We start from the raw sequence: 121,896 nt of genomic DNA, 5'->3' as shown, positions 1-121,896 counted from the left end.
CGATTGATTGCGCATGCATGTACATGTAAATATGTACCGGTCCCTCAGGACCGATACCGCACTAGATTAACAAATTGTAATGTCTGCGTTACCGGTCCCCAAAGTCCTGTACATTTTCTCCTTTAAAAATGATCTCAGTTACGAAGATATGCTTTTCACAAATCTTAGACATTTGCAATTTTCATGTACCACTCTACATTAATGAACGATACCAGTCCCCAGGGGCCGATAACGCAGACAGTCATCCCGTTGAAAAAGAAACAGTTATTCGAATGTAATAAACTGATTTAACGTGAAATAAAACATGCGCCACTGTTTTAAATGTGTAGGTCAAGATAAGTGGCAATAGTTTATATGCTTTGAATACGTTCTTGTTCTTTATAAAACAGTATCTATCATCAACTCTGTTTTTTATTAACATTCATTTTATAGTGAAGATATTATATAACGGTGAACACACAACCAAATTCGTTATTTATTTGATCAACATTTTCTAAAGTAGATAGCGTCGAGTTGGAACCGTTATAAATGCAATCAATTAAAAAAGAATAACTTGTTTAACCGATTTAAACCGAGTTGTTAGTGTTAAAGCGGAATATCCTCAAAGAACTTCAATATTTCGTGGGTGAAGATGTTACGCATTTGTGATTAAATAGTTATAAAAGGCTGTCATTTGATAGACATGAATTCTACTGGTCATGGTCATTCGCCGACAGTTTTGTTTATTTTCCTTTATATTTGTGTTTTTACTTCAACTTGGTGTCAAGTGTCAACGGTTGGATGAATTTAGAAAAGGTAATTTTTCTTTTTCTATTATTATTATTATTATTATTATTATTATTATACAGGGTGATTCAAAGAAGCTGACCCCTTTCTAGAATATGTAGAAAACTGAAAAATAAATTGGTGAATTTGTGTTCACATCTGACTCTCATAGAGGGCTCTAATTAGACGGTTCGTACGAAATAGTATTGAGCATACTTGTTGAAGGTCAGAATTATCATATATATCAAAATTTGAAGTGAACGTAAGCAACTTTAAATTTTATTCCAAACAGATACTCATGAAGAAACTCGATACTGTGTAGCGTGCTAAGAATATTTTGATTTTAAAATAATGGAGTTAAACATAACTGTGATTTATTGATAGTTACTATGAAGTCATCAATAATCTTTTTGAAACCTTATTATTTGTAGAATGAGATATTCTTATTCAAAATGTATTGAAATGTTGAATACACCGAAATGTTATTAGCATTACGCGAGAGACAAATTTTTTAGAAAAAACTTACCACATTAACAAGTTTACATATATTTAGAGATTAAATGGAGTTGTCGAGAAAATGGAAATTTGAGACAAAAATAGTGACCAGAAATATCAAGAACAATTAATGAGAAAAATATCATTTTGAATTTATTTGACCAAGATCCAATACTTACTACTTTAAGTACCTGTAGGATAGTTGAACAGCAGCAGTTAAATCCGACCTCTTTTCCAGACCATCTACCGGTTAGATTCGATTTATATCAAACATTTGAAGAAATGGCAATTTTTTAAAATGTATTCCTAATGCACTCTACGGGTGAGATGAGAATCCATGAGTCAAAAAAGTATCACACTTATTCGAGATAGAAGATTTAACGATAAACGAGAGAAGATCTTCATGTTTATGAAGGATGGAGCTCCACCGCACATTAATAGAAGTTACCGTAATTAGTTCAGTAACCATTTTTTGAATTAATGGATTGGTAGAGGTGCAGAAGCTCTGATTCACTGAATTTCTCGCTTATGGGATTTTAATCTTTTCTACTGTACAGATTGGTTGTATCTTAAGGAAAAAAGTCTAAGTTACAGAGGTAAATACATGCCAATAATTGTAAAATACAATTCAATATCACTTTAATGACCTCATAGATAATTCCCAACCGTTTGGAAGATTAATGTATTCGTTAGAAAAAGGAACATTACAACAAAGCTTAGGTGTCCAAAACTGAATTGGATCTAACGCTAGAAGTACCACATGGGTTATATTTACTTTCAATTTTCGAATTTAAAATTATTCACATTATGCTGTATTAAATTATTTATTCTAGGTTAATCATATTATAATATATTATTAATGTCATATATTATTTTAGAATAGATGTTAGTACTAAAGAATGACAACGACTTTTTCCCATAAATTAAGTCTTTATCAGCTATCAGCTAGCAAATGTGTTACAAATTACATCTTCTATCGTAATATTTTCATCACCTACTGTCCTTTGCCACTTTTATGTACTGTTTTCTTCATTGCTGAATTCAAGGTTACTTCTTCAAATTTAAATTGTGTGCGAAAACCGATCTGTCGGCTGCAGATAATCGTCGAGTGTTTATATATTTCCTAACTTAATTGAATTGAATATTTTTGCTAATTTTCGGTTATATGATATATCGGAAGAAATAAATGTGTTTCACTTGATCGATCACAAATAATCTGAAATATATTACGTTCACACTTCTTAATATTTTCTGGACGCTGTTTGTCCACCGATTCTTTTTTCGCGTTAGCGCAAACCATGTTTCAATTCTATGTTTGTTATGTTAGTACAAAAATGAATTAGTTAAATAATAATAAACGTCAAAGTTTTATAACCCAATAATTATCAAAATAATGGTGGGTTCACACTAGCGGTTAAATTATTTCATAATAAGAGTTGGTAAGTATCAGGATTTAGGAAATTACTATTAAAAAATCATTATAAATCATATCTACTGTTCTCCTCATAAACACTTGAATGAAGAATTAATTGGCTGCAATGAATTATTCCGTGGTGGCTCTGGACTTATAAAATATCTCTAATAAGGAGCATAGCTGTTAGAAATATGCTTATATTTCAAATTTTGGAAACGATTTTATAGTCTGAATGAATTGGTTTGATTCTTTCTTAAGATAAATTTTTCTCCTCGATTGTTTTTCCTCTATAGCCTTCAATAAACCAATTGCAAATCTCTTCCCATGCCTTTGTTTAAAATTACGTTCACTAAATTCTCTGCTTTTTTGGTCTTATATTATGTAACAATTGTGAATTTCTCTTATTCAATATCCGAATCTTCCAATGATGCCATGATGATACAGGTGAGCACCTATGTCCTCTCATATTCATGTCTCGTGACGGACTGAAATAATGTGGAGCGTACGAGTTGGTGTTTTTTCGCGACAGTAAAAGATCATGTCGAAGCTGCTATCCGCAGCGACCTCGTTGCGCTGCGCTACGCGTGTACGTTGTGATCGTTGTGTGCCCGCTTCGCTTTGAAGACGCTCGCAATCCGCCTGTATGATAACGTCCGTAATGCCATGTATTACCCGCAACCAAAACCTGGGTCATGTAAAAAAATGAATTATCTTTAACTACCTACTTAAAAACCTTGCCACTTATTTCTAATGTCAAAACCTCAGACATATTTTATCTCAATATTACAAATCATTCCTTATACAATTATCATATGATGTCGTCATTTATTATTTATTATGGTCAATTTTCTGGATGGTATTCCTTTGAAATTCTCAAATTGGGAGAATATGGAACATTGCAGTTATTTGAAACGGTAAACAAGTAATGATGATGAGCAAAATATCCCGAGATCTGATTTTGATGTACACCTTATTTTTACTGGGGCCTTGGCGTTGCCTTATAGACTAGGCTAGACATTAAAATGTCGATAGCTGCTGGCGCGTGATTAGTGTAAAAGCTTTAATTCGAGATAATCACATCTTAGTATCAAAATGGATATATTGTGTTGAATATGAGTGAACAATTGCGTTCAAAAAAGTTTACTACAACTCAAATTCACAAAGGTTTGGTGGATACATTAGAGAAACCTGCAGACATCAGACAGACACGCACAAGCAAATCGTAAAGTTATTTGCACTCGTCTGCAACTATCAGCAGAAACGCTAATTCTAAACGTATTTCAAGATGCTGACGGCGTTAAAAGAAAAACGTCGGATGAAGTTGCGTAAATGTGTCTCCCATTGGAACAGTCATAATAGGCTTCAAATTAATTGAGTATCCCCAGAGGCTACTGCTTATTTTCAAAACCTAAAGTATACCTGAGTGATAAGAGCTCGGTAAATCGGTGGTTTACAATAGTTGAAAAATTGGAAGTTCTGGAACATTACAGAGTAAAATGTATACTGAAAAATAAGGATGATATCAATTTTATTGTAAGTGGGTTTGGGTTGGAGTAAAGGGATCCCCGCAAATTAATAAGTAGCAAAATGTATCTCATTTAATTCCTAATATGGGGCGATATCTACGAGTTAACTGAAAACCACTCGAATATCTCTATTTGTCTGTTTTATTAAGACAAATCTGTATAATTTTTTGTTGATTTTACAACCCGCATCTCACCAAGGAGCAGACTTGGATCAATCGTTGCTAATGAAAATATTATTTATGCTTTCTTAACGTGGTTACAATTTGTTCCACTAATTTCAAAGCCCCCAGTATATATAAATTTAAGACATTACAAGAGTCACTCATAGACATTTTCATATGATCAATTGAAGATGATTTATCAAATTCATTAGGTGCAAAATGTTTTGGAGATATTTGGATAATTTGGAAATTTGCCGAGCTATTATAGTTTCCTTATTCTTTTCTTGCCCCTTTGAAACTTTACGGTAAGAATACAGATTAATTTCGAATAGTGAATCTTAAGTTTTGAGTAGTGATAATATCAAGAAATAACAAAAATTGAGGAAATATTTGAGGTTATAATAAATACATGAAACGAATAGAATGTTTCCTCTACTTTCAGTTATGAGCATATTAGTTCATTTAATGAGAATTTGATAATAGATGAGATTAACGATATTGCCTGCAACTGATTTTTTCTTTCAAGGTAATAAAATAATACTGTAATGTAACGCAAAATTATACTATTTTGGGGATTAAGGGGATGCAGACTGCATCTGTCACGGGAATGGCGAACTAAACTATAGAGGTCGGTATAAGTCAGGCAACGCTCATAACTTTGGAAACTATGGAGTGTAGAGAAGGAGGAACGTCTCTGGGTCAAAAAATGTGAGCTGATTTTTGATGGGTAAATAGGTGACGCTGATTATAGAGGGTATTCGCTTGAATTTTACGCTCTGATTTGAAAATAACTGTATAGTAATGCTTTAAATAATGCACCGTGATAATGAAATTAGTAGTATTAAAATAATGAAACGATTAACAAAACAGAATCTCGTTAAATTAACTTTATTATTTAGCTATTTATTTGGTTTAGATAATACATATATTCAAATATGAAAAAAAAGTAGAATCATGTAACAATAATGAAATAGTATAAAAAAAAACATTTTGGTTGATTAAAATAAAATATTGAATTTTATCCGTAACTAATATAATAATTATAGCGATATAATTAGATCAATAAACATAATAGAATAATAAAAAAAAAATATTTCGGTTCATAAAAATAAAATATTGAACTTCATTAGCAACTAATATAATAGTTATAGTCATATAAAAATATCAATAAGAATAATAAAATAATTGAAAATAAAACATTTTGGTTCATAGAAATAAAATATTGAACTCTATCCGCAACAAATATAATAATTATAGTTTTGTTAAAATATCATTGGTAATTAGCATATGCAAGCAGGTACAGAAATATATCAAGTTCTTAATAAAAAATAAAAATCTAATAAGATATTAAGGATTACACAGCTTTTCACATGAATATAATCAAACGTCAGTCACAACTTTGATAATTTCTTATACAGTAAGTGTTTAACTTCAGATCTCAATCCCATAGTACAATCAGCGCCACGTATTATCCCTACAGAATTCAGACCATATTTTAAACGTACCGTCCATAAGAGATGTTACTCCTTCTCTACACTCCATATTGGAAACGCTGTCGAAAAAGATTAAAACGAAGCATGTTCGTGCTTGAGGCAGTTCTGTCTCTGTCATTGTAAAACGTGCTCGTCGAGTAGACGCGTTTTCAGAATGAATACCGATAAATTTCACGCTTCGGGAGAGAGTTTTTTTGTTACGTCGTATCTGCGAACGAGAAATTACGAAACTATGTTTATCGAATTTCAAGCACAATTTCCGAACTCGTCGCTCAATGGACCCTTCCCAACCTCCGAACTGCAGTTGAAGAAGAATTTGAAACTCTTCGCGGACAACTTGACATGCTTTGTCGGAGCTGTCTCTCAGTTGACAAACTGTGCCGTGAATGCATTGATTAAGATGGGAATAAATGTGAATACTTACATTAACCACTTTTCGAATCCCATTTGTAAATTGGGAGAAAACTATAAAAGACTGAGAAGAGAATAAATTGAATAAACGAGTACCTGCATCCAGCTTATGATAGGAATTAAGCGTTTGTCAAATAAATTATATAAAAATTCAAATAAATTTTTTTTATACTACGCAAGAATTTTGCAATTTCCTCTTTCAAACATATGATTCGTAACCTCTATTCTACGGTTAGATAGTTAACCACTTTTTCTCTACTTGGTTTTTCTTGAGTTTCTGCTATGACAACCATAGGGCGAGAATGTGTCTATGTCCTACCCATAATCCTAAGGCTTAGCAATACTTGAAAGACATTGATTTTGTTCAAGAACTACTGTAAATTATTGGATCTAATTGGAACTAAGAAGAATAAGATTACTTAAACTTGATTTTTTTGACTCCCAGATTTTAACATACGATGAAATTTCAAATCAAAGTAGAAATATTTATACAGTTTCAAAATTGTCTTAGTTCTTATCGTTATCTAAGACTATATGATAATGAATATCACTATTGTAATGTTTTTTAAAACACCTCACACTACTCTTAACTAATTTAGTTATCGCTATCACTCAACTAACTTAAATAATTTAGTTAAATTCTTCGATTACTTTTTATTTCGGTCCGTTCACTACGACTATTTATTATAAACTGAACTTAACTGTGCTATAGGAACTCCTTTATATCCCAAAAGAATTCTGTTATAATAAAAAGTTATATAAAAACAAAACAACAGATGTTCGCTGAATTTTAGAATTCCTGATATTTCAATCGTACATCTAACGTTGCCGAATTTTAAAATTCCTTAATATCCGGACAGGGCTGGCTTAAGAACCCATTTTGCGAACTTGTTCGTGACATCATCAATTTATCCCTAATTAGTTAAATATGAACGAAAAAATTTTTTTGATAAATCTGATGATAAAAATGGGAAGCAATTCTTTTTCAGCTTCCTCTAAGGCCAAGTCGCCACAATCTATAACAATGTTTGAAATATATTTGTACGTTTTAAAAATAAAATTCTTTTTTTCGTTTGTCAATAATTTGCAGTTTAACTAGTGAGAGAGAAAATGTGATTCATTTAAACCCAGACTCAATTATAGAATAAGAATCTTCATTTTGATAAAATCGATAGTTTAAATACGATTTGAAAAAGTAGTCGGTACTTTTATATAGATGGAAAATGTCCTGATACTTAAAAATTTGTACACATTATCATTTTATGGAACTTAATCAATGAATGAGAAAAAACTGTACTAGGTAGATATCTGATGATTGGAATTAGCTAGACGTCAGCAGATAAATTACTTGCTTACAATCTTGTAACCCTCCAGAAAATACTGGATGATGCTGATCAACGAATAACATTCTAGGAGGGAGCAGTCTGTTTTTGATGAATATCCGTTTATGTTAAACGTCCAGGAATTTCGACAAAATTAAGTTGGGCGTATGAAAATACAAGCTGAACGATTTAAAACCATGATCAACTCCCAGATAAATTGATTAATTATCCTTGCAAGACAAATTACCTTATTTACTTATTATACCCTAATTTGGTACATACAGTTTCAACAAGATAGTGCAACTTCCCATTTTCCATAATAAGGGGAATGAATCATTCAATAATCACCGAGATCCCTAGCTCTCAATCCTTTAGCCATTTTTATATGAAATCAAAGTTTTTAAATCGGTCAATGTTGGAGAGTTATGCGTACTAATAATAGTATAGATTAATTTCTCTACAAGTCAGTACTAACGTTGGAAACAAGAGAGATGAAAATTTGCTTGATTTTAAAAAATAAATTAATTTATTTGTTAACTTGTTTTTATACTTTTATACGTCCAGGTTTGTATTTTGCAACCTTCTAGAGAAAGTATACAATAGCGTATTTTCAGAATATCCCAATATTTGATTTAATCCAGGGTTTCTCGATAGCCATTCTGCAAACTGTTTTCATTCGAATAATCCTTGGTAGCTGTTGCAACGTGTAGCCCTGCATTATAGAGCAGAAAAATGAAGTTGTCTTGAGCAGAATAATACTTTTCAAATAAAATTATGTATTTATTGACTATAAATGAATAGCGACCAGCTAATATAGTTGCACTAGAATATGTTTGAAACACCACGTAATGGTTTCTTTGGTGAGATAATACAATAAGAAAATATGCTTTAAGATCTGCGCCATATTATATCATGAACAAGTGGATATTTTAGGATCACTCTTTTCCTAATATTTATAATAAATTCTAATTGACTATTCAGCTACCTAATTATTATTCATGACGTCATAAATCATAATAAGTGACAAGGCACATTTTCATTTGATTTGATATGGGGATAAACAGAATAGTCGGTTCTGGGCAATGAAAAACCCTCAAATTATTCATCAGTCACCTTTGTATCCATTAAAAGTGACAGTATGGTGTGCAATTTGGTCAGGAGGAATCATTGGACGTTACTCCTTTGAAACTGAAAACGGTGTAACGGTAACTGTCAATGGGGAGCAATATCGTTATTGTTGAATTTCTCTGAGCAAAATTGAATCCTATTTTACAAATTATTTTTTTTTATTTTAGTATTTTAATATTATGCTTAGATTTTATGTTTAAGGAAACTTAACATTTAGTTGAAAAATATTTTAGAAAAGGAAAAGTAAGTCCTACCTCAGTTTTATGACCCCGGACACATGGGTCACATAAAGGACTCTTTTTTACTTTTCGGAGTAATGCATATATTTTAGTAAAACATCTGTAATTTTACGATTCTTAAGGAGAGGCTTAGACCTAATTGTAAATATTTTATTATTAGTTTTTAGTTAGTACAAACCGACTCTTTCAAGCGTGAGGACGCTTCTCGAAAACGTAGTCTTTTAAATAAAGACTTAATATATGAATGTTAACCACTGTGTATTTCATTTATAAATATAAAACCTAATAATCACGATTACCTATCCATAACTTTCAACAGGTTATGGGCCCAGATAACGTGAATAATTAAATCGTGAAAATAGTGAACTTAAATAATAATTTGTGATCGAAATCAAACTTGTAAAAGTACTTGTTAGACATTCCACAATTAAGTGATAATTGTTGTGTGTGTATAAAAATATTTAAAATAGAAGATATATTAAGTGAATTATTTTATTGTGAGTGAATTGAGATAATTCGACACAATGACAAATTCGAACTTAAATTCGCAAAGAGGAATAACTCCTTTTAATGGACAGAATTATAGTATTTGGAAGAAGAGAGTGTGCCTACTGTTGAAAGAGCACAATATACTCAGCATTATTGACGAAGAAATTCCTGTGTTTCCAAATGATAAATGGAATAAAAAGAATGACGTTGTCCATAGTATTGTCGGTTCGCTTTTGGCGGACTCGCTGCTTCATTTTACGGATGTGACATATGCTAAGAATATTTTTGAAAAATTAGATTCTGTATATGATCGAAAAAGTCTTCCAACACAAATGATGATGAATCAAAGACTTTCAGAATTAAAATTAGCGCCTGATATGCCACTAAGAGAACACTTTTCAATTTTTGATACGTACGTAAATGATCTGCTAGCGTCTGGATCAATAATAGATGAAGCAGGTAAAGTACTTAGTTTATTAAAATCACTTCCATCATCGTATGAAGCAGTATCTATTGCAATCGAAACATTACGTGAAGATCAACTAGATTTAGACTTTGTAAAATCGCTTTTATTGAATCACGAAATTAAAGTGAAAGGACAAAATCGTGATACTAGTACAAAAATATTAGTTGCCGAAAATAGTGATAAATCAAGTGAAAAGAAGTTTCCCTTCCGGAGATCAAATTATAATGGAAAATCAAAATTTAAGAATGGTCACAAGCCATCCAAGAATTTTAAAAAACTCTTTTAAAAGTAAAAATAAAACAAAACGCTATCAGTGTGGCCGCATAGGACATATAAGAAGAGATTGCATTTACTTTAAGAAAAACCAAGAGTACAACGAACGAAAAACAACTAAGGCTGCTCAAATTGCTCAATCAGTGGAACCGAATTCGCTATCACTTTTATGGCTGGTGGAAATAAATTAATTGAAACAAATCAGAATAAAATTGTTTTCTTGTTAGATTCCGGAGCATCCGATCATATTATAAACAGAGAAGACATCTCCAGAACATTTGAGCCACTTGAAACACCAATTAAAATTTTGGTTGCCAAAAGCGAGCAGTACATTTCAGCAACAAAATGAGGTTCAATTAATGTGACAACCAACAAAGACGTAAAGGTGACAATTGGAGAAGTTCTTTACAGTCCAGAAGTCCCATACAATCTACTGTCGGTTTCCAAGCTCCAAAAGTCAGGCATGGTCATCTTGTTCGATCAGCATGGAGTAAAGATAAGTAAAAATGGTACACTTATTATGCAAGGTAAGCCACTAAATAGTTTGACGCAAATAAACTTTACTATTGAAAATTACGAAATAAATTCTGTCGTCAAGATACTCGACAATAAGAAAATAAATTATAACATTTGGCATAAGAGATTAGGTCATATAAGTAAGGATAAATTTGTAAAATTAAAGATACATAATATGATAGACGATTTCGAAGAAATAAAAGAAATCAATCCGATTGATAAGATATGTGAAGCTTGTATTAATGGCAAGCAAACTCGATTACCTTTCAATAAAGTTAAAAATCGAGATCATGTAAGAAGACCATTGTTTATTGTACATTCTGATGTATGTGATCCAATCATGTGGCTCCGACGGCACTAAATGATAAAAATTTGTTTGTTTTATTTCTTGATCATTATACTCATTATTGTGTAGTATATTTGCTTAAACATAAATCAGAGGTGTTTTCAGTATTTAAAGATTTTGTCGCGAAAAGTGAATCACATTTCAATCTCAAATTAAATTACTTATACATAGATAACGGTAGAGAATATTTATCAAATGATATGAAAGATTACTGTAAAAATGAAGGCATAACTTATCATTTAACAGTTCCGCGAACTCCTCAATTAAATGGCGCTGCTGAACGTATGGTTAGAACAATTACAGAAAAAGCTCGGTCAATGATAGCTGGATCTTGTTTAGATAAAGTTTTCTGGGGTGATGCAGTTTTAACAGCAACTTATTTGATAAATATTATTCCGAGTAGAGCATTAAAAATAATGAAGACACCTTATGAGTTGTGGCATAGCAAAAAGCCTTTGTTTAAATATTTAAAAATATTTGGTTCTACTGTATATGTACATGATAAACTCAATAAAACTAAATTCGATAATAAATCTTGGAAAGGTGTACTGGTTGGTTATGAACCAAATGGTTACAGAGTATGGGATGTAGAATCTCATAAACATGCCGTTGTAAGGGATGTTATTGTGGACGAGACAAATTATATGGTGTCTCGGCCAGGTATAAAATGTGACAGAACAAATAAGGGTTCCGCAGATGAAACTGATTCATTTGAAGTTTCAGTAATGGAAAATAAATCTGGTAATGATGAACCAGATAGTTTCAATAAATCTGATATTGAGAAATCAGATAGTGTATATAAATCTGATGATGATAAATCAGATAATGTATCTGATATTGAGAAATCAGATAGTGTATGTAAAACTGGTAATGATAAACCAGGTAATGAATCTGATAATGAGAAATCAGATGTACTCTGTGATCCCAGAAATAAATTTCCAAGATTAGAAATAGAAAATAGTGATTTTGACACCAGTCGTCGGAGGAGTGAAAGGATCAGAGGTCTCCCTAAAATATCATATGATGAATCTGGTAGTCCAGAAGAATGTATGTTATCAGCTCAAATAATAATAAGTGCTGTACAGAAGTCATTTGATGAAATTAAAAATAGGCCGGATAGAGTTCAATGGGAACAAGCTATTGAAAGTGAACTTAATTCACTTGATACAAATAATACTTGGACATTAGTACCAATACCTACTGATAAAAATATTGTAGACTGTAAATGGGTATTTACAATTAAGAATAATGAATTTGGTAGTCCTTGTAAATATAAAGCTTTAGTAGCAAGAGGTTTTAGTCAGGAATATATGGTAGACGATGACGAAACTTTTGCGCCAGTTGCTAGAATATCTAGTTTTAGATTCATTGTCGCTTTTGCCAACCAGAATAATCTGTTACTACACCATATGGATGTAAAAATAGCATTTTTGAATGGCAAATTAGAAGAAGAAATTTTTATGAGGGTGCCTGAGGGCGTTCAATGTAAAAAGGGTCAGGTCTGTAAATTAAACAAAGTACTTTATGGTTTGAAGCAGGCAGCCTGGTGTTGGTTTGAGGTATTTGACAAAACTTTAAAATCAAGGAATTTTCAAAATTCTCCAGTAGATCGGTGCATTTATATCTTAGATTTGGGGGATATTTCCAGAAATATTTATGTCGTACTATATGTTGATGATCTTGTTATTGCCACTCTGAATAAAGATACGATGAATAGTTTAAAAGAATATTTAATGCATAAATTTCAAATGGTAGATCTTAAAGAAATAAGATTATTTCTAGATATAAGAGTTTCCAGAACAGAGCCAGTCATAACATTAGATCAAAGTGCGTATGTAAAATTAGTTCTAGAAAAATTTAAGATGCAAGATTGTGATCCAGAAAATAGTCCTCTTGAAAACAAAATAGATTATGAAGCTTTAAATTTAGATAAAAATTGTAATAAGCCATGTCGAAGTATTATTGGTTGTTTGATGTATTTAATGATTTGTACTCGCCCAGATCTGAGTTTTTCAGTCAATATTGTTAGTAGATATATGAACAAAAATAATATTAAATTATGGCAATATTTAAAAAGAATCTTAAGATATTTAAAGGGCACAATCGATTTAAAATTAGTATATACTAGAAGTCATTATAAAAATATAATAAGTGGATATGCTGATGCTGATTGGGCGGGTGATATTAATGATAGAAAAAGTACGACGGGTTATCTTTTTAAATTATACGAAAATTGTACTATCTGTTGGGCTACGAAGCGGCAGACTTCCGTGGCAGGCTCTACTCCAGAAGCTGAATATATGGCTTTGTATGAGGCTGCACGAGAAGCTCTGTGGTTGCGATCACTAGCAGAGAGTATAAAAATAATTATATCAGGTCCTATAATAATATATGAAGATAACAATGGATGCATAAGTATTGCAAATAATCCATCAAGTCACAAAAGATCGAAACATATCGATATAAAATATTACTATTCTCGTGATAAAGTAGAAAAGGGACTAATCAAATTAATTTATATGCCTACAGATCAGCGGATAGCCGATGTATTGACTAAATCACTGACAGGGGCAAAATGGACTTGAAATAGTTTTTAAGAATTTTTTTTTGTAACACTATTGTAAATTGGTCTGGTAAGGTTTTCCCATAAGATGTTGGGTTTTCCCTTAAACCCTTAAGCAACAAATGTCGGACCAGGTAGAGTCATATAAGTTGATGGACTACGTTGAGACAAGGGTCATTACGGTTTTTATTCAAGTAAAGATAATATTGTAAGAAATGTATGGAGTACTTAATACTTAGGATTTTAGTTGTAAAATATTATTATGTAGACTGTATTTTTACAAGTTTGTTTTTATGTAAGGGATTCATTTTTGAGGGGGCGTGTTGAATTTCTCTGAGCAAAATTGAATCCTATTTTACAAATTATTTTTTTTTTATTTTAGTATTTTAATATTATGCTTAGATTTTATGTTTAAGGAAACTTAACATTTAGTTGAAAGATATTTTAGAAAAGGAAAAGTAAGTCCTACCTCTGTTTTATGACCCCGGACACATGGGTCACATAAAGGACTCTTTTTTACTTTTCGGAGTAATGCATATATTTTAGTAAAACATCTGTAATGTTACGATTCTTAAGGAGAGGCTTAGACCTCAATGTGAATATTTTATTATTAGTTTTTAGTTAGTATAAACCGACTCTTTCAAGCGTGAGGACGCTTCTCGAAAACGTAGTCTTTTAAATAAAGACTTAATATATGAATGTTAACCACTGTGTATTTCATTTATAAATACAAAACCTAATAATCACGATTACCTATCCATAACTTTCAACAGTTATATACAAAATATTTCAAGTAATGGTGATGTTGATTGGCCTCCTCGGGCGCCTGATTTTACTGCTCCGGACTTCTTTTTGTGAGGATATCTGAAAAGCAAGGTTAGGTAAACAAACTAGAAACGCTGGAGCAACTCAAACAAAATATTCGACATGAAATTAATGAAATAATGCATGAAATTTATGAGAATGAATGAAAAATGTGCTCAAAGGGCTCGTATTTGTGAGGCTAACAGAAGCGGACACTCATCTGATATTGTATTCCATACATAATTGCCGACATTAAATAAAACATTTATTAATATAAGATCCATTCTCTTTCATTTAATCAAAAATTATAAACCTACACACATTTCTTTGCGAAATATCGGAGAATATTGATATTATCTGATATTATTCGCATCCGCAAAATAGTCACACGAGAAAATTGAATAAGTTCTTCCCCTCTATAAAAAATGCTGGAATTTATCTTTGACCTTCAATAGAATAGGATACTAACACAAGATGTATACCAAAAATCTGCTTTAATAATTAAAATAACATATGTATACTCCAAGTAGCATACTTTACTTCTTACTATTAATTTTCCAACGTATTCTTAGTTTTTAAGGTATGTTTAATGAAATGATTTTTCTGATGTTTGGAAATATTAACTATCAGTTTGTCTATTTAGTTTTGTGCTGGATATTGAAGACATTTCACGAAGAAGCTCGGACGTTGTGTTCCATATAAATCGTGTTCCAACGAATACCCGATACACGCTTGAAACAGTTTCTTCAAAATTCACATTGAATTTGATTAATTTATTTGAAGCCACAGGTGACGTTAAACACAAAAATCACGAAGTGTAGCTGTTGAATTGCAAGTTTTGCGTCCTTTACAAATAGAAAAAATCGACTGACAACTATGTCGAGCATCCGATGTATTCACATTTAATCTTCATTGAATTGTAGCAACACACACAAAGTGATTGATTAGTGTGATAAAGTTCAGTGCCTCTTTTGTCCGTTTTGTAATATATTTGAAAATTTGAGGGATTATGCCCAGCATTAGTTTTCACATTTTTAAATCTTTGTTTCCGGAATAATGCGCTATATCAAAGTTATGTTTTTTCGAATACACCCTATATTTGATTGCATATTTGGAATAAGCTTGTCTTTCCCTTTATAATAATATATGGTTGTGATATGTTCTATGGGGTATTCAAAAAGTTATAAGTGTACTGTACAGTGACTACCACGGTTACCAGATTTCTTCAATAAAATGGACTCATTTTCCTGGGATCAAATTAAGAATGAAGTATACAAAATATCTCCCACAACAAGCGACCACATGATGGAGGGAATACGGAATGAATTTCGGTATGTTTCTATAGAAATGCTTCGTAATGCGCAATTCCACTTAGGCAACATTTAGGCAACATCGTCAATGCCGCATGCTACATTCGGTCTTTCTATAGAAGGAACACTAAGCGACAAAAAATATGTCTCCTTGCCGTATGTTACAAGTTGACCGTTTTTGCCTGTAGATTGCGTCGTCTTTCGACACGATTGGACGTGTCGAACAGTGTCGCCGTCTATCCAACAGTCAACGGATCCATGCGGCTTGAAGAAGGCGACATGGAGTGGTCGAATGATAAAACCGTAGCTTTTATAGAGGATTACCATAATTCGCCCGAATTATGGAACAATAAAACCCCTGTGTATAAGGACATTAAACTCAGAAATGACATGTTGACACAATTATCTGGTAAATATAATTATTTTGCGGGTTTGAAGGTAAAAAATCATCGAACATTTAATTAACACAATTAACACAATACTGTATGAAGCAGATATGGGTAAATATGACGACCCTAGCGCTACATCCCAACGAAGTATTCTCCAACCTCTGCGTCAAAACCTGCCTACAACCACTCAACAGTTTGAGCCGGATGATCATCAACCACTTGATATTTCGGCTATCCACTCAGAGCCTTCACCCGCATCTGAAATGGATCGTAGAGTCAGCGATGTGGCATCCTATTATACTTCTTTTTCGGAAGAATCATATTCCTCATCCAATTATTAATTATTTATTAAAATTAAAATATCCTTTATTACATTTTTTAAATACAAATAAAATATATGATCTTGTAATAGATTAGTTGATTTTCATTATTCCTGGTCGTGCGCAAACGCTCAAGTGGGGGGGATGATATATATATATATATATATATATATATATATATATATATATATATATTTTCTTATTAAAACATTCTCACACAAAATTTGAAAATAAAATCTTCTTTACTCATCCGTGTGAAGTTTCTAAGTATTGCATCATCGTCAGCAATCAACTTGTACAAATTACACTGAATTTCTTGACCATCGACATATAGCTCTCTTCTCCAATATCGTGGCGTTTTCCTTTTCCTTTTGCGATTTAAAGCGATAACCAAATAAGCCACCGCCGCGACTGTTTGTAGTGACATGATGTACTAAATTGAAGTTGCCTGAATATAATTGCTTTACACGCATGCTACACTCAAGTCCGACAACGCTCATGCGACAGGGGGCAACAAATTCCGCATGCGACATCAATCGAATTTTCTGCCACAAAGTCGATCGCCAACAATAGGCAACACTAGGGAACAATTATCAAGCGACTTGTCGTTCAGTGTTGCCTCAGTGGAATTGCGCCTTAACTCTTTCAATGATCGCTATCAAGCATGCAAATATGTTGTTGGAGGTCATTCCGATAATCAACACTTGTACTTATACTGTAGTACGTAAGTTCTTTATTGTTTCATTCCTCTAATTCATTTGTAATACACTCATTTTTTCTTTGTATTTCCATTTACACTTCTACTGTACTCAACAACAATGATAAAATGTCGGGTTTTGACAAATAATCATAACCAACTCACAATTAATTGTTAAATGATTAGATATAGGTACATGATCATTATTTTGCACAGAGAAATCAAAATATCCCAATGCTCCAAAAAAAAGTATGTTGATAGTACTTTTCGACACTCACATAAAATAAAAGATGATTCATTTGGAAAAAATCGAGAAAGTAATGTTTCAATATTTCGATTCAGTATAAATATTCCCTTACATTGAACTTATTACGATTTTTATGGAAAACTTTTTGAATACCCCGTAAAATACATCACAACCCTGTATTATTCTAATGGGGAAGTCAAACTGATTTTATAATGTGAAGACTAATGATGGCTATAATGCATCAAATTTTCAAATTTATATCTCAAATGACAAAGGAGGCAGTGAACTATATTATACCAATCAATCACCCTGTATATTTTATTCTAATAATCGGTTATAATTTTTTGAATAATTCAGTAAATTATTAAATAACAAGCATTCTTTGAATAATACTCTTTGCGACGAGTGAATGATAGAGTTGATACATAATTGTTTTTATTAGAATGAAATTGATCATCATTTATTTATAGAGTGAAAAATTTGAAAATTCAAATGTATGGTTTGGTATTCTATGGAATTATCATTTTATGAACTATTATTTGTAGATACAGTCTCAATGGAACCAATTATTTGAATTTGTTTTTTAACCAACCATTTTTGTACAGATTTTGCAAGGTTGCGACAGAGAATTGGGACAGAATGCAGATTACTGTCAGTGGAGGTATTTTCAAATGTAAGAATGGTTATTTATGCAACAACTGAGTAAAGTAATACTTTTTTTCAAGAGTAGGACGGTTTGACAATTGCTACGAGTGAAAAAAGTTACTTTAATCACGAGTTTCTTACAAAATTTTTTCTACGTTCGTGGACTCAAAAAAATTCAACAAAGCTTTTATCAATTTTTATTTTATAATAGTAATATTAAAAGTACAACTGTGAGCATTATTAATGTGAAGTGAAGAGAAGTTACATTACAATCGGTATTTGAATTGGCACCATTTTACGAGTTCAAAGAAATAGCATTGTCTATAATTGTATTAGATTACTTATTAGATTGTTGGTAGCATCGTGAACATTTATAATATTGCTTGAAGTCGAACTAGTTGTTCCCGTTAAAATTTTCACTGCGGAATCCATTTTGTTTTGTATTGAGTCGTCTACGTAATCCTCCGCAACTGTGTTGAATTTCCAACCACCGTGCTTCTTTAGTTGAATTATATCACAACCGTAATACACTAATAGAGACGCCGAAGAGCGTCAAAATGTATGCCCAATGTAGTTTTTTGAATTAGGTAAATTCAAATATGTTGCGATAAACGAGGGAATTTTTGAAAAGATATTAATACATACAATTTGGGTTTTGCATTTTCCATTTCTATACTGCAAAAAGAAATGATCTGTTTTGACATTTGTGGGTCGTTGGTTTTGATACTTTCTATAAATGTTTACCAATCTATTGTTAGATATTTCACCAGTAACAGTAAATCGACGTTGAACATGAGTTTTTGTATCAGGTACCGAGATAATTAAAACATTTCCAGTATTATTATCGTTACACCTCATTTTATATAATTCCTCCCTTCGCAGAGCTCCCGCAATTCCGAATATTGAAGCAACCTGAAGGATGTTACAAATAATATCTAAGCTTGCATTAAAATTTTTTGCTTGTCATACCTCATGCATGAGATAATGATCGTCAGTTTTGAATAAGTCGACCAAAGTGCTGAAGACTTCCACATTTTAGATTCAGTTTCCAAATAAGCTAGTAGCAACACTCGTTCTTTAAATACTGTTCTCTGGATTTCTCATTGAGAAGATTCATAGTCGTTGTAGCTGCCGATTCAGCATCTTCCTGGTGTGCAGCTTAAACTTTATTCACTATCACTCTCCATCATTAATAATAATACTACATACACTCCATTTAATTAGATAAAAAACGGATTTTCTTGAACGAATATCATGAAAGCGTTCACAGTCCACTGTTTTAATAAAACAATTTTATAATAGCGTTAAAAAATGACACGTTACAGCACTTTTTTGAACACAAAAGCGTGAAAAAATGAACCATTACGGTACTTTTTTCATGCTTTCTACCGATTCAGAAATTACATTCTTCATGAATGCTAATGAATGAAAAAAAAACGTGAATATTATAACGGACGTAGTAAAAAGTCTTTTAATATATAGAAATAAACATCAATGTCACGGGCACGATATGATACTCATGTCCAATATCCAGGAAAAAACTGTTTGTTTTTAAGCTACTTAAAGATAAAGCAATGGAATATGGCCTCATGATTTACAAGAACATAGAATATGCTAATAAAAGATAATGCGACAGTCGATATTAGTTTAAATTGAATTGGTAGCTAGAGAATAGAAAAAGTGGAACAAATCAAATATTTGGGAGTCAACATTCACAAATAAAGAAAGGAAAGGAAGGGAAAAAGAAAAAAGTATTGCAAAAGGTAGTAAGAATTATATTTCCAAAGTTGAAATCGAAAGATGTACTACGAACAGTTGAAACAACAAGGTACCGAACAATAATAGATCCATAGTTACATACGCATGTGAAACCTGGACATTGAACAAAATGAAACAAAATAAACTAGCAATATGGGAAAGTAAAATGCTGGGAAAGATTTATAGTGGGATTGAAGGAGAAGAAGAAAGAAAGATCTTTTAGAATTGTATAATCACTTAAGTATAACCCATGTACTTAAAGCATACAGAGAAATGGTAGAGACTTAGGTAGGTAGAATGACAGATATTCAGGTAAACCAAGCACTTAAAAGTGGAAAGGGTGGGAAAACAATGGTTGAAGGAGGCAAGAGGAGATTTTAGAACAGTGGTAGTAAAAGACTAGAAAAATGAGGTAGAAATTTTATAAAATAGAAAGAATTATAAATTAGAAAGAATAGAAAAAATTATGTTTTTTGTGTTAACACTAATAAAAAAACTGATGCTTTCTATGATTCTAGGGATTCAATTTTTGTTGGAACACCTTCTAAATTAGTTTCGACGGTTGTTAACGTTACAAAATGTATAGTTAAAAAAATGATAACAGTTTGTCATTTTCTATTTGTTATTTTCAATTTTATAAGCTTATACATCGTTAATTATCAGAACTTTTTATGTTTTTATTACACTTTATTTAACGTACTCTATTATAATAGTTTGTTTATTGGAATGGAATTTTGTAATTCCATTTCAATAATTTTTATTCACCTTATTGGCATGAAGTTTTGCATACTTTCTGGCTTTTCATGACAATACATGACTCAATAAGAAAGTGGAAAGACTTTTGAATGAAATTTTGGAATTTTATTTATGGGTTTTCCGGGACTTAATGCAAAAAATTCCTGAGTGAGTAGTGAATGTATAGCTGTGACAAACAAAATTTTCTCATACGACCCCTAGTTTATGAGTTATATGCCTTTAAAGTTGCGACATTAGAAGTTACATTTAAGTTTATTTTGTAAATTATACATTAGAACATTATGAATTTTTAACGGTTCATTACGTATATACAAGTAATGTGTTTGACGGAATAAATAATTCTACACTACTATCTGAAGGCCAGAGGCGGCTCATGCACAATGGTTCACAATCCGTAACTTTTACATGGACTACCTAATCTAAAGATAGCATCAATGAATTCTTATATCGATTTTTTCAAAAAAATGTAATCTTTGTTTAACTCGATAAAATTTCTTCAGAATATCTTATTGCGAACGATCCTTGGCAAGTACAACGATACAAAAATCTACATATCTCCTAATCCATAAATTTTATCACTTTAACAACGAGTACTTTTGTTGAAAAATTCATTTTTGCTATCTTTAGCTTGTACAGGTGGTCCCTGTAAAAGTTTCGGATTGTTAACCATTGGACACGAGCCGCCCTTTGCCTTCAGATAGTAGTGTAGAATTATTTATTCCGTCAAACATACTACATGAACATACGTAATTATTCATCAGAGCTTCAAATGTTCGAATTTATAATTTAGAAAATATACTTAAATAAAAGTTATGATTTGACAACTTTAAGGGCCTATAAACTATAACATATGTAACACTTTTTTATATCACAGCATTACTTTCACGACTTCTACTCACTTCCAAATGTTTTGCATTTTGCACTCAACAATTTATAATAAGAATGCGTTGAGTGTCGCGTAGTTAGATTTTTGCTTCGAAGTGAAATAATCGCTGGCTCAAGTCTGTCAAATCTTTTTTGTAAAATAATTCATTCAAGTCTTTCACAAATGAGATTTTAAATGTAAAATAGCTTCAATAGCTCAATGGATCACTCACAATCCTTTGGTTGGTACAATCTTATTAGAAAGTGACTAAGAAGTCAATTTTCTTACGATCAACCCATAGTCTCAACAAAGAAAAAAGGGGAATGAATAAATTATGTTAAACAAGTTTATAGGACCACACTTCATTTAAAATATACTAAAATAAGAAAAATAATTTTTTTCAACGTGAATCTTGATGGAATTTGTCTTTAAGAAGGATTTGATTATTGGCCTTAATGACAAAGTTGAAAGAGAATTACTTTCTAATAAGTAGCCATGCTATATATAAAAAATATGCTATTGAGTTGAAATTATCAAAAATAATAAAAAAAAAAGAGTAAGTGAATATAGTAATACCATAAATTCTGAGTGTTTGATGTATACAATGAGTTCAACAGCATGGAGATAAAAAGCATTTAAAATCTCGTCGCTTTATGTTAATATTTTGTTCATTAACTTCTTAGCTTTCTTAACTTTACTATATAGTGGATTTTTAGCTAATTATTAGAACGTTATAGTTCCTATATGACCAACTTCCTTCACATTTCTGTACATAATATATGTTCACAAGATACTTTGTCATCATCAATATATATTATTGAAATCATTGTTAAAAACCAATTATGCCAAGAATGTACCAACCTACTTTTCTATATTTTCCTGGCCTTCCAAATAGTTTGTTTATTAAAAAAAATTTTTCATTTTTTGATTTTCATCCTCCTCTTCTATTTGTGCAATGCCATTTATCTTAATTTTTCGCCAATGTTATTTTATAGGTTATTAAAATACAATTAAATATTTTGAGGTTCTTTACTTGTTTGGTAAATATCACAGAAATAGTTGATACCGAAAATTTTGTCTACTAGTACCACTACTGACTACACCAACACTCGATAACCATGTTATCGCAGGTCAGACAGTGTAATTGTGAGTGTTGGTGTGGTATTGGGTAAACAGTGTGTTCAGTATGATTATCACCAACAGTTCCAGAAATTCAAACTTAGGAAAAGTAGATTTTTGGGAAGAATTGATTTCTCTTTGAAGTCAATAATCTTAACCAGATATTATTGAAATAAACTCTATATATTATGAAACTAAAACAAAAACCAAGATTGCACAAAATTAGGACAGGTTAAGTTAGAAGTGTATTATATCTTCGAGCTAACCAATGATGGTTGATTATATTCGTTGTATTAAAATATCAAAGCTACTTAAGTAAATAATTGATCAAATAATAAAATAAGTAGTTAAACAAGGTTTAAATAATCCCACGACCATACTCGAACGAACTCCAGAATATTAAGACCGCTCTTAAATACTGAAAAATCCTATTGTATGAAAGGTTATAATTATATATGAGTAAATCGTTCGAGTCACAACAATGCAAATAAAGTACGTAATTTGATACCTTAATGGAGCTCCAAAGGACACCCGGTATCAATCATCTATGATGTGGATCCCCATTAAAATCGTGTACTATAAAACTTAATGAATACAATATAGCTTCAATTTAAGTAGCTGAATTTATTACTCTTCACAATCACATTAATATAAGACAGAAATTTGATAATCCGAGAGGATACATTAAAGGACGGTAAAAATATGAAACATTATTGGATCCTTCAACTAAATGACTAACAGATTCCAATGGTTCCTAACATCGGTAAGTTAAATTACACACAAGAGATTGTAACTCTTTCTGGGATTATATTATAATATCAAAACAAGGAGGTAAATCGTTTTCTTGCAATAAAAAAATAAATATTCAAGTTATAGTACAATTATACTTTTTGGTGAAGAAATCAATTGCAACTTGTAGGTAATTATTTATTAAAATTTATCAGTGCTCGCATTCAATCAACTTTTACTTAAATAACCAGGAAGAGTAGAATTTACACGGTAACTGGCCAATCTACTTTCCTGTAACATACACACATTTTGATAAAATAACCCATTCCTTGTTAATTATCACAATCATATTTGGAATAAATAAAAACTGATCCAATTACATATTATAAAAAGTAAGTTAACTTGTACGTAATAAATTACCAAAGGATATAAAAGTATGTTACATATCATGAGACTTGAACCAAACAATATAATAATTTATTATTTCAGTACAAACATACTATGATTTTCCTGTTGGCTCGTCATCATTATACATAATTTGTGATCCCTTTTATCGCCCCAACCTCCATTCGCTCTTATTGGTGTATTCTTCCCAATTCTCTGTTTTATTGTCAAGTTATTAGGATACATATAACTTTTGGCAAAGTCTAAAATGCGTTGTATCCTTGATAAGACCTTAGTGGACTCACAATTGTTATTAGAGTGATGAAGACCGCTGAAATGTAAAAAATAATATTATTATAATAGTGTTGAAAGAGAGAGAGAAATGCTTTATTGTCAAAAAAATTGTTACAAAGTGATTGTGCATTTTTTTGCGTTGTAAAATATTGAACATTTAACTAATTCTGAACGTGGAGTAGGTAGGTAAAGGTAGTGCTCCGCGTTCTTCAGTGGATAGCCCTGCAACGAACTTTCTGAAATTGGAGAAGCATGCTTACGAATCTGCAAATCCATTGAAATGAAATTTGGTTTATCATGAAATAATTAACATACCATTCAAATATTTTTGTATATTGATATGTCTCGAAAAATTGTCAGGTAATTAGTTTTCGATAGTAAGCATAAGAATTATTTCTGTCAACGCACAACACTCTGAGAGTGGAGTTTTAGCATGTAGAACACCATGGGAAAAATTATGAATCATGATCGTATTTCCCACATCATTTTTTTTATTAAAAAAGAAGTACCAGTAATGGTTAAATACGAAATTGCATGATCTAACATGATCTAACAACCAGATACGTTCTAAAACTTGTTTGAAGAGTAACGGTACACTTTGAACTCATTTCTAGTATAAAGTCTTTCTATATTTGAGATAAATATCGTAGTTTAATTGCACCTATATTCCTTTCTATTCTCCAGAAATGTAAAACGATTCTGGTGATAATAATTGTTATATTTTTAATCATGTAAATATCTAACTGACCTAATTACTACATTCTCTTCACTTGAATACCGTTTTTGTCTATATTGGGGGCATCAAATTTGTCTTTACAAATAATTGGTTGAATACAAAAAGGAGAGGTACTGAGATGTAAGAAGGTGGGGGGTAAACAAATGAAGAAACCCAGAAAAAATTACCTAAATGTTATCTCGAAAGTGCTTCTTCTCATGAAATGGTTTTTCTTTACTTTAGAAATTGGCCATATAGATACGGGTGATTGTCCAGGACTGTTATTTACATAAAAGATCAAAAAAATGTTAGAATACTTTCAAACGTACTGCAATTGAAATTGTTCCTAAATAGGTCACAGTAAATGAAATTTCTGTACACTATTGTATCCAAGAAACAAAAATACAATGAAAATAATGCAGAAAACCATTTGCTGTTCTTTGACATTCCAAAGATGTAATTTTTATTGGTAATACGTTGATCAGTTTTGTTTCGAAATAACAAAGCACTTGCCACTTTAATCCTAAAATTGAAAACATGCTTTGGTAGAAAGCGGTTTACCACAAATGAAGAGCTAATGACATAACATTTTTTATTTTGTAGAACTTCTATAAGTTAATTTTGCAGATGTATAAAAAAATATAGTTAGTGGGAGATACTTCTTACAGTGAAGTAACTTTTCCATTGAAAAACCAGTCTAACCTTAATCGCTCTCTTATAAGCACAGAAAAAGATGCTGTTATATAATCACTTAACGTAAACTAATATATTTGGATCATATCTAGAGAAAGAAGAAGAATTTAGAGCCTTATCATACTAGCGGATTGCGAACGTCTTCAAAGCGCACACGCGCAGCGAATTCGTTGCGGACGCGCAACGAGATCGCTGCGAATAGCAAAGTGGACACCATTTTGCTCTGTCTAATATAATTACAATATATTTAAGAATCAATTGAAACATGGGTAGTCTGCTGATCAATACGGAAGGGTATATTTAGTTTTACTGTGGTGATACATGTTCATTTAATTGGGTTTTATGTATGTAAAAGATAATTCTTACCATTCCCCAGTGTGAAATATCCTGGGAGCGAAAGGTACCATAACATAAAGTTTCTCTTTCAAGCATGTTTTAGATATATATTGTAATGACCAGTCCCAATTATAATCATCATAAGTACAGAAATAGTCAGTACATTTCACAATATCCATCCATGTTGATTTGTTGAGAACTAAGCCCATGTTGTGTTTACTACTTATCCATGGCAACGTTTCAACCTAAAAAACTCTGATTTGATATATTAAGCTTGTATATAAACGATGAGAATACTCAAAATTCATATAATTTAATTAAACATTTTAGTTTCTCCTTGTCTTGACTCAATAATACTATAGTACCGTGTATTCAACCAAAAGGTAAAGCAAACTAAATGATATCAATCTTCAAATTTTTTGCGTCAATTTGTTTCTTCTATGAATGATAATTGTGATAATATGATGTTAAGACACTGTTCATTTCTTTTCTATAATATGGAGGGTCATAATACCTCACAAAACTACAATGCACTGGAACAAAAGGTGGTTAATCGTTTTGTTCTTTTGTTTTCCGCGCAATTAAGACATCACCTACGATCACGTTTTTCATTCGAAAGATGATAGTCTAAATTCAGTAGTCTTTCCAAATTGGCTTTTTTAAAGGTATAAGACAAATTAAGCATTTCCTCTATATATTTTTTTCATATTTTATTTTTATATTTTTCATATTTGTACCCTATTATTGAATCACAATGCTTTCATATTTTCATTCCTCGCTTGTAAGGTTTTAAGGGTAGGTATTGTTTAAGTGAACTTCAACCCTTGAATTTAATTAATCAATATGGTTTTAGATTCTGCTTTTGGAGATTTTTTATTTAGACATTCAATCATTGGATGAATGTACTGAAGCTTTGTCGTGTTTGAGTTTTTTTTAGGATGATTGGAGTATTCTTCTGAAAACAAAACCTGTAACCCATCCCTTAATAGTTTGTGTGACTGTAGTGTTTCCCATCATAAAATCAATAAACCAATAATGTTGTAGGTAATGTTGGAACCCGATTATATGACATATAAGCAAATAGCATCATATTACGGTCATTATTTCATACTGTTCTGAGTTTATACCTAAAATTCCATAACATTCAGTAAAATCTTAATTTAGCCAGATCTGGCACCGCTGCGAGCGTGGTGCTAGCCGAATACAGCCCCCTGCTCTCGGCGCTGCAGCTTACAGACAAAAAAAGTGTAAGATTTGCGTTGAGAACGGTTGAGAGACGAGACTCGTTTTTCAGTTCGTAGAGTAAACGTGTATCAATTTGTACAATTCTAATATTTAGTAATATAGTGAATCAGTCATTTCATTTCGTTTCAATAATTACAGTCCACTTACTAACACATACTGATTAGTCAAAATAACCTTTCGCTATCTATTTTCATTGAATATATTGAATATACCATCGATCTCTTTAGTATCTAGCTTCTTATAAAAAAATTCAGATCATCCAAAATACTCATGGTATGGAGGATAGAGGTAAGGAGGATCATCTCATATGGGGGCTTAGCTTAAAAACTATCCGCTTGTAGACGGTAAATTATAATTCGAAATTTGACCAGAATGGCGCTCCTGTTGCACGAGATATCATATGAACTTAGTTATTTTAGGTAGAGTGAAATATGCAGTGTTAAAAAATTTTAAATGACTAGAGTCGTTAATTAAATATTGGTATACAAAATCTAAACTATTCACAAAATAATTTTGTAAATATAACCTAGAAAAGCTACTTTGTGATAACGCTGAATGTTCATTAATTCTTGTGAATTTCTAAAAAGAAAGTTTCAATTATCACTTCTTTCTTTCTCTGTCCTTATTTTTAAATTTCTAGCGATTTATTTAAAATTTACACTCACGTGATAGTAGCGCCTCCCTAACGTAAAGAATTTGATGGACACTTTCTGTAGTACAGAGATGGTTCTCCTTATCTCTACCCTCCATAACTCATGGTTTAATAATAGAATTATTTTTTCTTCCTGTGAATTACACTGATAGCTTCTTTTTATTTATCCAAAATCACTCGTGAAACGGCAGTAGGATTACATTTTTGGGAGGGGAATTAATATCTTATAGTTTTCTGTTGTTTTCAAATGAACTTTCTGAAATTTCGGCAAAACTACTTCGATTTACTGCTGAAAATTCTGTAGACTATCACTACTATCGTCATGCTCAAATTTTAAAATGCTATTTTGGGAAGTATCGAAGTATCAATACGCTTGACGACATTATCAATACGGATAAAAAAGTCATGAGCCAACATTCGCCCCAAAATGATTTGTTTTTATCAAAAAAATAAAAACCCACGTGGCAATTTTATTAATACATATTTTTCGTAGATGAAATGGCAGCTTCAAATCCGAATATCTTAATAACAAAATTCGTCTGGTTTCGTGCACGTTTCAACAAGTAGTGGCAATTATATGAATCTAACCTAACATGTGTTTAATCTAGATATAGATAAACTACGAGCCAAATTCGTCTACATTTAGCACATCCCTATTTCATTCCAGTAATTTTCCCGATACGTCTTAAATTTGAGTCAATATTTTACCACAACTGCGTCATAAACCATGCGAATACTACTAGCCGATATAATCATTTCCCTGCTACAATGGTGCTTATAGGGGTTGCTGGGTAATCCCTTTGATAAATAGAATCAGTTTATTAAAGATGGGTTGTTGTCAGAGTTTTCTATTAGGTTGTTTTACGATATAAATCTCCACTCTTTATGAGTATTTTCAACATAATTCCGTAGACATTGATACGCTTATATTAACTTCACCTGTATGTGTTTTTATGAGCTTATTTGATTGTTTGGAACTCTATTTTGTGGCTTCTTACTGTTAGTATATCCTACCACTTCAATTGCGTTAGTTAGCCGAAGGGGCTAAGATGTCAACCTCCGGATTCGACAATCGTGAGTACAAATCCCGTTCACGCTATAACAAAAATTTTTTTTCTCGATATTTTTTTTTTAATTTGTTAATGCAAATTTTTTTGCATTGAAACGAATTTTACACCTGTCTGCCCTCTGTTGGAGATTTACTATAATACCTAACAGTATTACTTTAGAATTTAACACCTTAAATTTGATTATGTTGTTCGAGATGAATTTTACATCCGTGAACCCTCTGCTGGTAATTTACAATACTAATGACTAGAAAAATTTTTTTCGACAAATCGAACTAAAAAGTAGAGAATAAATATAGTTTAAAAAAAAGCACGCTTTCATAATATATGAAGCTCAAAAGTGAAAAATAATTTTAGATCAAATAAAACGCTCTGAGGAAAACCAAAGGAAATTGTTGAAAATATCTTTTCCAAATAAGCTTAAAATAATAATGAAAGAAAAATATTGGTATTATTGTGAAAAAGCGTGGGGGCTTTGTTCCATATTTCTCATACATCCAGCGCCCGACGCTTTTTTCATATTAATATTTAGTTTTATTGAACTACATTTATTTTTATAAGTCCTCCTAATATAATATTTATTCGTTTTATTCGGCAGTGATTCGAAGATTTTGGAAACAATCCACGTGTAGAAGTACAGTTTCCAAATATAGGGTTATCTGAAAAGTTTACGATAACAACCTGTTGTTATTATGTATTTTGCGAAGTATATTTGCGCATGCTTTGATAGATTCTCATTAAATTTTCAACCACTTTAGACCTTTAGCTTTTATTTGACAATCATATCAGTGAATATTTTTCTGAAAATATCTGTTTTTGAGAGACTCTGCACCATCATTCAAGACCGGGCAGCTAATTTCAGCTTGACACAAGACGAGCTTTCTGGAAAGCCAAAAACTGTGATAACCGGCGCGTTATAATGAAATAAGTTAACCAATTGGTAATGGACGGCATATAGATTGAGTTTAGAGAGATAGAAGATGTTATCGGCACATAATAGAAATGTTAGCAAGTTACGTTATTGAGTAAACTCACTAAATAAAAAAATTAATCGATAATAGAATCATTCCATTTCCATTCGTACTTCATAGTTTTTTATGAATGCGTAAGAAAGGAGCTTAATATTACAGATTCTAGAATATACTCATGTAGAATTCGGAAAATACAGAGATGGACTGGAAATTACGTGCCCACAATTCAGATAAAGTCAATAGCCGTTTTAAAAATAGAAAAAAATAACTTTAAACCTTTTTGATTAACATAATCCAAGAAGAAGTTACTCTAAACGAAATAAAGGTTGAAAACGGGATATTTTGGTTCTGAATAGCAAAAATCAGAAAAGTTAATTTTCTCTATAGTTTCAGCAGTTATACCTTTGAAGGCAAGTGATACATCTATAGAACTAACGGCTGAATATATTTTATTGGAGACAGAAGAAACTTAAGTTGAATATTAATATTGTTGGCTTAGAATAAAGTTCTATTTTTTGTAACAATGGCAATATTTTCTGTTTCAAAACTTGCCTTATTCATGTTGATATTGGAAAACTTCGTGTCCACACTTAAAAGTTTTTTACCCTTTTATATTACATATATAAGATTGGCAACTGAGTACTTTCGCTTTTTACCGATTGAGAGCCTTGTTTATTTTTTAAATAACTTATATTAGTGCTTTGTCACGTGAAATTGGTCACATTGACGCAACTTCAGCAGCAAGTAGTGCATGATTTTTTATTAAAGCCATTAGTTGTGGATTAATTTTAAAGGGATTGCAGAAATGAACATTTTTGGCATATTTTACGGCTCACAAAGACACATGTTTACAAGTTTATAGTACTCATTACTCAACAGAATGCACGTATCAGAATTGGTTTAAAAAATTCCGTTCTAGAGATTTTTCCTTCAAAGATGAGCAACGTTCTACTGAAGTTGATGATGATCAAATCAAACTTATAATTGAAGGGAATCGTCATATAAATGTTCGCAAGGTTGTGACGAGGCTACATGTAACGTACCCAACAATTTAAGAACAATTAAAATGTCTTAGGCTAGTTAAGAAGCTTGATATTTGGTTCTCTTACAAACAATCAACATTTGAGATATGCACCTTAAACGAAATGAAATCGACCCTTTTTTCACTGGTGGTGAAAAATGGATCCTGTACATTGACATAGTTCGAAAACGATCTAGGAGAAAACACCATGAAATATCACAAGCAGAAAACAACAAAAAAGCTCACTCTGTCAATTTTGTAGGATAACACAAATGTTGTGTTTTGAAGCTGGTTCCAAGGAACCAAAGGATAAATTCTGACCATTACTTCCAAGAATTGATGAAATTGAACTGGATGAAGCAACAAAAAAAGGCCAGAATTTTCAAATCGGAGGTTTAGTGTTCCACCACAATTATGAAAGGCCTCATACATATTTAGCAAGTCGTGTGAAAATATAAGAGTTTGGCTGGAAAATTATGCCACATCCCCCATACAGCCTTGATATGGCACTATCTGATTAACATTTATTTCAAAGTTTGCAGAATTCATTGAATGTTTAAATTTTCATAAATGACGATGACCTTCAATAGCACCTGATTCAGTTTTTGCTGATAAGAAATTATGTTTTTCCATTGCCCTAATTATATTTATCAAAACAGCCATTCGAAACTTTATCTCGATTCACTCAATTTTGTCTAAGATAGACAAGGAGAGTTTTACGTTTACACGCATCATTTGTTACTGTTTATTATAATCTATTAAATTCTTTATTTATCTATTTGAAATTGACAATTTCTTGAACTTGGCTTAAACTAATCCAATAGTGTATTAACTGGAAGATAAAACGGAAGATAATAAGATTGAATATTGGAAATAATCTCCAAGTATTTGAGTAGTACTAGCAAAAACATTTTCTCTCTTGTTTGACCATAGAACTCAATTCATCATATGAGAATACTTCATGTTGTCTCTTACCTTATCTGAGTATTTTTTATAATTTACTATCCTGGAATACGTTCCCAAGGAGAGTATGTTACAGTTTGCACAATTTGCTTTTCTGCTCCTCTCCATTAATTTTAATACATGAATGAAGTCTTCGGCAACATAATGGTCTTCCTCAAGAAAAACAACAAGTCCTTCATGATTTTTAGTCACTTCGAGTTCATTGAAAACCCTATTAGCTTTCCACCACCAATGGTGTTTAGTTTGAGTGAACTTAGCTTCACGATAATGGCCGTATATATCGGGATTCAAAGCGTTGTTACAGTTCAAGACAATGGCTCTACAACAACACTTTCTAACAATTATTATATATTAACAAATAAAGAACAAATAAAGAGGTTATTTTTTAGATTATTTCGTAGGAATATCAAGGATTTTTAATGGAAATGGAAATACAAAAAATGTGTTTTTGAAACTCTTTACGGAGACTGTTGAAATTATTCTAAAAAGAAAATAGATAAAGAACTTTGGAGACATAAATATTTATTGTTATGTTTATGTTATATTGATTGGAAAATACGTGATCAATTCCTTGTAAAAGATTATAATCATGACCTCTAGGTCTCTGGTGTTTCAATTTTCATATCACATTTTTTCAATGTATCAGATATAAAGCCTCCGTTCTCTCATAGGTTATCATAATTTATGTATGTAGATAATTTGTTAAGCAAGATCAAATCTTTGCACTCTGTGCAAGAAATTTTATTATTCTTTTGCGGTGCGAGATTCAAATAATTTAAGGTTATTATTATTACAAATTCGAATCAGATTTGTTGAAAACTTTCATCACTGTTAATTTACCTTTATTTATTCAGCTATTTATTTGGTTCGTCAGAAGATCCATTTACAAATAAAGAGATTTTGTTATCAGAGATAGGAAATATTATATAATAGTGATTGCAGAGTTAATCAGAGCAAACAAAAAGGGATGTTTTTAGAATAATTTCTAACAAATATTTTAATTCGATAGGATACAAGGAGAGGTTAGAATCTCGCCCCCAGTGTTAGATCGTCCAAAGAAAATACTCTAACGTGTCGATTTTTAAACTTTTAGTATCTAACGGTAAAAGTTTTGATATTCTGATCAACCCTCTGTAGGTAACCCATCGTAAATTCCAATTTCAAATAGCAAAGAAGGTGATGTGAAATTTCAAAGTTAATTGCAACTACTGATTTGTCTAAAAAATTATAATTTCATTATGATTGTTTAACACACAATATGGACTATTTTCTGACTAATCATACGTGCGCGGACTTATTATTTTTCGTTATAAATAATGTCAAAAAATGGAAACTATGGTCACAAATCTATTATTGTCACTTCATTCCATTGAGTGAAAAGTAATTGCTTGAAAGTATTTCAAATTTAGGAGACAAATATGAGAAATTATGATTTCTGCTGAAGCTGTCACAAATATAACGAAACCATTATTTTTAATTAACATCTAAATGATAAAAAATCACTCATTAAGTCGTATAACTAACTAACACATATAATTCGTTCAATTTAACCATCGTTGAGGCAGTTTTTTCTTGTTTTTGCATTCAAATGATCCAACAACTCTATGTAGTATTCGCTATTAATTATCTCTCCTTTTTGGAGACAGTTTATGAACAATATATCCTGCGCATCCCAAAATACTGAAACCACAACCTTCCCAGCTGATTGTTGTGCCTTTGGATCCTTCGGACGTGTTCCCTTGGCTGCAGTCCATTCAGATGATGATCGTTTTAATTCGGGAGTGAGGTGATGGATCCATGTTTCATCCATTGTCACATATCGATGCAAAAAATCTGATTTATTACGTGTGAACATGGCCAAACACTGCTCTGAATCATCAATACGTCTGTGAGTAAGCTCTTTCTCATGAACAAATGTTCAAGCATAATTGTAAACACACTGCCTTTCGGTATTTTTATGGCCTCAGTTATCTCATGCAATTTCAATTTACGATTAGATTTTCGACGCAGTTGAATACGCAGTTCGTTGTGAATTTGTTCATGATTCTAGCAGAAATGTAATTCAGAGAAATAAATTGAATGTACCGAAAATACAACTAACCTCATTATGGAGCATCATTTTTTTATTGGCCACGTTCAACTTCAAAATATTCAATATTACAGGCTACAGCCTTCCGGAAATCGGCGAAAGTGTTTTTGGTAATCCAAATTTGGTGATGATGTCGGTCTTAGGCACGACGTCGGTTGCTCACATAATATCTGGGACTATTTCCACATTTTTGCTATGCCTCATCTGTTTACTCTCAATTGCGAAATCCGCGTATTTGGCCAGTCTCTTCTGGTGTTTACTCAAAACCTTTTGAGGCAGGTGAATACACAATTCGTTGTGAATCTATTTATGATTCTATTAGAAATGTAATACAGACAGATGAACCGAATATAGCGAAAATATAACTAACCTCATAGTGGAGCACCATATTTTTATTGACCATGTTCAACGTCATATTGTCAGATTCTTGTTTAAAGAAAATCCCAAGTTGTTTCGTGTCTGTATACAATTTTCCAAGAAAAAAATTGTTTTGAGTTGAAAGAATGTAATTGTCTTTTAGGTTCAATAACTAAGGACTGAAATTTAAACAGTTTAACAGTTAAACCAAATATTGTTTTTCCTGAATGATTGATTAGACATCGTAGGTCCATACACTGGCCGTCAAGATCACCAGATATTACCCCATAAGATTTTTTTATGTGAGGTTTCTTAGAAACTACTAATCTTGGGAAACTTGTGCCGAAAAATGGTACGAGAAAGAGTCTATGTGTCCACCACGTCTACAAAACGACGTGGGGGACAACCGGTTTATACATGGTGACTGCCACAGATCGAAAAAGATTTAGTGAGATAGGCGGGGAGCCAAAAGTGTCTATTTTTGTCTTGTTAATATTCGGTCTCAATATACGAGTTTACACGGAGAGTGTAATACTCAATCCTATCACTGAATACTGATATAAACAGAACTTTGAAATCCAAAATTTAAAATTATATCAATATACTTACTTACACCTCTGAACTTATGTCTCTGGGGCAATCGTTGGGATCACTTCCTGGAAATTCGTTGGGATGAGTTTGTATAGAGTAAGGATAAAATATTTGCATAACTTTACAAAAATTAATGCTCTTGATCAAGTCATTTATTTCTTCTTCGTAGTAATCATGAGAAAATATCAGGAGAGCTTGAGAAATATTCGAAGATTTAGCCAAACTACCAATTAAATAACGCAGGTAAGAAATCCTGTTATGTACTTGTATCACTAAAATAACAGAATCTGTTCGTAGGGTTTCAAAATTTTCTTGATTGTGGATTATTTGTTCTCTGTTGTACTGTGTTATCTTTTGGTTAATATAGAAAATGTCGGACGTGTTGTTAGTATTAACCGATTTGGTCGTTTGTACTGATAATTCCATACCGAAGGCAGAAAAAGTAATATTTGGGCTTGATTTGGGTAGTTGTTGATGATATGTAGACCACCATATAAAATTCAGTTGCATGCTTGTTAACATCAAGAAAAATAATAGCACGCCGCCCCCGCTCCATAATCTTTTATTTCTACCAGACCATAATTGACTTATACAATTTCCTGATAGACTGCATATCTGAAACTATGGGAATTATATAGTTAGGCATTCGTAATTATCGGAACTGTAATTTTAATAAAATCGATTTTATTTGTGACGCATGCGCACAAGGCCTCATTAATAAAGTGCTCTTAATAAGTGCCGTCTTTTAATAAAAGAAGGTATGACCTATGTTAAAATCGGCTTTTTTTTTTGCTCGATGACTAGTTGCCTATATGACTCATGTGTTTTTAGAAATGAAGATAAAAGAATATTGGTTTTAATACATGACCAAATTTCCGGTGTTTGCTGTGTGGTTTAGTTTTTTTTTTTCTCATTTTTTATTTGTATACGATGTCCAAATACAAAAGATTTTGTTTTCGCTACAAGAATGATATTGCGTTTTTAAAGAAAATCGTATTTTATAACCCTATAGTTAATCCCCGTAACACCCCTTTATAAAAAAGACGAAATTTCAGGTTAGAAATACCAACTATGTGTCGAATGCAACCATGTTCCGATCACTTTATTTTTAACGTCGACTTCACCAAAACTAATAGCAAGTAAAGTCTGCTTTAATAAAATGGCCATTCCGATGATTCCCTAATAACTGTCTAGTATATTATTCAAAGCGGGATTATGTTAATTAATACGCAGTGTAAATTGATAAATTTTTGAAATGTATTTTTAGTCAAATCTCGTTTCCAATGTGCAAGGTATCTGTCTTCACTTGAAAATATGTAATTTTTTGCGATTACTAGACTATTTTTCAAAACTATAGATGAATAGTAGATGCAGTTTGATTAGTAACGGTGTTAATTGGAAAAACTCCACAAATATTGAAATAAAAAGTCGATCAAATGGATCAAATCAATTAGTACAGAAAAAATTAATGGAATAATGAAGCATAACTACATTATTATCATATGATATGTGCAGTGTTTCATGTTTCATTGAACACTGAAATCTTACGCTCTCATTGAAACAACACTAACGATAAATATTTAATAGATAATTGTCGTTAGATAGATGTTGTAGTATAATAGTTGTTCTAGTAAAATAAAACTTGAAGGTACCTAATCTTTCACGACAATATTTCTAGCTTATTGAGACAAGCTTTAGTTTTTGATAAGCTATAAAAGCTATAATAAATTCTAAACATTAGAGAGATGAAGAGATTTCTTCTGATTGTGAATGGGATGGGAACATCATTCAAGTGGGATGAATATTTTAGGTTGCGTTCTGGCATAGCACAAAATTTTCCCTACAGGGCTGATATTGTGATGGATTTAGTAAGGTAGTGTGATTTGGACTTAAAAGAAAGGAGCAAATGAAGACTTGACTAAACAAACTGCTTTTCGGAGAGTTTCTAAAGCTTTATGGCTATAAACGGTTTAACGTAATTTTCGTTCTTAATAAATTTCAACAATCTATAATAATTTAATACAATAATAGCTATATGAATTAGAATGTGTTAAAATATGACGTCTTGAATAATTTCAGTGCTAGAAGAAACAGTTAACTTTAATAGATAAATGATGAATTGCACTCTTCACACAATATTATTGATACAACTATCGATTTTACAATAGCTCTCACAATAAATATAATCATATTACAAATAATTCCATTGAAACATCATGCGTCGTATTCAATAAAACAGTTACAATATATGTAATGTTAAATATTGCATAGTCTTTCAACTTACCCCCATTACTTTAAACATAAATTTGGATTCGTAAATATCCTTATTGACAATCGGTGAAGCCGACAAATACTAAAATTATTGTTATACAGCACATATAGAATAAGATGTCTGTTTATTTCTGTATATATAGAGATTAGATTAGATTGTGGTTGTCTGATAGATATATAATAATAATTCCCATATGTAGTTTTGTGGGCAAGATTGAATTTCAGTTTTACAATGAGAATGCATACGATATTTAATCCAGTCGTACGAGGATGGTCCTAGAAGTAGCTTGGTCCAACAAATAAAACACAAATATTTTGGAAAAAAATATATTTATTTTCCAGCTTAATCACCTTTTAGCTCCATACACTTTTCTCAACGATGTTCAATAAGTTCGCTACCATAATAAGAATCGTCAAGCTCCTCAAAATAGTCATTAACTGCCGTCACCATATCTTTACCACCGAGCCATTTTTTCAAGTCTGGGAACAGAGAATAATCCGAAGAGGGTAAATGTGGCAAATAGGACATGTGAGGTAGCAATTCACACTTTAATTTATTAACTTTGACCACTGCAATAACGGATGTGTGAGCTGGTCCATTGTCTTGATGAAACTACTCTCTCAGTTCTTTGTTTTGATTGTTCTTCTGTTTCGGGTATAAAGTGATGGACCCACGTTTCATGCATGGTTATGAAACGGCTCTATTTCTGTGAACCACCTTGCGCACAGCTTTCTGATGTCCAAATTTTTAGTTAATAAGCTATGTACCGCATTTTCTGAAATGCCTACTGTCTTCTAGCTTACGCACTTTCAGTCGAACATCATCCAGTACCGTTTGTGGATTTTTTTTCAACATTTCTGGAGTCGTCACCTTATATAGTAGACCACTGCTGGTATTCGCAGATCATACAGCCTCGTTTAAACTCTGCTATGCAATATTCCACTGATAACGAAGGAAAACTTTCCAGAGTGAAATCTAGTTTAGCTTTTGTATTAGTTGAGCTAATGCCTTTTAAATAAAAGTATTGTATCACATAACGATGCCCAATTTTTTTATGCTTACAAATTCACTAGAAACATTCACTATTGATGGCTGCCAAACAAATGCTAAACAACGTAGCATCTTCAAAGATTAAAAATATGCTGTATAGATTGTGTACTTTCTAATACGCGATTCCTTTAAGAGTATGAATACTCAGCGCAACCAGTAGCACTTCCCTAACCTTCGCTATAATCGGTTGGTTAAAAGCCCTATCACGACCACTACTGATATGTAAATACTCAGCGCCCTCAGTGGCAGTTTCGCGACTCCTACTGGTGTGTCAGTATTCAGCGCCTCCAGTTACAGTTTCCTTACCCATGGTAAAATCGATTGGCTGAAGGTTCTATCACGATCACCACTGAGGTGTGAATACTCAGCACCCTTGAAGCAGTTTCGTTAAACCACTAAATCTAAAGCTCGGCGGTTGAGAACAGCAATCCCACATAGTAACCTCGGATTTTAACCTGATAGGTCCGGTGCGGTCTGCGGTGGTTATCACAGGCTACCTGATTTACCTCTCACAATTCATTGAGTTATATCGGCATGCCTGGGTTTCTCCCACTTAAGTTCGGATGGACTGGCGCAGAAACCCATTTGCAGACTTTGTAAAATTTCCTAAACTCACTCTACTTCTGTTCTTCTTCGCTGTAGACTGCGTTGTGCACGGACTGCTGGTTCTTCGACAGCTGCATTTTCTCTTCCAAATATTAAGATGGCTAACGGTATTTCCTTTACCACTCCACTGGAACTTCCGGTTGGGAAAAATATTTTACTTACAATGGTTTTCCTTGGTTGGCTTCTAACGCAATGTGAACGACAGAACGACTTCCCTTTTCGACCATTTCTTTTATTGCTAAAAGCGATTCCATTTCTCTAGCGGTGCAAAAGGTGGGATCTCTTTGGCTACGAGCTTCGGAGCGCGTGGAAGAATACTATCCTTGTAAATAGTAATTTTGGGGGAGAACTAAATTTTGAATTGAAACCAGGCTATTTTTCTGGTTATTCTCGAAAAAAGACTATATTTTTATGTTTAAATTTTGAGCCTCGCTAAGTTTTTGATACATTTTATTATAGTTTTGTGGCACAAAATAACCATGTAATTATACATACCATAGAAAAGCATTATATTTGATAATGGGCATGCATAAAATACAATAATATTTTTATATTTCTTTATATTTTTATTTAGTACTTAAGTACATATTACATATAAAATAAGAGATTTACATAACCTAACCTAACCTAACCTAACTTACTTAAAAATCTATCAACTTTCCCTGTATTGGGTTATTTTATGACTCGACCTACCTGCATTTCTTAGCGCAGAAAATACATGTGGGATTATCTACCCTTCTTTGTCAGACAGGTAAAGAAGGATGGTTAGCGCCCAAATTACACCCGCCGGAAAAGACAGTGTTCATGATTTATTTTTTTGGATTATCTAGGAATGTTATCAAAGTGATTTTATTGCTTGTACTGAGTGTTTATTGTAATATGAATTTTTGAAACGAAATTTATGGTGATTGTATGATCAATAGAGTATTTTTAAAAATAATTTTCACTTTTGTGTACCTCTTGCTCCCATATAAACCAGAAACAAAATCTAATCAGGAAAATGTTACGTAATCGTGATTAGAGCAGTCCAAGGCAATGGTAATTAGGACTACATAAATCATGATCAGAACCATATGAGGTAATCCCTGATAAGATTTTACAGGACAATCCTGATAAGCATCTCATGAGGCAATCCTGATCAGAACCACACAAGATAATCATGATAAGGACCATATAAGGTAAACCTGATCGAGAACTCATTACTGATCTGCGTTACATCCTTATCTGGTCCTTGTCAGGTTACCATGACCTATACTTTACCAAGCTGCAGAATTACCTTACCGGGTCCTTACACAAAATTCTAGTCGGGAATATTATATCTGATTGGTCAATTCCACTTGGCCCCTCGCACTGACGCATTCTAAAGCGACGTTCAAAACTCATAATGATTTGTGTGTAGATGAAATCAATGCACTTGTGTTTCAGTAATCTAATAATCGATGTCGGAAGGGATATTTTACTAAAATGACGGACATTAACGTCCAATATATATTTATCTATCCTTCCTTGAGCAGAAAAATGAACGGTGATTGTCGCCCGAATCAAAGGGTATCGACTGAGATTTTGAATAAATTTAATTATGAAAAAACTACCCTTTACTTACGAGCCTAGAATTTTGCTAACACCTTTAAAAAATAATATGATCCTCTACATTAAATTGTACACATATTTCTGTTAAAACATTTTTGTTGCGACCAAGTACTCAGCACTAGGGAAGTTATTGAGTTATTAATTTTTGTATTTATCAATAAGTTCTACTAATATGCTAACCGATATTGACGGTCTCATCGAGGCAATTGTCCGGCATCTTCATTTAGAACCTAAGTTGCTTTACCTCACGTTGAAAACCACAAAGTATTAAACCACGCGCTGCTGTTGTTTATCGATAATTATAGCAAATGAAATTGTACACATGCTCTTATTAAGAAACTTTCCATAGTCTCCATTGCACACACAACGAATCCAACGCTAGTCTCACGATTCAAAGTATCTTTGGTAATAATCTGAAGTTAAACCATTCAAAATCACTGTTATAACTTCTTCGACTTCTTTCAATTATGATGAGTTCGTTTGAGAGGGTACCTTCTTCTGGAGAAATGAGAAATGCTCAAGGGATCGTTATCATCAAAAACAGGAATGCTTCCACCAAAAACTCCTACACAATCAACTAGTAATAGGCTGATACGATATCGTGATGTAAGATCTAGTCTGTCTTAGCAAGTTATTCACGATGAACGATATCGTCTTCTACTGATTTACGCCTCTTTCCAATCCGCTTCTTCTATTCAAACACTGGTGTTTTTGTGATACACTTGACTTCATACACGATTCTTGCATTTTTACAACGCCTCTGAAACAATTACTATAGGAAAATACACAAAATCAAATGTTCTATCTGCAGATTTGAGGTAATACTGGAAGAGGCTGCCAGTCAAATGTACTTTAAGTGAGGTAGTGGTGGCAATTACTGAATGAATTACTGAATGAATGAATGAATTATGTTTATTTTACTTTCCACGCTTCCTTCTGAGAGAGTTCTATATATGGAAACCATCAATTATCTTGGAAACTACTTATTATATAAGCTAGGTTGAAGTTAATATTATAATGATATTTACATTGTTTCTATATATTCTGTTACTACAAATGGATATGTTTCATATATTGGGATGAAGGTGATAGAATTTTTATAATTTTGGATGGTGGTATTACTATTAAGTGTGCTGCATGAGGTGTTTGGATACACATATTGCACAATCAATTTTTTCATTAACATAAAAGAAGAGGGAGCAGGTGATTAGTGAAATTAGAAGTAGTAGAGCCGTAACAATTAAAATATAGTGACTTATTTTGTCCAGTTAGGATGTTAATAAAGAAAATCTCAGTTCATTACACAAAATTGGAAAAAAACTAGTTTAATTTGAATAATATTCCATTTTTGAGAAACAGACAGTAAAGGCGTTCACTTTAGATGAACAAAATATTGTTCAATTAATTCTAATTTTTTAGAATAAAAATTGGTCAAATATATTTTTTATCGTAAACCATTACCACTAATATATAAATTGCATCTTAATCTGATAAATTTTATGGTGTTAAGCCTCAGATATTTATAATTTCAATAAAATACGTAATTTCGATTAAGTACAAATTAATATTGCCAGTAAATTTAATAATAGATTATGATTCACACAACGGGTTTAGTTCAAGAGGCTAAAATACTGCCAAAACTTCAAATTTTTGATATTTTCAATCAAATTATAACAATAATTGGATTCTGAATTTACATACTCAAACTTATATTTGAATAAAAAATGAATGTAATATTATTCAATTGATTTTTATTGATAAATTTGAATGTTATTATTTTTAAGCTTCTTCAGATCTTACTTGTAAGAGAGAGATACAGTCAAAGTAAAAAATAACAATCGTTTCTACCCTCTTTAGCGGCGTCCTATTGTTAAAATAACTTATAATAGACAATAATGTTGAACTAGAATTTTCATGTTGGGATTCCTTGTATACTATTGAGGCTTTTCAAAAATTACTCTGTTAATTGAGAAAAAAGAGTTTTTATAAGTATACTTTAAAATTGAAATTATTCACATTCACATTTTCTTTGGCTCGTTACATCTAATAGAGAAACTATTAGATTATCACTTCATTTAAAATTTCGTGTCTACAATAGAATTTATTTGTAAGTCTCCACTGAAAATTGAGATATAAATCACCAACGTTTAAGTCACATAAGCAAGACACTTCGAAACTGGAATCGTTAAGATTAATTATTGGTGAATTTGGTACAAAGCTGTATTCACTGCCAACATGATATATAATTACTCGCTTTCGTTTTGAATGAAAATTATTAAAGAAATGATTTTCAGAATCATCAACCCAGCCATATTTAACAACCTTGGTTTCGCCTAAATACACTGATCAATTCTTGATATATCAATATTTTTGTAGATCGACGATATAACAAAATGACCTAATACCCACGCATTTTTCTATTTTTATGTTTAAAACCTACGCATATTTAATGGTGGCACTACTTTGGGTTTATAGAAGTCGAAAGTCAGATCGTCTGTGTTAGAAGTTTTCCTGTAGCCTGGTGAACCGGTTCATGAGCCAAATGGCCGACGATAGAGAATAATACAGTCTCAACTGTACCCGCTACCCGCCTACCTGAATCCTGAGAAGAACCGTTTATTTCCGGGCATTTCTCCCTTTTTTTTTCGTCTATGTTTATTTTGTCCTTCTTACTATTGCACTGCACATCACTCTAAATCCATCACAACCACAGCCCAGGAGTCCTTTCTATATCAGAGCCAAACCGAATAAATATATTCTGCCTTATGAATAATGTCTTCATATGGATAGATAGATAGGAACCCAAACATTTATAAAATAATTCTTTGACATTGGGTACGTAAATCTTCACGTCTCACGACTGACTTCTTTAGTAAAACTTTTTTTACTATCCTAAACGAAATCTCCCTCAATTAATTCAAACAATTAAAAAACTCAAAGATAAAAATTGCAAACTAAACTAAGATTTGGAAAAGAAATTGAAATGTTAATCCGTCAATTTTAATTTTAATTAAAAAAATTGAGATATATATTCTGTTTTTGAATCGTTAGGATTCAATTCATTTTATCCCAGAAAAATCTGAAATATTAACAGTATAAAATTCATAAAAATATTTTGCTGTGTCTATGCTTGCTCAAATGCGGAGGTTTCATAAATTTTGAACCTTTTCACAAACCATCCACTTTTTTATTTCTCTTTGTACGATAACTTCTTTTTGGGTTATTATATAAGAATACAAATTTGATTTAAGGTAAAATATCATTAAAATTAATCACATATCACAATAATGTGACTTAATATTTTGAAGAAAATGCTACACATTCTAAGATTTTATGCTCAAAATTAAAGACAACGTATGTTTTTTGAATGTATATATTTGTAAAAAAAAACATAATTTGTAAGAAAAGTACTCAAAAAAATAGAAATATAAGAGAACGATTTTTTAATAAATCTTATTTTACATTTTTGTGTCATATGCCAAAGACTTTTTTGTTAGCTTCATAATCCAAACCTTTTTCTATTTCCTTCTTTATGTGGAAAGTGATCGGAACCTGTAGCTATATTTGATTTTTGTTTTGAACCGGTTCATCAGCCAAATTGCCGACGATAGAGAACAATATAGTCTCAACTGTACCCGCAACCCGCCTACCTGAATTCTGGGAAGAACCGTTTGTTTTCCGGGCTTCTCTCCCTTTTTTTTCGTCTGTGTTTATTTTGTCCTTCATACTATTGCACTGCACATCACTCTAAATCCATCATCGGAGCCTGTAGCTATATTTGATTTTTGTTTTGAACTTTTTACTTGCCAGAGAAAAATTTTTTTTATCGATTTTATTTAGCAACCAAATTCCGTTCCATATGCATAGGTCCACAAGATGAAAGAACATTTTCATGTATCATCTAATACTTTTTCTTGGTGTGCAGTAATTCGATGTCATTTGGTCTGCTCTGTCAACTCGGCACATATACCTGTTATACTCAGCTACCATGTCAGGTTTAATTTTCTTTACTCCCTTTTGTTAAGTTACTTCTGTCATCCTTGACTTATGTTTACTTGAAACATCTTGCTTATCGTGCCATTTTAAAACTCTTATCTGTCCCTTTTTTTCCAGATAATATTATCCTTCCTTAGTTTTTTAGATACTCCAACTGTTGGAGGATTTCCTTTTCTGTTAACCAATATCAAGAATAGCCGCCACGAAACATATCTATGGCACATATATGTGACTGTATTCCGAGAAAAACTATGCGTTACATATATGTGTCAAGTGGTCGTGAATGTGTTAATTTCATTATAGGTCAAATTATTTTTATAGTTGAAGATCTGGTGAAAAAATGGTCTCCTGTGATTTGGTTATCACCAGAAGAAAAATATTTCCCACTCAATGTCGACGATTTTCTTAAATACGTATATGTATCTGATGAAAATGGTGAAACAGTTATGCCTCATCTAAACGGAAAGCTGCCCATGTATATAACGGAACGATTCAATTTGATGACACATGAATCTGTTGGTACGTATTGAATTATTTGATTTTAAAATAATCTAATTCCATTTAAAGATGTAAACAAATATGAAAGTAGTTTCCTGAAAACACAGCTAGTTTTGTTTTTGATTGAACTGATATGTGAGAACTCGCATTGAAAGTTCTACTTTGCTCTAATGGAACGGTGGTGATATGTCCAGTTATACCAAAAAAACAGGCGATCATTTGACTCAAAGTATTTCATGCACGAACAACTTTTGTTGGATTTGACTTGTCTTGAAATAACCACATCGTCGATTGTTGTTCAGTTTTGGGTTCATATGCATAGATACTAATTTCGTCCAATTCACGATCTTAAAGACGTCTTTTGAATTGAATTTTTTCAGTATTTCTTGTTCACACAAGCTTTTTATGAGCAATTTTCAAATTATGCGGTATACAAATGTTTTTACAGCCAAATGCTCATGCAATATTGGATGTATGCGAGTGGAACTAATGCCCAGTTATGCCTCAATTCCAAGGTATGTCACATGGCGATCTTGAATTGCTTCGATGTTTTCTAGTAAACATCCAATTTTAGATGATTATTTAGACGATTATTGTATATCACCAAAAGTCGAAGCGAGTTAATCGATACACTGTTGTTGGTTTAAAATGATTTAATTTCATTTTTTGACTAAGATGAATGTTTCAAGTATCTGTGAACAATTCAAATAGCACTAGTATGACAACACGATCTGAGTACGTTCACCATTAAAAATGTCAAATTTTATTATGACGATGTCAAATTTGATATATTTACATCAGTGTTGCCATACCTCAATACTTAAGTAGCGTGTTGTCTGAGAAACAAATATATTTTCGAATTCTCGCGAAATATAATATTTTATAGATTAATATATGTTGAAACTTGCCTATTTCGCAAATTCGCCAGTTATGTTGTCCTAGCAAACAATATTACAATCAAAGGGATGTGTAGGCAATGAGATGTGATTTGATTACGTATACATTCTTATCATGCGTGATAATTTTGTATTTTTATACTAAAACTTTTAGCAACTTTATGGGTTTATCAATTTAGATGTTTACCCTGTAACAATAAGTAGTTTTCATTATTAAGCTCTAGCAAAAACAAATTTACAGAACCCTTTTTCTATTGCTCCCTTTCCAGAGACTAGAATCTCAGGTAGTATGATGAAAATTCAGAAAATCACTATCTTTGTACATATTTTTTTCGTGCAACTTATTTGTTTGTTCTTTATTTACTCTCCGATCACACTTTTGTAGATTTGACAGGTTTATTTTTAAACACTTGTAACCTTACTTCCCCGACTGGAGACTCTTTCTCAGGAAGTGGGAGTCGTCCTCAGTTATAGTATATAAACAACTGGTACTTAGATGGGGTGAACAATTAATATTAAATTGGATGCCAGCAACTTTTTGACTAACGTTAAAATTAAATGAAAAAAATGGAAAAGCTGGAACACTATCTGACTTGAATTAATACAAACCATAAATATCCGGACACGATTCCCGAAATTAATATTCATTGCTGTGTCCAATAATTAAGAAAAGCAAGACGACCAAAAGCAGTTATAAATTGGAAACAACTCAGATTTCTATATATTAAAGATAAGACTGGAACTTATCTAGGGAAAGCCGGGATAGTTGCAACCCTCAATTGAGTTCCCAATTGTTGGAGTTAAATTTAATGAGATGGTAGTATACCTTCATGTGGTTAAGCTCCAAACTGGCAGCAGAAGAAATGCGAAAAAAAAAATTAAAACGCAAATGGGGAATCCAAAGCAATCGCACTTAAAAAATCGACGGCTTTTTACTGGGCTTGGTATGACAACCTTCTAAATAAATTAAGATCGTACGGTTTGTCGTCCTCACTCAGTAGCTATTCGATCCATCCTGCTGGCAATCGATGGACACAACTTTCAGAAAGCTTTCAGATCACTGCTGGTGTTCCCCAGGGATGCATTTTGTTACCTACTCTATGTACTCGACAAAACTGCCAACCCGATCTATAGCTTCGCCGATGATAACATATTGGTGACGTTGTTCAAATCAACCGCTCCATTAAATTCAGCTACTATCCAAATTCGTAAGCGGCAACAAAGCACCATCATAACAACATACCACCACCTCTACAAAGCCCAGATTCGTATATCTTTGGAATATTACTCGCACATTTAGAGCTTGGCTCCTAAGTATACCAAATGCTCCAGTTAATATAGAAGATAGCAGTCCCACATATAAGCGATCCAGATTGATCAGAAAATTGGACAGTTTAGAGTATAGAAGAAATATCACCTAACTGACTCTGTTTCATCGATGCTACTCTTCTCAGCTGACTAAGCTAGAGCAGTTTTTGCAAGACTTACTCGATAGGCCCTTAAATATCGAGCTCGTCTGCAGACGCCCAAAACCTCATTATATCGGGATTCAATTCTTTGGAGAAGTGCAAGCTTGTAGAATCAGTTACTAAGGCATGCCTTTTCCATGCACTACAAGCTACAGAAGTACAAGATCAATCTTCACGGACATTTCGACACGGCTCTTATTATTCGAGTGTAAAAGCGTTACCCTCTTGTCGTTGCTTTTCATATGAAAATATACAAAAAAAATTAATTTATATTTTTCCAAAATATAACCAGGTATCGGTCATACTCTAACTGTTCCAAAATAAATATAAAATACGAATTTATACTATTATACTATTAACTATTATATAAAATTTGGTTGAAACAGAAAAAAATTAATCAAGATAACTGCAATTTTGTGAGCTCTATATAAAAAAAATCGTTTAAAAGGGATGAGAAAAACTTACAACCGAATATAAAATATAATATAAAAATTAATATAACGACAAATTTTATTGAATTTACTTTGATTTAAACACTTTTAAAGAGTATAGAGTCAAAGAACGATTTAGCTACGAAACTGGGGTTTTATTGAATTTTTCGAATGTAGTGGGAGGTCCATAACAAATCAATTTCTTCAAAAACTCGAATGCTACAATTGACATAGAGGTGACTATTGAGCTACAATACCTGAATAAAGGAATTTCAAAATATGTGAATAAGAACGTAACAAACCGAATGGCATGTTACACTGTAAAAATTTCGATAAAGGGTTCGATGTAACGTTGGCATCGTGAATGATTCTGTATAAAAAATAATGAGAAATAGTTTTTGCATATTCTTTTAAAAATTTAAAAATAGAACTAGGGCCAGTAATTGGTATTGATGAAGCTCTATACTACATCCAGAGAAAAGCCCAGATTACGGATTGGCTTGCTAAGAAAAATATTGCTTACTATAAATCAAAGTTGAGTACCTAAATTCAACATTATTTCATAAAGATAAATATAATTATAACAGGTGTTCGGTGGCAGAATTAGGATTTGAATTTCGAGGGTAGCGTTGGTATCGTCTTTCGTGCGAGTTATTTAGTTGCGATGTCGCAGTGGATGGGTGAACAACGTGCGTTTGCAACCGAAGCGTATTTCAAAGCCAATTATTCGTGTGCAATTCCTCGTCGAAGATTTTGTTCACGTACAATATTCGACGGTTACTTGACGGCACAAGAGAAGATTTGATATGATCATGGGTGCGAAGGTTCCGAGCAACAAGCAGCAGAAAACAACCCACGACGGGATCCAGCAGGACGACGAGATCGAATGAAAACATTGAACTCGTAGCGGTAATTTTGCGCTATAATACACGTCAATCCGTTCGCAAGAGAGAGGCTACCTTGGGGCTTCCAAAAACTATAGTGCAAGAAATATTGAAGAAGGATCTTAAATTTCATCCATTTATGTTTCAAATGGTACAAGCGCTTAAGCCTAAAGATCACAATATTCGTAATAATTTCTGTAAGACAATGTTGGAGCGATTTGGCACAGTGAACACAATCTTTTGGAGTGATGAAGTCTATTTTCATTTAAATGGAAGTATAAACAAGCAGGGGAATAATTGGACCCTATTTTTTCGAAAATCGTCAAGGACAAGCCATTATTGTAGCAGGTGTTGTTTATAGGGATGCTTAACGATTATTTATTTCTAACATTGAGAGAATATTCCTCCTTCACTTCAGCAACAAGGTTTCAGCAATTTGGCACCACGCCACACACTCAAAAGTGAAGTGTACGAAACAAGAAAGAAAATATCGCTCGCGGCATCACGCCGGGTTGCAAGAAATATCGAAGCCAGGTTCCGAGTACGTGTCTGACGTAACGGCCAACATTTGAACGATGTAATTTTTAAAAAATAAAACCCGCATTTGTCTACCTTATATAAATTAAAACTAGAAATAGTAGTCATAGTAGTTCATTCAAATGTATCTAACTTGTAACTAAAGGTGACATATCAATTTAATATCGTATATTATGTTTCTCAAAATCATATCAGAGAAAATAAGTGAGATAATCAATATAACATTTCTCAAAATTAATTTTTCCTTTATACTTTTTTGTATGTTTAATAATAAATAATAAACTATAATTGGTATTGCCACACGTCTATGATAGTCGATTTTCTTTTCGCATAGACCCGTAAAAAAGTCTACTATACATTCTTATAATCTGTTGACATCTCTTTTAATGAAGGCAATTTTCAGAAAATTTTTCAAATATTTTCTACTTATTCCAACTTTAGATATTGAAAAGTATGTTGCCACAAAATTCAATGACAAAATAAACGTTCTATAGGATGATAGTTCGTATTTTTACTGGTTGACACAAATTAACAACATAACCAGATACCACTTTTGTGGATATTGACAGATTCATTTAATACAATATATAATTCGAAATGGTTAAAATTTGTTATAAATTAATTGAAAACACTTATTCTAATTTTAGAGTCTCTATTAAACGATTCAACGTCATTCCTTCATGGAAATTCCAACCTCAATAAAGTCTCCGTTTACGCTGTTGTTCATCACTGTTCAACGTCACCAAAGAGTGAAAATGAAAATAGGGTGCAGCGAAATTTGGAAAATAATTTTTATTTTCATGTTACTTATTGGATATTTTACCCGTTTAATTTGGGAAAGGATGTTTGTGTGCTTGGTAAGAAATCTTCATTTTATTATTTATTATAGATTTTTCATGAGCATAATAAGTAAAACTTTTGCATGTAAATTATGGTTACCTTTGTCGTTTCAGGCCATTATCTAAATTTCACTATTAAAATATACCAACAGAAGTGATAAAATTAAAACAAGAATATGTTTAGTATACTTAAACTTGCTTATCGTTTCCGTGGGTTTTCTCTGATTTTTCTTAGCTCACAATAAGGAAGTTCAGGTGGAGTCTGAACGTCTGATAATTGTCTCTTATCTGTTATTTTTCAAAATTATCTAGATGAGCTATTAACATGAACAGCAACGACATGCTCCTTATCTGAGAAATATGCCGATATATTACTAATAGCTGCGTTCCGCTCCTAACCTATAAATCAGAACATTGTAACTTATTATGTATAGACTAACAAGTATGGAACTAAAGAAGCGCGAATACGAAAGAGATACATCACGGTAAAAAATAGATCGTGTCCAGCAAAGAGTGGATATTGAATCCTTGCGTTTAAAATAGTTGATCCCAACGCAAATAAAAATAAATTAGGAGAATCTGTAGTGAATATCGTGAGATTAAATGAGAGGCAGTCGTGTACAAACGAACATGCGATAAAAACGCTAACAAGCGCTACCATTTTAAAAAGGTCACGACCGTTTGTGACTATTAGATAAATATGATGAAGACAGTGGACTCTCATGTTATAAATAATATACCAACTGCCAAACTGAACATTGTCTGCTCAATGTGTATCGAGGAATTTAACAGGTTTTTATTGTAAGTGGGACTGGAGTTGAGCAAAACGATCAGTCCTATCATAAATTATGATTACACCGATTTTAATAAATTTCTCTCAAACTATAGAGCTATTATAAAGACTATTGGGAAGACTTATAAAGATTATAACCATGGTAAGGAAAATTAATAATAGACAAACGACAATTTTCTATTTAATTTCCAGCGTCACCATGAAGATGTAGGAACTTTTCATTATAAGTTGGGAAATAAATGTGCAGATGTGTTGAAAGACTCTCAATGAAATTTGAGACATTTGGGATGCTTACTTTTGTAGTTCTAAAGATTTCTCTTAAGATAGAAAAAATAGAGTATCGAGTTGTTATTAAGTATTTGTTTTTGAAAAGAAATATTCCTAGGCAAAGCAAGAGGAGCTAGACACTGTGGTGGTTCTGGTTAACTGTTCGATTAAGGCTAGCGAGGTAGGAGACACTATCGGCATGTCAAAAGAACGGATTTGCTATAAACTGATATGCATGCGTTAGCTCTCCAAGCGTCGGGTGCCGCGTTTTGAAAGATTTTCCAGGCCTTCATGACGCGGTTTGAGTAAAATTAGTCGGATATTTGCGTGGACTCATAGCTGGAGAAGAAACCTGGATCCATCACTTCATTACTAAAATGACAAAACAGTCAAGACATGGGATTGCAAAGGAGCTCCGAAAAAGAATACATCGGTCGAAAATATAATGGCTATTTTTTGGCTTTTTTTGTGATAGTCATGGGATTGTGTTCATTAACTACCTTAACAATAACAGGAGGGTATTACGCATTCTTGCTTGGTAAGGTAAAGGATGAAATTGCTAAAAATGATCGCATCAATTTGAGAAAAAAAAGTGTTTTTGCACCAGGACAATGCACCTTCTCACAATTCGATAATCGTTATGGTTAAAATTCACCAATTCCACATCGACTTTGTGGACCACCCATTGTATTCACCGAATATGACCCATGTGACTTTTTCTTATTTCTTATGCTCCAAGTGTCACTTGCAAGAAAGATATTTTCATCAGATGAGGGCGCTATTGCTCTCCAGTTTTTTAGATAAAGATGACAACTATTATTTGGAAGTAATAAAAAGACTGTAAAAAAAATGAAAACGATAAAGGATAAAAATGCCTGGTTTCTTTATTTGATTGGCAATTTTCCAACAACCGTACTATGTTTAATAACTTCATGAAGATTGTTTTATTTCCTATTTATTCATTTATAAATGAGTGCAGAAAGATTATAAAGGTACTAGACTACTATTGTTAATTTTAAAAATTTTTGTTGGAGGGTCTCAGTTTTTATGAAGGGTATTTCAAAAGATTTATTCCATTTTGTTTCTTCATAAGACCGACTTCAGTTTGTAAAGAAAGAAATGAAAGATGGATTTATAACGATTGGAACTACTATTTGATTTCAAAATTAATTAAAAAAGTTAATTGATATGTCCTATTTGCATGTTAAATCCAAGATTTTCATACTTCTTGTGTTGGGTGTCAATATTTAGAGATAGCAACCCAACTCAAACTCAACTTAATTTTTTTGTAATCGAAGATTTTTTCAGCCCCATCAATGTCATAGAGATATTTTAAGTACTAAATCTCAATAATTTGTCTCTATATTTGATTGTATTTTCAGCTCTCGCTATTCTATAATTTTTCAATCATTCTCACTCTGTGATGATTGTGTAAGTTTTTTCCACTGGAAACGTTACTTTTCTGCCTTTTTTTGAACTTAATTCCACAATTCTACACTGGTTCAGTTTCATTTTGTCCATTCTATCTGGATTGTCCAAATAGTTAATCTGTACGACAATACTTAACAAGTTTAGGAGCTTTATCTTTAGTTAACCTTCCTGATTCCTTCTATGATTCTTTGAAATCTCACAGTTCTCCTATAGATATAGATTGGGATCAATTTTTGATATCATTTACTGAATTAGAGTTGGGCATTCAAAAAAATTATGTTTTCAAGGTCGAGTGAAATCAATTTTTTTCACTAGCACTTGGTATGTAGGAATCAAATCTGTTTAAATGAACCATTCTCTGGTACGTTTACCATCATTTGGAAAAATAAAATAGGAAAATAGGAAAGAATCAAATATAAGGTCTAAGAACAATAAGAATCGTGGGTATGATTTCTTAATCATAAATCTGTTGAACTTTCTTACAACAATGACATGGAAAGTTATTAATGTTGATATGTTTTATTAAAGGTAGAGTTCCCACATTACAGGTATTCAATACATGTTTGGGTAAAGTGAAAACAATAGGAAACCATGTAGGTGACTGGGAACATATGAGTCTTTCATTTGTTGGTAAACCTATACCTGATAAACTATACATTGCAGCACACACATCGGGAGCTTATTACATCTATAATGAAAAATATCGGTAAGTTTTGATCAATTTATTGAAAAAAAAAAACACTATACAAGCCTCCTTAACTACATAATGAATGACAACGAGATAAAACGTAAGTTCAAATGCTATTTCACTAATAAATTGAGCTTATACACATGTTCAATGCAGTCGATAGAGCACTTGATGCAAATAAAAAAAATTCGAAGAGCAAATAATTAGAAAAAGAAATCAAACTTAAAATATATAGACCAAAACTAAGACTCATCATATATGTTGCAGAGAACATGAGTAGAACAAAGAGTTTAAAGTGATGCTGAGGATAAAATGAAAAATTATGAGTACTGTTATGAGACTGGAGAAAAAAATGACGTATACAGAAGAAAACAAATGGAGAACTAGGAGATGAGTTAATGGAAGAAAATGTAGTGAAGGTGATTGAAGGTAGCAAAAGTAAGATGGCTGGGGCATATATGGAGAGCTAGGATCAGAATATTGGTAAAGATTGGACGCAAGGTGCTACGGATGAGTGGAAATAGAAAGGACAGGTGTAAGAAGATGGATACTGGGCCTTCTTTGAAAAGAACAACTGCGTAAAGCTCGAAAGAGTGGCAAAGTTTTATATAAGTGATGTTGTTACTATTATCATGAAATTATCGTGTAGATTTGTGTAGATTGGAGCACGAAATTATTGCAACTAATTTCAAGAAAACTATTTTTATTTTCGTCGAATATATTCTGCAGTCATCTAATTTCAATTCGTGAATGGAAGATTTGTTTTGGAATTTTACAAAATCAGGAAATTGGGGCAAGTCTCCATCTGACATCGAGAGGCGCATTAGTTAGGTTAGGTGTATGGTTACGTGTATGCATAATATTATTTTTACATTTTTCCACGTATTTCTCTTTTCCATTGTTCTGTTTTACGTCTATCAAGTTAATTACGTTTAAGTCATTCAACAAACATTTCATTTATTAAAAACATTGTTTCTCTGTGTTCATGAATGCCATAAAGTTCTTATTGGGCAAGAATGTACAGAATCACATAAATCATTTCTTCTTTGTATAAATTTTGCGTTGCTTCTGGAAGCAAAATCTTGAAATATATGTGAGTATATAGGGCAGCCGCAAGAGAGTGACTGAAGACTTGCGATACATATTTTACCTTCATCTTTTGTAAGATACTTGGGACTATGGGCTCGTCTGTGAGTTTAAGGCAAAGTCTACTAGCTTTTTTCTTATCGTGATCATATAAAATATCAATACAACATTTTTCCAACCACCCATTTGATAGAAGAAAATCATAAGAATAAAAATTCTTCCTTGTAGGTTTCAAAAGATGACGCACGTCATATGTATAAACAATTTTGATATTGTCAACTCAAAAAATAGTATTATGAGAGTGTTAACCAATTTTCTAAAATTAGATTCTTGATTTTTTATTCAGGGAAATGTAATTTGCACACTCTTAATTGTTCAGGCCTGTTTTCAACGTTGACATCGAAAAATATTAGTAACAAGTCCACTCTAGATAGTGATAGGAACAAATGTAACTACGTGGACGTCCTCTTCTTTTTTTTTCGCCTTCTCCCCTTGTTAAAGCTCTGCATCAACCTTCTATAAACACTTATAACTGCGAACGTCGGGTCGTATTGGAATGCTTTTATAAGCTCGAATCAATCATTTAGACGAAAGTGAGTCTTATTGTTTTGTTAATATTCGTAATAACAAATACCATTTTAAAAATACAACAATAATTCTCTTCGGCAAATATATCTTTAAAATTTTCTTTTTGATAACAAGGAAGTGCGATATCACATGCAAAACTAATACGAACATCCGCTAAGTTATTATTTTTCTCCGTATATTTAATTGAACTACACATTTGCTTTGAGATAAGATAATAATCTATTGATTCTATTTAATAGTATTTGCTGATTATCGTATTCACAAAATCAATTAATAAGCTTTTCCTGTAGTTACCCACCTACCAGTCTTCCGTTACTTTCTATTACCCCTATTTATATAGTATATTTCAAAATAAGGAGAATACTTCATTTACGAATATGACAAAATTATACACAGTGCACGTGAAGGGATGAAGGGATGTAAAGAGCTAAAATCGCTTCTAACATTTCTATGTGTTTTTTAGCATTTTTCAGTTGGATGGTACGATAAAAAAAGTAGGACCAAGACCGAAATTTCCTGAAATTATACGTACTCAAGGTGAACATCCCATAGTATTCTCTGCAAATGGTTCACATGGTATGTGGGCAACCCCGGGAATACAAGAGTACATGAAAGTACCAAAAGTTACAGATATAACTGGGTAAATCTGCTTTTATTATTTGAATGAGGCTCAAATTAGAATCATTAAAATATCACTCTTATTCATCTAAGAGGTTCTCGAAGAATTTTAACATTATTCAGAAATGCTCTTTCTGATATCCAGATTTTATGATTACAATATGACAATTTCCCGAGCAGAATCATTCTGAGAACTATTTTTCCTGAAAATGTGCCTTTCAATAAAGTCAAACTCAGTATTATTATATTTTCAATAACGATTAATTGATTATTTAAATTGGAAAATTATTATGCAGTTAACTAAAAATATCTATTGTTGAATAATTATATGTTAATGAAACTTATTCTTATATCTGGAATTTCCAAAGTACAATGAGATTACACAAAAATTTTTGATCCTCAAGGACTGTAATATCAAATTATTCCACAACTGTGATTCCAAATTCATGCGACAAAATTTAGGGTATAAGTTCCGAGACCGACGCATTTGTGTGATTTAGGCTTGTGCTGAATCACAAAAAAAGTCATAAGTGAGATGATGAGTAATTATTAGCTTAGACTTGGATCAGCTAAACCACTATTGGTCGAGAACTAATACTTGACGAAGCCTAAAGTGGTGCTACCACATTTCTAAATAGTATGCAGGACACTTGTGCATTCTGCCTGTCTCACCAATTAGCTCCTCCACTTCAACAAAGATCAGATTCTAGTGACCTTTTAACCAAAACCGATCAACTAAGACGTCATTTCCATGCCATAGTCCGTGTAAGAAACCTCAGAGCACGTCATAGGCTATTCCAGAACGTTCACTGATGAGGTTCAAATAACGTATGTCGCAATGATTTCATCACAAAATTCAGGCGTTTGAAAACAGGTTGTAATAATATAATATCAAAATGGATTTATAAAAAAATGTTTATTTTATTCATATTAGTCCTTTCTCATCTCAGTTGCAGTAATATGTCTCATATGTTGGGAATACGAAGAAGCATTTAAAATTTGGTTGGATAGATCCCTGATATTTTATAAAGAAGCATTAACTGTGCTATAGTCGAAAGTGGAGAACCAAGAATTACATCCGCAAGCAAAAGGCAGAGTTGGGGTTTGCGTAAGAAAATTAACTCGTGAATACCGTAAGAGATGCTGTCGTCAACTAAGGCGGATACATTTTGGGAATGAGAGAATCATTGTTATGGACGATGAAGAATCCTTCACAAGAAGCAAAATTCGCTGATTAAGTTCTAGTCTGGTGTGTGATTTATGTGTATATGTATTAATAAATGATTGATTGTACGTCAACACCACAATGTAGACAATATAATGTTTTGGCCATTGTACAAAGGTAAACATCCAAATAACATACCTTTTGTAAACAAGATAGCCGCTCTAATTTTCTTCACGCCCCTTCCATTGAAGATCTTTGGGCACTTTCATCTCGCAAGGTGTATGATGAGGGGTGGCAAAGTACGACTACGGCGTATAAATTTAAAAAAAATACGTGAAATAGATGTTTAAGTCGTCCAAGACGTAATGGGAGATGTTTGCAGAAAATTCCGCGTAGTTAAGGAGCACGGACCTCTGCATTCAATTTGAGTTATAAACTTTCTTAGTTACTAAGCATTAATTCTGACAAATAAGAAACGTTTCATTAAAGATATTACAAAATTAAATAGATTGAAAATGTTGTACCAAAAATATTGATATATATATATATATATATATATATATATATATATATATATATATATATATATATATATATATATATATTACAAATGCGATCCTTGTAGTGAACTCCATGACGTTGATCTTTGTCAGTTTTGAATGGTGCGTGGTGGGGAAGACATATGTGAACAATAACTTCTCATCTACCGAACCTATAAAGTAAATATAATAATATATAATAATGGAATTTGATAAATTTCGTTCAATCGCAAGTAACTAATCGCCGATAGTGTTTAACATTCCTGTCACATTATCAAGTGAAATTAGCCTTGATTGCTTCGTTTATTATCAAATATATGAATGAAAATTGGTTATATGAAATGAGAATATTACTTCATATTTCCTAACTTCTATGTTTCTTCTAGCATTAATATATTTGCAGAAAATTAGTATATTATATTACCCGGAAAAGGATGCTTCATTAAAAACTCAGTTTTACCACCTTGTTATGGTCATATCCCCCAAGGGAAATGCTTCCTTCTGGTTATAGTAATGATTAACGAAGAAAAATACTGAGACGTTATCAATGAGTCAAATAGTGACTCACTTGAACACATACTTTGCGTTGGATCGATATACCAATGTAGACTATGAAAATGTTTCATACTTAATTTGAGAATCTAATAAATAGAGATAACATCTATAGTTCTAATAGTCCGGGATCCAGCAACAGAAGTACATGACTAAGTTCCTCTTAAGAGATAATTAGTAGAATGCATCAGAAAGTTGTATAATAGAGCCTAATGAACATCAGCTGAGGTTCGGTAGATGGGATGAGATGAGAAAAAAAAAAGAAAATTAAAAATTTGCTCCCATCTAAAAATTTGTGAAACTCTAACTATCCCAATATCTCAGAAAACAAAATAATCAGCTCATTATACTATAGTGTATTATAGTTGGCGCATAGAAAAATTGATATTTTCAGCTTATATGTAGAAGTTAATAAGTATATAAGTCAGCTGGCTATATCTCGGTGGAAAAACCGTCAGCTGATACTTTGGAAGTTATTTCCTAGGAGTTAAGCGGAAGCATCTATTGCATCAGCTGACCAGTTTTTCGTCGGCTTACTTCTAGCTGATTTTTTTTATATATCACAACAGTATATTAACAATCAGCTTACAAATTTTAAGCTGGGAAGAAATGAGTGGGAGGCTACTGCTGCTCATCCCACCCACCAAGCCGCAGCTGACGTTCACTAGGCGCTATTACATAACTCTCTGGTATATATCACCAATTATCTTTCGAAAGGAAATAATTAACCAAATTTTCACCTGGTAGATTTTTTGTATTTTTCGTATACAATGTGTGTATTCATGTTCTTTAATACGACGTGTGTATTAAATAGACATGAAAGTAGTTTGTTCAATAAAAATTTGTTAAAATCAAAATGTATCCATACAAAAACGCAATACCCAAATTGTATTCACATCAAACTGTTTGAATCCCTGTCGAATACAAAAATTGAATAGTTCATTATCGGTAGAGGGTAAACGTTGGGTCACTGTTTTTTATTCCTTATAACTAAAAAAATATCAGTCTGATTGAACTAGAATTCAGTTTCTACATTGAATAATTATTCAACAAAGGAATTTTTTTGAGGAGGTTTCAGGAGGTTTGAGGAAGGTTTGTTGGAATTGGAGGAGCTGCTCCTCTGCAGGGCTGGGGTGTGGTTATTAGTTTGTGATTGTACTGCCATAGGTCGAAAAAATAATAAAAAAAAACGACCAAACGATGTTTGAGGAAGAAGAAAAAAGATGAATGCTTCAGCCTAAAAAACAAACCGTTGCTTCCAGGTTTAGGGATATAACTATAAGTTTTTTTTGCAATTTTTCATTTTTCTTTGTGCTCATTATTTAATAGGAAAGCGGGTACAGCTGCGGCTGCATTTAATCAACGATTGAGGAGGTGTGAGAGGGAGAGTTTCATCTAATGGTTATGGGATAATTATCTAGAAAGTTGAGATAATTCTCAGCGAGGTCTTTTTATGCTCTTGCGAGGAGCCGTTTATTGGCGAGCCATTGTACGAATCACATAGCGGACTTGGAGGTCTTTTAGATGGCTTGGAGTTATGTCCGTCTTAACATGAACAATGTTAATAGGGCTGAATTGAGAATTTTTTAATGAGGTAGGTGGTTATGGTACTGTGGAGGTTTCCTCTATATTCGATTATGGGACGGATGTAGGTTTTATACGTATGAAGAAAGGTGGGTTCGTCCAAATTTACCTCCGAGTGCCTTGATGCGACAGACTTGCTTCCGTACTATATTTAGACTATCATTCAGATCGGCCGATAAGCTGAGTGTTTGAGTGAATTTGGCTTCCCTGTGGATCTCGAGCCTCTCTACCCAAAGTCTCATATGAAAGTTTTGTGGTTGATGTTGTTTGCGCCGGAAATGCGGATGTTTGATGATGATGGCTTGGGTCTCTTTGGAATTGAGATTCACCCTCTATTATACAATCGGACCGTTACCGTGGGGTCTCGAGGGGCTTGAGTATTATACGTATAGATGATGTAAGGAAGTGGGGATAGAATGTAGTCATGTGGATCGTCAGTGAGGGGGGTGAGAAGTTCGGATAGGCTATGAAACACTTTGACGCTGATGGAGCGGTTGGTAAAGTATGAATATATTAATTTATTATTGGATATAGCAGTTGGATAGTCAGAAGCTTCCTTATAGTCCGGCATGCCAGATCTGATCGAAAGACTTCTGGAAATTTATGAAGATAGGAGAAGCGCACTTCTTCCGATTTCTTGCTTGGATTATGATGGTTTGAAGATTGGTGGTCTGAATCCGAATTGAAATTTTGGAATCATATTCTGATTGGTAAAGAAGAAGATTCTGTCAATGATTAGACGACATTAGTGGGTGAACAATAGATCACCCCATAGTTAATAATAGGTTTAGGTATTCCAGGTACGAAATTAGAGAAATGATGACATAAAATTATCTATCTAATATCACGAGAAACAACAACAAAAACCTCTCAATGAAAGCAAAACATCCATATAAGCTTCAGTATTCATACTCTTTGATATAGTCGCAAGAATAAGGGAACCTGGTGACCTATACAAGAGGCAGTGCATCATCACCTGCACTTATGTTACATATAGTAACGAACCTTTTCCACCGCTGGTCACTTTACATATATTCCCTCGCTCCTTTGAAGCTAATTCTCTTGGATCTTTTCCACAGTATGTTGTTGTCATTGACAGACTACAATAATCGGACTTGCGCAGTGACGTAAATCGCTCTCGAAAGCCACGAAAACAATCTATACCGGCAATTTTAACTTTCTCTCAACTGGCAAGGACTATTTTCGTCATATCGTGAGCTATTTGACGGCTGTCTTTGCTAGTGATTCCCTAAAAAATTGAAATGCATTTTTTATACTATTCACATAGGGCTTTTTCATGTGGAGTCGTAAACATTTTTGTAATGAAATAGTTGAGCGTCAGACGGTCAATTTTTTCCTTTGTGTTATATCTTTATAATGTAGAAAAAGGAATGGAATACTCTATTGTTAATTTTCTGTTTCATTTGCTCTTGAATTTGATTATTACAAATAAAACATAAAGAATCCAAACGCATTGTCTCTCTAACAAGTACACGTTGGATAGGTTAGTCTGAGTTACTGTATATACAGACTAGCCGTTGACCATAGGAACGTTTGAATTCAAATAAGAAGGAATATGTAGCAAACAAATATGATCAAAGTTAGAAATAACGGGTATCCGGTGGCAGAATTAGGATTTCAATTTCGAATTTCACCGTAAAAATTGAGCGGCGCGGCGGGGAAAGGGCAGTGTTGGCATCATCATTCGTATGGGCTATTTAGTCACGATGTCGTAGTGGACGGGTGAACAACGTGCGTTTTCAAAGCCAATTATTCGTGTGCAATTGCTCATCGAAGATTTTGTTCACGTTACAATATTCGACGGTTACATGACGCCCCAAGTGAAGATTTGAATCGATCATGGGTACGAAAGTTTAAATTAAGGTGATCTGGAGAGTCAATGAAGAGATGTTTCTTTGGGATTAGTTCTGCTTCATATTCTAGCATATAATATCTCAATCTCAAATTGGTATAAATTATGTCACGATCCACATTACAATAATCTATTATCGCTTTAAGCAGTTTAAGGTGAATATCATCAGACTTGCATAAAATTTTCTTTGTGCTAGGATTGACTGCGAAGCGAATAAGCTTATAGCTGGCATGTGATGCCTGTAGAGTGTTAAGTGATATCGGCGGCTCCCTCTTATAGAATACAGATTCATACACAAGATGTGATCTATAGGAATACTTGATCAAGATTAATACGCTAAGTTATATTTTACCACACTTCATGCTTCTCTCTACGGTTGAAGTGTTGGTTCCTTCATTTTATACTTCTATGACCTCAACTTACAAGATCATTATTAAATCGACGTTAAAGTTAATATTTCCAATTAAGCTGATTGCATTTATTTATTCTCACAATGAATTTTTCCTGTACCTAACACCTAAAACTTGCAAGCAGCTCTCTATACATTATCTATATCTTATTTGATGCAATGCAATCCAGTTTTATTTTTTATGGTAGAAGTTTTTTTCGTTGAGTTTTAGTGACATTTTATCATATTTTGAGGTACTGGTACTCTCTCACAACAAGCTGGTCTACAATGATAAACCCAACGCAAGAATAAGCCAGCTTCTTCTGAACTGAATCTCTTGAGAATCGAATAATTTCATGATTTCAGATTTCAAAAAAATATCTCTACCCCTACAGTAAGACTTAGCAGCATCGGAAAAGAATATATATTAATTAAAGATGTTGATGTCGCCCTTAGTTGATTCCCAAAGACATCCGTTTGAAAATCGTTCATCAATAGATTGTTGTGAACTGTTATTATTTCTATGATTTTATGTGTTAGTTTTTTTTTATTTAATACCAAGTTAGATTGGAAGCAGCTTCACATCATCTAATATTATACTTGTATTTATATAACATATCGAAAATAATTTTTTCTTATAGCTATGGTACACCTTGGTTTACTTGGAATAACCTCCGTATTTTTCATCTGGGATACGAGAATTTACCTTATTGGTTTAACTTTGGAGGAAGGTGGGGTAATCCGAAGAAAAAGTGCCTATTATTTAAGAAGTTAGGAATTTGTGAATATTCCGACGGTCCTACTGGTATTCTGAGAAAAAGACAACATTTTTCCTGCATTAATAATATATAAGTTTTATAAATAAAAAAATTATAAATTCAGTACATATCTCATTTTTTCCATCGTGTATTATAACAATAGACGTAGCTATAAATAGCTTCATTGCTAGAAAACATTTTACAATTTCATATACAAGGGAAGTGGCAATGAGAAATATAAATAAGTGAATCGAAAAATCCAATATGAATGAAAATTAAAATAATAACAGATAACTACATGACGTGATGTATGTAATGTAATTTTGAATTTAATTAAATCTAAAACTCATTGTTTTATTGCTGATGATTGTGAAAATCAAACGAACTAAATATTTTAAAACATGGAGAGAGAGAAATGCTTTATTGTCAAAAAATTGTTATAATTTGTAGACAATAATTAAATAGAGATAAGAGTAATAAAATAAAATTTCAATATACAGAAAGAAACCTCAATAAGTAACAAAATTATAGGTAATAGTAATAGGTAATAATTAGTTTATAAGTCTATAGCAAAATTAAATATTATTAATAGAATAGAAGTTCTTTTACAGAGTAGAAGACACTTTCGAGTAAATATGCCCTCAAATTATTGCGAAATGCGGGAAAAGATGATATCGATTTGATTTCAATTGACAAGTGATTGTGCATTTTTTTGCATTGTAAAATACTGAGCCCTTAACTATTTCTGAACGTGGAGTAGATAGTTAAATTGGAGACATGTGTACGAATTAGGCAAATAGATTCAAAGATGAATAAGCAAGAGTCAAATTTTTGATTTTTGCTGATGTTTGCTGCGAGTAAATATCTACAGCTCTCTTTTGTAGTTTGAAGATTCGCTCAAATTAAGTCGCACCACACGTATCCCAGAGGGGAAGGGAATATCGGAAATGCGACTCAATAAGGGCATAATAAACTGTTATGGAGGTGGATAAGTTTAAGTTCTTTGAAAACTGATCTCAGCGCAAAACAGATATGGTCCTATGAAGTGCCTTGAGATCAGGGTTGTTGAAGTGCCAATTTAGAAACCAAAGAAAATGGATTGAAATTGATGTTTTACAATACATACCTATTTTTTATACATTTCAATTATAGCTCCCTATATTTATGCACTATGTTGGTAGGTTGATTCTAATAACGCGAATTTAATGCAATTATAAGAGGGCCATTAGGATCTTCGTTTATATTTATTTTCAATTTCAAGTACTCAGGATCGCTGTCGGAAAACAATATAATTTTTGTTACAACCACAATCATTTTTGGAAAGAATATCTTAAGTGAATTTGCCTGTGTAGCTTTTTCTCATACAACTTTTTCTATAATAACATTTGGCGATGGACTACGTTTGCTTTCCAATTTGATCTTTTTTTTTTCGTATGAATATTCACAAAATCTCCCGGTATTTATTAATTTAAAAACAACTTCATTACTGCATAAAATGAGAGACACTTTATCATAGTTCATTTTTATTCAGTTTAAATCGTCCTAGAGAACTAGACAGTTCGGAAAGTAGGGAAAGATTTACAAAGAAAAAAACCACTATTTTGGACCACCAAAACTATAACGTGGATCACCGTGGAATGAGCACGTTCGTGTTTCAAAGATGAATAATCATACTGCAATATGGGGAATGGAAAGGTAGGTGCATTATTCAACTGAAAGACTGTTCCAACTTGCCTGTCGACAGAATTTTTGTTTCATCTGAAAGTGGAAGTTGTGATTACAGATTGCAATCGAAACTTATTGTATGATATCTATATATTGGGCGTATCATCAGATTCTGATTTGTGAAAACTGATTCCAAAATAAACAAAACATGAGGAAGCGTTGAAATTTTGCTAATTTTCTGTGAACTGTGTAATGTATTGTTCTATTCAAACCAGGTATATAACGACTTAATCTGTCTTTGTGATTAAAAGACAAAATTGTAGTAACAAACGCTATAACAACCCCAGAGAGATAGTCCATAGCGTCAGAGAGGTTAGACAAGGAAAATATGTCTTTAAGGTGGTGGAAAAAATGATCTGCTTGCGTAAGATGCAGAGGATAACTTTTTTAATAAGATGTCAATAGGCCATTTCAGAGAGTTAATAAGAAGACCTAAAAACCCACTCAACAGCTTTGCTATTAAAACCAACGGGTTATAGATTAACTTTATTGAGAAGTCCTAGAAAATTACCAGTACTGGAGTAAATTCATTAGAATCAGACCAGGTTCTAATAGTAAGCAAGATCCTTGAATAGAAAATGGTATAGATAACAGTTGCTTAGTGTCCATGTTTTTAGCAAATGACGTTACATTGATGGGTAAGTCCGTACTACCGTTAATGAATTTCCGAAAGAGAATTACACCCAGAACTAAATTATGCCAGACATCGTAACAATTTGTTAACTTCGTAAATTATTGCCGATCAGATAGAACAAGTTGTTGTATATTTTTAAGTAGCATTTGAACGATTCCAAACAAGTACCACGAATGCTATAAAATTGTAGTTTTTCCAATAAACCTTCCTAACTAACACTACTGAAAGCTTTGAGGAATCACAAACTACCGATATGGTGAATAATTTATTGTTAAATCGATAAAAACTGAAAACATTGCGTACATTGGTACACTTATTAGGTACAAAGGCAAACTAATGTAATGTTGAAACCTTTTGTTTTAAGTGAAATTGAAAAACATTTTTTTTTCAATTATTTTTAAAAGAGTTAGTAGTGAGGGAATAGAACTATAATCAGAGGCTTTGAATTATATATCAACACCTTTATTATAGCCATTTCTAATCAGTTTGAAAAGCATTTATTCTCAAACAATCCATTCATAAGCAATTTTAACTTGTTCGATACTATATATATCAGGTAATAGTCCGGTCGAATTAGACCAAAAACTGAATGTGAAGCTACATGTATTCCCACCAAGCTGAAAATAAGTTTAAAATATAATTAAAAATAACATTTTAATGTTTCCCATATTTCCCAGGTCAAAGGAAAGAAAAAATGGGTTTTTCGCGATTTTTAGCAAAACGTTAAGTTTCAACATAAAAATACCTCCAAAAAAATTTGTAGATCGTAAAATTGTCTACAGAAAACATGGAAATACTTTTCTTACCACGAGCCACTGTTTCTGAGATATAACGATTCAAAAAGTTGAGTAAGTCATATATATATACTTTTCTAGAGTTGTAATATATGATAAAATATTTTTCTATCTGTCATTGTAACTAACATATAAAATACACGTAAGTTATCAGGTAAAATGGAACGCAGTCCCTTTATTTATACGCCATAAAATAATAGATTTCAAAATGTTTGAAACACAAGAGTTAGTTCTATGTGCTGAAGTTTTTAAAAACAATAATTCAACAAGAAGGTACTACCAACGGCATTTGCTTTCTTCTTTCTATGTACGGAGATCCTAAAAATACTAAAAAACTACCTGCTTCTATAAGTATCGATATGTATGCTTCGTTAAAAATACTAGATGTAATAAACAAGTTCAATTGGCTTGTCTTCTTCCAACCTCAATTGCTGCTCATAAACATCTTTTTCGGGTATATTATTATAACTAAGTTCAAGTGTGGCTTGGTTATTATCTAGACCCTACAGTCTGGGGTTGGAAGTTGGTTAACAATACATTAAAACCCGTTCAAACTTTACTCCCACCTGCAACGGAAAAACTGCTGTACACAATTTTTTGCAAATACAAAAAGGAATGCGGTGCTAAATGTGGATGCGAAAAATTCGGACTGTTTTGTTTTCTGGTATCTACACCTTGTAAAAGCCGTTCGTACTCTAATATTGAATCACCAACTGTTGCGATACATCGCTATTGACGCAATTTACATACACCCAGAATGTAGATTGGGGAGAAGAACAAGAACAAAAAGAATTTGAAAGTTACAGCTTCGACAATTAAATTTCATAACTTTTTTTTATTTAAATCGCTTTCATCTTTTTAATCTCTGCTAGTTTCCATTATTTTGCAATAATTTCAAATTAAAAATGATCACAACAGATCTGTGGAATAGGCTTACTGACCTAAAGGCGCTAAGTATAGTATCCCAAGGTGGCATGGAAACGTGTGCATACTATAACAATTTTTACAACTGTTGAATCATTATATCCCAGAAACAGTGGCTCATAGGAAAAAAGTATTAGTAGGTTTTTTGTAGATAATTTTATGAACTACAATTTTTGGCTGAAGTACTTTTATGATTAAACTTACTGTTTTGCTGAAAATCGCAAGAAACTAATTTTTTGTGTCATTTGACCTTGAATAAAATTTTTTCCATTTACGGGAATGATGAGGAACTTTCAAATTTTATTTTCAATTATGTTTAAAACAATTTCACTAATTTTCAGCTGGGTGGGAATTTATGTAACTCCGAATGTCTAAATTGACCGGACTATAAATGTAATATTTTCATAGATTGTCATCAATTCCACAAACTTATTTTGAATATTACCAATTGTTTGTAGAAGTTCAAATCTATCGACCTGTCTTAGAAATAAGCTATTATTTTTAAAGATAATAGAACGGAATGGATTCGATTATTCATTCATGAAATATACCTGTAATACTCGTAATAAGAGTTAATTCGACCCGATGTAACAGAAGTTAAAATATACACGGAATTATTACTCAAATATTCTATGTTGTAAATATAACATAAACAAAACAATCTTCAGTGATGCATTACTATTTAACATGATATTTATTACGAATATACACAGCGAGTACAATACAATTCTAAAGTATTTATGTTCAAGGAAAATATACTTTGTAATAAATGTTATCACATAATTTACATTTGCATAATCAACTGTTTTATGTGTAGTATTATGTTTATATTTTTATTTTATTTCAATGATTATATTTAAGATCATCTGATGTCATTTGAGAGATAAAAATTATTTGACTACTCCTATTATTAAATATTTATAATCGAAATAAATAAGTGTAATTTGTCTTACCTCTGATCATTAAATTTTTACATATATACTAAAACATATACTACTTACATTACATACAATCTTTGTCATCTATTGCCTCACAGATGGCAGATACTATAGTTTGTGTGGACAGAATATGGTGACTGGTATTTCTATAAAGAAATACTGAACATTTCGAGATTCAGTATTCTCGGGAGAGATGGAGGAAGGAATTAAATATTTCATGAACTATCTGCATAATACACCTTTAAGTGGTATATTACAAATTCATAAGATGTGGCTTTATAAAAATAAAATTATAATTTTTGAACTTATTGAAAACATTATTTATTTCATGAGAACACAATAATAACACATAAATAGGATTAAATAAAGACTGGTTTTTATTTTTGGGTATATTTCATAAAAATGATTAAATAATTTGGGAAAGACATTTTAAAATTCCAAAACCCATCGAAATTTGACGTCAGAAAGAAAAATGAAATTTTTATTTTCATACATCTATAGAAGTTTCTGAATTGTCGAAAATAGATCTGTTCGTCATTATTATATGTTTGTTTATTAAGTGAAGAAGAAATTAGGTAATTTTCTCCTCATCCCCCACCCTCTATCGACTTGGGGTTATGAAGAGAACTGAAGAGTACTGAACATAAAAAAAATTATTCCAGCCGTCAGTCATCCCTTGTTAAAAAAATAGAGATTGTTAAAAAATAAAAATTTGACATTTTCGAAATTACGTTATAAACTTTATTTGAAAATATTTAAACAAAAAATACAGCTAAATAGTGGAAATAGAATGTGAAAAATATATGAAATTAATTCAGTGAAATTATGAACAATTATAATTGACGTATCCATGAGTAATTATTATTTTATCATAGAAAAATGAGTATGAAAAAATTTATATATACTTTTATGGTAAAATAGAGTAAAATAAGGATCAAGGTGTGTGGCGGGGGGTTGTTAGACGACGGAAAGATGTATAAATAGTGTTCTTGAGTAGAACCTAACCTAACTTAAAAATAATGACCGATGGCTAATTTCACCTTCCATATATTGTAATTATCTCTTTCTATCATCCCCCACAACCTCAAGTCGATAGGGGGTGGGGGATGATTTTCCGATAATTGCCAAAATTGGTTATACAAAATGTATGAAATAGTTGGCAACATATGTGAAACTTTTTTATTTGTAATGTTACGAAAAAAATTTATTCTTCATGAAAATTCATGCATGACCCATAAAGTAAAACGCAAATATCATATGTCAATTTTTCAAATCGTATACGAGATTTGTCAAAAAATATGAATTTCATAGAAGAGTAAAGTACCTTTATTTTTTACAATATCGAAAACTTTAATTATGAAAATTTTTTCCAAATAGAAAATTATCGTTTTAATAAGCATTTTGATCATACCACTTAAGATAATTGTTATTTTCACAAATTGTTCTCAAAATATCAAATTAGGTTTAAGTGTAATTACTGATTATTTCTCTCATTATCTCATTACAAAATTGATAAACTCTATTTGTTAAGAATTATCTCAAGTAAACAAATACGTAATTAGAATGATTTATTTCGGAAACATAACATCAAACTTCATGTGCATAACAACATTTTCATCACTAAATATGCATCTCAACTTATCCAACTTATCTTTGTAAGCATTTAATTATTCTTTTAGAAAAGGCTTTTATTATTTTTCTAATAGCAGCCCGAGTAATATTGTCACATGCTTCCTGAATTGTTCTTTCCAAATGATTAATATAATCGAAGGGTAAAGTTTTTGCTTTAGATATCCCCGCAAAGAGAAGGACTGGAGATCTTGCAGGCCAAGCAAATGCACAAATCTTCCTAATACCCGTCCATTATAAGTTTTCAGTAGATATTCTTTCTATTATTGGTAGGTTATCAATAAAATCGGAAATTTTGTCATTAAAAAATTCCAAGTAACGTTCAGGATTCATAGTATTTTTGAAAAAAAGGGTGCAACTATTCTGTCCTTAAATATTCCCTACCACACATTTGTTTTAAAACAATATTGGTCGCACATTCGAAAGTAAAATGGGGATTATTGTCGTTTCACCAGCGGCAATGTTGTAAGCTAACTGTCCCATTAGAAGTATACGTTGCTTCGTCCGAAAAAAGTATGGACCTTCCCATATAATGATTATCTTCTAATTCCCCTTGGAACCAAGCACATAATTCAAACTTTTTATTAAACTCTCCGGGTTTTAGAGTACGAATGAACTGGGGTTTGTACGGTTTGTTAGATTTTAATATTACCGCAAATACATTTTTACTTACATTAAATGTGGCCGACCTTTTCCTTATCGATTCTTTGTGATTTTCTACTGCTGAAAGCATTATTTGGTTTTGAATATCTTCAGTCGCAATCCATAACTGATGTTCTTTTCTGAATTTATTATCGACATTTCCATCATCATTATTTCACTAATTGTTACAAAATGTACATTTTTATCAGGATATCTGTTTTTGAATATTACTGCAGCTTCCCTATAGGTTTTGTAGTTATCTCCGACAATTAGTACAATTTCATTTTTTTCGATGAGTCAATTTCAATGTGCTTCTTCTTGAAGTACAATTAATACACACTGACGTTTCCAATTTTGTTCACATTAGTAATAATTTCATTTCAATTTCAGTGCACATTAACTAGATTGAATGTATTATTTCTTTCTCGAAAGATTTTTCTTGATTGACTTTCGGTAACTGTCATTGTTAGAGCCACCTAGATTTAAATTAATTCGTTTATTTATTTATTAAATAAAAATTTATGGTGTGTTCACTTATTACGACTAAAATGTGCAAACTTTAAATTGAAATTAAAGTGGTCAAAATATTTCTATTAATATCTTGTAATTTGTGGACATCTAATGTTAAATGTAAATACCTAAAGATTTTCATGAAGAATAACATTTTTTCGTAAAACTTACAATGCAAAAATTTCCCATATATCGCCAAATTTTCCAGACATATTGTATATAGCTTTACCTTACACAAATCAATTATCTGAAAAACTAAAATATGTCCTATCCAAACACAACATCAATGTTAAATCGAAACATACACTGCCCCTTTACATACAAAAGTGAAAAGCAAAACTAAAAATAAAAAAATGATCTTTATAAAACATAATAAATTATCAGTTAATGATAAGCAAGACATAAAAAAATAAAATGTATTACAATTTAATCAATTAAATTTTCGAACCTATATATCGTTAAGAATCTAAGTTAGGTAAACTGATATCGCAAATTACTATTCTTTATCATATTAAGATATTACTTATTGATATTTTTAGAAAAATAGTTTTAACAAAAAATTTATTTCATATTATATCGAATTTATATAACATTTTTCAATATTTTTAATTGAAGAAAAAAGTCTGTTTATAATGCTTCTAGTCAGAATCGAAACGTCGAGATAAAATAAAATCCAAATAAAAATCAACCTAAGATTATGAGCGTTTTCGTAGTGGGAATGTGGCAGAATTGATTGATTCTATCGAGAGTCAATTTGAATATTGAATTTATACATATTTTCATATTGTACTAGACCAGACGATGGTAAATTTTGCTACTTTCCCAATACGACAACGCTCTTATATATATTCTGTAAGCCCTTCCACAAGGTAATTTATGTGCAAATTTCCTCCATTAATTTCTTTTATAAGCTAGGTCATTTGCTTCTTTCCTGTTTATTCCTCGTCCATTGAATATTTTTGTTATAACTTAATCCCACGATTTTCTTGGCCTACTTCTCTGTTTTTTCCAATTTTCGCTTTTCATATTCTTTTAACAAGTCGTTCCTCATTCATCCTTTGTGTGTCCACACCATTGCAGTTGTCCTTGCTCTATATAATCTAATGTAGGTTATATAATTAGGTCTTTTATTATATCTAAGTTATTTATCTTATTTTTTTTGTTATTCCTCTTATTTTATTTCTGTCGTCTAAATTAGAGGAGTAAACAACAAGGAAAAGATAAAGAAAGCGGAGAGAAAAACCTTTGAAGAAGGAGACACAGCGGATATGAATATACAAGAACTCGAAAAAATAAGGAGAGAGGAAGATATATACATTAGTTTATATCCTTACGTTTTAGTTGTCTGACCAAAATTTAAGATAAATCACTTTTACACACCCATTTCATGTCCCAAAAATAACTGTACGTGAGTAAAACGAAAACGCTTCTTTCTGACCGAACACGTGCTACAATGAGATTAACAAATAGTTGTTGGTAGGCATCCTCCCCATATCAACTACGCATTCACAATATTATATCAAATGTGAAAGCTGTTCTTTGATTGGCTTGATATCATAGCTCCTAGTGTTACCCATCCTCAAATCTATAAACGTATTAGTTGTGCTCATGAGCCAAGAGAGGACGCTCTTCCGCATCGAGTTTTCATACCCTGATGGGCTCAAGGGCTCACTATTACTGGTTATTAATACTTTGCGAAGGAACAATTAATTATTATGTACAGTATTTTAAAAGTGTCAGTTCAATTTCTATATAAGAAAACAGGATTTTGAAATTATTGTTACAAATTTGATAGAGCTAGTAATTATTCACATTGCTTCTTAATGATTCGGAAGCGATTGTTACTGACATTGTGTTGTTGTTGGATCAAACCTGTAATCAGAAACAGTATATACACTTGTTTACCACACTACCCCAAATGAGTGATAGTACACTGTTAAGATTGTTGTGAAATGATGATTTATAGATGAAGTTTCATCCAAATTTATTCTTACAATTTCTCATTATTCTGATAATACGCATTGAGAAAGAATTGAAGAAACTTGTATAGATATTTATTAGTCCTCTACTCTGATGTAAACATCAGGAAAATAATTAAGAGATCAAACAATTAAGTATATTAGCTCTTTCCAGAAACATGAAGAGAAAAATATCAGGAAGGAGCTGGATCATTTTTCAAAATTACGAAGAAATAAATACTAAAAAGATTAATAGCCCGATATCGAAATCAGAATGGATCGAAATTTCAACTGGAGCTGACGAACCAGATGAAGTGTAAAAAGTTCTATTTGTAGACCCTAGTTATGGACAAAACATTAGTTATGAATAAGTACCTGTGACAAATATAAATAAATACAGAACATAGTTAATTAGAAACAACAGGGCAACATTGAATATCAGAATACGTCAAGACCGAATAATTTATAAATCACATCGAAAATTTTTGAGAGCTGGTATCTTATAAAAATGTTTTTAGAACATTACAAACGAAGAACAATATAATATTCCTATTTCGTTTTGGAAATAGCATTCATCTATATCAGCAATAAATGCAAAGAAATTGAAAATTGATAATGTTATAACCTCTTAAGTATAAGTGATTCTAATATGAAAAAGGTATTCATGTTAACTGGTTGTGTGGAAAAATTGTTAGTTTATAAAAATTTAAAAATCGCTGATTTAATATGTTATTAAATAAAATCATATTTCATCTATTGAAAATAATATGTGTTTCGGTTAGTTTAGTAAATATTGTATTTTAAGTGTTTTTGTTGCTTTTATTGTTACAGGCAACTGATATTTGCTTCTAATTTCAAGATTCAATCCTGGAATTCAATGCAATTTACAAGATGAAATATTACACTGGCAGACAAAGCATTGTTTTTCTACTGTTATACAGAGCTTAATAACTTAACAAGGATGATCAAATCTATCTTGATCCGAAAATGGCTAGAATAAACCTGTACTAAATAAAGCTCATTATTATATTGAAAAAAGCATGCCCAGTACAATTACGATTAATATATAGTGAAAAAATGACTTCATAGGTTTTTTAAAGTTGTTTATCGACTATATTCGTATAATTAATCGAATTGTATTTTGATGGAACCTTTCGCTCTACTCGTTGCTGATACTTCGCAAATTTTCAGGAAAAATGATGAATGAAAATGGAGTAAATGAATGTTTAACAACATTAGGCAGTCAAGCGGTTCATAGGAAAACAAAAGTTCACTAGCTATTCGGAGTATGCATATACATTGTTCACAAAAAATCCCCTTACGACACTTACGAATGACTTCTAAGCTTTAAACATATGGCGAGATTTTTCAAAAAATTAATAAAGCCCAGCAGCAATAAAAATACCCTCGCTTAACTCTGCGTCAAATGATTGAGGAGAGAAATTCTTAGATAAATAAATATCATTGTCAATACAAAAGAGATACTTCCCTTCCTTTTCGTTTACTGAGAGCCCATCGTTTGTCTTGATCTCAGAACATCCAATTAAATGAAATAAGCTTACTTCTTATACGAGTATATCAAGTTTTCTTTTTTCTGTACTGAATTTATTATTTGCATCCTCCAATTCTTGTAGTTGGTATGGTTGTCTAAGCCACAGTTCGCAGCCGACGTTGGGTTGCATAGAAAAAATGATTAATAGAAATCCATCCGTTTATAGACGTCATTAATCAATGATTTTGAGTGCGTTATATAATACATTATAGATAGGGTGTAGACTAATATAATAATTCAACATTTCGGCACAACTTCGACATAAAAAAGCGGTTCCTTAAAACCCTAATGTCATATCATAAACTGCCTCTAAAAATATTGAAATTCATTATACTATCCCATAAATGAAAATGAGGAGAATTACGTTGGTACGAGAAAGGTCCCATAAGTACCTGGACAAAGAAAGCACAAAAATTTTGAAGAAAAATATTTTTTTTAAAACATAATCTCCTTTCAGCTCTATACACTTTTCCCAGCGGTGTTCAACAAGTATGATAGGTACCCTTTGTATTATAAGAATGGTCAAGCACTACAAAATAGCCATTAATTGCCGACATCAGATCTTCATTGCCATTGTTGAAGAATCTTCGACCACCGAGCTATTTCCTCAAATCTGGTAACAGAAAATAATCCAAGGGGGCTGAATCTGACCAATATTGTGCTCGAGTCAGCAATGCTAACCTTTATTCATTAATTTTGGCCATTGCAATAATGGATGAGTAATATGCTGTATAGAATGTACTTTCTAATACAGTGGAATTTTTTAAGCAACTACCGCTATCTCTCGGTGAGATCATCCTCGTATACTACTTACTTTATATTATTCAACTCACTGCTCTACTGTGAGCTCTTACCTTACAGATATTTTTGTAACAACTTTAGAACATCGTGGAAAATTCCGTCTAGAAACTTTTGACCAGTTACAGTTAACTTCCATGCTCACATAAGTAGCTCTTTTGTTGCTTCATCAATGCTTAGTCCACCCAGTTTTTGCTCAATTTTTTTCAGTGGTCTGCTGTTTAAGTCTACTTCCATATTCTATGTTGCCTTGATCGCTTTTTCCCCAATTTCTAATTGACTAATGATTTTCAAGTCTCAAACGCTTGTGCCACAACTTCCTATTTTTTTTTTCATTTCCTATATAACTTCTTGGAATATCTCTAAAAAATCCTACATTTTTGCTCAATTACTTTTTTTACTGGTTTAAATTTTATGAACTTATTCCTCTATCGGTTATTTTCGCACTTAATCCAAAAACTACAGTTTGTCTTCTTTTTAGAAGAATATTCCATTGGTGAAGTCGTAAATTAGATATCTCTCTGTATCTTTTCTATTTAATTATTATGGTAAGTTTCTCTAAAATCCATAACATACGTTCTTTTTGGGTGTATAATCGTTAAGGAAGGGAAATTGGGTATATAACATAGTTTAGTCGGCACTTCATAATTTTATCACAATTTTAACACGAAAATGTCGATCTGGCGGATAAAAGTAAGTTAATTTCCTACTTTACTACATCACTTATTACATTAATTAAAATACTATAAGCAGTTTATCACTAGAACTTCACTTTAGATTTCACTTTTTACCGCCCGGATTGCTTGGATTGTTCGACGCTTATCTTCAGTAGTCAACTAACTGGTCTACTGTGAGTTACTGTCTCCTATATGCTGTTGTAATTATAGCAGAGTATTGTTGAAAATTTTTTCTAGAAACTTCTTCTTCCAGAAATATTTATACCATAGTTTATGTCTGCCAAACAATACATAAAACATCCACCAGCAAACGACAATATGACAACGATGTAACAACAACGAATAACAGTTTTTAACAAAGTAAATTTGTCATTATAACAAACCGTTGCAAATTTGTTATTTGTTTCAATGTTGTGGATGAAAAATGAAATTAATTTTTATTCCACCTTTTTGCAGTGTAACCACATGTCAAAGCCCGTCACTTAATTTTTCTTCACTTAGTTGTTTAACGCATGTTTCAACACAGTGATGAAGCAGAGTCTATAAACGACTAAATATTATCGTTAATTACTTTATAGCCCTAGTTCTAGACATTCCTGCTGTAATATTCACAATTATTTAAACTTTAATGGATACATACATCAACACCTACATAATCATTTATTTTGTATGTTGTCACCCTCTATAGCGTCTGTTATTCAAATTATTTCAGAACGTAAAACTACGATAATAATATATCTGGTCATATATTTTTGACTATTTCAAAATACACGAATACCAGAAAAGCATGATAATTGAGAATTCAATTTTTAATACATAATATATGAATGTTGTATTTTTAAAAAATAAAATGAACAAAAGAGCTAATTTTATTTGTGTGTGTGTGTGTGTGTGTGTGTGTGTGTGTGTGTGTGTGTGTGTGTGTGTGTGTGTGTGTGTGTGTGTTTAACAAATTAACAACTAAATTCGTTTATTTGTAGTCCATTGATTATTCTAACGTTTCAAACGCGATTGAGATTCGTATAAAACATTTATAACCATATGAGGTGAATTTCTACGGCGAAACATAGCGATTTCTAATTCTTGCTTTTAACATAAATAGATAACAATTCGCTCTTTATTTTACAAGTGCCCTCATAAGAAGTCCAAATGATTGCTATTTTAGTATCATGTCCATCAAAAAGCTCCCTTTTACTTTGAAGCATCCAGATCCAAAATGACTTGCGAAATGGAAAGAATGCCGTAAATGCTAAGACGCTGACAGGGAGAATAGGCCCTTTTAGAGAGGAGATGCGTTTTGATTCCATATTGAAATAATGTAAATCAGCGATTGTATGGTGCTTCTGACATTTTACTTATCTTGGGAGGACAAATGAGGGTACATCCGTAATTATTGAAATAAAACACATTTATCGATATTAACGCGAATCACGTACAAGCTTATTTAAATAAAAAAACAACTTTGATGCTACATAAAACAAAGAGAAGGCCATCTTTTCAAAAAAACTTAATTTTGAAAATGTGCAAAGTCATGTAGGAATTATAAATGCAAGATTATACTCTCAACCGTAAATATTGAATCATAAATTGAAATTTTCAGTACAATAGACACCTCAATCGAAATTACATCAGCGGTAGTAGAAGCAGTATTATATAATATATGCACTGGGAAGCCGATGTTGTTGATTAAAATCTAATTTTAGTTAAACAAGACATGCGTTGTTCCGTGTTTCTCTTCCTTCGATGCATTTGTATTATCTGCACTGAAAGCAATCATCTTAATAACTTCTGATATTCCATTATTCACCGTGTCTAATTTCAACAGATTGATTTTTAATGCCTTGATTTCGCTGAAGTATTGTATATGCAGATGAAACATATTCTCAGCATTGTCCTGTAGGACCATTTCTATAACGTCTTCATTTTATGTGAGAGTTGGCAGAAATATATGATTGATAAAAGCAGCTACTTTTGTTCTCGCAGTAGATTGTTATGCCCCGATATTTTAATCAGGATACATTGAGAATTTGTCTTGTAATCTAGAGGGTTAATATGATTTGAGATGTTTAACAACTCTATAAGATGTAGTTCAGGCATAAGCACCTGTCAATATATTTTCGGAGGTGATTTGTTTCAACATAAAAGACTATACACAACATATAATCTGATCTCTCATATTTGACATCACCACCGTGTCGGATCTATGAAAATCACATATTGAATAAAAAGCTAATTGATTGTTTTCCCATTTCTTCGAAAGACGGTTCGTATAATCGTCAGCAAGTAAATTTATCTTTGCGAGATGTTAAGTTTGCACTTAATCATAACACAGACTAATACTTATAGATGATGTGAAACGATAATATCGTGAACTTGTGGTATGATTCGTTGTCGTTGAACTTGGATGATTCAATGGTTGACAATAAAAATTTTTTTTGTAGTAATACAAGAATGAATAGCATATTGCGATAAAATGGACATGTACAAATACTAGAATATAAAAAAATCATTGTAACACCTATTGACAATATTTATAGTTTACACCTAATAAAAATGCCTCACTTCTATTAAAAACCAAAATTTAGAAAAAATCACTTTAAATATTAATTAGCTCTACTTTTTCTTTCTATGAGGGGTTGCACTTTCTCTTTTCAAAAATCAACAGTAATCACCCATCTTGGCCGAATTCCATCGTCCTTAATACCGAATTTCCATTGTTCTAATATCTTGGTGGAACCTTTCACCCTGCTCATCACTGACAACTCCCAAATTTCCGGTAAAAAATGTCAGATGGTAATTGAAGAAATGAATTTTCAATGACATTCAAGCACTAAGGGATTTGAATGCGTCTAGAAGTTCATCAACTAAGTGTTGGTAGTTTGGATCCATATTGTTGCCAAAAACCTCCTCACTCCACTAACAAATGTCTTCCATGCTCTGAGTTTCTGTCTGGTAAACTTTTTCGCAAAATTGTCATCCTCCAGCAATTTTCTTATTTGTGGCTCAATAAAACTACCTCCCTTTAATTTAGCATCACTAAACTGGGGAAAGACTTCTCTAAGGTATTTGAATCCATCACAAAGTTTTAACAAAGTTTTTCATCAATCCAAGTTTGAAGTGAGGACATTTTTGGGATTTACAAGGGGTATAAGCTTAACATTTTGAGATCTCGGTTGAAACTCACTTATTGCTGGCCATTTTTTTTACATAGTATTGATATACTGCCCGACTATCCCATTATTTTTTTAAAGGTCGTAATTTTTGTCTCTTTGGCTAACAAGATCCATTCCTTAAGACGGGAAGCAAGAAGCTCAGACTGTTGCTTTGATAATCCCAAATCACGTGCTAAGTCATTCAACGCTGAACCATCAAATGTGGCTCGCCGGAACTGGCAGTTCAAGTAAAAATGGGGTCGGTGCATTGTTCTTCGGAGCTTTCTGATGATACTTTGCCTCCAGTATCGTCAGAATCAATATTTTACGGATCTAAAGGCGCAATCGGTACTTATATATCTTCGTTATGGGGGACGGCAAATTTGGATACTCGATCTTGTGCATTCATTCAGTGTTTGTTAGACAAAAATAGCAGTCGCCAAAAAGGTTAGAAGGTTCCCGCCTCACCATTGGAATTGCAAAAGACATGTTTTTCTTCTTCCCATTTATCCGCTGTATCAATGATACGCTACAACTAACGCAGCACGTGTGGGGGCGGGCCGACCGTTTGTCTTGGTCTCCAATTAAAGTACCAAAATATTTGAAATAGGTTTGTTTCACATTTTCGGAAAATAGCTTGGTTTCACCATAAATTCTCCACAAATATAGCAAAATTTGTCAGGAGATGTTCTGCAACTGCAGCGCGTTTGATTCGATATTTTCGTCTTGATAATCACTTTTTACACTATGAACAGAGAACCACTTACTATGAAACTCAACAGAATACTAATTTTTAATGTTATTTTTACATCTATTATTATGAATAAAACAGTTGAGATATTTTTTCGGCCATAAAATTTTCGAATATTAACCACCCCTTTATAAAATTACCTTCCTGTTAATGTAAACAGGGATAATTAAGCTATTAAAAAGTGGTACGTGTTAGGGCTTAATAAATATTTTTTCTATCATTGGACAGGTATTTCCATTTTAAAAATAAAGATCTCGCATGTGTTACGAAAATCTTGTCGGCTAGTGATTGTACTGCCTTAAATCGTGACAATAGCCCGAATGACCAGGACATGTAGCCTCAAACTGAGACGTATCGGGATGTATGGCAACCTTAGTCTATGTGACACATTAGAATGTTCTTTTCACAAGAATTTCAAATAATCATGATGATAGTTTATTCATTCGATAGTTTAAACACTGCTTTTGGACATTAAGTATAACATTTTTTCATCGATGATAAGCAATTAATAATTTTGTCGCTTCTCTTTACCATTGATTATAAACCCAAATACATAGAAAACAGAATGCTCTCTACGTTAAGTTGATTAATAATTTGTTAACCAAATCCTGGTTTTCCATTGGTATCATCTTTTAGTAATTCCTGGAGGATTATGAGTTGGTGGGAATGCCATTTGTGGGCTTTAAGAATACGTGTTACTGATGACTAACTAATTCAAACAACCAAATTTCTGCTTGTTAGAGATATTTGGATCATATTGAACAGCCGTATGACATCTGACAGCCTAGGTCATAGCTTTAGAATTATGATGGGTGTATCCATCATTGAGTAATCATCGAACAACTATGTTATAGATATTTTTGGGAAAAGTTGCTATTACTAGACACTACCATGTTCTAAATATCGTAGAAGTATGTTTGAAGCAGGAGTTTACAGTATAGAGAGTAGTTGAAAATTGGAGACAAGTGAAGGCAATTGGATTGGTATAAAGTGCAGCCATTATTGATAATGTTGTAATTCGTGTGATAATTCTGGTTAAATGAAATATTGAATGTTAATTAAATTGAATAAATATAATTTTATCGAAGGACCTTTACCTGAGAAACTTTAAACTACGAGTTAAATAATAAAATTATCCGAATTGTCAAATTATCTATATTTCCAACCTTCTGAATATTTGTTGATAAACTGATAACGTCTGCAATACCAACATTTTGTTTAACATCATCGTGATATCTGGTAATAAGTACGAGTATCAAGGCATGTAATTCTCCAGTTTGAATTCTATATTTTTTGCTGTAAACAACTGTATGGCTATAAATTGGACGATACGTATCTGTTACCTTCTAATCTCAACCTCAAATTTTGTGTCAAAAATGAATTGTTTAGAGATGCTTAAAACACTTTGTTTGATGATTTTCTATACCAACGTGCTTCGCTGGTTTTCCCATTTAAATCGTAGTCACACTTCGCTATAGGATAAATTTCGTAAAGGTCGTCCAAAGTCAGCATGCGTAAGCTGATATTGCAAAATCGTTGTGTGACATACCTTGAGATTGAGGCATAACTGGACATTATTTTCCTTCAGATACATTCAATATTGCAATTTCGCATAATAATTCGTTACAAGTCATGGATCTTTGCTGCAAATGAACTCGAAACTATACAACAATCCACTGAATGACCCTTTGAATACCAGTCAAATCCAACAGGAGTTGTTTACGCACGAAGCAATTCAAAGCAAATGGTAGTCTGTTTTTTTTTAATAACTAGACATGTTGCCACTGTTCCATCAGAGTAATGTAAAATGGTAAATCAAGAAAACCAATCGCAGCAGACGAATCATCCTCAACAACGACAATACGAACTGTCACACATTATTTCAAACTAAAACGTTTCTGAACAGTCAAAACATCCAATTGATCATTCGACTTACAGTCCTTGTTTAGCACCCTATGATTTATTCTTATTCTCGCAAATCGAAAATAAATTACGAGGTCAACGTCTATACCTGAGATGAGTTCAAATCACATTGGAAGTACCTCAATCGGAATGGAAAAAATGAATCAATAATTTGTTGAAATGAGTGCAAAGTGGTTGATCTCACATTTGCTTTTATTTACCTATATCAAATCTTCAGTAGCAGCCCTCGTGCGCCTTAGAAATACTTCTAAATATAATAGGGCTAGTCTAAAATATATTATCTCTTGAAAAAACTTTTAAATAAAATAATGAAATTGTGGATATTAGTGTGTAAACATATACAAGACCTTGAACATCTAATTATAAGTAAGCAATGTTATATTCTTTATATAAACCATTCAATTTATATCAAATTATGAATTCACATTTTATATTCTGTCTTAATTAATTATACCAAATTCTATTCGGATTAAATATGCCGAATTGGAAAATTATTTCAAAAGATAATAATCTACTCAACTATGTGTGATGATCTATTTAAAACCAAAAATCTTGGCTGTGAAAGGATTTGTCCAAATAATGCGAATAAAATAAAAATAAAACTTCCAATGAGTCAATACAAAACTACACTCGTAGTAAATATTTCGTAAAATCCACAGACCATTCGATAGTATTGTGTCATTAAAAAGTGGTATGTATGCAAATGTTGGCACTAGCATTTAATTCAATTACACTGGAACGAACTATCGTCAGCTTTCCGTGTACAGAAATTCGATGTAAACTATAGCTCCGTTGACTGTGAGCACAGTTTGTAATTCGATGCATGCAAGTGTATCAAAATATTCATTTTTTCATACAAAACATTATACGTCCATAGTGCATGCTAGTTGCGTTTATGTTCGGGGTGTATTATATGTGCTAAATGGCAGTTTGAATATAATGAGGGTGGAATAAATGGAATTGTGTTGTTTAAATGGGAATAACACAAAATGAGATTTATGCATTCGTCACATAAAAAAAAAGTATTACGTAATTATTACGCAAAGCAATTCAAACACAAATTTATTGTATCTTAGGATTGATACAGAGTTGTGCCGCATTTAAGATGAAGACAGCTACATATTTATCTTATACAGGGTGTTTCGACCGACAATGCTCTACCATAGAGAGATATCAATAAATGATTCATATTGATATAGGAATATGAAACCTTGCGAGGCCTAGTGCTTCTTAGAAAAGTAATATTTTGACATAAACAAACTTTGGAAAAATTTAACCAGTGGTGCGGTATCAGGGTTAGTTGTCACCTTTATCCCCCTATTTTTGACGCAACTGGAGCAAATACTTTTATTAATTTTGTTTTAAATTACTTGACTACTTTAAGTTAAAAAACTGATAACCCTTTATAGAGCCAAAATGAACGCTGTTGTAGAAATTTGCCTCAAAACTAAAGTCTGCAGGTAATTAAATACTACTCAATATTTTTAAACTATAATATAGTAGGCACTGTCATATTTTTGATTGTTTAACACTTTGTGTATTTGACACGATCTTGGTAGATCAAATCATAGAATTATGAATTAGTTTTCACATTAATTTTTCATTTGAAGGGTTGACCGAAATATGAATGATTCACGGAGAAGCTCGAAAAAATGGTAGAATGGCAGCTCGTTTATACCAACAATGATTTCGCAACATCATTCTACATTTGCAAGTATTGAAAGAAGGCTGAAAGCAACCAGAAACTTGTTAATTAAAAGAAATAATGCTGGAAATAATTTTTGAAAGGCCATCCTTAAGTACTTGAACTATAGGTCGCGCTTTGAGAGTGGATAATTCTACAATATGGAAAGTTTTAAAAGAACAAGTGTTACATCCATTCAAATTGGCCAGTGGTCAAGCATTACAACCTAGAGATTTTCAGGTGCGTATGGAATTTTCAAATTGGTATTTACAAAAATATCGTGAAAATCGAAATCGATGTGTAGGTACCGCATAAGTTTATTTCACGACATTCTTTGTGATTTCTCCAAAGCACAATGAAATTGGAATTAATTTTCTCGTGATCCACAACGAGAGATTGAAACGGACAAAATATCGAAACATTGAACATAAAGGATCGTAATTGAAACGTGATTAAGTGACCCAAACATTTGCAAAGCAATTGGAAAGGGACTATTAGAAATATTGCTTGAGCGTTAATAAGATAATTTAAGAGAGGAATATCACAACCAATATTATGGAAATTGTAGGAATGAAACAAATAATTCCTTCTCGGATACCACTAAATTTCTTGTTATGTTATAGGATTCCCCAAAAAAATTGGAAGCAATACAGACTTCATTTAATTATTTGCAATATACTCTCCAATCACAAACACATGTATAAGAGCATTCTGGCAAATGAATGAGTAGAATTAAGGATCAATCCACTGATAAAATCAGGTGGTACAAGCAATTATGGATGAGACATGAAGAATGTACTAACAAAACATTATAAAGCTATCTCAACTGTGGATATCTTACAAGAGAATTTTTGTTCGATAAACGGAATTATGTCCTCGCAAACACTAAAATTGAAGTGTTGCGATATTTATTTGAGCAAAAATTTGTTGCACTAAATGACCAATCGTAAAAATAAAACATGATGCTAAATTTTATATTTCAGTTCTTCATTCAATTGTTCCGTTCGGACCCTTCATTGGGAGTGGAAGAGAATTATTTATCATTAAATTAAAAAATCTGGTGAAACGGTCTATTTAAGGTTATTGAATAATAGAACTGACAATATGTTCTATATGTATCATGAGGCAAAGTGACATACATCTTTGATACCACACCAAATAGACTAAACTTTTCCGGAAAGTTTCATAAAACTACTGTATAGTCCATATATTGTACGATTGGCTTTTCATTTGTGAAGGTCTTAGCAAAGCATGTAAGAAAAAAATAGGACAATATAGGAGATGTGAAAATCATGTCACCATTTGACCACAAAAGTGGACCGAAAGAATTATAAAACTATTGTAAAACGACAAGGTCAAGGTTAATAAAGTAACATTTTTTATTGACATCGATTTGTGATGGAGAATAATTATGATCAGAAATAAGTGAGAATCGGATTTTTTTTTCAAAACTACTATGGAAAGCAATGTGTTTCCCATAGCTCTCTTATTTTTCAAAGGAAATTATTGATGACAATACAAAATTTCATCCCCATCAATAATTTTGAATAAAATGTTCAAAGTTAGGATACCATATAAAGATTAAGTTAATTTATTCGCACGCTTGTAATTTTTGAAGTTGTAAAAAAAGTTCAGTGTGCAATAGGTTAGGAAAATACTTCAATACATCAATAATTATCTCATTCATTAGTTTTTGCGGTACTCCTGAAATAATTTGAATTTTCTCCTATTTTTGTACAATATACTATTTTAGGTGACTTCATATGTAAATATGTATTGGACAAGGTGTCTACCGGGAAGGTATACTACTTTGCTTTGCCGCCATTTTGGTAAACATCAGTATTGACATTTCATATTTGGCAGTCATGAAGTATAGACGTGGTAAATTTATTATGGAAACATATTTGGTAAACCAGCATGTTTTAATCGTTAAAACATTTGATCAAAATCAATCATCGATTACTGTGATGATAGGTCCAAGCATGGACCACAACGTACTGAAAACATTACTGCTGCGCAAGAAAGTGTTCAAAACAATCCATCAACCTCAATTCGACGCCGTGTTTAGGAGCTTGGTTTTCAAAGAACAGCTTTGGCCTCAATTTTGCACAATGATTTGTTTCCATTTAAGCTTCAGTTGACACAAGAGCTTCTTCCAGAATACCATTTATGCCGCCCGATTTCCATAAAAAAATCATAATGAGTGACGAGGCACATTTTCATTTGAATAGATATGTGAATAAACAGAATAGTCGGTTCTGGGCAATGTAAAACTCTCAAATTACTCATCAGTCACCTTTACATCCATGAAAAGTGACAGTCTGGTGTGCAATTTGGTCAGAAGGAATCATTGGACCTTACTCCTTTGAAACTGAAAACGGCGTAACGATAACTGTCAATGGGGAGCGATATCGTGATATGATTAAAAACTTTTTAACGCCACGACTGCATGCTTTGGGCTTGATTAACATGTGGTATCAATAAGACGGTACCACATCGCATAAAGCCAGGATTACAATGGAATTTCTGTGGGACCTCTTTGCACAAAAAGTTATTTCAAGAAATGATAATGTTGATGGCCTCCACTATCGCCTGATTTGACTGCTCCGCACTTCTTTTTGTGAGGATATCTGAGAAGCATGGTTCATGTAAACAAACTAAGCACGCTGGAGTAACTCAAATAAAATATTAGTGATGAAATTAATGAAAAACCGCATGACATGGTATGGGAGAATATAATGAAAAATTTGCTCAAAACGACTCGCATTTGTGAGGCTAACAGAGGAAGAGATACGTAACTACCAACATCAAATAAATCATTTTATCAAAAATTATAAACAAACAAAGCTGTAATTAGTGATAGTGCGGAGTCGTGAACTTTTTAACTACTACCGATATTAAAACAATCTTAAAGCGCAAAGTGTTTAATGAATGGGACATCCACACACAAACTTCGTGAAGTGAAAGACTCAATAAAACCATGATCAATACTACCGAAAAATCGCAGAGATGAAGTTCTTCTAACACGTCTGCGTCTAGGCCATACGCGACTGACGCACAGCTACTTATTTGATGCGAAGCCCAATCTAAAATGTAGCAACTGCAATTGCAAATTAACTATAAAACACATAATCGCAGAATGTCCATCTCTTAACTCAGAAAGATCAGCATCAAATCTACCACTCGGAACAATACGTGAAATTTTAGGACCAAAATACAACATTACTTACCTTAAAAATTACCTTGAACAGATCTCTATCATAAATTTAATTTAACATAGATAAAATACTTAATCTTTACTAAATCGCTAATAACCAGTATACGGTTGATGCGAATTTTGTAATAAAAAAAAATAAATAAACAAACAAATTAGTATTTCTTTCCGACGGACACCTGTTAGTTAATTTTTTTGATGGAATGTTTAAAAAAACGAATCACTTGAAAGAACTCCACCTGTTTGTTATACATATTTGAATCAATAAATAAAAATCTCAAGCTCAACGTTAGTAATCCGCAGCATTAGCTTTCCCTCGGGCTGTGAAATACCGCTTGACATCCACAGGTTTCAAGCTTGTCATCAAGGTAAAACAACCAACATACAAAGATTAATCAGCCACAAATCCATTGTCTCAAATACTAATAGGTATGCAGTTTGTCTAATCTAATTTGCATATAAATTAAGGTACCTGACCCGTGTCTGCAGATGTCGATACGTAGTCTAGCTAAATTGACGGACGCCAACATATTCTATAAACTTGGTTTGATAGTTTTGTTAGAGCTTGGCTTTATAAGAACGTCACGTCACTCACGCCCGGGGATATTCTCGAATAGCCGATCACAAGTCGGATTATTACCCGTCAATTTTGATGGAGGGATTAGAAAATCAGGAGATTTGCTGAATTTATCGGAGCTTTGGTGGAACACTCCATACTATACCATTTTAACTATCATAGGCTGATCTAATGATTATTGGAAAAAGTGAATAGTACGGATCGTTGTGTCAGCAGTAAAGCATTTTAATTTTGTGTCAGTTAACAAGAATTTATTAATAAATTTCGTTCAGTATGATAATTTTTATACTTGTTTCATAAAGAAGGTGGCTCAAAATTATGTACATTAATAACGTTCCGAATTAAGGGTGCTTCTTTATATAGAATATTAGGAATGAATAATGAGAGCGACACAACTCTTTCAAGGAATGAATAATTGGAAATGTTATTTTTCTAAATATCTAGAGAAATTATAAAACATGATTATTTATGCCCTCGCGATTTATTGTGAATACAATCAATAATTATCACAGTATTATATTATGTGGTTTTAGTCATGGACTAATACCTTCAAAATATTTGTGACGAACTTAACAACAATTATAAAATATTTAGTTAACTGAGGTCAACAATTTGTTCCCATGTGATAACAAGAAATGATTTTATAATGAAATTTACTTAGGTTTATGATTGAAGATAACAAACACAATAAATATTTACTCATAAGTATTTTATAGCATCAATAATTGACAAATAAGATCATTTTCATTGGCTCTACTTTCCTTTTGCTTTTGCTACAATTATTGTTAATTTGGGGACATCATTCTTAATCAAAATCCTTCAGATATCCAAGCAAATATTTTAAAATATGATATAGTCGAATGAATGTTTACAAAAGCTACAATAAAATACTAACGAATAAATTGACGAAACTTTCACTATACTAATACTCCGAGATATTCATTTGTTGAATACGAAATAACCATAAAGTTTAACCACAATTAAAGAATCGTGTTAATTATCAATATGTTGAAATAATTGCTCTTAACATATTAGTTAAACTTTCGCTTGGAATTACATTAACAAAAAATATCTGCAGACCATTTTTTTCTTAATTGTAACTTAAAGCTATGTTCATACTGTTATTTAGTAATGAGTAGAACCAAAATAAAATTATTGAGTTTAGTTATATCTTCAAATTCTGGATTGTTTCTTGGAATATACAGTGCTTTTCAGATAAAAGTATCCACCTTTCATAACTTTTGTAATACTGGTATTTAGAAAAAATCCAAAAACACGTCAATTTATATTGGAAGGGGCAAGCATTATGGCTTATCTAAACTTACTGGAAAAGTCACCCCCTCAGCCCTAGCAGCATCCCCTTTATTTTTTTAAATTACTTTTCATATTTTTTATATAAAATTTGGATACTCCTCTTTGAGCTGATTTCAAAAATGTATAATACTTGTAGGTTAAAGTGGTTAGTTTATGAGATAAACAATTTTTCTTTTAAGAGCACAAATTTTACTTATTATTTACTTTCACCTTATTTGCCTGTACTAAAATGGGTTGTACAACAGTTCAAACACTTTAATTTATTATGAAGTTACAATAAGTGTTCAAAATGAGTACCATTCACTTCCATACAACTGTATAATCTATTTTGAAATGCCTCTCTGACATTGCTTAATACGGCTGGATTTAATTGTCGACATGCATTTTCTATCCTGTCTCGTAAATCATCCAGAGATTCTGATTGGGTAGCATAAACTTTTGTTTTTAAATACCCCCATAAAAAGAAGTCTAGGGGTGTTAAATCCGGTGACCTAGGTGGCCACTCCATCATCTGCCCCCTTCTACCTATCCAACGAGCGGGGAATGTTTCGTTTAAAAATTGTCAGGCATAGCATAGTGTGGGGGAGCTCCGTCTTGTTGAAATACCAGTAAATCTTCGGAAAGGTTATCATCATTTTCTATTATTGTTGTAATAAGTGGGTCAACCCCTTCCCTGAGTAACTCAAGATATGATTCACCATTTAAATTTCCGTTGATGAAGAAAGGTCCGACAATGTGGTCACCTAGAATACCACACCAAACGTTTAACTTTTGGGGATGTTGTGTATGGAATTCACGCATAATATGTGGATCACTTTCAGCCCAATATCTACAATTATGCCTACTTACTAAGCCATTTAATGACCATGAGCATTCATCAGAAAAGCAAATATTGTTTAACAATTGTGGATTGTTATTGATAATTTGCGTCATTGATTCGCAAAACTCTAGACGACGATCAAAATCATCTTCATTCAACTCGTGCACCAACTTAACTTTGTATGGGTGGTACTTGAGTTTATGTAGAACTCGGAAAACTGTAGAAGATGAAACACCGATCGCTCTACTTATTGTTGACAACGATTGGGGTTGTTGAGCCTCTAAGCTGACTTGCCCTAAAATTGCTACTTGGATTGCTTCGTTATTTACGAGTCCCTCTCGCTTATGCACTTTATTGCAAACAGACCCTGTTGTGGTAAATTTCTCCATCAGTTGAATTACATACTTATGAGTTGCATGTCTTCCGTCATGTAATTCGTTAAATATTCTAGCAGCAGCTCTTGCACAATTATTATTTTGGTAGTATAAACCTACAATTTCAATTCTTTCTTGCAAAGAGTAAACCATTTCAGAGAAACAAAATAAATAATGTATCAAATTACACTATCAATAGTGACTACAAATTCTAGTTGACAATGTCAAACTTTAATAAAAAGTAGAGTTTTTTGTTGTTTGGATTTTTTAAGTAGAATAAATAGCACAGTTAAAAAGATTAAGGAGTTTGAACTGTTGTACAACCCATTTTAGTACAGGCAAATAAGGTGAAAGTAAATAATAAGTAAAATTTGTGCTCTTAAAAGAAAAATTGTTTATCTCATAAACTAACCACTTTAACCTACAAGTATTATACATTTTTGAAATCAGCTCAAAGAGGAGTATCCAAATTTTACATAAAAAATATGACAAGTAATTTAGAAAAATAAAGGGGATGCTGCTAGGAGTGAGGGGGTGGCTTTTCCAGTAAGTTTAAATAAGCCATAATGCTTGCCCCTTCCAACATAAATTGACGTGTTTTTGGATTTTTTCTAAATACCAGTATTACAAAAGTTATTAAAGGTGGATACTTTTATCTGAAAAGCACTGTACATATATGACTTCGCGTTGTCTGAATAAAACTAATTGTTTATTTATGCTTCTAGTATAAGGGAGTTTTGTTAGTTTTTTTCACATTGAAATACCAAACCCCATTATTGTTTTCTGTTGTATGCACGATCTTACGAATTGTTAAACGAATCGATAACATTATCTTTATGAAACGCAAAAAAATTGTTAACCAATTGCTCCATTCAAATGAATATGGATATAATCCAGGCTACCAAGGGAAAATGACGTATTACCTCTGATTTTCATGAACCAGAATCGATTTGCATGAAAATTTGGAAATAGGCTATATATATTGAAAATATATCCCATGCTGATATGTGCTTATTACTCTTAGGGGTGAAAACTATCCTTTATTGCTAAAAATCAATAAAATTATAAGTATAAGTATTTAATGAGTAGAAAAATACTTTTAAGGTATAAATAGAAGTTGTTCAATACCTGTTTGCTTAAGCCCAAGTTAATATAAAATTAAAAAAAAAATTAAATTACTTTGTGGGATCTTACTTATATTAAATTGACTGTTTATGTTTGCGTTCAACTCAAATATTTCGATTCAAAATGTTCATTTCTTATAAATCGTCCCTTATTTCCTAAAAAGAGAAAAAATATTTATAGACGTATTTATTCTTTTTGATGATATATTTATTTATTTTTTTAAATGTTTCAGCTTATCTGTATTGACTTGTATATTTTTTATTCATAATTTTTAACTCCTATAATTCATCCTCAATATCCCGCACTGAATACTTTCACTAATACTCCAAAAAATCTTCAAAATTTTAACATGTGTATTCAGTTTCTTGGCCGTATCTCGGTTAATTTCAAAGCAAATTACTTGCTTAAAATGTAGATTTATAGGAAATTCCATAAACGTTTAAAGGGTTCAAAAATAGTATCAGTCATATGTTAGGGTTCAATTTGTAAGGTCATATCTCAGTTAGTTAAAAAGCTACAAACAATTTAGGAAAAGCAATATATTTGTTGAAAGAAATAGTAAGTTTTGTCTTCTATCAATTTTTATACTATAGTTTTTTAGAACTTTTTGAAAATTTTAAAAGTGATTTTTCGAGTTTAAGCATAGTTTGTTTCGAAATTATGTATTCTGAATCGTTGAAACTTCAGTATATTATTAGTACCAGGATATATTAAAAATTCTTAGCCTACTATAGAACCAAATAAAAGTACAATGTCAAAATATTTTATTACTCAACATATTCTCTTCTTAATTTGATACATTTATTACAGCGAATTTACAACGTCACCAGACCTTTTAAAAAAATTGTTTCTTCCTGCTCTGGAAACTGGACCTCCACAGCTTTTCTTACTTCCTCGTTGGAAGGAAATTTACGACCTTTTAAACTTTTTTCAGTTCAAGAACGAGATGATTGTCGTACGGAGCCAAATCTGGTGAATAAGGAGGGTGTTCTAATAAATCAAACCCTAAATCACGAGTTTTTTGCTGTACTGCAAAAACAAAGCAACTTTGGATAGCTTTCCGCATCTTTTCTCTTCAACTTTTTTCCATAGACTGGTCAGTAATGTCAAATAGTAATCTCCAGTTATTGTTCTACCCTTATCCAAAAAATCAATCATGATTACTCCATGGCAATCCCAAAAAACTGAAGCAAGAACTTTTTCAGACGATTTTTGGACATGAAACTTCTTAGGTCTTGGAGAACCATTACGCCATTACATCGATTGTTGCTTTGTTTCTGGATCATAGAAATGTACCGAAGTCTCATCCATTGTAACAATTTGGTCTAAGAAGTCTACATCGTTTTCAAATCGAGCACAGAGCGAACGCGATGATTCTACACTTACAGGCTTTCAGTCAATATTCATACATTTGAGGATCCATTTTGCAGCAATTTTTTTCATGTCCAAATTAACGTGAACTATATGATGAACGCATTTGTATGAAATATTCAGTGCTTCAGATATCCATTTCAGCCCAATTCGACGGTCTGATAAAATCATGTTCATGAACTGCATCGATATTTTCGGGGACTGACATAGAAACTGGCCTTCCCGATCGGTCATAATGTTCAATGGAAAATTTACCTCTTTTGGAGCTTGCAGTACAATTTTTCTCGGTCGCATACGAAGGACATTTATCACCAAAGTTATTAAGCATATCTTCGTAAATCTGCTCCCTTTAAATACAGGTACTTGATTTATTGCGTAACTCTGGTTTACTTTTTTTGACGTCCAATTTTACATTGACACTTCTAATAAGTTATTGTTCGTTGCTATGGTAACGCAATATTTTGTTTATGCATGGAAATGGTCTAGGCTAACTAGATATCAATACATCTTCGTACGTAAATGAAGTAAATTATCATTGGATTATATTTTTATTGCAATTCGGTACCATTACTAAAGGTTAAGGTTTTATCTTTCACAAAAATATAAATTGATTTTATTTTGGTCATAGCTTACCTAGGTTTTATGCTAGAGAGTTCTACTAACACTTATTTTTAAGATTTCTAGAAGTAATTTGACGAAGATAATATGCAACTACCTCAAAAAGTTGATCATTTCCGTTGCTTGACGTTGAATTTTAAAAAAATTTCGTTCGATAAAAATATTCAACTTTCAATAAATCACAACTCTATTTGTATTATGCCTAAAGCAAATTTTAAAAAAATCTCTTTTTTCATAAGCTTCTCTTCTCACATTTCGATTTTTCAGGTATTCCTGGGGTGATAATATGACATATAGATATGTAGAAAACAACACCAGTGTCTCATTGAAACATGACAATTCGATATGTTGAGAAGAGCTTGAGAATATTATATTAATATTATTAATCGGAGGGCGCCAGAGCAGACTAATTTTTCTGCAACGATAGAGGATGACTCAGTAGTTGCATTCTTATGATGGCACGAAACCATTTCTCAGTATTAAATATATAAGCATTATTATTATTCCATAACAAAGAACTACTTCAAAATCATCAATCGCGATTAAACACTTCCAGGATAATATTTACACAACTTTTCCGCAGTTTCTGATTGTTTCTCCTACTTGGAACTAATCTATCTCTCATATTCATGTAAAATTTTGTTATATGAAATTCAAAATATAGCTGAAAGTAACAATAATACCTCACAAATGTGGCTTTTCCGTAAACCCAGCCTCGTATTTCGCAAATCATTACATATCACCAAAAATTGTATTTTGTGGTTCCATTATCCTAACAAGCCACTAAAACCGAATCCCCAATTTGGAGGATAAAAAAAACCAACATATGTAACTTGGTATTCGGAAGAACATTGATGCTCATCGAATTTGCATTAATTAGTGCTTTATTGTAATTCCACTAATCCGGATGAGAGAAACCAAACTGTTCGGTTCATCGTTAAATTAGTTTTGCTTGAAATAATTATTCGCTGGTCAGTGAAGCCAGAATTCGTGAAAGTCTGACCAAATAGTATGAAAATAATCTTTCTCTTCTGACAAGCTCCCCTTGGTAACAAAATAACAAACAAAGTTAGGTTGCTCGTATTGAATACAGATATTTGAGAGAGATTTTTTGCTAACATCAAATGATTGCGGAGTTTCTAGTTACATCTTGGGTCTAAATACGCAGTGTTGTTATTTGTTTTCAACATAACCTCTAAGCTATATAACTAATTGATTTGAAAAATGTATCCTCTTGTACCTTGAAACAAAATCCCCTCATGTAACTTGGAACGTGTTCCATGGTATAAGAGGCTAGTTTTTTAGTTTTTTTTTGCATTAAATCCTGGTGCCTTAAAAGAGGCTGTATATGACTAGGATCCAGAAATAAAAATTAGCCTTAGGGAGGCTTCCAAAATGTTTAAATATTGCCTCATTACACTCTCTAGAGATCAGAGAAAATGAAAGAGGAAATTATAAATGCGGGGTAAGTTTTGCTGTGTTTTCTGAAGAAGAGGAAAATTGCTTAGAAGAATATATTAGAGAAATTACTTTAATGAGATATGACTTAACTAAGAACAGCTCAAGACAATTAGCTTATGATTTTCTGTTGCCAATAAAAGTAAATATTCAGTTACATGGGATGCAGAACAATTTGCTGGTGAGTGGATACGCGGCTTTCTTAAAACGCATCAAAACTCTCGAGGCAATAACTCTGAGCAGATCGACGTTTCAATAGAATTATTGTACAAAAGTTTTTTAACAATATAAAAGATATTCATATCCGACTTAGAACACAATTTCTCCGAATCGGATTTGGAATTTAAATGAGATGGTTGTAAGCACTGTTCAATTCAACAACTAGGAAGTGCAACTATATTCCGTCAATGCTGATATTCCCCAGAGTTTCGCACCTCCTAGAACAATCGGAGCTGCAGCTCTCAATGGTTGGTCAAATAAACAGCTGTTCTTAAAATCCCATGGTCATATTATTAAGTTTGTCAAATGTTCAAAGGACGAACGCGTTATATTATTTTTGGACAATCACCATTCACATTTGTCCATTGAGGTAGTCGAAAATATTTCGGATGCTGGAATCATCATGATAACTATTCCATCTTACATATCAAACAGGATCCAGCCACTTGATTTAACTATATATGGCCCTCTCGAAACATTTCACAGCAAGGTGTAGATTCTTGGCTGTTTAGTAATGGAGGAAAAACGTTTGAAATTTACTTTCTGTTGTTGTTGAGTTTTTACAACTTGTTCTGAATAAACTCGTCTTTTGAATCTTTTTTTTTTTTATTTTTCTTAATGTCCGTTTCAATGTACATAACCTCTTAATACATTTTTGTAATGCGAATTTGATCCATGATTAGACACAAATTGAAATGACCCATTCTAATTCTCGCATTGATTATTTAAATTTTTTCTGTGTGAAAATTTGAAAAAAAATTTCCAGGTACAACTGTTTTCCTTATGTAGGTTATCCAACTTTATATCTGTACGCAAAAATCCCCAAACTTCTTCGGAACCAAATTTTAAAAAAATATATCCGATGGAGTAATGTTTTGCCCAAAGATTTGAAGCGAATGGTCATCTCTCTTTAGACTATTGCAACCCAAAGCATTTACGGTAAAACCTTTACAAATGTCACAATATGAATGTCGCGTTGCTTTCAGGTGAATGAAATTTTATCGATCTAAAACTTGGCATTTACTGAATTTTCAATAGATCATAATAAACAGAAGATGAAATGATATGAAAATTGTTTTATTATTATCACTAATATTATTTTTAATATTTATCTACACAGATCGTCTCAATCGGATGATAAATATACTGCATCTACGAGTACTTAAAGGCAGACATTCAGAACCGCTAATTATGACTGTGGGTTTTATCGAATAAAAAAGGCAACTACTATACACTGCAACTTGCAAAGAAAAAAAATCGAAGGATTTGACCAAGTGTAAGGGTTTTATTTCAAAGTGAGTGACTCCAGAGGAATCTACAATTCTAGCCTTGCGACGCTAGTGGAAGGGAGACCAAGAGAATTGCAAATGGATGTACTAGGCAATTATGAACGACAAGGTTTTCACATTTTAAGAAATGATGGTAGAATACCTGGAATTGTCAATATAAACTTTTTGTTAATTATATTCTGCTTCATTCGAAAAATAGATCTCAATGTTTCAATAATTCAAACACGCTATAACGTAATGTTGCAAAACAATTGGAATTTTAGAAATAAACTAACCGATACAACTACATTGAATTAACCGACTGAAATATGTTTTTGCAGGTTTAAAACATGTTTTTACTATTATATACAGTGAAATGTAGAATTTTACGCTTTAATTCATTTATACAGTTTTTTAATGGCGGAGTGAATTAATACACGTAGTGTTTCTCACTCACGAAATCTATTTATACCCGTAACTATTCACTAAACTAATAGTTATCACTGAATACTTATCTGATTTATTCATATTTACGGTTTAGTTTACGCTTACGTTTTACGTTCTCAATGAGTTCAGTATAACATCAAATCATTTACTGACTTTCCTGCTGTTAGAGACTCGTTTATATCCAATATCTCACTAACCAGAATGTTCAATTTGTCGTAAACATATGAATGTCTTTAATGTAAACCGGTTATGGGAACGATACAGAGAAATTGCCGCATACGCCAAACTTCCGTTTCTATTAGCATAATAGAATATGACCGGCTTCACGGTTTATGTTAGTGTACAAATTTGTAACAAAAAAATCAGTATATTTGAAACACAACAAATTATTAATGTTAGATAAATTAAATGGAACCTCCGTTTTTTTTAAAACCCGTTCGTCTTCATTTCTTTAAATGTCAACTTCATAATTGTAAGGTAGTAGGATATAAGTGAAATTTATGTTCCAGTGTATGAATGGCTCACCAGAGTTTTAATAATAGATACGAGGGCTGCTACACAATTTTCGAGATGGAATAATACAAACAAGTATTCATAATTGGATATGGCTATAACTTGTTCATTTGGGTTTATAATTTAATCATGAATTGACTCAAGAACAAACAACACTTACACATTATTGAATTTTGGTCGACCTGCTGAGGGAACTATTCGGAAGCAAGTGAGAACCGAAGAAAATATTGCGGCTGTATCATCCAGTGTTACTGATGACCGTGAAATGTCGATTCGCCGCCGTTCGCAGGCCTCTGTTATTCCACTACATGGAAAATTTTGCGAGAAAATTTGGGTACAAAACCTTATACCGCTAGCAAAATTGAAGAGAGATTCAGTTTTTTATCGAAAAATTGTGTTCACCGACGAAGCTTTTTTCTGGTTGAATGGATATGTCAACGAGCAAAATTGCCGCATCTAGAGTAAAGACCAGCCAGAAGCATTGCAAGAGCTACCAATGCATCCCGAAAAAGTTACTGATTGGTGTGGATTATGGGCCGGTGGCATCATCGGGCCGTACTTCTTCAAAAGCGACGTTGGCCGGAAAGTTACTGTGAATGGCGTGCATTACCGTATCAAATTGACGATTTATTTTGCCCAAAATGGAAGAATTGAACATGGCTGACCTACGGTTTCAACAAGATGGTGCTCCATGCCAAAGGGCACGCGAAACAATGGCCAAATTGAGAGCCACCTTTGGACTATTTTTGTGGGGCTATGCTGAGGCTAATATCTACAGGGTTAAACCAGCTACAATTGACGCACTAGAAGCCAATATTGAAGCATTTGCATGAAATCATTTTCAAACATTAAATTATACGATTCCATAAATTTTTTATGGTTTTTATCAAAATCAAATCCTGTACCTCTTAAAAAATCACTGATTATAAGTATTATATTCTTTTGTCTGTTTCTCAGTAAGAAGATAACATCACTGGTTACGGCAAAAATCATTCTTATGACCAATATCAATCAGTACTCGCTCTTTGATAATATTCTACTGATAGTTGTTGGCTTTTTAAATACCAACAAAAGGAGATTTATTCGACAATGAGAAACAAAGAAATAGATTCATCTTTACTGAGCCCTTCACTTCAAAAGTCCAATTTTGAAAAAAAAATACCTTCACATTAGCCATATTGGTAACGTAGTATTTGTAGCAGATTTTCCCAGTCGGGGTATAAAACATTTATCAACAACCGAATCGAGTAAAGCTCAGTTTAACAATTGTCTCACTAGAAAACATATTAGATTCAATTAATAAATATGAAAGATCGAATACTAAAGTTGACACGGTAATACAGGGCTAAAAATATCAAATATGAAGTAAATAAATGATGAGATAACGAAGTAGTTCTTTTACCAGTATTATTATTATGAGTTAATTTCAATAGAAATAGAATGGACTCGGAAGGAATAGTGAGGAACAGTATGATTTTCAAATAAATTGACGTCAACAACTTGTTCAATAGTGCTCATAGAGGAAAGAATAGATAAATTTGTACACAAGCAAAAATATGGAGAAATTACTTGTTTAAAAGAAGAATGGTGTGTACAAATTCAATATCGACAATCCTTTTTTATTATGAGTCCTACAATCTATATCCATAATTTTCACTCTAGAATTATTTATCCATGTGAGAATAAATGATTCTTTTCCGTGAAACCTTGAAAAACAGCTCCTATTGAGACATTATACTTCCAATTCTAATGTTCTCGGATTTGATAATGGAAATAAATCACTGAGATTCGATTTTCTTATTTACTTTTTTCCAAATAGAATTTTATTGCTTTCGAAAGTGATTGAGAGATATCTGTCATGCTATCTATTTCATGCCAAGATGTCTAGACTAACATTTGTACACTGAAAAATAAAATGTTTTTCTAATGCCAATCCTTAGAAATAATGAATAAAGAGATAGGAGTATGTTGGAGAAGATAACTTGACGATTCGATCATTTTAGCGCCAATAATTCTATTCAAGCTATATTGAAAAGTGTGGAATATTTTTGATGATTTATTTTTGTTTGATAATCATCAATAACCATGAAATAGATGAATAAAAATATGTTTTCCTTTTGAATACGGGATATTGTTTGAAAATCTTTGAGAAGTTTAAAAAAAGGTCAATCTCATTTTTAAGGTTCAAGTGAATAATTACAGCGCTCGTAAAATAACCCTTTGGGAATCATACACTATTAAATGGAAAGTTTAAATTGGTGGTCGTCTATTTGGGTTTCCATTGTTTTGTAAAAAACAATTTCAGTAACCAATCATTTAATACTTTTAACCTAGCTTCATTTTTGGTTCCAATCAGAGAAAAATCATTTGCGAAACTATACGGAAACTGACATTACATAAATATAAGCTACAGATTAAGAGAGAAAACATTTCTTCAAATAATTTTTCCATCAAGCGAATCTTGTATCAAACATTTGTTTTAGTACTGGTCATACTAATGAACGAAGCTCTCGTGACAGTGACGACCAACTAAAAATATGGAAAAATAATGGAAACTTAACTATAAATCTGTACTCTACATCTAGAACTCAATTTAATACAGCCGGAAATGATCTGTTACATTTTCAATAGAGCTTTCCGGAAACTACGGTGTTTACGTATGTATGTAATTTAGCATGTCATAAATACTACGATACTCAACTATGCTGAACTATGATTCATAGTCTTTTCAGAAAGTTATCAGTGTGGAGTGGGTCAGCTGCCAAAGATCTTCATCTTTCATTTTATACACCCCATGTGCAATGCTCTGAAGCTCCTTAATCTTTTGTATTCCGAGTGAATGTGATGTTCATTGAGATGGTAATATTCGTTGGTTGGTCTTTCTTAGATTGATTTATTCAACATACATTATAGTTTCTCAGAATTATTTTAGTAATTCTTCTAGAGTTTTCTCTATTGCCCTTCAGTCTATTCCACAGTCTGGAACTACAATTTATCCACTCCTACTTTAGCAAATCTGTCTGCTGTTTTATTTTTACCCTCCAGTATGTCCCGGAACTCAATGGGAGGTGCTTTTCTTCTTGTTGTTCAGTTCATTTAACTTATCCAAGCATTTACAAATCAGCTTTGATCATATGACTTAGGACATTATCTTTAATCCAAACTTTTTTTCAGTATTTCATCCCACTTCAATAAAGATGTCTTATCCCTTAACCTGATCGTGTTCTGAAAGTCCGGAAAGTAATTCGGATGCCGTTAACTATTGTTAGGAAACTGATCGAAGTGATCAGGTTATAGCCCTATCAAATGTTCCTTCCACCATTCCATCCATCCATTTTTTTAACTTTGAAAAATACTGGATCCTAGTTTATGGTTATCTATGATTAATTTTTATATTAAACTTGATTCAAAAATTACTGAAACTTGATCTTTTCGTATTTTTTCATTTGTTTTGTTATATAAAGTATAGTTATAGTATGTTATGGTAGAATCTCGTTCTGAGTTGGGATCCGGTGAAGTATCTGAAGCAGGAGCATAGTTTTAGGAAAGCAGTATTAACACGTTCCTACAATTGATAATGATAATCTTGATAATTTCATTCAAATTACACAGTCGTAGTTTTTGCGTTGAGCGAAGATACTACAAATGCATCTGATGTTAACATAAACAACCAAGCATAGAATACAGTAGATGCCTATGATTCGTCGATTTTATTTTTACCCTAACCGTCACAAGGCTATATCTCTCATTCTCCTCTTCCTGAGTTTGTTGGTACAATTGAGTTAATTGAATATACTCTCTCATTTATTATATTTTAATTTCTCATAAACATTATTTCCATATAATTCTCTCATAGTGTTCAATACTAATATAAAAAAATTATTATTTGTCCAAGTTCTAGAGGGTTAAAAAAATAGCTTAATAATTTTTTGTTATGGTCACTTTCATGCTCATTTTTCATTGACCGTCATATTCTCATTATTATGTTGTTTAGTCATTATATCTAGAAATATTTCCAAGACTGCATAATATTTAATTTTATCATATTGGATCACTAAACGATGGAATCTCCATACACCGAGACTATTCCGTTTATTAGTACGCTGCTAATATAACCTTGCATGTTTCATTTATCCTTGACTTCGCGTGCTTAGAAATATTTCAGAACCTCCGTTTTATGACCGTACTGACTAAAAATTAATAATGAAATTTGTAAATATTCCAGTTTATAGCGCATTTCATTTCATAAATATGTACGGAAAAAGTGACGCCTTGAAATACTTCGTTTTTATCAGTAAAATTCAGTTTATTCAGTATAAACTTTCAAATTTTATTCCAGGAAAACACATTTTTCAACAGTTATTCTACTGAAATTATTTCAAAAATATCTCCAGCATACTTCATACTATATCTAAATAGTTTATATTATAAATATTTGAGGCAACGTTGTCTCAAAGTGATGAATACGTGTTTTAGTTTCTCTTACAATAATCTGAAATTTGTGGTGATAGTCCAATAGATTGCGTGAAATTTTGGAATCAAGTTCTATTTACCCTTCACTTCACAAAATCAACCCTATGTCAATAGGTGTAATTTATTGTAAGATGTGAAAACTACCCATATAGTCAAAATTCAATAAAATAAGAGTTATAGCATTTAATATGTTAAGAAAACATTTATAGGATTGATTATCAAAATAATTCTCAACTAATTAATTCTCACACGATGAAAACATAAGTATTCAAAAGCTCGGTATGTATTAGAGATAGTACACTTAATTTTGCACAAATCCCATTACGAAATCCCATCATTCGGCCCAACTTAACAATGTGATTGATACACTCGTATCACGATCCATCTCGTTTTAAGTGACAAATCCAGTCTACCATCTGAAATCAGTTTTTTGAGACAAATATTGATTCAAAATGTTTGAAATAAATCCCAAATTTCTAGGAGCATCCATAAATTTTCATCTCCAACCCCTTCCACTGGTTTGAAAGATTAACTGATGGTGTCCCTCCTTACATCAAAGATGTAACAGACAAAATTTGTATAATCTTCAAACCACACGGTGTTGGTACAATCTACAAACCTTACGGTGTTGGCACAATCTACAAATCCAATCAGAAGCTCTCCCATTTAATCAGATCCGTCAATGACAAAGTACCCAAAGAACACATGGACTCCATGAAATCCCCTGCTCAGATTGCTTCCTTTCCTATATTGGCCAGGCAAATCGACGTATTTCCGTTAGAGCCAAGGAGCATTTGTTGTCTATCTCTAATTCCGATATTTCCTCCACACTTGCTCAACATTATGTCCATACTGGTCACACAATCGAAAATAGGTCTGATTCGTTGCATGGAGTAGGCAGATTGAGACCACTTCTTACCAATGAACGAATAACCACCCTATCCCTACCCCCCACGATAATGGCTCCAAAGTATTCGAAAGCTCGGAAAATATATTAAAATTAGTCTACTTTGGTGTTTTATTGCCACGTACTTCAAACAGTGCTTTGTTCGCATAAATGTATTTTTCTGAAATCAAAGATATTAAATATCAAAAAATATATTTTATTTTCTGTTCTGAAATTTACCTCTATAGTTCACATATATATGTTTTCACAATGAGGTTCATTGTTAAAATATTAGTTAGTTTTTGCATGAAATAAATTTTCGAAGCAGTTTTTGCATGAAATAGTGATGAACAAAGCTTTGATTAAAAATCGGTGATAAATGGATATAAAATATTGTGAAATGGAATAAAGTTGAGTTGAGTTTCGACCTCTCAAATGTCTCAAAACAATCACATTCTTCTTCAGAAATTTCGACATAGTTTCTAGGCACATTAAACATACATGTTTTCATACCATTTGACATGGTAATCAGCAAATGGCTCCTCATTTCACTCACCTCATTGTATGTCTTGATGAGAAGTTTGTTCACATCACATGATCTATCGGCACATTTTCTAGTTGGAGTTTGTCAAACTAAATGTTACCTGCTCGCCTTAACGAAGCAAAATTTTTGTTTTCAACTCTGTAGTCTTCCAAACCTTTAACTATAACATATTTCCTGCTATTATTGTTCAGTTTCCCCACTTTTCCAACGACATTTCATCCTTTTCTTCGAATTGAATGTCCTTCTTTCTCTATTTTCATGTGAATTCTTTTCATTAGACTCATAGAATCTATATCTTTATAGAATTTACTGAAGTCTTGTTGAAGAGTTGCTGACTTCTCCGAGATACTTAATGTGTCCAATATTTTTCAATAGATTAAAATATTCCTCAATTCTCAAAATCATGGAATGTTCTCTTATTAGTATTAGTATGTCTACTAGAAGGAAGCTATGGCCCCGAACTGGAAAAGAATTACAAACCTCTTCAAATTCTATTTCTTCAGTTTCTAGGAAATGTACAACACCTCTCAATATTTTTGTTTTGAGACTAACATACATCGCAAAAGAGGCGTAAAATCTTTTTGCCTTATAACTCAAGTATTGAAAGATGATTTGGTGAATCAGAAGAAATTTCTAGTCTGCCCTACCATACCCGGTCTTCTCTCCGATAATTGAAATATGGATCTCCAGTTTGCAAGTCAGTTATATACCTTGTACAAATTTAATTACCTAGCATCTTGTATTGGGATATTAGGAAGAATCTAAATCTATGGAAGATCAGAGGCCAGAGAGAGATCCTTCAACGTTTGTTTTTAATGACAATGATAATAATAATAATCATAAAACACTCGAGATATTTTTCATGAATCTTTTTTTAAAAACATGTTTCCCTGTTTTGCAGATTCAGGTTGTGTTTTCTCAATTTTTCCAGCGAGCAAACAACATGTAATGCATGTGCCACAGGCTGGAGATCTGAATCCAATATTGAATTCTTAGACAAAAATGATTCTGAACATAACTAGGTTTACTTCAATATGCCCATGAGTAGCATAATTATATATATATATATTATATATATATATATATATATATATATATATATGTTTTTGATGAATTTCCTCACTTTTCCTATTTTGAAAATCTTGAGTGATTTTTCACCACCCACTCTTTTATCTTCTATCGATTTGGTAGTATCTACTTTCCGAGCAATATTTTTTAACCTAGTGCTCCTACTGAGAGAAAAATCGGCCAAACGGGATTTTGCCTGCGTCTCTGGTAGGTGGATAGTGTGTAGCAAAGAACTCGTGCTCTCCACGAGATTTGTGACGTTTATTTACATCAACTGACCTAGGCTTACGACAGTCAATTGGTCCCCTTTCAATGAGTTTTGAAATAATACTGTCTTGCCTAGCATAACTTGGCTTTTTATAAAAGGTTTTCTAAAGTCTTTTAATTCTTTAGGCTCAAACCCAATTCATGGAAATCTCCCGTTATTATGTTTGCAAAGTTCACAAGCTAGGGGTCTTTTGGGTTCTCTCTACCTTTCAGTTTTTGCTGTAGTTCTTTTACAGCCAGTTATTTATTTCACATGTTCACTCCTACTTTATAATCATATGTATTTGAGAGTTAGCCCAATAAAAACTCATTCTTAACAAACACTGATGTAAAGTGAATGAGAAAACGAGATCACCTGACTAAAATAAGCAATTCTATTGGTCAGTAGGACTAAGCACGGATTGACTGAAAATGTCGATGAAACTGATGATGAAGGAAACTCACTTTGATTAAAACCCAACATTATTTTCAACAGGGAAAAGTACGTTTTGACTGGATCGATATATAGATCCATGAGCAGATGAAATTTGTGGCACTATTTCAATGTTACCTTCTCAGTAATACTTTAGTCGCTTATGTATCTGAAATAAACACTTTAATTTATAAATATAACGATGTTGTATACAAATATAATGAATTTTTAATGACTCGAAGGAAAATATCTCAGGGAGTACAATAAATTCATTTCGAGGACCTTACAACTGTATATTTACAGAGAAAATAAACATATACAGTAAAAAGCGTCAATACGATATGAAAAATCGGTGGAAAAAAATTCGTCTCGCCGAATATAAGAATATCATACAAATAATTACATCTAATGATTGGAAAAACATCACAAGATAATACTAAAAGAGAATCAAATAGAATACTTTCAAAATACCCCAGGGACAACAACCATTGTTGAAGCGGAAATCATTAAAGAAAATATAAACAAAGCAGGATAAAACGCAAAGTACAACATATCACCCGGGATGGGAAATATAGAAATATTCATGTGTTGTATGACATATCCTCCATACATGAGAAATGAAATAAAGAATCAACCAATAGTTATAGAAGAATTAGTGTTAACCCTTCAATAGCAAGTATCTTCACTACAAAATTTTCTTCAATTACATTTATTTAGCAATCTGCAATTATTGTTATTGTTATAACTCACAATGACATGCGTAGAAATAGAACCAATGTACTATCCTAAATCAGAATCACTCGTTTAAATGATTTAATTTGAATGTGTCGCACTATAATACTATTGGGCCTATTGGCAGCTTTAACAAAGATGTACATCACCTTGTTCTGGAATCTCTGCAGAATTTTTATGTTGTAATTCCTGAATTTTCTATGTCCAAACCGGCTGAAAGATGCTTATATACAGTAACATTCTCTTTAAGTTTATAGCTGGGATTCTATCTAAGAGCCAGTAAATTTGGTGAGTAAGTAATTTTACTAAAAAATTAGCTAGCTAATTGGCTAGTGGTAGTTCAGTTCCATTGATTTCCATAATAGAACATATTTCCTTTCAAAGTTCGAACGTAATTTGCACTGAACTGAATTCGTTTAGATTAAGTTATAGGTTCTTCGAAGCAGATGTATAATGAATATAGAATAATAATATCAGCGAATACTGTTGTTTTGCTAGTTAATGGTAGGTCAGATGTGTCTATGAAGTATACGGCACTCCATTGAAGGACTCCAGGATAGAGACCAGTGAGTGTGTTTCTGTATTTTAAATGGAAATGTCTATTAAGGAAGTATAATGTGATGTCCAGAAGTCTGCTGAGCAGTATTTGTTAGCATCAAAAATTTCCATTGATTTTATTCACTAGTCTGTGTAACCTGTTCTATTGTGACATACTTATTTTGAAATCCGCATTGGTGTTGCGGTGTCACATTTATTTTTTTCAGAATACTTTTTAGTTTTGTCGTGTAAATTCTTTCAAATACTTTGAACAAGATGGCGAGCAAGCTAATATGTGTTAATAGCTATCTAAGTTACTTTCCAGGGGTAGAGGTAATAGTTAATACCAATTCTTTTAGGAACTTACCAATGGTTGAATTAAAATCGATTGCCTATATGCTGTCAATATATGTTCCGTTTGTTTCCTTTACCACAGATGTTTTGATTTTATAATGGATAAAAAGGAGACATGTAGTATATGATGAGAAACCTGCAAATAGAATTCAAAACATAGCGATTTGACTGAATAAAACTGAATAACTATGTATTGCAAAGTGCAAACTCAATTATGCGTAAAGGAACTATTAATAATTGCCTAGCTATTAAGTATTTGGGATGGTAAATATACCGAAATGGTACGTGTGCAAAAGAGAAAAATAAGGAAAGTTCGCAATGTGCTTCCATGGAACAATACTTTGACTAAAGATAACCAAAAAAGAATCTTTGAGGAATAATACAAAATATGATCTTATATGGGGCAGAAGTATGGTCAGTTATAACAAGAATAATCAGAATAAAAATTTAATGGAATATTCCGGGGGATTATTTTGTCTATTGATATAAAAATTGAGCAGTAATAAATACTAGACAAAATTAATGTTTAAATTATTATTTATCACTAATGGATTTTTTGGTGAAGTAATCTGTATTTTGTATGGATGAGATTTATACATAGTGCCTATTATGAGGTATCTTGCAAAATCACGTTCACATACAACTTCACAAGTTTCACCGATCGGTGAAATTTAGCTTACAATATTTTGATCAAATTTGAAACATTTTCCAGCAGAAGTGCTACAAATAAAAGACCATCTGTTGAATTTCTTTCTTACAATTAAATATGTTTTTCTAGGAGAAAAATCAAAAGTAACCAGAAAAGAAATTACCTATCTTTTTCTGTTATTTAACAATAGGTATAAAATGTAGAGTGTATTTCAGTGTTGGCAGGTTTAGTAAATTAAAAAAAATATTATTTGGAAAATTTTAATTGGAAAGTAATGAATCAAGATAATTGGATGAGCAGCAGCTTCACCCCCTATTATTAATATTATCTCACTTCTAGAGGAACAAATTTCAAGTGCTAGATATTTATTAGTTGAAATTGGAGTAAACAAACAGATTTTATGGAAAATGTTGAATACAAAGATTTTCCACACTTTTAATAAAAACACAATACTTCTTATAGAATAATCAGCGAATAGGGAAAATAAGGGAATAATCTACAAGTAGATTCCTGTATGAACTTGTTTCTACCTATTTATTCATTATTCATGATAATTAACATTGAACATTTTCCTGATAATACGAATGTTAGTTTAGGCATAAAATTACCATGAGAGATATCTCTAGATCACTTTAAAAAGCAATAATAGTCTATTTGTAAAAGAGTAAACAAAGAAATCAAATTCCAGTGATTTATTTCTATCATCAAGTCCCATAAACATCAGAATTGAAAGTATAATATGTCAATAGGAGCTGTTGCTCAAGGTTTGAAGACGGTATCACGGAAAAGAATCATTTGTTCTCAAATAGATAAAAGAAAATTTTGTTCATGTTTTCTCAACTATTGTTTGAGAGATTTATTTGATTTTGTCTTATTGAGATGAAATAGAACGTTGAATGAGCCATCGGTTGTAACTTTCACAATACCTCAACATTGATTAATTTTTCGCTGTATTTCAACTTGTGAAATATTAACTGAATTCTTACCTATTTTTAAGAGCATTTTACTCAATATAAGTATAGTGTGGTTATGATCGATCGCTTTTTTATTATTCTGTTAATCGGACATTCTCCTTTATCAACAACAATTTTAAATCTGTGAAACACATAACAATGATAGTTCTTTTAAGTCATAAATTTACCGAAACTTTACACATTTTTCAACTCAAACTGGTTCTTATTTGCTATTAGTTCTTCACAGAAAAAAGTGGAAAAGGAATCGTTTCTATATGATGGAGACCTAACCATGTCGTTACTTCTTGAAAAGATTCGCTATCGTGATATACAATTGGAATATCTGTGGTGATTTAAAAGTTATAACTATTCTCATGGGAATACAGACAGGGTAAACCAAGTACTGCTGCTTTATCTGCGAGTGGGGCAGCAGAGATAGGAAGCACCACTATGTAAAGATGGATTGGCCTATCAGAGATAAAATGGAGCCAGGTTTTAAAAACGTCCTTCGTGTGCCGTTGGTTGAGAGTGAAAAAGTTATTATGCCTCCACTTCATATAAAACTTGGGCTCATGAATAACTTCGTGAAGGCATTAGACAAAAAATCAGATGCTTTTTGCTACCTTACCAAGAAGATTCCAGAGTTAAGTTATGCGAAAGTGAAAGAAGGTGTATTTATAGGTCCACAAATTAGGAAGATCATTGCAGACAGTCATTTCGAAGACTTACTCAGCAATACCGAAAAAGATGCATGGCTTGCATTCAAGTCTGTTTTAGCCAATTTCCTTGGATATAATAAATCTCCTGACTATATAAATATTGTGCAGAAGTGCATTAGTGCATACAGTTTGATGGGTTGCAACATGTCCCTCAAAATTCATCTCCTCGACTCACATCTCGATTTCTTTCCCGAGAACCTGGGTTCGGTCAATGATGAACATGGCGAACGTTTTCGATGGAGTCACGCTATCAGGGTCGATGGAGTCACGCTATCAGGGTCGATGGAGTGCAACAATGTTGGCTGACTACTGCTGGATGCTTCAGCGCAACATACGAAATGCTCAGCACAAACGCAAGTCGACAGCCAAGAAATTTAAACCAAACTAATGTAAATTAAGAAAAATTATGTTATATAGTATAATAAACTAAGTATGTGCATTTTTTATGTTTATTATACCTTGAACTAGACGATTGTACATAGTTTATGTTAATTAGTACTTTTTTCAACAATAAATGCTTTATTATAACTTATCTGTAATTTATTTCCCTCGATACATTTTGAAACATATATAAATTATTAATGTCAGATATCTTAAAAACGGTGGGTGATAGAGACAAACGGTTTGCATATTTTTAATCAGCATTTTTCAATTGTTTTAAAACAAGTGTTGGATACCAAGATATCCACTGTAACTTTTTTTTGTTTATCAGTGTAATTCAGGCCATTTTCATAAGTCGAGCACAAGTATATATATATGCACTAATAATCGATAATAACTTAACAACATATTTTCTTAAACATCACACTATATTTAGTTACAAAGACAGCAGTGGAAAAAGAACATGTGATTATGGCCAATTTTGGTTGAAATTAGAATAAATGGAAATAGTTCAGGTCGAAGAAGTTTTTTATGTCGGTAGTTGAGCTGCAATATCATGAATTACTTATCTCGATCATTATCGTAAAGTGTTTATTGGGTACTTTCAAAATATAACTATGGTAACTGTATAGTAAAGAATAATAAATCTCATGAGGGGAGGATTGGTTATTATTGGAGAACATACGATGAGCCAACGCACTATTTAATAATAGGTATCCAAATCGCAGTTAACTCACTAAAAATTTAGTTCGGTGTATTGTAAAACGTTTATATTGAATTAAATCTGCTTCCTTTATAATTATATTCGATACATGCACATTGCCCAAATTATTTGAAAACACTTTCAGTCAACATCTTTTTTGTGAACCTAACCGTAATTAGAACATTAGAACTTTACTTCATACACACTAATAAATACATATTCTTAACGTACATCGCATGTAATTATTTCGAAAACAAGAAAAAAGGTGTTTGTATTGCTGGAGAAGTGACAAGAAATGAAATACTTTGTAAGTAAATGTTTTCAAATTTGCCGCTGAATGGAGATTTTCACTGTCTGTTTATTGTGAAATACTATGCCAAAGAAGCTCTGAGGACACTAAAGAAATCGTAATTCAGCTTTCAAATCAGATGATCTTATGCTAAGCTTTGAAAGCTTCTCTTCCATCACACGCAATAATCCGATTTGAAGTTTATGTCCAGCGATATCGAGATATATCATACAAATAATGTGAAAACATAGTTACGAAGATCTTGATGGTAATATTGAAACCGTAAAAATTACATCATGTGTATCTGTGTCTACAGCATAAACTAAAAATTTCTTTTATTGATGTACGATTTGTGGAGTAATAAATTTTTTTAAGTAATCCTGTATATCCGACTAATTTTTCACGTATACTCATGATTAATTATCTCTTTGAAAATATGACATTCATGTAGTATAAGTACACACACAAATTGCCTCACACAATGCGTATAAAAAAATCTTTTTTTCTTTGTTATGATTCATCCCTGGAACGACAGAGGATTTACATCATTTATAACGTTTTTGTGGTTTAGACATAATGTTTCCCTATGCTCTTTGTGATTCGTCTAAAAAATTTATCAATTCGAACGTATGTATCAAACTGCACATAAAATATTTTGACCCTTCTAAGAAAAGTATACTACTCTTCGTCTGGTGAAGTATTCACATCGTACTTTTCTGAAACCGGAATATCAAGTAATTGGAACAATTTAGTTCAAGCCGGAAACTCAGGTTTCAATTTATACGGAGTTTCAAGTATTTCTCAAATACTCTTGCCCTTGCCTACGTTCCGTAGTATATCCACTTAAAGTAATTTCCCACTAATTCCTGCCGTTTTGTTCTATAATTATTACTTATTTACTTAGAAACATACCAAATAGTTCAAGGGAACGGTCAACTTACGTCATTAAAATGAAAATGGTTGTAATCTTTTTTCGACCTTAATGCTTGCGAGTAATTTCGGCGTGGAAAATCAATTTGACTGGTCGTTTAAGTAATAACTAAATTGAATTACAACCAGGTTCTACAAATAAAATAAGCGTAATTGAAAACATACAGAATTATAATGTATTGACAACATTGTAAATAAACGACACCGACAACTTTTACATTTTTAGAATTATTATGATATCAATCATTGAATTGAAAGCACAAATTAAAACAGTACGGGAGGAATAAACGTATTATTGTTAATGTCTGAACAAGATAGTTAAAGGAAATTAACAAATTGAAGACGAACTTAAGTTTCAGGACAAATCGATTTAGAAGACACATATGATAAATTGGTGATTAAATATATATGATTGATTCAAATACAGGTTTAAAACAAGGTTGTTGCCTCCCGCAAACGCTGTTATAGGTCTACATGGAGAAGGCAATGACAACACCAAACTATAATGTTTCCCCAGCAGGGGAAGGCTGAAAAACCACAGAATGAAGGAGATTAATTGGAGTCAGATGCACAATAATCGGTAACATCAGAATCAAACAAATAATCTGGTATGTTCATGTACAAATAATATCAAAGAACAGAATATTCTTGGGGAGCAAGCTAGAAAGAGGGCGAACATAAGGAAACGTAAGAGAAAGAACTAATAGAAGACAGGATATTGATCCAAGATGATCCTATATGGAAATATGACGTAACACCATCTGATCTCCATTCAACAAAATATTTTTCAACTTCAATTTCTGAAATTTTCAACTTGCCTGTAGAGTAATGTGGTCGACTAAACAGTGCTGATTACAGATAATATAGATGACCTACAACAACTAATTAATATAGTAGGCGGACATAGCCAAAACATGGGATTATACATCAACATAAAAAAAATAAATCCATGATTATCACTAGGGAAGCGAATACGTTAAGAAAATCTAGAGTAACATATAATGGAAAACCTATAGAACGGGTAGAAAAATTTAAATATCTAGGAACATGGCTCTATGAAGAATGGTCGTCAGATGGTGAAATAAAATGCCGAATTTAACAAGCTCGAAATACATTCAAAAAATTTAAAAATGTATTTACATGTACCGACTTTGATCTTGACCTTATACTGAGACTTGTGCGGTGCTACGTTTGGTCAGTGCTTCTTTACGGGATGGAGAGTTGGACCCTTAAGATAAAAAACATCAACAAATTAGAGGCATTCGAAATGTGGGTATATCGTAGAATCCTGAAGATACCATGGACTGCCAAAGTGAGGAATGGTCATATAATGCGAGGACAAAGTATCAATTCCTTCAGTTGATAGTCGAGGGCAAGATTGAAGGTAAGAGAGGATTGGGACGGAAGAGGATGTCATGGTTGCGGAACGTGAGGCAGTGGACGGGTATACAAGATATTCAGACATTGATCCATACCGCTAAAGATAGAGAAGCCATGAAAAATGTGGTCGCGAACATCCATTAATGGATAAGCATTAAAAGAAGAAGAAACAAGTCGGCCAGGGCTTGAAGATCGCCCCGGATAGCATAGAAAAATTCGCATTGTCATATGTTGGCTGCAAATGGAATATATCCGACAAATAAATAACTACCTAGTCTGGACTTTGAGCGTTAACCATCGGATCCGTCGTTAAACTATAGGTTACTTCTTGTATTATGTGGAGAACATAATACAGGTGAAAGTGGAAAGTGACCTACGTCCAGTCACGAACATATGACACGGAACAAGAATGTAATGAAGTTACTATTTTTCTAAAACGTAAAAGCAACAATTTTACTGATTTGATATGTAATTTTCTTATCTTCAATATTTTTTAATGTAAGAATGTAATTGTTTTTTGCATATATCCAGAAAAATAGCCCCTGTTCTAATGTGAGATCAGCTCTTCTCAGAAATTACTATCTACACGGGTTGTATTCTCCTCTGCATTCCGGAACTCATGGAACCGATCCCACTTTTCGCACTGCTAGAGAAAGAAAAGCGCTTGAAGTAATATTGAAGTAATAAAAGAAATAGTACTAAGTCGGAAAGAAAGTCGTTCCGGCGTCCTCCTCGAAGCAAGAAGCCAAGGAATAAAAATGTAAATAGAAATTATCCCTTCGCAATCCACTGTCTTATTTGTTAATTGCAGAAATGTAGTGGTACATCCAGGTATCATCTACAATGATGAATCGATGCAAAAAATAAGACTCATTTTACTCAAAACGCCTCAGTGAGAAATGTAGAATGCGCTTTTAGTTTAAAAAGAGCCAACGCAGTTATGTATGCATAGTTATTCAGTCAGTGTACAGTAAATGTGTTCTTTTGATATGATGATAGCTACTTCTATCTCTTTAATCTCAATCCCTTTGGAAACTTCTTCGATTTCGCAATTTTAGTTAGTCGAATTGTCACAGACACCTTCAGTGGCTCAAAAAATTACGGTCGTACATAATATTGCAAAGTCGTACATTTCTTTTATATATGTAGGCGTATTGACCTTAAAAAACAAGTATTTATAGACTTTTCGGTACTCAACTTTTACCATTTTCACAAAAATCTAGTACTTGAAATGGCGGAAACTTTAGTGAGAATATCTCAACGCATGTGCAAATATATTCACCAACTTATGTCGGTAAGTGCTCACTTCAGGTTAAGATCGGAAAGTTTTAGATACGAAACACAAGTATATCATTTTCTTCCGGTTAAATTCCACCGGCGCGAATGCGGCAACTTCACTATCGTTCTCGATAATCTAACAAGGAATTTTTTACCAATATGCCAAAGAGATCTTAAAATACGTGACTAATGTTAAATTCGTGTTTATTGATTGAGAACTGCTGAATTATATTCAAAAAATTGCAACGATTCTAGTGATAGTTAATTAGAAGAAGAACAGCTGATAATAAATTTATAACCAGGAAGAAAATGAATTACCGATTATCAAGTAGATCAAGAGTTTATTTTAAGAGAAAATATATGAATTTATATTGTAGCAAAATAGCAGTGAGAAAAAATCATTTACGCACCACGGGAGAGAAGTAGGACATCCACGTACACAAAATTTTCTCACCCAAGCCAACTTTACTTCCTTATGGTGTAATATACTATTTATTCAATGATAAATGATTAGTACACAATATGAATAACGAATGGCGCTTTTTATCATTAAAATGCAATATTGTCATAATAACTTTTCCAAATATATTTTAACGAAAGCATTAGTTCTACCCTTTAGAATATAGCTGAAATAGGGCGAAACTATTTCGAAATAAAAAGTAAATACGGGTATTCTTCATGTTCTCTATTTTTTGAAATTTTATCTCTCATTTCAATTTTTCTTCATGATTCTCATATGCTTTAGCATTTTCTGTGGTAATGAATTTTTTTAATATTTCTTCAAGCAATACTTAATTGTGATGTGATTGTTATTTCATTATCCACAATTTTGAGATAAATCCTTTTAATTTGCATTGAATGTAGTGTAAAAGAAAGTTACTTTTCCAACAATAGTCGTCTCCAAAATTAATACTCAAAAATGATAATTTTTTGTATTTAATTTTAGTTTTATTTTATTCCAGAACATTTTATTTGTGAATCGAGTTTGTTCATGTTCAAAGTATTTTAGCTAAATATTTTTTCATATCTTATAGTGGTCAACGTTTGTAAAACTTATTTGTAGTAATTATTAGACTGAAACCTTAATGAGATGCGGATCTATTCAATTTAATTTTCTTAGTCCTCTCATAACTCTTTATGAGAAATCTTAGTTTTCAAATATATTTAGTTAATTGCTTTATCACATAAATTTTTACAGATAAAGAAATATTTTAGAAGACGATTATTGGAACTTACTGTTTTACCATTTTTTCCAATCAATTACATATTCCTAATAATCCTCATAACTGAAATTTCAATTGATAAACTTTATCAATTTATTTAGTTAATTTCGTCAACTTCATCTTAACTCCTTTTAAATTTAAAATAAGTTGATGATTAAAAACAATTACTATCCCTTGTTGCAATATTCGGTTTTAGCATTTGAATAAATTTCGGTTGACGTGGATTGAGCTTAGTTTATCCAAATTTTTGAATCGCTAGTTTACCTACAATTTGCAGCAACGATGACTTCTTCCACTGAAAATATTCAGGATTTTGCCTAGTCACCACTGCACTTGTAATATCTTGTAGTTTGTAATACACAGGGTAGGTAATAGAAACATATATCAAGTCATCATTTAAAATTTTTTCTTGACATAGTTGTAGCATTATTTCAAATTTTAAAAAGAAAATTGCATAAGACTGATACTTTTATTGAATGGTTGCCATCGAGATTCCACATATATTTGGATAACTTTGTATATTCTATTGATAGAGTTTATTCATGCATTCACGATGTCTTTGTTTCCTAAGTATGTCACGAATACAGAAGCCGTAAATATCGAATGATATTTTATTTAGGATTTTACGTGATACATATTTAATTGGGAAAATAACAAACAAAAATATGAAAAAACTAATTAAAGTTTGCGACCACACTGATTAATAATCAGTACTAATAACCCGAAAGCATTGATAATGGTTCCAAAAAAGATTTCGAAAACTTGTTGCTTGGTAACATATCCCATGATGAAAATTCAACGTCCTTAACAACCAACTAACCTCACCTAACCTATAAAATTTATTGTCATATATATTCTAGCCAATGAATATTCAGCTACATTCATAACGACCTAACTTATTGAAATTTGATGTTATCCATAAATTTACCAATCATTTTTACCATCATTCACTAAAACTTCTAATCTAACCTATAAAAATTCAACGTCATTCAAAATCAAACTAATCAAAAATTAATAAAAGTTCCTATAGTAAGCAGAACAGTTATTTTAATCAATCAATATTTCTATCAAAGTCAATTTTTTTTATAATATCAAAATCACCGGAAATCTTAATTAATTATTGTAAGTAAAATTTTATTATTGTTATACATTTATACATATTTCTTATATCGTATATGACCATAATTTAAGTCCCAGAAGATGAATACTACTTTTGAAACAGGAACAGAAAATTTTTTGTTAATTATAAAAAAAAACAGAACAAAATAATTTATTCAGAGGTTCAATTTATAAAATCATTTATCATTTAGAAAAGTTTATTGAAGATCCAGACGTGTTAGTTTCTATTACTGATGAATATGTATTTCCAATACGCATGCTGATTATGATGTTCTTCGTCAATATTCAAGTAGGGTTTTGTTGAATTGGCATTGTGATCCATAATTTTCATAATCTCATGCTCTTGTAGATCGACTAACCGTGGTCAATCAATTTTAGTGATTGGTAATTTTTGTCCTTGGTATTAATGTCAATTTGTCAGACGATTTTGTTCAATTTTGTTTCGTATATCTTCGTATATCTTCCAATATTATCATACCAGTGATCATTTTTGGATTGCCAGTGATGATTTATTCTTAGGAATGATCTTTTAATTCTAATATCTGGGCCCCTTTTTGACATCAATTTTTCAAATAAATTGACAAGACAAACGTTGCTGTCGTTGTTTTCTAATAGTTTGTTTTCAATACACATTCTTGAACCACCTGGAAGTCTTGCTGAAAACAAGGTTATATTCAACTCGATTTGTTACAAAACCATCGTTGTTAGATTCGATACAAGAAAAGTCAATAATCAGCAACTTCCCCACCTCTCCAAGATAATTCTACCACGGCTATGTGATAGTTCTTTTGCAGCACTTCAGGGGTATTTTCATTCCATATATTTATCATTCTCATTATATGGAGCTCAATGTTGTCGAAGTTTGTTTCCTTTTAAAGGAATCTGATTGCAATTTTTGTCGTATAAAATTTTTTTATCATAGTTTTCTTGTAAGAGCTTACTTGTTAGTTTCAACATGGTTTTGACTATAGTATCTTCAAACTCTCTACCATCTTTTTTTCTCATTTTCTCAACCGAATCCCTTAAAATCAACGCCAATTCTTCTGCGATCCGATTTCCATCTAATTGATACTTTCTATCATTGCAATGCTTTCAATACATATTTTACTGTAAACGGCATTTTTAGTATACATCGTGACATGTTGAAATATTAATTAGTTGAATCGTCAGAATCCAAATAAATATGTATCTACAGCAACGCGATAAAGTGAAAACAGCATGTTTTCAGTATAATGTTGTACTGATTACTTGTCTTCAATTAGATGATCTCAAATTTATTGATATCATTGGATTTCTACTGGAGTGAAAAATATCCGTCAAAATCATCATCAGGCTAGCTTTGGTTTGAAAATTTTCTGTTACTTGGTGGACTTCTATTTAGAGAGACATTCATTATTGACATTAGCAATGTGCCTCTTGAAAATAAGACTTAGTTGCACATCTGATCAATTTTTATTAAGAAATTACAGAGGTCATTTACCATTTTCAAATATTCACCAATATTTTTCTATATTTATCTATAATATCAATTACCACATTTCCTTGGTTGTTCAAATCTCTTCTTTATTGAGCTGCATATTTACTTAAAGTGCAAGCAATATATGTTCAACCAATTTTGTCTAATTTCTTATGCAATATTTTCAGTTATCGTTTGAATTTCAACAGATTCTTTGTCATTTTTCGCATTTATAACAATCTCCCAATGTCTAAGACTTCAGTTTTTCCGATAATACTTCCATACTTACGAGGAATTTGATATGTTAAATTTATTCTACCCTATTCGTGATATATATTTTAAGATCACCTTCCATACCATATATTGATGCACACTTTCAAGTTTCGAGGATGACCTAGTGTATTGGCCAAAACTAGATCAGCTTTAAAGTCTGAAAACTCCTATCTTTGCTGCCTAAAATCTAGGACCTGAGTTTAAGCTTTTAGACAGAAATATTTTTCATGCAAACACTGATCGCATCGAAGGTGGCCTGTATTATTAATACATTTCATAGCATAGCTCCTGCATTGTTGTAATGAATGTTTAACTGTTTTATTAGTTCATCCTAGATATTTAGAAAGAATAACCATTCCTTATCATTGATATATAAAGATGTGCGTATAAAGATATCTTAATTCGTGACATCGTGAATAAATGGAGTTTCTCTAATGTTTGTATTAAAGTGAGTACACCATATAATAATTCCACATTTGCAAATGGAAAATTCGAAATGAATTTGTGATATTTCAATTTAAAACTGAGATCACTCAGATTATTCGGGTCACGGCCAAATGGTATTTGGCTTTGAACATAACATGACATCGACTTATAGAAGAAGCTATGATTAAAGACAGGTGAAGATTTATTTCAACCTTAAAACGTTCTGTACTCTGCATACAGATAATTACATTAATATATCTATCAGAAGTTCCAGGTTTGATGAATTGAGATCGATAAAAAATATGTTTATTTGAACTACGGATATTTTCTACAATAGTTCCAAGAGTGGAAACTCTGCGATATTTTCAACAACAGATAAAATTATTACATGTGTTCAAAAGCAATGTTTATAACTTGATACTAGATTGCTTTAAAAGTATTATGGAAATCAAGAAGATGAACCATAATTATTGAGTATGCGATGATTAAACGTAGCCGTACCGATGAAACACTATCAGATCGCGAAAAAAGGCGTTTGCTATACCAGAAAACATGAGCATGAGAGCAAAAAAGTTTTTTTAGGACCCAATAGAACCCAAACAACATGTGATGATCCAGAATGCTGTTTGGAACTATTTGTGTAAATGAGAAAGTATTTTTAGCATCTTTGTGACTAAACTTTGAACTATAACTATTTCACATTACAATCAAAAGAGTAATCATGTCAATAGAAAAAAAAATGGCTAATAATGTTGTACTTCAGGAAACACTCAGCATTTGGTGAATCGAATATTAGAAAATGGAAAAAAACGGAGAACTGTGATTGTTACATTTCATTATTGGACCTATTAAAGAAAAAAGTTCAACAGACATCCTACTGAGCAAAAATATTCTTCAAATTAGACAATCCACGATGATCAAATTCAGTCAATTGGGTTTCAAATTGCATAACGTCAACAATATTCTTCAGATTTTTGTCATCCCTGGAACAGCAGTATAATTTTGAGACCATCTTGAAGCAAACTATTCTTATAAATAAAACAAATAGCTCTTTACTAGCAAATCCAAGATGTTCTGCCAATTATTTGTTTACTCAATGATGTAGTGAGGGGTTTGTATTATCCGGAAAATCATTCTTATTTCCAAGAAAGTTAATGCAATATTCACAAACACATACTTCATGTATTTTCATGTTAAATATATTTGAAAAACAAATTTTTTTCGTTATTAATATATTCTGAGAGGTATACATTACACATCAAAGTTCAACATACAACTTCAAGTTATCAAGGTTTGTAGGATATCTTTAACCATAAAACTAATTTTAATTTATCTGCAGCTTATATTGAGCCGACTTCCTCATTTCCGTTAATTCTAAATCTACTTGTAATTCCACATTGTAAAGTTACTACGAGTTATTTGACTTTGAGTTGAGATAAAATATGGAAATACGTAAGTTGGAAATTTCAAACCAAGAAAATAAAATCGTATTTTTAAACGGAATGACTGTTTATTCTGTATAATTCACGAGAAATCCGTTTTCCTCATTTTAAAAGTTTGATGAAGTGAGAATCGATTTAACACTGAGTGGTATACTTTTAATCAAAATAGTTCTATTTTGAATTTACTCACTTGTTAGCAGTGTAAACATAGAATTATTGAGTTAGATCACGATTGCCATTGAATGCGAATATCTGCTCTAATTTAACCATAAATATTATGGTTAGTTTAACTACATTATAAAACAATATCGGGTGACACTGAAATTGTGGCTTACTTACGAATTTTATGAAAAATTTGATTTTGTGTATTATATTATATTATATTGTATTATATTATTCAATAGAAAATAAACAATGATTGAAAATTCAATATCAATAGTTAATCAAAGTAAGAACTTTCCAAAACTTGTATCCTAATATGTCAACAAGTGAGCTTGCGAATGCTTAATCGTTTCAAACGGAATATTGTGTACCACGCCTCTTCTGGTTTTTGGAGAGTTTGAGGTGAATATCCGGATTTCAAATAACACCAAAGAAAAATAACCAGTGGAGATAAATCTGGTCACTTGATATAATCTCATTGCCGATGTAACCAACATATGGACTTAAGCTATAGATAAATATGGCGAATCTGAAGGTTTGTTGTCCTCACTTACTGACTGGCTTAGTATCTTTCTCAAAGACCAATCCATCTAGGTCGCTATCGATGGACATGAGTTGAACAGTGGTGTTTCTTAGCGATGCATCTTGTCGTTTACTATCTTGCTCCTGTACATCAACGATATACTCGATACAACAGACAACCACCATTAATATCAATCTTGAAAACATTCTGGAGTGAAGTAGAAGCAGTTTAATGCAGCAAAGACCTGGGTTTCTATTTTAAGAAAGGTGGCATGCAGTCAAGGATTTGGTCATTTCTGGACATAAAATATCACCATTACCGCAAACTAGTTTGTTGGGTGTTAAGGCTAAAATCAATATGTCATTAAATAGTCAGGTGGCCAAATTAGCTGAGGCAGCTTCACAAAAACTTGGAGTCCTCTTTGAGACCAAAAAGCTAGTACAAAAAGGTATTCGACTCATATACAGCAGAGAGCAATTTGACTTAAAGGCGGCTATGAGTTGACCAGAAACATGGACAGCTTTGAGTATAGAAGTAAGGTCGCTGACCTGACTCTTTTTCAGCGATACTACCTAGCTACATATTCTTCCTAGTTGTCGATTATAATCTTACCGAGAGCAGCATTTTTAAGATCTACTCGACAGCCAGACTTGGCTCATGAAAGCCAAGTTCGCTTGCGGACGTCCAGGACGTCAACTTTTTTCTTTGGATATTTTCAAGCCTGTGGATTCGGCTACCAAAGCACGTCTTTCTCGATCACCACAACTGATAGAAGTTTAGGATCAATATCCACTGGCATCTCCACACAGCAACTACTCGAGTGTAAAATTTTTACCCTCTTGCGCTTGCTATGAAACCTCGGTATTCTCGCGGTAATACCGTGTTCAAGTATGGTCTAACCATATCATAAATATGAGTTGGAGCATCAAACTGCCGGTACCAAATTTCTTCTACCTTCAGTATGGTTTATTAGTTGACCAATACCTGTAATTATATCGGTTTACGAATCCGTTAAAGCAAAATATTTTACTAAGTTTATTATCTCAATTCTAGCTGTTCTTTTCAGTCTACAAACAGAAATACTTATTTTACTGCCAGTTTCATTAAATTTCCCTAGATTTTGAAACACTGCGGTCTTGTAAATATGAGAAACTCTGTCATGACATGTATCATACACCAAATCAGTGGCTTCTTGAGACGATATCTTTCTATCTTGTGAGATCAAAGCTGACAAAACAACCAAAAAAGACTTCAAACTCAATTGAGGTATACGAATGAGATACAAACCTTGTACATATTACTGAATTCAGAATTATCGTATCTACCCAGAAACATTATAGACATATTGAATTTTTCATATATTCTTCGATGACGTCTTTTAGCATCAAATGTCACATGAAAAAATAATATGCAAACACCATCACATATTATAGGAAATATACAAAGACTATAGTTGGGATAATTTTTTGCCGTGTATATTTGTCGCACCAAAAAACGTTGCCATCTGAAATATTTTGAAGATGAGACCATATGTCTCGCATTGTAAAAAAGTCGAAGAGTCAGACCTCATGCAGAGAGAAGATACAACTCCTAACTCCACTAGATTTAACCTAACAAACTCAATTTAGCCAAATATATGACAAAATTTTTGGTACTTCAGATTCTCAAGAAGCTAAGAGTTCCTCCTATGTTGCTGAGAAATATAGGAAGTGATTATGGTTAGAGTTAAGAAAATGACCGATAATGACTATGAATGAGAAAATAGTTTATTGACAAATTATTCTCATTTTTTGGAGTTAAAAGTAAGAAATAGATACTAAAAAATTACTAACTTCGATCTGACTTGGAAGAGGAATTATTTATGAAGCCTTTGAGCATTGACCAATAATTTTGAGTCCTTTTCATTAAGTGAAACGCGAACCCCTTATAACTACCTTTATAAAGACGGAAGGAAAGAGAATGGTCCTCGTTGGTCAGATTTTGCACATATCTATATTATTTCACGTTACACCGCTGGAGGCTTGTACCTCTTCTGGTTTTCTTTACTTAACTAATTGATAGACACACTGATTCATTATCCTGCAATCGAAGATATTTACTAAGGCTGAAATTGCTATAGTCTGTTCACAACTCAACCTTCCACTAACAAATGATTCTTGGGCTTTCCACTCCTAAGGAGGTTAAATGAGAGATGAAGATTTGTATGATAAAACGTGAATTTTGAAATTAGGATTTCTGTTTATTTCGAGGTTAAGAAAATAAGTACCTAAAATGGGCGAAAATCCCATTCTAGGAATAGGAAGTTCTATTTAAGTATTATCTCAATTCATTCTACAATAAACTAGTTTGGAAGTTCTCAGCAATGTTCATAAGAGAGTTTAAGTATTAAATTAATAATCTTTGCAAAATTTATTATTATTCACTTTTAATTTGACACAAAAATGATACGTAAGCGAGCGAGAGTGATTTATTTTCAGGAGGTGAAACACTTTTTGCAAATGTTAACTATCACTTTATTTAAATATTCTCTTCTGATGATATATCATTAATGGTTTATTTCCTGTTTAAAAATAAGGGGAAATGAAAAAATGGAAAATTCTGTATAATAATAACAAACCAAATATCTGAGTTAAATATTATCTATGTATATATGAGACTAATAGAAAAAAGAAACTCCATATGATAAATCTATCTTTCCTGCAAAGACCAGCTCATTGAAAGATATAAACTTAGCACCTACAGATTATCAAATAAAATATCATCCTCCTCTTTATTTGTGTGAAATTATTGCACCACAAATCATAATCACAGATATTTGGGATAATTAAAATTGAAATATAAAGCATAAGCATACGTCGTAATTTAAGTAATTCAACTAATAAAAGAATTCTTCTCGAGTGACACAAACAAAACAATGATATATACGAACATCGTGAACTATAAGCAGATTACGCTACCCGAACAATCAAGTAACAAAACTCAAACTCAAACACTGCTAAAGGATAATTGTTATGAATCTTCTGCTGATTCCCAATATCATGATTGCATCGTGACTACAAATCTCAAATTTTGCAAACAAACATACC

General features: G+C 32.1%; 2 protein-coding genes across 2 annotated transcripts; one reads left to right on the top strand and one right to left on the bottom strand.

Annotated features, from left to right (window-relative positions):
- The first annotated feature begins 475 nt into the window (after nt 1-475).
- Nucleotides 476-62,144, top strand: LOC130448642 (uncharacterized). Its single transcript, XM_056786090.1, has 6 exons — nt 476-795; nt 44,460-44,657; nt 49,501-49,710; nt 52,712-52,889; nt 55,009-55,185; nt 61,906-62,144. The coding sequence occupies exons 1-6, from the start codon at nt 699-701 to the stop codon at nt 62,114-62,116; spliced, it is 1,071 nt and encodes a 356-aa protein (XP_056642068.1). The 5' UTR covers nt 476-698; the 3' UTR covers nt 62,117-62,144.
- LOC130448640 (alpha-1,6-mannosyl-glycoprotein 2-beta-N-acetylglucosaminyltransferase-like) lies at nt 23,431-36,998 on the bottom strand. The gene is made up of 5 exons (XM_056786089.1): nt 36,909-36,998; nt 34,647-35,245; nt 31,600-31,906; nt 25,699-25,913; nt 23,431-23,961 (listed from the first exon to the last, which is right to left on the bottom strand). Exons 1-5 carry the CDS (start codon nt 36,924-36,926, stop codon nt 23,727-23,729), a joined length of 1,374 nt encoding a protein of 457 aa, XP_056642067.1. The 5' UTR covers nt 36,927-36,998; the 3' UTR covers nt 23,431-23,726.
- Nucleotides 62,145-121,896: the final 59,752 nt, after the last annotated feature.

Source organism: Diorhabda sublineata, chromosome 9 (genome assembly GCF_026230105.1).
Source record: "Diorhabda sublineata isolate icDioSubl1.1 chromosome 9, icDioSubl1.1, whole genome shotgun sequence".
NCBI classification, from domain to species: domain Eukaryota; kingdom Metazoa; phylum Arthropoda; class Insecta; order Coleoptera; family Chrysomelidae; genus Diorhabda; species Diorhabda sublineata.
Note: the sequence above shows the minus strand (reverse complement) of the source record. Positions and strands in the feature narration are given on the sequence as shown.

What these genes read in the sequence shown, in the direction of transcription:
- LOC130448640 (XM_056786089.1), bottom strand. An exon ending in ATAAAAAATACTCAGATAAG is followed by an intron (nt 25,914 to 31,599) that starts GTAAGAGACAAC and finishes AGAGTTTTTTAG; the next exon opens with GTTGAAACGTTGCCATGGAT. An exon ending in ATATTTCACACTGGGGAATG is followed by an intron (nt 23,962 to 25,698) that starts GTAAGAATTATC and finishes TTTACATTTCAG; the next exon opens with CGGTCTTCATCACTCTAATA.
- LOC130448642 (XM_056786090.1), top strand. Translation starts at nt 699, where the DNA reads ATGGTCATTCGCCGACAGTTTTGTTTATTTTCCTTTATATTTGTGTTT. An exon ending in AAAGGATGTTTGTGTGCTTG is followed by an intron (nt 49,711 to 52,711) that starts GTAAGAAATCTT and finishes GTTTTATTAAAG; the next exon opens with GTAGAGTTCCCACATTACAG. An exon ending in AAAGTTACAGATATAACTGG is followed by an intron (nt 55,186 to 61,905) that starts GTAAATCTGCTT and finishes TTTTTCTTATAG; the next exon opens with CTATGGTACACCTTGGTTTA.